Consider the following 138,819-nt stretch of genomic DNA (forward strand, 5'->3'; position numbering starts at 1 on the left):
TTTTCCTATATCTCTTCTGAAGTAAATATGGATCTCTCTATAAGTATTTATTAATAATTATAATGTTGTATATGTGGTACATATGGTTATACAGAAATCTCATTTTCCTTAGTTCTCTATATGTTAATATGAATTCTCTTACAATTAATATGTATAAAGAGATCCTAATCACATTCAATGAAATAGAAAATACATTCAAATTAGAAAACTAAAATTCCAAGTTAACCTAATAAAATGTAGATCTCTTTTTAGTCTTACCACTTAGATTTCTTTACGCAGATACCTTTCTCATTAATTTTTAATGGTTATAACATTGTAAAATCAGGAGAAAAAAAGAAAAAGAGAAAATAAAATTATTATTATTATTATTATTATTAAATAATGAAGAAATCACATAATAGCAAGAAGTAGATCATGCTTTTTTCCAACCTAGCTCTTTCTAAATCACTTCAGAACAATAAAGATTCTATTAGAAAAAAGATTTGACCGTTATTGTCTCAGCATCTAGCCGATAGTATTTATTTTCAAAATCAAACTCTTTCCTGAGAGATTGGGACGAAGAGAGATGCAATGTGATCATTTTCACGCAGCAGCATTTCAGATTGAAATGCTCTTCAATCATTTATATTTCTCCTACACATAATGGAGTCAAACTAACACATAGGGTCATCGATCTCTGTTAAAATTATTTTATTTGTGATCAGTTAATAAGAATTGTTAATCATGATCTTTAACCACTAATTACTAGTTTATTAAAGAAAGATAAGGTATTTCCCATCACGAATTCAAAACTCATATGCAATGATTATTCAATAATCAAACTTAGTATTTTATTTAAATATATTTGGCATTTATATTCATACTTTGTAGTAAGATTGTAGCATATATCTGGCCCAATAATTCTATCTCCTATTCTTGATGTGTCCCTCATATAAGGGACTGAAGGGGATTAATTAATAATGATAAAATTATTATTAATAACTAAAAAGTAATGAAGCATTCATAATTTTGTTGTACTTTAATTAAAACATGTTGGTCATCTATTATTATTTCCTGTTCTCAGTGATATATACGTAAAAACATTATTATTTTATTTCATGTTGATATGATATGTATATTTTGTATTAGCTATTAATGAGGAGCTAATATTACCAATTATGATTATTCATTTATTAGCTATCAATGGTATTAGCCATTGTGGATCTCACCCCAAGTGCAAGAGACAAGTAAGTTATGAACAGACACAAGGATCTTACACTCTTGGGACCCTACATACATCCCCAGTTTGACACCAGTTTAACTGGTAACTGTTTCAGCTAGTTCAAAGGGAGGGAATTCCACCCTTGCCCGGAGAGGGATTTTGGCATTAAGCTGTGTCTCAAATGCCTTCTGGGGTTGAAGAGCGAGAAGACAATCCCTGGTTTGATGCTGAAACACACCGAGGGGTTACAAACAGTGAGAAGAATTTCTTCACGTCTTCACTCTATCTGGTACCAATGTGCAGGGCTGATTAAAATCCCCACTACAGCACCATCCCTATGGGCCACCACACAACGGTGCTAGCTGCTCTTTAGTATAATAACAAAAGCATTAATTGGGCTGGATGCCCAGCCGGCGTGAATTGGCCGCAGCTGCGTTGGAGTCAGTGAACTGGATCCCCAGCTAGTGTCAATCAGCGGCTGAGTGACACCGCTTGAGGAGTTGACCCTATATTTTATACAGCACTTCTCGCCCAATGAACGCCAATGTGTTCCCGACAGGGACACGGAGACACCAAAGAAGTTATGTGATCTGATCAAAGCTGCATCAGAATAGAGCCCAGAGGACCTGTCTCTCAAAATCCCCTTCTCTAATGCATAGCCCCCCGCTCCTTTCCTGGTGGTGAGCATGGAACCCAGGCGTCCTGACTCCCAGCCTCCCTGCTCCACCCAGGAGCTAATTTCCCAGCTCATTGTCTGGTATCATGAAGCCCGTTCTCTGCTCTCCAGCTCCCGGGGCAGTACCTTCAGGATCTCCTAAGTCCCAAGTCCTCAGGCTGATAACCCAGGTGACTATGGCTCCTCAACTGGAGGGTTATAATCTAAGCTCAAATACACCCAACGGCAGCAGCAGGTCATTTGTGGACATGACAGACAGAGACCGTCCAGCTCAGCCTGGAGGAACCCATAGGCAAATCTCCCACCCATGCCCCAATGCCCATTGGTTCGGCTGCTGCACCGGAGTTGCGGCTGAGCCAATGAGGAGCTTCCTCGTTTCCCATCGGCAGCTGGATTTGAATACGCAGCCTCATAAGATAAGGCTTCTCTCTGGACCGTCTCAGCTCTGCCCTGGGGACAGCGTGAAGGTCGGCCATGCATCCGCTCCAGGGACTCATCCTGCTGCTCTCACTGGCCTGTGAGTAACCCCCATGGACACTCCTGCTCCTTCCCCTGCCTGGAGGAGGCTCTGGATCATATGGTCCAGAACACCCAAGGAAATCTATCTAACTACCTAATTATTTTATCTATCTATCCCCATGCATATCTCTCCCCCATCCATCCATCCATCCTGATGCATATCTATCTATCTATCTATCTATCTATCTATCTATCTATCTATGTGCAGTATTTATTTTCCATCTCTCCATCTCCAGAATCTCTAGCTATCCGTTCCACCTCTCTTTGGTGATATCTCTCCATTTCCATCTATCCTTCCACCCATCTACAGTCTCTCTGTCAGTCTACCAACCTACTGCTCTGTGCATGAGCAAAAAGGAGTCTAGATGATGTTCTGGTTTCTCTCGTGCAGGTGGACGGTGCCAATATGCCTCCTTCAGCCAAAGCCCTTCCGAGATCTCGGTGTCTCCCGGACAGACGGTGGCTCTGGAATACGCTGTGGCAAACGTCACAGCGGACAAGGTCAATATGAACTGGATCCGGCAGAGCCCTGGACAGAAACCTGAAGGGGTGCTGTTCTTCAAAAAGGATCTGTCCATTTACCGAGCTCCGGGGATCCCGGAGCGATACGACCCCTCCAGAGACGCCTCCAACAAGAAGTTCCTGCTCACTATCCGTGATGTCCAGGAAGGAGACGACTCCATCTATTTCTGCTTCGCCTATTATACAGAGGGAGTCCAGACGTGGGGAGAGGGGACCCGTGTGCGTGTGCTGAGTGAGTATGAATCTGGTTGCTGTCGTTAGAATAGAAGGATGATCCAGGGGTCAGGATTTGGCTTTGGGAGATCTGAATTTGATGCTGCTTCTGCTACAGCCTCCATGTCTAACCTTGGGCCAGCGTCTCTGCACCTCAGTTCCCCCTCTCAGCAATAGGGAACCAGCCCTTCCCTACCTCCCAGAGGTCGCGTGGCTCAGTGAATTGGAGCATCTCCGATATTAGGGTGATGTTGGTCAGACAGGGACCTGTCCCTTATATGAGCATATTGAGGTTGGCAGAGGAGGTCCAGGGGGGTAACAGAGGCGTTCTCCATAGCGCCCACAGAAACCAGACCAGGAGTTTCTGTTATGGACAGTGTTTCTCTTGCTCCCCCCTCCCCCGAGAAGATGGACGAGGGGGTCGGACTGGGTCGCAGTGGGGGAGGGGGGTGGCGAGCCATTGGTTCTTCCTACATGTATTTTATCTTCAGCCTATGTCACATGCTCTTCAGAGAACTGCTGGGTTTGTTTATTCCATAGAGATATTTTCAAAAGACGCCAGTGGGTCGGGCTGGGGAGAGCTCACTACTGTAATGTAGCCAAATCTAAATAAACTACACAAGTTAATTAATCGGAGCAACAATAACGAACCCATAATTAAGGGAGGGGATATTGGTCTTGTCATGAAGACAAAGCAGTGAGAGGCAAGACATTTGAGTCTGGGAGGAAGGAGGCGTCTAGTGCATTAGAACAGAAAAGGGCGGGGAGCCAGGACTCCTGTGTTCTTTCCCCGGCTTTGGGAGGAGAGTGGGGTCTAGTGGTTAGAGCGGGCAGGCTGGGAGCAAGGACTCTATCCTGGCTCTGGGAGGGCAGTGAGGTTGAGGGGTGTGAGCCAGGGATGCTAGCTGCTGTCTCCAATGTCCTCTCTGTGTATTTGCAGGGAGCAATCTGCCCCAGCCCCGAATCCAGCTGTTCCCTCCAGCCCAGGAGGAAATCGCCACCGGCTTCGCCACCCTGACCTGCCTGGTGAGCGGCTTCTTCCCCGGCTACATCGATGTGCTGTGGAGGTGAGACTGCCAGACCCAGGCCCAGGGGGTGAGAACGGGGCTGGTGGCACTGGGAGAGGACAAGACCTACTCTGTGAGCAGCTACCTAACGGTGCCGGCCAACGAGTGGGGCTCGGGTGCCAGCTACAGCTGTGTGGTCAAGCACGAATCGCTGGCGTCTGCACTGGAGAAGAGCATCAGTGCCAAGGACTGCAAAAGACAGTAGCCCAGCAGGGAGCCTCTTCTCCCAGATCCCAGGGGCCCTGTCAGGTTCAACCTCCCCCATGCCCATCTACCAGGCTGAGAAACCCCCCTCGGCTTGGAGGAATACGGTCCCTCATCCAGAGCAACCTCCCCCCATGACCTGATACTCCCTGAGATCCCACCCAGCAGCACTCCTTCAACAGCAGTGGCTCCACTTCTGTCTTGCTTTTGGGGCGGGGGGGAGGATCCAGCCTGGGTTGGGGGCAGAGCTGAAACCAAGATGCAAAGCTTCAGTCCTGGTTCTCCAGACCATACCTGGTTCCTTCTGCAACTCTGTCTATCCTACTGTCCCTTCTCCTACCCTGCCGTCTGTCTGTCTGGCCCCTCTGTTTCTTTTCAAACACACTCATCCCTCCATACACAGCCCTCCTCTCTCTCCCTCCATCCATGTACACCCCTCTCCCCATGGTTTTAAGGATCTACATATCAGTGCTGCTTGTTTCCTCTCTACCTATTCATCTCGCCCCATTATCGACCCAATGTACACATCTATTTACCTACCAATCCGTCCATCCATCTAATCTCAATGCATGCTCCCTTCTCAGCAGCAGCATAGTAATCCAGCATTTATAAAGTGGTAGAAAAAGCAAAGACAATAAAAGAAAACTTGATACCAAATTAATTGCTTTGTACTTTTTTTAAAGCAAGACAAACATATCGCCAAATGGATTATAATAAAATATTAATTTAAAGCATATCTGTGGGTTAGCCATGCTGTATAATGGGCACTAGGAGCAGCAGAGGGTGGGGGTGGGGAAGGGGCGGCTATACTGTATAATGGGCACTAGGGGCAGCAGAGGGTGGGGGTGGGGAAGGGGCAGCTATACTGTATAATGGCCACTAGGGGGCAGCAGAGGGTGGGGGTGGGGAAGGAGGGCTATACTGTATAATGGCCACTAGGGGCAGCAGAGGGTGAGGGTGGGGAAGGAGCGGCTATACTATATAATGGCCACTAGGGGCAGCAGAGGGTGAGGGTGAGGAAGGGGCAGCTGTACTGTATAACAGGGGTCTCAAACACACGGCCCGCGGGGTGATTTTCTGCGGCCTGTGAGCCTCTCGCAGCCCCCCCGCCCTTCCCCAGTGTTTACCAGAGCGGCTCTGGCCGGACGTGCACCGGAAGCAGGGCAGGCTCCCTGCCTGCCTGCCCGCCCCTGCTTCTTTTCAGACTTCCCGCGAACCTCTGATTCGCGGGAAGCAGGGGAGGGGGAGGAGCAGGGGGCGGAGCGTTCAGGGGAGGGGAGGAGGGGGAAGTGAGCTGAGGGCGGGGTGGAGAGCTGCGGCGCGGGGCCCTCTTAGCGCGGGGCCCAATTCAGCCGAATCGGCTGAATCGGCCTAAAGCCGGCCCTGGGGGCAGGAGCGGGGCCTCATGGAAGGGGTGGAGTGGGGACGGGGCCAAGGGCGGCGGGGGGGGGAGGTGTCAGTAATGCGGCCCTCGGGCCAATGTACTAGTCCTCGTGTGGCCCTCGTGGTCATTTGAGTTTGAGACCCCTGCTGTATAATGTCACTAGGGCCAGCAGAGGGTGGGGGTAGGGAAGGGGAGGCTATACTGTATAATGGGCACTAGGGGCAGCAGAGGGTGGGGGCGGGGAAGGGGCGGCTATACTGTATAATGGGCACTAGGGGGCAGCAGAGGGTGGGGGTGGGGAAGGGGCGGCTATACTGTATAATGGGCACTAGGGGCAGCAGAGGGTGGGGGTGGGAAGGGGCGGCTGTACTGTATAATGGGCACTGGGGGCAGCAGAGGGTGGGGGTGGGGAAGGGGCGGCTGTACTGTATAATGGGCACTGGGGGCAGCAGAGGGTGGGGGCAGGGAAGGGGCGGCTGTACTGTATAATGTCACTAGGGCCAGCAGAGGGTGGGGGTGGGGAAGGGGCGGCTATACTGTATAATGGGCACTAGGGGGCAGCAGAGGGTGGGGGTGGGGAAGGGGCGGCTATACTGTATAATGGGCACTAGAGGGCAGCAGTGCACAGGACAATATTCAACTAAATAGCTGCCACCCCTTGTCCAGACCCTTTAAAGGAGGAGTTCTCAAACTTTTGTACTGGTGACCCCTTTCACACAGCAAGCCTCTGAGTGTGACGCTCCCTTATAAATTAAAAACACTTGTTTATATATTTAACACCATTATAAATCCTGGAGGCGAAGCGGGGTTTGGGGTGGAAGCTGACAGCTCGCGGCCCCCCATGTAATAACCTCATGACCCCCTGAGGGGTCCTGACCCCCAATTTGAGAACCCCTGCTTTAAAATAACCCTGTATGCTCCCATCCACCCTCAAACCTCCCTTGCCTAGGTCAGGATGGGCCCTTCCCCCAGGCAGTGCCATGACACACACACACACACCCCTGCCCTGCGTAGCCCCATCCCCTAGGGCAGGACCAGCCCCAACGGGCAAGTCCATCCTTCCCTAGGGAGATGCCCTCAGACCCCTTGGCCCTGTTGGGGCCAGTCCCTGCTCTCCTTCTGCCAGCCCTATTCTCGTTCCCATCCCACCACAAACTGCCCACGGGAGTTCCCACCTCTCTGACTCCCATGCTACCCTCCCCCTGCCCATCACTTTGCCACCCCACCTGTTAATTACCTGCCAGAATTAGCTCCCTGGCTTGGGCCCCATCGGGGCGTGGTACTGGCTGGGGGCCCTGGCTGGCGCCTCCGGGGCTGGGGGCTGGCACCGGCGAGAGGCCGGTCTGACAGCATAGCAGGGAGGGCCTGCCCAGCTCCCTGGGAACAGGTCGGGCCAGATCCCTCTGCACAGCGCAACAACTGCCACTAATGCAACCGCCCTTCATTCTCCTGGCTGGGCCTGCCCGACCCCTCAGTCCATACAGCGTTCATCTGTCCAGCTAACCGCTGCATCCGACCTCTATCTATCGATCTGTCCCTCATTCCAGCGCCATATCTCCCAGCTCTGTCTGGCTAGACGCTGCGTATCCATCTGTCTGAGCTCCATCCACCTGTCCATCCGAGCTGTGCCTAGCTCAGCGCCGTCCGTCCATCCATCCTACCCCATATCCCATTCTCCAGCCCGTGTCCCCGCCTGGGGCTGGATTGGAGCTGGCTCTCCTGTAGCCTATTCCCTGCCCCCTGGAGCCAGCCAGTCCCTCTATCCTGGGGCTGGATTTGAACCAGGACGCCTGGGCTCTATCCACAGGACTGGGAGGGCAGCTGGGTCTGGTGGGTTACAGAAGGGGCTGCTGGGGTCAGAACTCCTGGGTTCTGTTCCCAGCTCTGGGACAGGTGTGGGGTCTAGTGGTTAGAGCAGCGGGGACGGGACTGGGATCCAGGACTCCGGGGTTCTATCCCAGCTCTGGGAGGGGAGTGGGGTCTAGTGGTTAGAGCAGGGGTGCTGGGAAGCAGGACTCCTGGATTCTATCCCAACTCTGGAAGGGCAATGGGGCCTGGTGGGTTAGAGCAGGGGTGCTGGGAAGCAGGACTCCTGGATTCTATCCCAACTCTGGGAGGGCAATGGGGTCTGAAGGGTTAGAGCGGGGGGTGGGGAGCCAGGTTCCAGATCCTACAGAGGATACTGAATGACTCCAGCCTGGGCCCTGTGCAGTGTGCACGTTCCCAGGACTTTCCAAGATCTGGTTTTCACCCCAGGCTGGTGACGGCTGCGTAATAATTCCCCCTCCCCGCCCGCTGTGTAAACCTCCCCTAGCCTCAGTGCCACGCACCTGTTCCCAGCACAGCTTCCAGCTAAATATAATCAGGCCAAGATAAAGACAGAGCAGAGTGTGCCTGGCCCCAGAATCCAGCCCAGCCAGGAACCAAGGACATCCCAGCACGGGGCCTCTGCTCAGATACCACCTGCCTCTTGCCCTGCACATGGGGGTTGGGGGGGTGAAGAGCACAGCTAGGGACACCAGCAGACACCCAGCTGGGGTCAATCAGATGGTGGGTGCTTGTTGGAATTGTAACCATCCAAACCTGCTTCCTGGAGGGGGTGGGGTCTAGTGGTTAGTGCAGGGTGGGCTGGGAGCCAGGACTCCTGGGTTCTACTCTTAATTCTGACCCTGACTCACCGGGTCACCCTGGTCCAGCCCGCTCTGTGCCTCAGTTTCCCCACATGTAATAAGGGAGAAAATCTACCCACTCACAGAGGGGTGCTCTCTCTTTAGGGCTGGCTGGAAGGTTGGGGCTGCATGGAGAGACCCACGGGGGAGGGAGGGTTGGAGGGGTGTTTATTCTGAGCAGAGCAGATCAACCAGATAAACCAGTTTGGGATCAAGACAGAGTTTGTGACATCACAGGCCCCTGGGGCAACAGATGCTCTCCAAGCACCACTGGCTGCCACTGGGGAAGCTGGGGGGGAAGCACTGTGATCTGATCACTAGACCACACTCCACTCCCAGGGCCCAAGGGAGAACCTCGGAGTCCTGACCCTCAGTCCCCTTCACTAAACCCCACTCAGGACTCCTGGGTCCCATCCCTAGCTCTGGAAAGAAAGTGGGGGGCTAGTGGTTAGAGCAGGGGTGGGGGTGGGGGAGGTCTCCTGAGTTCTATCCCCAGCTCTGGGAGGGGCATCCGCAGAGCTGTGGAAGGTGGTGGCAGGGCTGGGATAGCAGGGGGCTGCAGGTCGGGAGTGAGGGGCACCCGCAGGGATTGGGGGGGCTGGAGGCAGGAGAAGGAGAGAGGCAGGGAGGAGAAGAGTGAGTGCGGGAGGAGGGGAGGGATAAAAATATACTCTCCGGGTCTCGCCCCTTGCTCCAGATGGACAGACAGACTGGGGACTGGATGGACAGACACAGGGACGAACAGACAGATGGGCGGGGTGGATGGACGGACAAACAGGCAGACAGATGGTGGGTCTGGAGGAACAGATGCAGGGAAAGACACAGGGATGGACGGACAGACAGGCAGACAGGGGGCTGGATGGACAGACTGGAGGCTGGATGGACAGACACAGGGACTCACATAGGAACGGATGGACAGACAGGGGGCTGGAGGGACACACAGGGATGGATGGACATATGCGGGGGGGGGCTGGAGAGGCAGAGGCAGGGATGGATGGACGGTCACGGACAGACAGGCAGATAGGGGGCTGGATGGACACACACAGGGACACACACAGGGCTGGATGGACGGACAGGCAGACAGGGGGATGGAGGGACAGACAGGGGGATGGATGGAAAGACGGGGGCGCTGGAGGGGCAGAGGCAGGGATGGATGGACGGACAGACAGGCAGACACACACAGGGATGGATGGACAGACACAGGAACACACACAGGGATGGATGGACAGACAGGCAGACGGGGGGCTGGTGGGACAGCCTGGGGGCTGGAGGGACGGACAGGCAGACAGGGGGGCTGGAGGAACAGACGGGGGTCTGGAGGGACAGACAGGGGGATGGATGGACGGAAAGGCTGCCAGGGGACTGGATGGACAGACTGGAGGCTGGAGGGACAGACAGGGGGTTGGAGGGACAGACAGGGGGGCTGGAGGGGCAGAGGCAGGGATGGATGGACGGACAGACAGGCAGACACACACGGGGATGGATGGACAGACAGGCAGACAGGGGGGCTGGAGGGACAGACTGGGGGCTGGAGGGACGGACAGGCAGACAGGGGGCTGGAGGAACAGACGGGGGTCTGGAGGGACAGACAGGGGGGCTGGAGGGGCAGAGGCACGGATGGACGGACGGACAGGCAGACACACACAGGGATGGATGGACAGACAGACAGGGGGCTGGATGGAGCGGTGTAGGAGTGAGATGCTGCCCAACCCAGCCCGTAGCCCAGCCCCTTGTGCCGGGGACACCACGCCCTGGTCCCGCCTCCCCTTGTCCGTCTGTCCGTCCCCCCCATCACTTAGGCCCTGGCTCCGGCGGCAGTCACAGCTCCCAGCCCGGAGGGGGCGGGGGGGGGCGGCGATGGAGGGGGGCAGCCGGGGCCGGGACGGGGGGGGCGCCCCCAACCCCTTCGTCCACGAGCTGCGGCTGACGGGGGCGCAGAGAGCCAAGGTGAGGGGGAGGGAGGTGGGGCTGGGGTGTTTGGGGGGTGTCTGTGTTGGGGGTGGGGTTTGGGGATGGGGGTGTATTGGGGGGCTCCCAGACTCCGTGGGGGGATGGGAGGCGATGGAGGTGTATTGGGGGCATCCCAGTGTCGGGGGGGGGATGGGAGGCGATGGAGGTGTATTGGGGGCATCCCAGTGTCTGGGGGGGATGGGAGGCGATGGAGGTGTATTGGGGGCATCCCAGTGTCGGGGGGGGATGGGAGGCGATGGAGGTGTATTGGGGGCATCCCAGTGTCGGGGGGGGATGGGAGGCGATGGAGGTGTATTGGGGGCATCCCAGTGTCGGGGGGGGGGTTGTGGTGTCTGGTGGGCACCGGGTGCTGGGAGCCCCCTCCCCTGCAATGCGCTGGGGTCTCCCCTCCCCACCCCACTGCGGCTCGGGGGTGCGGATGCGGCAGCCTCCCTGGCTGGTTTTTTGCCCCAGCCGGGCCCAGCGCAGCGCGGGAGGAGCCGGGCATCTGCTTCCATTTCCCTTTCTGTTTCGTTTTCCCCTTATTTACTTACATCCTGTTTCTCTAGAGACTCTACCCAGGGCAAACTCCCCCCTAGCCCTGCCCGTGCCCCTCACTCCTGACCCACAGCTCCCTGGGATCCCAGCCCTGGGTTCCCCCCGCACACAGCCCCAGCGCTGGGAGTATGTTCCCACAGGCTGTACAATGGTCCCTTATATGGCATTAGTATCTGTATGTATCAGTTCTGCTGGAGGGTTTGGCATCTTTGGCTTAGGGGCCTAGTGTCTCCAGCCAGTGCGCTGAGGGCCAGATCCCCGCGGTGTGTGTGTGTGTCTCTGTGTGTGTGTCTGTGTGTGTGTGTGTCAATGGGCCCTCCCTGCACCTGGGTCCAGGGACCAGTCTGGACCAGCTGAGCAGCTGTCTGGTTTGCTTCATTATTTTACTGTCACTAGTATTGTATTATTTCATATTAATCCAGCCATCCCCCTCTGTCTGCCCCCATATCTATCTGTCTATCTATCTATCCCCATTCACCCCATCTATCTATCTATCTATCTATCTATCTATCTATCTATCTATCTATCTATCCCCATTCACCCCATCTATCTATCTATCTATCTATCTATCTATCACTACACACACCCTGTATTTATCAATCTAGCTCCATGCTCAGACTCTCCATTTCGGCCTCCTAACTCCCCATATCCTCCCTCTGTCCCCCCTCACAACCCTCCTTGTAGTACCCCCCCCTTCCCCTGCTGGAGAGGGCTTGCTCTGCCCTAACAGGTCCTCTGCTCCAGGGTTACTACAGGTCAGAACTTGAGGGGGGTCCTTCAGGGGGGATGTGGAGAAGCACATGCCAGGGATGCTGCATTCCTAATTAGTAGCCTTAATATATAGGTCTGGGAGTGTTGCTATGGGGCCTAAGCGGTTTAGGTGCTATGGGAGCCTGGATTATAACTGCTGGGAGTAGCCGGCTCCCATTCCAGAGAATCCCTATTAGCAATAACCATAGATTATTATGAGCAACATATTAATATTATTCCAGAAAAAATATTTTAGAAATAAATAAAAACATCAAATGTACTCATTTTGACAGCTTTGAAGCAAACCGCTTCAATCTTTCCAGGATTCCCAGGGTGCTATCTGCGACTGACAGCCAAAAATCTCTATTAATCGTAGAGATTAATACAGTCATTAATTGTATCATTCCTTTAATTTGCAGCCATTGGGAGCAAGTCAAATCCTAGAGTTTCCATATTAAGAAATTATAGAGTTTCCCTATTCTTAGCCCTAATAAACAGATTATTTCCATTTGCCATTAGCTGGGAAATTCCCATTATTAATAAATAGGGTTAGTATTCATACTATTAGTTCATTTTTTGCAGACATGGGTAGCAAAACTCTGCTCACATAATATTGAGGGCTAATCCTTGATTTAGTACCCACAGGGGCTAAGTCAAATCCTAGAGATCCCCTATTAATGATGAATTAGCCTTAATACACCAATTATTTCCATTTGGGGTCATCTAGGATCCCACTGTGTAAAATCCCTGTTAATAGTCATTATTTCTCTTATTCATATTGCTGTTTCATTTTACATCATCTGACATTGATGCTAAAGATTCTGCCCTGGTAATATTGATACTTATTCATTTGGTTTGCGTCTCTTGGGGTGACATGAATTATTATTATTTATTAGGTGTATTATGGTAGCACTATCAGACTCAGTCATGGCCCAGGACTCTATTGTGTCCAACTCTGTACATTGTTTATTAGGTGTATTACGGTAGCGCCTAGGAACCCCAGTCATGGATCAAGACCTCATTACACTAGGTGCTGTACATTTTTTATTAGGTGTATTATGGTAGCGACTATGCACCCCATTCATGGCCCAGTACCTCATTGTGTTAGACGCTGTATGTTATTTATTAGGTGTTTTACGGTAGTAGCTAGGCACTCCAGTCGTGGCCCAGGACACCAGGCACGGTACGTTATTTATTAGGTGTATCATGGTAGCATCTAGAAACCCCAGTTGTGGCCCAGGACACCAGGCACGGTACGTTATTTATTAGGTGCATTACGGTAGCACCTAATAGCCCTGGTCGTGGACGATCTCTGTCCCAATGAGCTCAGAGTCAATGGTTCTTATCTAATGACTCGGGTTTCTGCACTAATCATTATTAACCTTAATATTCTTATTATTGCCATTGGGCTTCAGCTGGTCTGGCATGTCTCACCGGGCTGCTATTAATGACAGAGAGGGAGGGTTGGGGCATTACTGAGTCTTATTCATTTGTGTGGCATCTTTGGGAGTTGACCGGGTGAAATCGCCCCAGAGTTATTAACCTCTCCCTAACCCATCTCCCAACCCCGTGCTAGGATGACTCGTCCTGTTGATGGGCATGGGCTGCCCACTTTCTGGAATACAATGATTTATCGTTACTATTACCAGTGTTCATTTCCACTGCCAAGCTGCAAACGCTTGGCCACAGGCTCACCTTTATGGCTGCTAGTAACGTTCAGCTCGTGCGTTGGTGCGGGCAGAATTAAGCATTTACTTTTGCGTCCACTGAGTTGGAATACGGCAAATCCTGGAGTGTCTCTAGTCATAATTATTGGCCTTGATATTAATATAATTTCCATTTGCCATTAGCTGGCATAGACTGTCTCCTATTCTGAGAATCCTCTAGTATTAATAACTGTTTAACTTTGCATATTATTATTATTATTAGGTATTAGCGTATTAATTTGTTAGTTTTGCAGACAGACAAACTGAACAGCCCACACCTTGGAGTGTTACTAATCAATAGCTTGATTATGAATCTTATTTCATTTTGTTTTGGTTTAGATCAAGGGCGGAGAATCAACCTTAAAGTTAATCATACTAATTATTCTTGGTGCTAATTAGTCATGCATCTTCAGGAATCAAATGGGTCATATCCTGGAGTTTGTGTATTAAGGACAATTATCCTTAAAAACAAATATTTCCTTTTGGAGTCAAAGTACATTAACTATTTCCTATTCTGATGAAATTGAACTCATAATATTTATCTTTATTACGAACATTATGTTGTAATAGACTGTGTCAGATGGGACTGGCCACAATGATGTTGTGTTTATTAATTAGGATTAGAGTTGGGTTTTCAGCTGACTCTTTGTTCCAGTGAAAAATAACACTGAAATATTTAGTGGATTCATGTCAATTTGACTGAATTGTTTGTTACAGCAACAAACAAACCAAACAAATAAAAATCAAGTTGGTTCATGCTGACGTTTTTGAAACACAATGTTTTGATTTTCTAGGTCTCGCTTCAAAAAGTCCTTTCATTTTAGTTTCTTGATTTTATTTTTATTTTAGAAAAGAGCCAAAAGTGTTTAACCATGGTCAAAATATAAACAAAATGGGTCGTTCAACCCTCAAAAAAAAAATTGTCATTTTTGGTCCAACCAAAACATATTACAGATTGGAGGGGATAGCTTAGTGGTTTGAGCATTGGCCTGCTAAACCAAGCATTGTGAGTTCAATCCTTGAGGGGGCCCACTTAGGGATCTGGGGCAAAATCGGTACTTAGTCCTGCTAGTGAAGGCAGGGGGCTGGACTTAATGACCTTTCAGGGTCCCTTCCAGTTCTAGGAGATAGGTATATCTCCATATATTACTTTTCCCAAACAGACGCCCAAATCCCTAATTCTTCCAGTTGTAATTATTATTATTAATCATTTAATTCAACAACCGCTAGGGTTGTCTAGATCAAATTATGAAGTTTCTCTATAGAAATGGACTATTATTATTAATTATGAAAGCTCAGTGCTGCAAAGATGTAGTCAAAGTATATAAAGTTAGGAACAAGGATGAGATTTCGGAGCCCTTAAAAATGTATCCTTTGGTGCCTCAGTTTCCCTCTGTGCCATCATTTAAGGTAGTTTAAGGCAGTTCTGACTATAAAAAATGAAAAGTTATAACAACATAAAATACACAGCAAGTACCCCAGAGTAGGTTGTATTGACAACATCTATTGTTTTATGATTATTAATGCTAATAAAGTTTTGTGTGAATTGGAGGTTGATCTAATGATAGCCGAGAATTTCTATATTTATAATATTTATGATGATGATTAGTACAGGCCCTGAATTAGCAAAGTACTGATGTAAGCTTCTTGAATTATTAATCAAGTATCAGAGGGGTAGCTGTATTAGTCTGGATCTGTAAAAGCAGCAAAGAGTCCTGTGGCACCTTATAGACTAACAGACGTATTGGAGCATAAGCTTTCGTGGGTGAATACCCACTTCGTCGGATGCATGTAGTAGAAATTTCCAGAGGCAGGTATAAATATGCAAGCAAGAGTGAGTCCGGCTAAAGATAACAAGGTTAGTTCAATCAGGGAGGATGAGGCCCTCTTCTAGCACTTGAGGTGTGAACACCAAGGGAGGAGAAACTGCTTTTGTAGTTGGCTAGCCATTCACAGTCTTCGTTTAATCCTGAGCTGATGGTGTCAAAATTGCAGATGAACTGAAGCTCGGCAGTTTCTCTTTGAAGTTTTTTTGCTGCAGGATGGCTAGAGTTACTATGGTGCGGTGTGTAGTTATTGTGAGAATATGCTTCAGGTTGGCGGGTTGTCTGTGGGTGAGGACTGGCCTGCCACCCAAGGTCTGTGAAAGTGAGGGATCATTGTCCAGGATGGGTTGTAGATCACTGATGATGCGTTGGAGAGGTTTTAGCTGAGGACTGTATGTGATGGCCAGTGGAGTTCTGTTGGTTTTTTTCTTGGGCTTGTCTTGCAGTAGGAGGCTTCTGGGTACATGTCTGGCTCTGTTGATCTGTTTCCTTATTTCCTCATGCGGGTATCGTAGTTTTGAGAATGCTTGGTGAAGCATTCATCTACAAAATCTTCAACAAGCATTCTGAAAACTCTAACTCAGGAACCAATCCATGCAACAAACCTCGATGCCAACTCTGCCCACATATCTACGCCAGCAACACCATCACAGGACCTAACCAGATCAGCCACACCATCACCGGTTCATTCACCTGCATGTCCACCAATGTAATATACACCATCATATGCCAGCAATGCCCCTCTGCTATGTACATTGGCCAAACTGGACAGTCCCTATGTAAAAGGATAAATGGACACAAATCAGATATTAGGAATGGCAGTATACAAAAACCTGTAGGAGAACACTTCAACCTTCCTGGACACACTATAGCAGATTTAAAGGTAGCCATCCTGCAGAAAAAAAACTTCAGGACAAGACTTTAAAGAGAAACTGCTGAGCTTTAGTTCATCTGCAAATTTGACATCATCAGCTCAGGATTAAACAAAGACTGTGAATGGCTATCCAACTACAGAAGCAGTTTCTCCTCCCTTGGTGTTCACACCTCCCTGATTGAACTAACATTGTTATCTCTAGCCTGACTCACTCTTGCTTGCATATTTATATGCAGCCATCCTGGGCCTGTAACACCTCCCTGGGGCTCCCCTTCTCTGCCCTGTGGGCGTCAGCCCCAGGACAGTACCCACTAAGGAGACGATGCTCTGTGTGTTGTGTTATGGGGAGTCCTTGGGCTGTGATCCTTTCAATGAGGCCAGGCCCAGGAAAACCTGCCAGGCTGGGTGAACTCTGTGTGTATGTGTGTGAGTGTGGGACCCTGCTGCCCCCTGCTGGTGGAGATAAGTCCTACAATGCTGACCTGAGGGGATCCTGTGACCCGCGCTGCCCGGAGGGGCCCGGGCAGTCAGCGTTGGGGGGTTGACGTCTCTCCCGTTGCTTCACAGTTCTACCTACTGGGGATGGTGTTGGCCCCGCTCCGTGTTGCCTTGGCCTTCATTGTCCTCTTCCTCATCTGGCCCTTCGCGCTGCTCCAGGTGCTGCACCGGTCTGAGGAAGAGCTGAAAGAGCCGCTCACGGACTGGAGGAGGTAAGAGACCTCCCCACCCCCTATAGCTCGCTGGTGCCCCTCTATCCTGACCCGCAGCCCCCTGCTAGCCCAGCCTTGGGCTCTCCCTCCCCAGCTTTGCCAATGGCCCTCAGTCCCGACCCACAGCCCCCTGCTGTCCCAGCCCTGGGCTCCTCCCACGTCCACCGTCTCCATCTATCCCGTTTCAGCTCCGTCTCCCACAGCTCCGTTTACCTCCTGAGCCGCCTGATGTTCTTCCTCCTCGGCTTCATGCGGATCCGGGTGCGGGGGCAGCGGGCATCGCGCTTGGAGGCCCCGATCCTGGTGGCCGCCCCCCACTCCACCTTCTTCGACCCCATCATCTTGCTGCCATGTGACATTCCCATGGTGGTCTCCCGCACGGAGAACCTCCACGTGCCTGTCATTGGAGGTAAGGGGCTGGGAAGATGGGCCATTCCATTGCATGGTCTGCCCATTGGATGATGCCAGTGGGGGATGTTAGGGTCATCGGATGGAAGGGCCCATTGGATGATGCCTGTTGTGGACATTGGATGTAAGAGACCTCTGGGGTTGGGCAGGGAGGGGAGATGGGCCCTTCCATTGCATGGTCCCCATGGAGAAGGGAAGGGAGGCGGGCCCTTCCATTGCATGGTCTGCCAGTTGGATGATGCCATTGAGGGACCTTGGGGTCATCAGCTGGAAGGGCCCATGCTAGAGTGGGGTGGGATATGGGCCCTTCCATTGTATTGTCTCCCCACTGGATGGTTCCCCCCCGGGACCCTTCCAGAAGGGGCATCCCAGTCATGGGGGGGAATGGGGAGCAGGGTCCATGGGGCTCCAGCTACAGGGGATGGGGCAGGAAGTGGGTGTTACCAGCTTTGCCCATTACTTTGGGGTACGCTCATTTATTAGGGTTACTCTTCTGCGGGGGGGGGTTCTGTACTTCTATCAATGTACTGCTTGTGTCACTTGTGTTCCCATGCGGAGCTCTACTTCTCCCTGCTGCAAGTTCCCTCCCAATGGAGTTGTCCTGCAGGACCTAGGTTCCCCAGGGCTGGGTTCTTCCAGCCCCAGAATCAGACGAACACACACACACACACACACATATTAACAGAGCATTTCTGAAAGTACTGGTTTAATCAGCACTCCCAAGCTGACCCCTTATATGCCCCTGGACTTAGCAGACTGGGTCGAGCAGCACCTCCAAGCTGTCACCCTCATATGTCACAGGCACCGCACCGGAATAGAGCACACCTGAGCAGGCTGGGTCGAGCAGCACTTTCAATCTGACACCCTCATATGTCCCAGGTTCAGCATGTCCCTATCCCCACTTTCACGTTACAGTTGTTCTGGTAGTAACCCACTTGATGAGCAAACCCCACAGGCTTTTTGGGCCCTGCAGGGATCTTTTAGCTTAGGTACGAGGAGCACAGCTGCAGAGCAAATGAGGAAACCAAAAAAACACCCCGGGGGCGGTGCGGGGAGAGAGAAGCAACCAGCTTAACCATGAAAGTTATTTACTGCCAGGTAATAACCATAGGGGAGCCAAACAAACAAAACAGTTATAATATTAAATCTAACTTAATTTTGATGATAAAAGTCAGGTTTAGAAAACGATAACTGATCACACAAGTCAGGGTCAGAAGGCTATACCGAGAGAGAGAGAGAGCTGGGTTCTCACCACTCCATGACGCTTGAATCGGTGGCAGCTGAAGGTCCAGAGTGCTGGAGACAGGCAGAGCCCCCAGCACGATCACTCAGGAGAAGATGAAGTCCGAATGGAACTCATGCAGATTTTGGATCCAGGCATCAGAACACTTACTTGAGCGTGGGTAGGGGGTTTTTGTAGAGAAACAACAATGGTTCAAGGGAGAACACTAGATTTGTTTATGTGTAAACTGATGGCTCAAGGGAGAATACCACAGTTGTTTTGTTCAGGCTAGACCAGGGGTCGGCAACCTTTCAGAAGTGGTGTGCCGAGTCTTCATTTATTCACTCTAATTTAAGGTTTTGCATGCCAGTAATACATTTTAATATTTTAGTTCTCTTTCTATAAGTCTATACTATATAACTAAACTATTGTTGTATGTAAAGTAAATAAGGTTTTTAAAATGTTTAAGAAGCTTCATTTAAAATTAAATTAAAATGCAGAACCCCCCGGAGCGGTGGCCAGGACCCAGGCAGTGTGAGTGCCACTGAAAATCAGCTCGCGTGCCGCCTTTGGCACGCGTGCCAGAGGTTGCCTACCCCTGGGTTAGACAATGGGAGCTGATCATTCCTGGCTTTGGGCGGTGTTCCTTGGAGGGAGCTCACAATGCAATTAGGGAGCTTCACCATTTTGGCTACCAATAAAGGATTCATTACTAGAGTTGGTCTGATAATTACTGAGCTGGGTGTGTGCAGGCGTGGGTTCATTAAGATCTGGAGCAGAGATCCCCCATCATGCCGTGCTTCCCTGCTTTGCTGGTCCCAGAGTTCCATGCAGTTCTTGCCTTGGAATCTCTGTTCTCCATTCTGTAGCTAATGGAGATGCCTCCTTGTCCCATCTCCGAGGCAGGGGCCAGGGGAGTTTCCTTAGTCCTGTCACCCTTATCCCAGGGGTTTAGCTGTGTCTCCCACGGCCTTTTCATTGCTTTTTGTAAGTCTTTCTTCTGATCGGTTTTGATTCAAGCAGAGGCTGGGGGATGGGGGGGAGGTCAGACAGGCTGGGTACTGCACCCTGGTTCCCCAAGAACACAGAGCTGATAGGTAACAGTGGGGTATAGAGCCGGGTCCGGCAATGTCCCATCCTCCCCATTTTGGTGGGTCTCTCCACTGATGGAGACAGCGCCATGGGTTTGGGGCAGGAGGAGGAAGGGCTGTGAAAGGAGGAGATGGGGGGTGGGGAAAAGAGGGGCTTGTGGATAGCAGCGGGGCAGAGGAGAGGAGGCGGGAGAGGGGATGGGGAGTGAGGGGAGGTGGAGGAGGCGGCCCCAGGGTGAGGACCTGTGGTGGCTCCATTGGGGTTGAGTGGCAGCAGGTGGTGGTGGGTCTGTTCCCTGCCTCATGGACTGCCCCCCTCACCCATTTCTCTGCCCCCTCCACTCCCCAGCCTTACTCCGGTTCAACCAAGCCATCTTGGTGTCCCGCCACGACCCAGCCTCCCGCAAGAAGGTGGTAGAGGAGGTGAAGAGACGGGCCACATCCCAGGGAAAATGGCCACAGGTGAGACTGGTTCCCCCCTCCCCCAATTCTCACCCCTCCCCTGGATCACCCCCCCGCCTTCCCCTCCCAGTGTATCTGACACTCTCCTCTTTGCTCTCCCCGAGGTGCTCTTCTTCCCCGAGGGGACCTGCTCTAACAAGAAAGCCTTACTGAAGTTTAAGCCAGGTATGAGGCCCGGAAGCACAGCCTGGCTCACACAGGGGTGGGGGGAGTAGGGCGACCCCCACCCTGGGACCCCTTTCCCGCTGGTCAAGCAGGGCCTGGGTGTAATGACTCTCGAGCCCAGAGACTCCTCCCTGCAGGGTTGGGACTGGGGGGGGTGAGATGCTCAGGCGGAGCTGCAGGAAACTCCAGTGTGAGCAGCGCAGGTGCGCTGGGTGTGAAGCAGGAGGAAACGTTGTTGTGGAACATGATGTAATCCCCTGTATATGGTAAGGGTAAACCTGGAGTAATCTGCAGCGTGGATTGAGAGTTGCGACACAATTTGAAGCACAGAATAAACCTGGAGTAACACATTGTGTGTATTGAGAGCAGCTGCTCTGTGTGAAGCACAGAGTAAACCTGGAGTGAACGTTGAGTAACATGCTGTGTGGATCAAGAGTAGCAGCTCTGTTTGAAGCACAGAGTAAACCCAGAGCAATCATCAGTGTAAATGTGGCCAGTCTCAGGGCAATCCTAGAGAACCAATCTATGTAAACTGAAATGTGAACCTCAATGTAAATGTACCCTTAGTGTAAATGCTGGCTAACCCCCAATATGTGAACCTAGAAGAAGCAGAGAGTAACCTCATTGTCAATCTAGAGTAACCCTCCAAGTAAACACTGCAAAAATCCACTGTAAAGCTAGAGTCAGTGTAACTCTGGAGTAACCATCCGAGTAAACACTGTGTAAACTTAGACTTACCAAAATGTAAACCCAGAGCAAACGACAGTAACCCACAGGGTGATCCTCAGCGGAAAGGCTGTTAACCTCTCTGAGTGCCTGGCATAACTCCTTGCGTGTATGCAGGTGACACTGTTACAGCCTACACCCCTCTCTGCACCCCCGTGTAAATCCAGAGTGAAAGCCTTGGTGTAAACCGGTTGTGTCTCTCTCTCCCAGGTGCCTTCATTGCCGGGGTTCCTATCCAGCCCATCCTCGTCCGGTACCCCAACAGCCTGGTGAGTGTCTGGCAGGGATAACGGGCCGGGTGGATGGCGTGGTCGGGCCGCACAACCAATGCCTCTGTTCTTCTCTTGGCAGGACTCGACAACCTGGGCGTGGCAAGGCCCCGGAGTGTGAGTTATGCATGGGGGGAGGGATCTATCGGTCTGTCTGCTGCCCCTTGCTGGAGGGAATGAGCCCTGCTGTGTATCTGTCTGTCTGTCTGCTGCCCCCTGCTGGAGAGGATGAGTGCTGGTGTCTGTCTGCTGCCCCCTGCTGGAGGGGACAAGCTTTGTTGTGTGTCTGTCTGTCTCCCTGCTTTATTCTTGAATGACTAACTTGGGGTGTCATGTCTCTCTCGCCCCACGCAGGCTCAAAGTCATCTGGTTGACGGCATCGCAACTCTGCACCACTGTGGAAGTGGAGGTGAGATTGCACAGCGCCCCCTAGTGCCGTGTCAGGGCAATAGGCCAACACCTCCCGGCTGAGCTCCCCTCACACTCCCTGCTGCCCCCTAACCCCCTTATCTCTTCCAGTTCCTCCCCGTCTATCAGCCCAGCGCTGAGGAGAGTGTCAACCCCACCCTTTACGCCAGCAACGTGCAGAGAGCCATGGCCCGGTGAGTGGCCCTGGTGGGGGGCCGACTGGGCTCCCCTTCGGAGTCGCTACAGGGGGGTAGGATGGGGGGCACCCATGGGGGTTTTGCAAGGGATATTGGGGTAAGGTGGTGGTGGGGAGGTTGGCGTGAGGCGCCGGGGGGTGGGCCTGGGGTGTCTGGGGCACGGGAGGAGCACATGGTACCAGGGAGTTGGTGTGGGGGGGCCCTGGGCAGTGGTTGTCACAGGATCCCTGGAGGCAGGTGAAGGGAGCACAGAGGGGGCTGGCGTGGGAGGGCATGGGGGGGTTGGTATTTGGGGCCTCAGGGGATTGGTATGGCCACAGTGTGGGGGACGGTGGGTTATCAGGGTACTCAGATGGGGTTGAAGCAGGGGATATGGGGGTTGGGGCCATGTACAGGTACTCAGATGAGGTGGTGTGGGGGTCCTGGGGGGGGTTGGCAGGGGAATAATGGGGTCAGCATGGCCCCATGGAGGGTTTTTGGGAAGGTTATGGGGAGTCAGTGCTCTGAGGGTATGTGGGGGGTACGTATGGAGGGTTGGAGGGAAGTACATGGGTTGTTGAGGGTATGGGGGAGTCGGGGCACTGTAGCAGGTACAGTGAGATCAGGGGCACTTGGAGGGGTCACAATGGGGGGCTCGGCATGGGGGGGACCCCTCAGTCTGACCACTCCCTGCCCTTGTCTCCCCGCAGGGCGCTGGGCGTCCCGGCCACCGAGTGCGAGTTGGTGGGAACCCTGCCGGTGCGGGCAGTTGGGCGCCTGCGGGTGGCGCTGGAGCCCCGGCTCTGGGAGCTGGAAAGGGCGCTGCGGAGGGCCAGGTGAGGGGCTGGGAGACAGGGAGGGAGGAGGAGGTAGGGGGAGGGGAGGGATGGCAATAGGGGCAGGGGAGGATGGATGGGCAGTACGGGAGGGACAGACCGGACAGTGCTGTGTTGGGGGCTGTACTGCCCGTATCTCTGACCTCTCCTCCCCAATGGGGATCCCCCTGCAGGTGGGTTGTGGGGGGCCCCCTGCCTGATGGTGGAGCAGGGACTCTGGGGTGCCAGGAACTTGCCCGCTGGCTGGGGCTGCCCCACCCTGAGGCACCTGAGGAGCTCTGTGCCTACTTCCAGCAGGTACCGGGGGGCAGGAAGGGAGTGGGAGAGGGCTGGGGAGGAGAACGCCCCAGGAGCGGGGAGTGGAAAGGGATTGCCCCGGGGCTAGGGGGGAATTGCCCCTGGGTGGAGAGGGGAGGGGAATTGGCCAGGGAGTGGGGAATTGCTCCAGGGGTGGGGGAGCGGGACTGACCGGGGGGGATTGGGGGTGGGGAATTTCCCCAGGGTTGGAGGAGGGGAGGTGAATTGCCCCAGGGATCAGAGAGGGGAATTGCCCCTGGGGGTAGGGAATTGCCCCACAGCTGGGGGAGGGGGATTGCCCCAGGGTGCATAGGAGTGCACCCCTGGGCAGGGGAGGGGTTTGTGGGGGGCTCTGTGTTGAGAGGTAACCCCCATCCGTGTGTCTGTCCACCAGGACATGGGGGGCGCCGTGGACACCCGGGCGGTGCGGCTGGCCCTGCAGGCGCTGGAGGGGGGACGCAGCCCTGAGGAGCTCACACGCCTGGCTTTCGAGGTGGGGGGTGGGGGCAGGGAGTGTGAGGGGGAGGAGCTCTGGCAGGAATAGGGCAGGGATGGGGATATGCGGGGCTGGGTTGGGAGTATGTGGGGAGAGGGGTCTGGGTCTAGGAGGGTATGTTTGGGGATATAGAGAGTGCGGGGAGGAGACTGGGTTGGAGGATGTGGAATGGGGGAGTATGTGGGAGGAATATGGAGGGTATCTGGGAGTCAGGGAGTTCTAGGGGCTGCAGGGAGATATGGGAGCTGTGGGTGAGGGTATTTAGGAGATGTGGGAAGATAATGGGGCTGTGGGGAGATATAGGGGTTTTGGGTGGGGTACATCTGGGGGCCACGGGCGGGGGGATATGGGAGGTGTGGGGGGAGTATAAGGGGACTGGGGTGTATGGGGGACTGGTGGCATGGGGATTGTGTGGGGTCTCTCTCCCACTCACACCGTCTCTCCCCTTCCCCACAGCTGTTCTGTGAAGCGGGGGCCAGGCGGGGGACCCCACGCCTGCCCCAGGAGGGTTTCTGTGCCATCCTGCGCCTGCTGCTGGGGACGCCCTGGGCCGACGGAGCCGAGCTCTATGCTGCACTGGGCGGGGCTGAGCCCCACCACGGGCTGAGCATCGGTGAGCACCCTCAGACAGATGGGGGGACCCGACAGATAGACACATACAGACAGACCGGGGAGGGAGGGGGAACCCGGCAGATAGACAGACAGGAGGAGTTCTGGCAGACAGACAGATGGGGGGGACCCAGAAGACAGACAGACAGATGGGTAGACAGAGAAACTGACACATGGGGAAGAAGAGAGAGAAAGAGAGGGAGGCTACACATACAAGGCAGACAGACAGATGAGAGGATAGGGCAGATAGATGGAGGGAGAGACAGATGAGAGGGCAGGCGGATGGACGGTCAGACAGATGGATGCAAGAGAGGGCAGACAGACAGAAGGGCGAATGGGCAGACAGACGGACGGACCGACGGGTGGCTGAGCCAACCCAGTGACTATTTCACACTCTCCTTCGTTCTCTCCCTGCCAGGTCAGTTCCAGGATTTCGCCCTGCGCCACCCCGACTATGCTCCGCTCTTCAGCACCTACTTGTGCCTCCCGGTGCCCACCCACCGGGCCCCCACCCCCTATGCCAATGGCCTCCCCCACACCAAGAGCAAGGCAGACTGAACCACCATACAGTGACACCCCTTCCCCAGCACACTCGCTACCCGGGACACACCCAGCAACTCAGGGCTACAGGAAATGGGGAGGAAACAGCCAATTTTGGGGGAGGAGGATTTATTTTATTTTAATTATTTTGGAATTTATTTTATTTTTTGGAGTGAGGCGGGTGGGTTGCGTTTCTTCTTCTGTTTTGTAAAATGTAAACAAATGCTATTTTATATATCAAATATCTATATCTCTATGAAAATATTATATATATATATATACACACTAAATTTTAAAGCAAAGGTGGTTTTGAGCGGTGTTCATTGGAAAAGAGTGTGTTGGAGGGCCCTGCAGCTGGACCTTCACATTTAATACAGTGGTTTCAAGGTCACCTTCATGCCACATCGTGAAACTTCAGTGGCGGTTTCAAGGGGGCCCCTTGGAACAATACTGAGGAATTTCCAAATCTAAGGTAATTACCCCGATCCAGCCCCAGCGCAGGGGGCTGGCTGGCTCAGGGAGGCGGGAAAGGGACACAGCCCTGGGGAGCCCCCTCAGCAAGACCCCACTCTCAGCTCTGCCCTAGATGGAGCCGGATCCATGCCATCATGATTGGGGCCAAAACATTGATCCAAATCCCTTTAATTGACTCAGTAAATGACAAGGTTGCTCTGCCCCTGCCACCATGTTTCCTAATGGTGCCACCCATTCAACAGGAAGCCAATCAGTGTCCTCCGCTTCACCTTCTATGTTCCAGGAGGCGGGACTTTGAGAGTAGGTAGGAGTCGGCCAATGAGGGCCCTCACTTCCATCCTCAGCATGCCTGGGGACGAGGCAGTCTTCCAGCCAATGAGGACTCTCCATTTCATCCTCAACGTTCCAAGGGGCAGGGGCTCTGCCAGAGTGCTCTTTGTTTCATCTCAAAGGGGTGGGGCTTTGGGGGAGAGAGGGCCCAGCAATTGGCTGAAGCCTTTCAGCCACTTGCAGTCAACCCTCATCATGGCTGCCCTCTCTCATTGGCTGCGCAGGCGCTTGCTCCTTCTGGCGGCCATATTGTTGCTCCTCCTCTTATGGCTGAGCCGAACGCCAGTGTCCATGGCATGTGACCCATCTGGGCACAGCCGTGTGGAGCGTCTCCTCATGGGATCCCATCTCACTGTCTCCCAAGTTGGGGAGAGGGCTCTGCTGTGGGGCCCCACTTGGTCCCTCAGGGCAGGGACAGAGCCAACAGGTCCCTCAGGACTGGAGAGATGGAGTTTCGATGCCAGCAGAGAGGAAAAAATGGACAGTTCTTCATCATCTTCCTCATCATCATCATGTTTCCCAGCATCCTCCATGCCCTCTGGGGGAAATTCTGAGCTGGCAATTGTGACCATCTTGGAAGGGCCATCACCCATGGCTGAACTGGCCTCTCCCGCCTCCTTTCCATCATCCCTTGAACTGGTCCCATTGCCACAGCCCCTGGTAGCTCCTGCCTCACATTGTTCTGGATCTCCAGGTCCGGCCATGGTTCTGACTCCATTGCCTTCACTGTTGCCACCATCTAGGAGGTGAGGCTGTCTTGACCCCATCTCTATTGCAAATCTCCATTCTGGCTCTGCTCGGCAACTGGAGTCAGCCTCTAAAGCTGCCCGGGCCTGAGTAGGTCCCTTCAGGCCACTCAGGCCAAGGGGAGGTGGGTCAGGACGTTGGCCTTGAACGTTGGACACTGGTGGCAATTCACCCTCCCCTCGCCCGTCAGCACCCAGAGGGCGAGCAAAGAGGCTTAAGGGCTGCCCATTGGCCCTGCTGAGTAGTAACACTGTAGGGTGGTCACCACCCACCCTAGACTCCAGTTTGGTTGGTTGACCTGCTTGACTGCCATCTCGTTCTCCAGGCCTAGTGGGAGTTGACGCTGGGCTTCCTTCTCTTTTCAGGTTGTTCCCACTCAACTTCATGCTCCCAGGCTGGAGATCACGCTCTCTCAGGGTGGCTTCACTCCAATCAGCCTCCTCCTTGTTTTGACCTCTGACCTTCCCTTCTAGGCCACCGTCTTGTTTTCCATGTCCATTGAAAGTTGACTCTAGAGCTCTTTGTTCCATCAGGTTGTCCCTGTGTGACCTCACGATATTGGCTTGGCCTGTGGCACTTGGGATGTCTCCCAGTGGTTCCCATCCAGCCTGGGGTTGGCCTTTGACCGTCTCTCCTTGGCAGCCATCTTGTTGTCCATGTCCATTGAGACCTGACTCTAGAGCTCCAGCTTCCACCAGGTTGTCTCCTTGGCAACAACACTTTGTTCCCATTGGGGCATCTCTTAGTCCTTCCCCATCAGCATTGGCTTCAGATTGACTTTTGACCTTCCCTTCTTGGCCACCATCTTGTTTTTTGTACCCGCTGGGAGTTGACGCATGGTTTGCCGGTCCTACCAAATTGTCCCCTTGTGATCTGACACTCCAGGCCTGGCTGCCAGGTTGTATTGTGCCCAGGGTAACTGCTGATCCTTCCCTTCGGCCTCTATCCTGGCCCTGCCCCTGAGGCTGCTGGGACACCCTCTCAACTCGACTCCTCAGTGAGGCTAATAGTCTCCCTTCACCGCCACATTTGCGAGGGGACAGACATCTTAGAGCTGCTGCATCTCCTGGCTGCCATTGGCGTGGCTGCGATGGCCGCACAGGTGTGGGGGTTGGCACCTCTGGTCGCTCTGCCCCCAGAGCCCTGCCCTTGGCCCCGCTGCCCCTGGGGGGTGAGGCTCCACTCATGGCCTGCCGACGGCTGGCCGGTCCCTTTTGGCTGCTGCCTTCATCCTCCTCTTCGGACTGGGAGGGGGTGGAGTCCGAATGGGGGGCTGGGCACGCCAGGGGGCTGAGCTCGTCCTCCGAGAGGGCTAGGAGACGTTTCTCAACCAGCTGTGGGGAGAGAGGAAAGGCGGTCACTGTGGGGGGTGGTTTCTGTGTAAAGGGGGCAGAGAGACAACTACTCTCCTTGGGTCTAGCTCCCCCTCAGTGGCCGTGTGGGGTGGTACCTGGCTTGGGGTGAGTCCCAGCTCTTGCTCCAGCTCCTCGCTGAGATCCAGGGGGTCGCATCTCTTCTCTGGAGAGAGCAGCTGGGCCAGGAACTGGGGGTGGATCACGGCTTCCACCTGCCGGGCCAAGGGGCGGGGGAAGCGGGGTGAGAGCGAGGCCCTGGTGCGGTGCTGCCAACCTGGATGCCTGGGTCCCATCTCCTGTCCTGGTCTCCCCCTCCCCCGCGGGTATGGAGCTATGGGTCCCCCTTGGGATGAGCACCTTACACTGCCAACCTGGACACCTGGGTTCCATCTCCTCTCCTGGTCTTTCCCCATGTGGGCTGGGGAATATGGGGCACCTTGAGGGTGAGCACCTGGCACTACCATCCTGGACACCTCTACCCACAGGGGCTGGGAGCTATGCGGCCCTGCCCTGCCATCCTGGACACTTGGGTCCCATCCCCGTCCCAGTCTTTGCCCCCTGGATGCTGGGAGCTGAGGGCCCCATGGGTGGGATGTGGCGCCCCCCCGCGGGAGACACTCACCTTGCAGACGAAGCTCTCGTCCTCACAGAGCTGCTCAACGTACTGCAGTAGTGCGGGGTCTGGGAGTGTCCCCTGTGCCTGGCTCTGGGGCTCGCCGCGCCCGCCAGCCTCCTCCTCCCAGCTGGGCCGCAGCCCCTCCATGATCTCAGTGTACTGCCGCACGGCCTCAGGCGGGATCTCCCGTGGCTCCCCTGGGGCCACCGGGCCAGGCAGGTGACGCTGACGGCGCCTGGGCTGGCGCCCCTTAGATGCCGCCTTTTTGGGGATATACACTGCCAGGGAAAGGGAGAGCGCCATGCAGGGACTGTGGGGATGTCCACTCAGGAACCCCACCCAGTGACCGAGCACCCTGTATCCCCAGGGATGCCCCCACCCAGCACCCAGAGTCCTTGGGATCCTCCACTCAGCACCCAATGCCCCCTGGTGGAGGGATGTAACGTTGCCAGTGACCTCCACCCAGCCAAAAAGAACACTCAGTGGCACCAGGTTATAGGGAAAAAATGTACAAAGTTCTGGGTCTGTGCAAAAATATCCTGTGCGAAAGTGCTGGATATATGCAAATGTTCTAAGTATGTGCAAAAACTGTGCAAAAGTGCTGGGTATGAACAAAAAAAAAAACATGCAAAGGTGCTAGGTCCATGCAAAAAAAAAAAAACCCATGCAAAAGTGCTGGGTATGTGCAAGAACTGTGTAAAGTTCTAGGTACATGCAAAAATGTAGAAAGGTTCTAAGTATGTGTAAAAAATGGGCAAACACGCTAGGTATGTGCAAAAACTGCAAAGCTTCTAGGTCAGAGGTGGGGAAACTACGGCCCGCGGGCCCATCCTGCCCGGCCCTTGAGCTCCCAGACAGGGAGACTAGTCCCTGGCCCCTCCCCTGCTGTCCCTCCACCCCTGCAGCCTCAGCTCCCCGTGCCGCCAGCGCTCTGGGTAGCGGGGCTGCGAGCTCCTGTCAGGCAGCGCGGCGGCGTGGCTGGCTGCAGCTGGGCAGCGCGGCTGCCAGTCCTGGTGCTCTGAGCGGCATGGTAAGGGGGTGGGGAGCGGGGTGGTTGGATAAGGAGCAGGAGGTCCCGGGGGGCAGTCAGGGGACAGGTAGCAAGGGGTGGTTGGATGGGGCGGAGATTCGAGGGGCGGTCAGGGGACAGGGAGCAGGGGACAGATGGATAGGCGTGGGAGTCCTGGGGGGCCTGTCAGGGGGCGAGGGTATGGCTAGGGGTCGGGGGAGTAAGGAGACAGGAAGCAGGTGGGGTTGGATAGGAAGTGGGATCCCGGGGGGAGGGTGGTTAGGGGCGGGGGTTCCCGGGAGGGGGCAGTCAGGGGACAAGGAGCGAGGGGACTGGATCGGTCAGGGGTTCTGAGGGGGGCAATCAGGGAGTAGGAAGTGGGAGGGGGCAGATAGGGGGCAGGGGCCAGGCTGTTTGGGGAGGCACAGCCTTCCCTACCCAGCCCTCCGTACAGTTTCAGAACCCCAATGTGGCCCTCAGGCCAAAAAGTTTGCCCACCCCTATTCTAGGTAGATGTGAAAAGTGCAAAGGTTCTAGGTACTGTAAAAGGTGCAAAGGTTCTAGGTATGTGCAAAAACTGGGCAAAAGGGTATGTGCAAAACATGCAAAGATTTTAGATGCATAAGTGCTGTGTATGTGCAAAGGTTCTAGGTATTGGAAAAGTACAAAATTGCTGGGAGTGTGCAAAAGTCTAGTTACATACAAAAACTGCAAAAATGCTGGGTATGTGCAAAAAAGAGAGGAAGTTCTAGGCACGTGCAAAAATCATGCAAAAGTGCTGGGTATGCACAAAATAACCCAGGCCAAGTTGCTAGGTACTTGCAAAAAACTGTGCACAGGTGCTCTGCACGTGCAAACATTCTAGGTATGTGCAAAAGCCAAAGGTGCTGGGTGTGTGCAAAAACCATGCCAAAGTGAAAGGCTTGTGCAAAAAATAATAATAATCAGGGTATGTGGGGGGAACCCTGCAGTCAGTCAGTGACTATCTCCTGTCACCTGTGAAGGAGGGGTTTCCCTCCACCCCAGGGTATTGTGGGGGTTTAGGAGGAAGGTACCTTGCTGCTGGCCAACATCGAGGGCTGGCGGGCCGGAAAGCTTGGGAGGGTCGGTGGTTGGGGGTTGGAATTGGGAGCTACTCAGGAGCTTCATTTTCTGGATCTGCAGCTCCTCTTCGGCCTCGAACTCCATGAACCTGAGGAAGAGGAGGAGGGTTGGGCTTAGAGCGGGGGCGACATCCCCAGGATCTCCAGCGCAGTACTTGGGCGGCAGGATGCCCAGGGCCAGCCCCACGGGGCAACACTCACTTCTCAGCCATCTCGTAGAAGATCATGCGCTCGAAGTTGCTGCTGCGCTCCCATTCCTGCACGGCACGTGGCACCCCCTCCTCCAGAGCCAGCTCGGGGCGCAGGCGGGTCAGCGACCGCAAGACAGGGCTGTGGGGGAGCCTGGGTCAGCGCCGGAGGGAGCTCCACACTCCCAACCCTCAGCCCCCTGCTAGCCCCGCCCTGGGCTTCCCCTGCAGCTCTTCCGATGCCCCTCACTCCCGACCTGCAGTCCCCTACTAGCCCAGCCCTGGGATTCCCCCCCACTCCAGCTGTGCCAGTGCCCCTCACTCCCAACTGCAGCCCCCTGCTGTCCCCGCCGGAGTCTCTCCAGGCTCTCACATGAAGAAGCAGGCCAGCGCCTCGGCGTCGGGCGTGCCCGGGAAGTGCTGCCTAGCCAGGGCTTTGTAGCACTGCCAGCGCCGATAGTTTTCGTAGACACCCTTGGAGGTGCAGGAGGCGGAGGGGTCGCTGGTGGGGGGTGCCCGGGCTGGAGGGGTTTCCCTGGGCCCTGGTTCCTCACTGGCTTTGCTCAGCAGGATGGTCCTTATCCCGGCGGCCAGCTGGAGCCGGACAGGGGCCCCGTCCCGCCGCGGGGGGGGCCAGCCCGCCGGCGCCCCCGTTAGGATGATGGTCTGTGCCCGGGGCGGCTCCTGGGCCCCCTCCGGCTTCAGCTTGACAATGAGCTTGCCCCCGGGGACGTCGGGTGAGGTCAGGAGCAGGGCAGCACCAGGGAAGCTAGGCAGCAGGAGAGGAGGCAGCAGGGGGCCCTGGCGGGGCTGGGAGGTCATGGCAAGGAGGGGTGAGAGGGTTGGAGAGCATGAGGGGGGAGGGAAAGGGGAGGCCGTTCTCTGCAGAGGGTATCGGCAGCACCCGCCGAAGAGCAAGGGCTGCTGGGAAACTCACGCCCCAATCTGGCCCTGGCACCACCCCCCACCCTCGCCCCCCAGCTGCCAGGTTGAATCAAAACAAATCTGGAACCTGGAGATGTCGGGAGTTCTGATGGGGGGGGGGCATTCAGAGCCTGATCCTAAGGTTCTCTTTCCCCAGCTCTGCCACTGCCCCTCAATCCTGACCCGCAGCCCCCTCCTACCAGACCTGGGTTCCCCATCCCCCAGCTGTTCTGGTGCCCCTCAATCCCGACTCATCGTCGCCTGGTTTGCTCCTGTGGCTTTGGGGTAAACATTAGAGAAACCAGGACACCCCGCAAAAAACTGTACCCAGCTGCCAGGCTTTCAGTGTGACCCCTGATACTAAGGAAAGGAGCCGCATGGACATGACTTTTGCTCATACCCAGGCCATAAGGAACCATTGTGATAATCTGTATTAGGGTAACTCAGAAAAGGTCCAGTCGGACCTATTTAAGGACACGCTGGGGCCCAACAGATTTCACAGACCAAGGTGCTGACACTTTGATGCATCTCTTTGCTAAAAGGCAGTTTTTTGCCTGTGCAGAACATTCAGGGAGTCAGTCACCAAAGATCTAAAAATGGAGAAGACTGAAAGTTTAGTAGGGAGCTAGTACCTGCATAAGAACGGCTTGAATGCACAGGACATCCATGAGAATGGGGTGGGGGTGGGGGGGATGCTGGGAGATGGTGCTACTGTAAACAATGGGGCTGCTGAATTTAAGCAAGGGCGGATCAGCACAGAGGATGAGCCAAGGTCAGGCCCTCCCAGAGATGCCACTACACCAGAAGGAAAGAAGATCAACAGTCAGGTGCATAGTTAACTGAAGACTCGGGCACAAGAAAAGGGTCAACAAGGCAGGTGCCCCGAACGTGAGAGCACGATGTGGCGTTTCCAGGAATACTCTGGAGTTTTTTGCTTCTCCAAGACAATATGTCACCTTACACGTCCCAGTGGCCACAGCTAGCTAATGTGGCTTTCAACTGCTTCCCGTCCAGCCTCTCCAGCAGATCTGGCTCCCTTAGATGTCCACCTGTTCCCCAGATTGAAGGAGGACCTTTGCGGGTTGAGTTTCAAATGCAATAAAGAGATGGTTGCAGCAGTGGAGGCATTTCTGGCCATGCATTGCAAGTACTTCTCCAAGATGGGCCCGTGCATTGGTGTCAAGGGGAATTATAATAAAAATAAATAAACAACAGAATGCAAATTGGGTTGTTTTTGATTTGTAAGGCCAGAAACTTTCTGAACACCCCTTGTATAGCACGGGCCAGAGAACGTCCCCCAAATAATTCCTAGAGCGGATCTTTTAGAAAAACATCCCAACTTGAGTTAAAAGTCGCCAGCGATGGAGATTCCACCATGACCCGTGGTAGTCATTCCGGTGGTTAATTATTCTCACTGTTAATTTACGCCTTCTTTCCAGTCTGAATTTGTCTAGCTCCAACTTCCAGCCATTGGATCCTGTTAGACCTTTGAGCTCACCATTAAATATTTGTTCCCCTTATAGGTACAATGTAATCGAGTCCCCCCTTTACCTTCTCTTTGTTGAGCTAAATAGCTTGAGCTCACTGAGTCTTTCATTCTAAGGCATGTTTCTAATCCTTCAATCATTCACATACCTGCTCAGTGACTATTCCCTATTTACAGTATAAGGCTAATTAAAACAGGATTAGGGGGTGACAACTCTCACAGGGCATTGGGAAGGGGGAGATACTACAATTCCCAGAATGCACTGGATGTTAGCGACTACAAACAACCCCCATTGAGCAGTGGGAGCTACTAGACTACACGTCCCAGGGTGCACTGGGGAGCCATTTGTTTGGGGCGCTAAAAGGGGGTAAATGCATAGGCACCAAGTTTCCCCAGCGCCGGTGGGAGCTAGCGCCCCCACACTCCGACTCCACCCTTTCCCTGCCCCGCCCCCATTCCAACCCCTTCCCCAAAGCCCCCACCCTAACTCCGCCCCCTCCCTGCCCCTATTGGACCCCTTCCCCAAATCCCCACCCCAGCCTCCTCCCCTGAGCACACCGCATTCCCCCTACTCCCCCCTCCCTCCCAGCGCTTGCCATGCAAAACAGTTGTTTTGCGGCGCAAGCGCTGGGCACTGGGGGGGAAAGCGGGCACAACGCATGCTCAGGGGAGGAGGCGGAGGTGAGCTGGGGCGGGGAGGCAGGGCAGGGAGCTGTCAGTGAGTGCAGATCACCCACCAATTTTCCCCTGTGGGTGCTCCAGCCCCGGAGTCGGCGCCTATGAGCGAATGGTTTAGGTCAGAGGTGGGCAAACTATGGCCCACGAGCCATTTTAAGCCGGTCCAGTGACCCTCACCATGCAGCTCGGCCCTACTCCTGCCGGGACGCTGGATTGGGGGCCGCGCCATGAGGCTCGGCCCTCCTTGGTGCTCCAACTGGGGCACAGGGTTGAGGGCTGCACCATGTGGCTCCCAGATAGGGTGACCAGACATCCCGATTTTATCGGGACTGTCCCGATATCTGCTTGTTTGTCCCGCGTCCCGACTGATGTTCGGCCGGGACACTGGACAAACAAACAATTTTGCCCTCTGCTCCGGCGCTTGCGCCCCCCCTCCGCCCCCTTCTTCCCCCATTGGATCCCTCCCCAAATCCCTGCCTTGAGCCCGCCTCTTCCCCAAGCACTATCTGGGCACGCTGCAGCCAGCCCGGTCTGCTCCCCTGGCCGCAGCTGGCTCAGCGTGTGGGGCGGGTGACTGAGGAGGGACTGGAAGCCGGAGCTTGGCCGCTGGCGCGCAGAGCCTCTTCCTCAGCGGGTGGGGGAGCCGGTCCCCTGCCTGTCCCGCCGCAGGGATGAGGCACACTGGGTTGGGTAGTGAGCGGCGGCGTTTGCAGCCGCCCCGCTGGGGTTCCCGAGGCGAGGCAGGAGCTCAGCCCCTCTGCGGCCGCACATCTTCCCAGACCTCGCCTGCCTCTCAAGCCGCCCCGGGGCCCCTCCGCCAGCAGCCGAGCCCAGCCCAGGCCCGCAAGCGCTGCGTCGTAGCGCCGCTCTCCGCGCCCAGCACTGCCTGACCCCCTCCAGCCTGGCCCTGCACGCCAGCAGTCGGAGCAGCCCCCAGCCCAGGAAGGGGTTTCTCAAACCTGCCCCCACGGGCCGCCCAGCCCGAGACACCTTCCACGCTGGGCTGCGCCGCCCTCCGGCTCTGCAGGCCTAGCCACCGCTGGAAGTTGGCCCGGGGCACTGCTTCCTGGGTGTGTTGGACTGAAATCTGGCCTGGGGTCAAGTCCCGGACAGTCCAGTGGCCCCGGGGAGCCGGAAAGGAGGACTGGCTTTCCTCACAGGGTGCACAGGGGTCGGGGGTTGGGGAGCTTTGGTCTGGGGACACCAGAGCTGCTAGCTGAGAAAGGGGCTGGTCTAGTGACTAGTGGAGCTGTGCAGGGCTCTGTGTGTGTGCGTGGGGAGGGGTGACCGGTGTCTGTGCAGGGGTGTGTGTGTGTATGTGTTTGGGGGGGGCCAGCTGGGCGGGCACGGGCCCACGGCGGCCAAGACGGAGCAGAGGCAAGCTGGGGGGCGGGGCATGGAGCTCTGGTGGATTTTTTTTTTTGCGCGCCCCCCCCTCCCCCCATCCCGATATTTCACCTGGGTGATCTGGTCACTCTACTCCCAGAAGCCATGGCATGGTCCCGTTCTGGCTCCTACATGCTCCAATGGAAGCTGCAGGGGCGGCGCCTGCAGAGGGGGCAGCATGCATAGTTGCCTGACCATGTCTCCATGTAGGAGCTGGGGAAGGGACATGCCACTGCTTCTGGAAGCCGCTTGAGGTAAGTGCCCCTCTGAGCCTGCACCCTTGAGCCTTTCCCCATGCTTCAACCCCCTGTCCCAGCCCTGATCCCCCTCCCACTCTCCAAACCCCTTGATCCCAGCCCGGAGCACCTCAAACCACTGATCCCCAGCCCCACCCCAGAGCCCACACCCCCATCCGGAACCTGCACCTCTTCCCCAGCTCTGATCCCCCTCCCACCCTCCAAACCCCTCAGTCCCAGCCCAGAGCACCCTCCTACACCCCAAATTCCTCAGCCCCAGCCTCACCCCGGTGCCTGCATCCCAACCCCAATTTTGAGAGCATTCATGGCCCACAAATCTATTTCTATTCCCCGATGTGGCCCTCGGCCAAAAAGTTTGCCCACCCTGGTTTAGATCATGGGGGTGGGACACGAGCTGTACTGGGAGCAGGGAGGTTAGAAGCTCAGAAAGGACATATCCCAAAATGCACTGGGGTGCAGAGACTTGGAGTACTAGAGGGCTAAGAAACTACAACTCCCATAATGCACCTGGCTAGCCAAACAACTACAACTCTCTGAAGGGTTTGAGGGCAGAAAGAGAATGGCTCCCAGAGTTCATTGGGGCTGGAACACACTACAGCTCTAATAGAGACCCTGCCGCTCTCCTAGGGCATTGGGGGCAGAGTGCACTATAACTCCCAGAGTGCATTGGAGTATACACCCTCCATCCCTCCTAGGTCACTGGGGCTTGAGGTCCCTCTCCTATAGTGCATTAAGGCACAATTCCCAGAGTGCCCTGGGGTAGAGACCCTGCAACTCTCCTAGGGCATTGGGGCTAGACTGAACTACAGCTCCCAGAGTGCACTGCGGGCAATGGGCGGTCCCTCTCCTAGCGTACATTGGGGTTAGAGCGCACTACAGTTCCCAGCGTGCGCTGGGGCTGGCCTCTTTCTGGTGCAGCGTTCCGGGATCAGTAGCACGTGCGTTGCAAGGCGGTCCGGCTGTGCAGCATGTTCCTGCAGTATTATCTCAACGCGCAGGGTGACAGGGTCTACACCCTCAAGGTGAGCGCTTCCCCCGGGGTGCAATGCGGATGCAGAGTTGGCGACTTCTGTCCCAATCCGGATCCTTCCGAACCTTTCCTACTGTCCCTACTCCCGGCCCTGCCCCATCCTACCCGCTGCCTGGCTCCAGGGCTCGGCATGCGCTAGCTGGGGAAGCCCAGGGCTGGGCTAGGAGGCGCTGCGGGTCAGGAGTGAGGGGCAACGGCAGTGCTGGGAAAGGGGCGCGGGGTCCGGGCTGAGTTAGCAGGGGTTGTGAGTTGGGAGGGAGGGGCACCCGCAGGGCTGGGCTAGCAGGAGGTTGCAGGTCAGGAGGGGTGGGCACCGGCAGACGTGGGTCAGGGGAGCACAGGGCTGGGATAGCGGGGGGCTATCGGTCAGGCCCAGGGTGCTCTAACATGTCTTCCTGTGTCTTGTACTTGGCAGAAAGTGGATCCCTCTGGCCAGCTGACCTGCTCCGCACACCCTGCCCGCTTCTCCCCGGATGACAAGTACTCCCGCCACCGCATCACCATCAAGAAACGCTTCGGCGTCCTGATGACCCAGCAGCCGCAGGCCATCCTGTGAGCCGAGCGCCCAGCCTACTGGATCTGCGGCTGAACTGAGATGGGGTCTAGCTGCTCCCTGAATCCAGCCCCTGGCTCCCACAGACCCCGTGCTCTGCGAAAACCCGGGTTAGATTGCTCATATCGAGCTCCAACTGGATATGCTGTTCCTCTGGGGTGCAAATAAATTGTCTTGATCCCACATCATCTGTCAGGTTTTGATCATAGACCCTAGATTTCAAGGCCAGAAGAGATTGTTTATTCTGGCCTTCCGGGTAACACAGGCTGGGGAACGCTCCCAAAATAATTCCTAAAAAACCTGCCTAGTGGTGATGCTGGGCTGGTCAGTTTCATGCTAGGGGATTTCTGCTGTGTTTAGCCATGGGTGGGCCTGTAGGGGAAGGTGTGGGGCAGAGGGGGCTGACTTTCCGACTCTGGCGAACTTTATAGGGAGAGAGGGTTGTTTTTCACAGCAGATATGCTCTAGGTCAAGGAGGAATTAATTCTGCCTGTGTCACCAGTTGGACTAGACCAGTGGTTCTCAACCTTTCCAGACTACTTTGGAAAGTAGTCTGATTTGTCTTGCGTACCCCCCAAGTTACACCTCACTTGAAAACTACTTACTTATAAAATCATACATAAAAATACAAGAGTGTCCTAGCACACTATTACTGACTAATTGCTTACTTCCTCACTTTTACCATATCATTATAATGTAGATCATTTGGAATATAAATATTGTACTTACGTTTCAGTGTATAGTACATAGAGCAGTATGAACAAGTCATTATCTGTAGGAAATTTTAGTTTGTACTGACTTCGCTAGTGCTTTTTATGTAGCCTGTTGTACAATGAGGCAAATATCTAGATGAGTTGATGTACTCCCTGGAAGACCTCTGTACCCCTGGTTGAGAACCACTGTACTAGACAATCACCCTCTGTAGGAATCGCTGATCTTGGCCTTAAGGATTGTCAAGGCTCCTTCCCCACTCTGAGCTTTAAGGTACAGATGTGGGGCCCTGCATGAAAACTTCTAAGCTTAACGACCAGCTTAGATCTGGTCTGCTGCCACCACTCCCAATGTGCTCATTCCCTTCCCTGGGTAGCCTTGAGAGACCTTCACCAATTCCCTGGTGAATACAGATCCAAACCCCTTGGATCTTAAAACAAGGAGAAATTAACCATCTCCCCTCCCACCAACTCCTGGTGGATCAAGATCCAACCTCCTTGGATCTAAAAAACAGGGAAGATCAATCAGGTTCTTAAAAAGAAGGCTTTTAATTAAAGAAAAAGGTAAAAATCATCTCTGTGAAATCAGGATGGAAAATAACTTTACAGGGTAATCAAACTTAAAGAGCCCAGAGGACCCCCCCCCTCCCCCCTCTAGCCGTAGGTTCAAAGTTACAGCAAACAGAGGTAAACACCCTAGCAAAAGATACATTTTTCAAGTTGAGAAAACAAAGATAAAACTAGCACGCCTTGCCTGGCTGTACTTACAAGTTTGAAATATGAGAGACTTGTTCAGAAAGATTTGGAGAGCATGGATTGATGTCTGGTCCCTCTTAGTTCCAAGAGCGAACAACCCCCAAAACAAAGAGCACAAACAAAAGCCTTCCCCCCACCAAGATTTGAAAGTATCTTGTCCCCTTATTGGCCCTCTGGGTCAGGTGTGAGCCAGGTTACCTGAGCTTCTTAACCCTTTACAGGAAAAAGGATTTTGGAGTCTCTGGCCAGGAGGGATTTTATAGTATTGTACATAGGAGGGCTGTAGCCCTTCCCTTTATAGTTATGACAAGGATTATAGAGACTGGCAGCATGTGCAAGCAAACTTGAAACCGGAGAGGGACTGGCAGGGTGAGGGGCTGGTTTGGGGTGAGGTGGCTGGACTGTGGGACCACTACCGGGGGGATCTATGGGGAACGCTACAGGCTTGCTGGGAGGGGAGGCTGAGGGGCGATTTGGATAGGCTTTCTGGCTCGGCTTATTTAAATTGTGGAGAGAGAAGTAAATTCATCTCCATGTCCAACATCTTTTGGGGAATGATGGCCCCGGCATCCTGCAGGGGACAGCATCTGCCTGGCATAAATGGAGATGGGCATTTCGGACGGAGCACCAATCCGGCAGTAGGAGGGTTTAAAAACAAGTCCTGGGTTGCTGGTGACGCGGCAGATTAATGTATGGCAGGGCATAGGATGGAGTAGGAGCGAGCATGGAAAGCGCTGCTTGATCTGCTGCCAGAATGGAGAGAGAACCTAGGAGCCTGATTCCCAGCCCCCTGAGCTGGCCAGGAGACCCCGCTCCTCTTCCCAGTGCAGGGAACGCAACTGGACATGTCCCACATGCTTCGTCTGCTCCCTCTGGCCCTGGGCCAGCTCTGCCCATTTCACAGGCAGCGTCGAGGGGACCAGGGCTTGGCAGAGAATAAAAGGGCAGCACCTTGGTCCCAGCGCCATATCTGGCACCACAAGGCTGCGGAGCTGTGGGGGAAAGCCCAGGGCTGGGATAGTAAGGGGCTGCAGGTTGGGAGTGAGTAGCACCAGCAGAGCTGAGGTGGGGAAATCCCAGGGATCTGTGGGTCAGGAGTGGGGCACGGCAGAGCTGTGTGGTGTGCGGGGGATCGGGGCTGGCAGGAGCTGTGCTCCTTGCAGTGCCTTGCACAGGGCCCCAGGACAGCCTTTGATGGCCAGCTGGAGCTGTTGGCGGCGGGTTCGCGGCGGCGGGCCCCTCGGCAAGCGCCAGCAGTGGAGATGGCGTGGCAGGGGCCCTGTGAGCTGTGCCAGTCCGGCTCCTGCCGGAAGAGGAGTGAGGGTGGCATCCATCCCTGGCATGAGCAGGAAGGGACTCAGCCTGGGGCCCCTCATGGGATAGCTCACATCAACGGCAGCCTGATCTCTGGAGAGATCACGGGGGTGGGGGCACCACTCCCACCCTCCTCTGGGGGTTGGGGGGCATCAAAACCCTGTCAGGCTGGAGGCAGGAAGTTGGGGTGACCCCCAACCACCCCTCCCCCCACACCCTTCTCCCTCATCTCTCCCCAGAGACTGCCAGCTCCCTAAAGCTCCCCACTTTTGCCCTTCCCCTCCTCTGTCCCCCAAATCGCTCCTTCTGCACAGTTACCCCGACTCTCCCACTGCCCCTCAATCCCCTCCTGTATTTGCCTTTCCTTATCCCGCAAATGCCCCCTCCTCTAATTTGTCTCAGCCCCTAATGCCTCAAATACCCCTTCCCCCCACATTTGCCCTTGTAATGCCCACCCCCTGAATTTGCCCCTCCCCATATTTGCCCCTCTGCTGTGCCTCTAAATGCCCCCCACATTTGCCCCCCATTAATCCTGACCCTTAATGCCCCTTCCACATTTGTCATTGCCCCAGCCCGCCCCCTCCCTTTAGAAAACTACGACTCCCAGCAGTCCCCGGGCTACGGTATTCCCCCTCCACTCATGACCTCTGACCCCGCTCCTCCCCCGCCCCTAAAGAACTACACTGAAGCCCGGCAATAGCCTTAACTCTCCGGGTCTGCGCATGTGCCGAAAAAGGGGTGGGGGAAGCGCGCTTCCTCCGAACCATCCCCTCCTCTACTGAAGCCGGCAGCTGACAGCGCGAGCGGCAGCAGGAGCTGCAGCCCCGGCGCGCGGGGAGCCTGTGGAACGCTGTGGAGCTGAGGCCGGCGCGCACTAGAGGTAAACAAGGGCTGCCCGGGGCTTTTCCCGCGCTTTCGGGCGAGGGGGCGCCGCGGGGCGGGGGGCTGCTGCGCACGCGCAGTGTGAGCCCCCCCATAAATAAGTGGGCAGTGTGGGACTCCTCACACCATCGCCCCGCCCTCGGGGGAGGTCTTGTACAACCCCTTGCACCACTGACTCTTGCACGCCCCTCCCCTTATTGCACCATCATGGGGCTCTCACACATCCCTTGCACCATCAGGTCCCCCATATGTGATTTGCACACCCACTACACCATTGCTCCCTCACAAGGCTCTTGCACGCTCCTTGTACCAATGACCTGTGTGGGAAGCTCTTGCACACCCCCTGCACAATCACTTCCCCATATGTGGCTTGTATGTCACTTGCACCATCTCCCCCCTCACAGGGCTCTTGTGCAGCCTTCGCATCAATGATCTGCACAGGGGGCTCTTGCATACCCCTTGCACCACTGGTTCCCCCACATGTGGCTTGTGTGTCCCTTGCACCATTGCTCCCTCACAGGGCTTTTGCACACCCCCACACTATGGACCTGTTCATAGGGGTCTCATGCCTTTGCACCACTGGTTCCTCTTTCCCCCCCCCCCGTGAGACTTTTGCACGCCCTGGCACCAATTCACAGGGGGCTTGCCTGACTTCTGCACCTATTGATTCCACTTATGGGGTTCACACAACCCTTCCAATAGTGACTTGAGAGACCCACATCCCTTGCACCATTGTTTTCTTCACAGAGCTCAAGAATGACCTTTCACCAGTGATTTATTCATAAGGGTTTTAAACATTCCTTGCACCATCATTCCTCCTTTTTGGGGATTGAGCACATTAATCCTACTCACTAGGATTTTGTATATCCCTCACTCTATTGCTGCCCCAACATACTGGAGGTCTTGCACCATCATCCCTGTCCTGCAGTGGGTTTGCATGCCCTTGCCTCATTGACACATTGGTGATATATATGCCCTTGCATAATTATATCCCCTGTATGTGGACTACATGGGGGCTTCACATGTTCACGTGTGGGATCTTCTCACCCTTGCATGACTGCATGCCTTCATGTGAGTTTCATCAGGATCCACTAGGGAGTTTGTGGGCCCTTGCCCTAGGATCCTCTGGAATAGCCATATTGCCTTGTGCTATTGTGTGTCCTTGCACTAGGCTGACATTTAATAGTTGTCTTCTCACCCCAGGACCCTGTTGAAAAGTTGTACGTTTTTGCACCATAACCCTACCAGGACCTCAAGGAATAGTTTCATATGTCCTTGCACCAGGACTCTGTGCAATAATCATCTCTTTGGACTAGGATACTCCACCTTCTTGTACCAGAACCATGTAGAATAGCTGCCATCCTGCACCAGGACCCTTGAGCTATTTCACCTTCTTGTTGCACCAGGATCACGTGGGATATTTGCAGCAGAACTCTTTAGGATACTTGCTTTCCTTGCACATTACACCAGAAACCGGTGGGTAATTCTCCTCCTCGCACCTGGATCTCGTGTTCTCTTCTGCCCCCATCGTTGCACTAGGACCTTGTAAAATTCTTTTGCCTCCTTGCACTGTCTCATTTCCATAACCAACAGACCCCTTCCTCGAACCACCTTCCCTGCAGGATATTTGCAAACAAGTGCTTTCCCCAGGACTTGTGAGACATTCTCCTTGCACATACTGGCCCTGCAGTGCACTTCTCCAAGGATTGTCTGCATGCCAAAGCCTCGGGCTAGGGCCTCTGACAAACAAATTGTTGACTAAATCAGGCAGCTGTGAAATATTTGCACGTTAAACCATGGGTCACCTCCCGTGCTCCACCTTTAGCCACACCTGTGGAAAACTCACTTGATAACCACTGGATGTCTGGGCACCACATCGCACCAGACCGCTGAGACTCCACCCTAGACATGAATCCACTTGGTGGTGGAGCCTGCTGTTACCCCACTCATTTCGTTACCCTCCTAAATTATCGTTTCCCTTCTATTTGTTATTGTTTCTGGATTATTAGAATTTAAAGCTTCCAGGAAGTTTACATTTCTCCACTCACGCATGCACCAACGCCAACGGTCTCCTGCCAAAATGGCTTCCGTCCGGTTCATGGTGACCCCTACGAAAATTGATGACATCCCAGGCCTCTCTGACACCAGTCCGGACCTCAGCTCCCGCTCCAGCTCCCGGGTCCGCTTCAGCTCCCGGGAGAGTGTCCCTGAGACAAGCCGCAGCGAGGGCATGAGTGATTTCTCAGGGGCCACCACCTCTGGGGCCACTGTGGCGGGTGAACCGGCTAGCGACAGGACGTCCAACCCCCATGACATGGCAGAAGGTAGGAGGTACTTCGCCGGTTATGTGCATGAGCACGAGAAGCTGGGAAGTCACCAGTGTTGATGTGGCTACCACTGTGGTGGTTTGGGCTGGTGTGGGAGGGTGGATGGAGACCTGGGTGCATTGGAGGTGGACATCTTGTGGGAGAGTGATGAGAGACATGGATGCAATGAGGTGGACAGTTTTTGTGCATTGGCGCTAGAGCAGGATATCTCTAGGGGATGTTGGATGCGTCCACTGCAACTTAGGGGTGCATTGGAAGTGGAGGAAGAAACTTTATGGGTGCATTGGAAATGGCACACTCAACTTGCAATGCATCTATCTGTTGGCCAACTTGCAGTTGCTCAACTGCTGGGTGTGCTGGAGATGGAAGGAGACCTCTTTCAGCTGCATTAGAGAGGGATGACTCATGGGTGCATTGGAGATGGAGGGGGATCATTTATGGGCGACTCCACAATAATTCATGGCTGCAGTGGGGTGGGCCAGTTTATGGTGGCTAGTACATCACCAGGTGCAGTTGTCTTGCCAGTTCTCTGTCACTGCCCATCAGGTGCCTCCTAAATGCTTTGGTCTTCCCGTTTGTTGTGAGCAAATGGGAACACACTTCCAGCTTTCATTTTGGGGGTGAGGTGTCTTGGTTGCCAGCTTTAAGATAGGTGTGGCTGGATGGGGTTGTGTTTTCACAGAGGGTTATAGTGCATTGACTCTATTGCTATCACTGACTCAGCCAGTATCCTTATTTCTTCAGCCTTTTTCTTGCATGGGAAATGCTGAGCAAGACTCAGCGGAAATGACTCGGGAGAATTGAACTTCCCTTTAATCCTGTTGATTCCCTTTTTCATGCAGACTCAGATGAGAGATGAGTCCTAGAACTTGGTGGTGGGGCTTTGGTCACCACTGATTCAGAGTCACGGCTCCTCTCGGGGCCTCCCAGCGTGGGTTATGTTACAGGCCTGATAATGCTGTGATCTGCAGTACGTGCGCATAAATGCCGTGTTTGTCTCATAGGATCTGTGCGCAGGGATTGCTCACCCAGTACTGAAATGCGTCGACTTCTGGAGTGAAGCAGCTGTGTAACAGTGCCTAATAATGATGCACAGTGCTGAGATGCAGCTGCTTCTGGTGTGGAGCATGGCTGCTGCTTTAACAGCACCAAGAGTTTAGGACAGGAAGTGAAGGAGGACTTTGGATTGGATTGAAATTGCAAGGAGAGATTTAAAGGGGGCGGAGGTGACTCTTTAGAGCTGGGATTTGCTGGGACGCTGGGTTCATTCCCAGCTCTTGCAGTGAACATGAGTGTGCAATTGTGAGTCCGCCCTGGCACCAGGTCTGTTCATCTCCCCCTTGTCATAAGAGGCTCATGGATGGCCATGCTCCGGGGCAAAGCTGATCAGCCTGGGGTCAGGAAGGGAGAGCTGGTTTATGGATATTGTCCAGCTCATACTCACATGCCTATGAGCCTTCTCCACTGGCGCACCCTGGACAGTCCTGTGCTCCCCGTTCCCTCTGTGGGATCACTTGTGGGACAGTACCCTGGTAACGTCATAGACGTTTCACAAGACATCAAGGCGGCTGTGTTCCTCGAAGGGGGCCCTTTTGTTGCCATCAGAGGCCTGAAGCCCAGTGAAGCAGCAAAACAGGCGCTGCAGGAAGTGGAGAGCATGAATGCGTGTGTGTGTGGCAGGCCTGCAGCAGGAGGACAGATGAGCAGACAGCTAGCGCCTCGGGGACTTAATGTCCCCAGCACCTCCGCTGTTTATCTCCCGGGAGAGGCTGGCTGTGCTTTTCCGGACGTCCTTTGTCCTTGGGCAGAGAGAGAGCGGATGGGAACTGGGGAGGAGGTTGCTGCGTGGTCTGATGTGGCCCCAAGGCTGCGATGAACGAGAACACGGACAGACAGACACACACAACTTCCTGGATTTTTTCAGTACATGCACAAAGACACAGATGTACAAGCTCACACGTGTGCATGGGGTTGACTTGTTTTCAACAGTGGCTCATGCATGCACAGAGACAGGTGCATAGAGCTTACGTGATCTTATGCACCCACGCGTGCGTGTAGTGCTCTGCTGCTGTTCATCATACACTCGTGCATGGCAGCTGCTTGACCCACCGACATGAGTGCCTGCTGCCCTCCATGCTGAGCTGTCTCCCCACTTGTTTATTTCACCCACAGTCCCTGTCTCGTACAGCCCCCTCCTTCCCATCATCCCATGACAAATGGCCCTTCGCGGCTCCTGCCGACGCCTGTTCTCTGTTTCTCAAACAGTCATAGGGCTGGGAGAGCTCGCAGCCTGTGAGGGTGGGGATGGAGTGCTGTCCTGGGCTCCCTCTGTGCTAGGGGCTAGGTCCTGATACCCCCCCCCCCCCAATCCCATATTCTCACAGCTGGCTCTCTGGCCCTCCCTGTCCATTGATTCCTCTGTCCAAGCTAGATGGATGTGTCTCCTTTCTGTGCTGTGAACAAAATGGAGTCGGGTCTCCACTGCAGTCAGAGGTGACTCTGGATTGACTGGAGGGGGAGCGGAGGCCTGGAACCAGTCCTGATTCTGTGGCAGCCGAAGAGAAACCCCGGGGGGTGACACCAGTTCTGACCCATAATGTGTGATCTGACCTCAGCCCCTCTCTGTTCTAGGACATCACACAGCTGTGTGGGCATGCGCGGCTGGGGCAGAGATCAGCGGAGGAGGAACTGAAAGGGCATAACTGGAACAGGAGGTGGGGCTCTGGGTCAGGACTAGAGGTTGTTAGCAAAATTACACCCAGCCCCCAACTATCCCAGCCCTGGCCGCTGGCCTCTCCCTCCCGCACAGCTATGCTGGTGCCCCTCAATCCTGACCTACAGCTATCCTAGTCCTGGCCTCTCCCTGTTGCTCAGCTCTGCTGGTGCCCCTCAGTCCTGACCCATAGCCCCTTGTTATCCCATTCCTGGGCTCCCCCACCTCTGCTGGTGCCCCTCAATACCGATCTACAGCACCTGCTGCCCCAGCACTTGTCTTCCCCCAACCCAATAGTTTTGCTGGTGCCCCTCAATCCCAACCTGCAGCCCCTCTGACTATTCCACTTGAACATATACAGTGGTGTAATGTGTGGTTTGGCCTGTTGATGGCAGCAGAAATAAAGTTAAAAGATGCCTGACGGGGGAACGCGAATTGTCCCTAATAAGGGAACTGAGGCCAGGTCTACACTACATACTTAGATGGACGTAAAGCAGCTTACGTCGACCTAATTATGTCTGTGTCTACACTACAGTGGTGCTTCTGCCGAAATAAGTAGGCCCACTACACCCCCACGAGAGGCGTAGGGCTTATGTCGATGTAGTAAGGGTGATGCAGTGTCTGTGTAGACACTGCGTTATTTACGTCGGCTGTTGGCTGTCAGCCCCAAGGTGGGCTGACAGCTGTTAGCACCCTCCAGCCCTCCCCGTGAGGGATTGGAGGGGTGGGGAAGGAGAGCATGATCCTGGGCCCTCCCCCAGTCTCTCACTGGGTGGCAGCAGGGGGGCTCCAGGTATCAGCCCCAGCAGTGGGGAGGTCACAGTGGGAGGCTCCCCCCACTGCCCCCAGGCTGACAGCCAGAACTGTGAGCCTGCACCTGTCTTTGTTTCACAGCAGGGAGCCTACCAGCGGTGAAATTGACATCCTTGTTAGTTTCACGGCTGCTTTTATTTCACATTTCCTTTCCATCTCCCTCTGTCAGCTCAGGGGGGAGGGGACTCCAGCTGTGAGCTCCCCACAGGCTGACATCCCAGCCCAAGCCAAAATTTGAAATAATAGCAGCCATGAAACTGACAATAACGTCAATTTCACTGCTGGTAGGCTCCCTGCTGTGTATTTGAGTCCCCTGTGGGCTCACCCTTGGGGCTGTCAATGCCGGGGTGGGGGGGAGACCCAGCTGTGAGCCCGGCATCCGCCTAACAGCTGTGGGAGGGGCAACTGTGAGCCCCGTGCCTACAGTTGAGGCTGTCAGCCCCAGGGTTGCCGGGCTCCAGCTGTCGGTATCTAGCAAGGTCCCTTTTCAATCAGTGGAAGCGCCCCTGGTGAGGATGTGAACCACCACTTTAAATACTGCAGTGGCTGTATGTCCACTTAATTTTGTAGTGTAGACAAGCCCTACATTGCTCTGTCCCTAATCCCTTTTCCCTGATCAACTCAAAGCAGTTTGCTAAGTTAACTAATTCACCTGAGCCAATGCAGGGGGTGGGAAGCCTCAACAGAGAACTGAAGGGGCCACTATGCCAGGGCTCTCCTCTGCTTTCTCAAGGGCTCATTTCAGGGCAGGGGTGTGTGGCTAACCCCATTCTGGAGTGGGAAGTGGTGTGGGTCCAACCCAGTGTTTGTGTCATTCACCCTCGCCTGGAGTTCCCCGTTTAGGCATTTCCTGAACTGATTAAGACCTTTTCCCTAATCTCTGCTCCTTCATGGTATAAATGAAGAGGGCGGGGTATGTAGGGAAAAGGCCACCATGCGCTGGAGTTTGCCCAGCTCCACCTCTCCTGCTGTAATCCACTAGCCCCACTCCTCTCCCAGAGCAAGGATAGAACCCAGGAGTCCTGCCTCCCAGCCCCCCTGCTCTAACACACTAGACTCCACTCCTCTCTCAGAGCTGGGGATAGAACCCAGGAGTCCTGATCTGATTCCATCCTGCCTCTCTGAAAGCCATGCTACAGCTCAGGTGGCTACAGACTTCTCCATCCAGACAGTAGCTGTGGGGCTGTTACCTAGAGCTGGCTGCATTGCAGTGCTGGGCCCGTTCGGGTCCCTGCCTCTCCCATGTTGCCTGCTATAGTTCAGCGGGAGAGTGGAAGTGGTTGTAGGTGGAGCAGTTAATCCTCTTAGTGCCAGTAATACACACACACACACACAGCAGGGGAACACGCCCTCCCCCGCCCCCCCATCCCGCCTCTTCCCGTGGAGCCTGCCGGTCACCTGATCCCGGTGCTTCCAGTCCCTTTCTTTGCTGGTGCTGGGGGGAAAAGTTAGTCCAGAAAATGCCTCACTTCACTGTTACCAAGGTGGATGATGATGAAGAGGGTGGGGTGGAAGAAGGGTCCCAGGAAGGAGCCAACAGGGCTGGCATCTGGATGCCCAGAGAGATCACGGTGTCAGGTGAGCCGTCATGTAAACACGCCACATTAATCTGCTTTACCTGCATCTGTCTCTTGGCTGCTCCTCCCCTACCTGGGCTGCCCACTCTGTCTCGGGGGGGAGGGGGTACATGGGGGGGGCAGTATCTCTTTATTGTCTCCTGCCTCCTGATAGCTCCCCAGATCCAAGCCCCCTCCCCTGCCCGCCTTCGTCAACCATCATAGCAGCCTCCCCTGGGCTCTTCCCAACCCGTTGCATGATCTTCAGTTAAACACCAACCACAGCTCCGCTACTGATTAGTGAAGGAAGTGCGCTCCAGTGGTTAGAGCAGGGGCACTGGGAGCCAGGACTCCTGGGTTCTGTTCCCACCACTGGAAGGGGAGTGGGATCTAGTGGATTAGAGAGCAGGGGAGCCAGGACTCCTGGGTTCTTCCTCTTTGTAGCTGTGTGCTTTCTGTGCTGGTTCTTCCCCTGCTCTGGGCCTCACTTTCTCTGCTGTGTGAGGATGTGGGGGAACTGGAATGTGCTGTGGGGTCTGATCCTGAGCCCTCCAATCTCAGTGGAACCTTTCCATGGATTTGGATCAGGCCTGGAGACCCTGACAGAGAACGGGCCGTGGGCCTGCCCTGTGCTGTTACCTGTACACGGCTGGTGTGCATTTGGGTCCAGTGTGGATCTGGACAGGCAGTTTTTGGGAAGGGATCTGCGGGGTGACTGTCCCCTTGGGGATTGATGCAGCTGATGATGGGCACTAGGTGCTTCTGTCATAGCAGGGGTGATGGGGGTAGTTAAAGGGGGGGGGGGTGCTGTTTTTGCTCAGACTCTAGACAGCCCCTGCCACCAAGAGAGAAGGAGCGAACCCCATTGTCCTGGCAAATTCAAGCTCTGGTGATTCTGTTCTGGTCCAAGCCACATGGCACCCTCCTTCACTGTTTGTCCCAAACCTACATGGCAGCGCTGTGTGGCTGTTACCCAACCGCTCCCACCCCAGAGGTGGCCACATCTCAGTCCCAGGCGAGCCATTTGTGTGCAGTCTCGCTGTGTAATTGTTATGTAGCTGTCAATCTGCACCCCAGAGGTGACTGTAGAATCTTAGCACTGGGTGAACAATCCCAGTGCAGCGTTGCTGTGTAGCTGTTACCCAGCTGCCCTGCCCCAGAGGTGGCTGCATCTCAGTGATCCCAGTGCAGTGTTTTTATATCCCTCCATGCGCGTGAATCTGGATTCATTGAGAACCTCATTAGATGACAAACCTCCCCTCCCCACCACCACCCATGTGCTTAACCCTTTCCTTTCTGCCTTGCTCCCTGTGGTTCCTAATCAATAATCAGTTACGCTCAGTGGCTGGAGCACTGGGTTTGCACTCACCTTTGGCACAGAGACTGGCCTCCCCTGTCGACCTAAAGGGGGCGCTTCTAGGAAAGGGTGCACACTGGGGGAAGCTCTTGCTGCATCTGCCCCTGCTCTGGGCTTGCACAGAGGAGTCGGTGCTGGCTTGGCTCCTTCCCCTGGCAGGGAATTGCCTTCCATTTCTCTGACATTTTCATTCTTTCCTCCTGTCTGACTTTTTCATTCTTTCTTTCTTTTTCCCTGCCCCCTCCTGGCTAAAGCAGGCTCTGTGCAGCCTGGGAAATACTCCATGCAGTATCTTCCACCCACTGTGCCCGGATCTCAATTGGGCATTGCACGTGGCTGAGGTGACTTTTCTGAGCTGCAGCTGGAAGACTTTATACAAAGCCTGCGCGTTAATCCAGCTCCCTAGTCAGGACTCCTGAGCTCTCACTGTGGCTCTGGGAGAGGAGTGGTGTCTAGTGGTTGGAGCAGGGGCTGGGTGCCAGGACTCCTGGGTTCTATCCCAACCTCTGGGATTAGGGAGATGGGGAATGTCCAGCCATTCCCCCACCCTGGGGCTGGATCGGGGCAAGTGCCCCCTGAAGGGGAAAGGCCCCATGTTCCTAAATACGTAACCACCACCCCCACCCCCTAGCCCAGTGGCTGAGCCGGAGCAGGCCTCATGTCACACAGCAGCCCAGCTAATTCGATTTAGCTCCAGCAGGGAGGGCAGGCTGTAGCCTGGGCAGCGTCAGGGATTATATCCCAAGCCTAGCCCCTGGCTTCCTGCCAGTTCGCCCTCTGCTTGTCAGGGCTCATGCTGCCTGTCTGCTAGATGGAGAGGAGATGGCCTATGAAGGTACTCCCAGCTCTGGGCAGCACAGTTACAGCCACTCAGATGGCATGCAGAGAGCCAGGACTCCTGGGTTCTGTTCCTGCTCCCAGAGGGTCTAGTGGTTAGAGCAGGAGGGGCTGGGAGTCAAGACTCCTGGGTTCTTTTCTCAGCAGAAAATATAAATGTGGGATAGGGGGTCAGTGACAGAAAATCTACCTAACTCTGTGGAGTGGGAATGTAATGCAGCTCAAGCACTGGCCACAGGATCAAGTGTCTGTAAGTAGGGATAGAACCCAGGAGTCCTGTATGGTGTCCTAAGGCACTGACCCCTGGTATTGTGGGACCCTTTTTCACATCCACAGGTGGTCCAACGCTTTGCTTTTCTCTCTCCCTGCTCCCGAAACAGGACCACCTCTGGGGCAGGGTGTGAATTGGAGCGGGGCCAGCGTTGGGACAGATCTGTTTTCCGGGTGGCTGGAAAGGGCAGGATCCCAGCTGCTTCCATGTAAACTCCAATTATCCTGGGCCGTTCCCCGACCCAGCGAGCAGGGACAAAATCCCCAATCTGGCGCCAGACGCTGCCTCATCGGCTGGGCAGCTGAGCAGCAGGGCCAGGGGACAGACACAGCCGGGGGAGCTGTGGGGTTGGACTCTTTTTCTCTCTCTCTCTCTCCCTTCTTTGTCTCTTTCTTTTCCTCCCGGCAGCACGTGGGCTGTGGTGAATCCTTCTTCCAGAGCCCTCGGCTGTGGGGGATTGGGGGGGGTGGGGTGGGGGGGCTCAACAAAGGATTGATTCATAGCCTGACCCAGGGCAACCGTCGCCCAGCCACCCGCCTCCCTCAGTCTTGTTGCTCTCTGCTGCCTGAGGGTTTAGGTGACAGGGAAAGATCTGAGGAGTCCGATCTTGGGATACTGGCGCTCTGTGCCCCTCTGGGGTCCAGCCTATCGTGTGTATGTCTGGGCGGCAGACTGACAAGTTTCCTACCCTGCTGCGTAGAGCACCCTGGAATCAATGCCCACTAGAGGAGAAAGGCCCCATCCCCCACTCCCTGAACTCTGCTATATGATTGCGCTGGTTTCTTTTTATGTTATTGCAGCTACTTTTTGGTTTTGAAATCATGCTCTAAAACCCCCAGATTCTTTGCTCATTTCCCTTTCTTTGCTAACATGTATCAGTGGGAGGAAATATATTTTATCAGTCTTTTTTTGTTTGTTTTTCATTCCTTTTTTTTTTCTTTTGTGATTCATTTTTCCCCATCTTCTGTTTGATTTTCAGACGTGAGTCAAACCTCCATCACAGGGGAACAGTGTCAGCTCTTAGGTATGGTATTGCTAAGGAGTCCTGTGTGTCTCTCTCTCCTGGCCAGAACGAGCCTGTGTGTGTGTCCATTTGTGCCTATCACCTCTTGCTGGAGGGAATGAGCCCTGCTTTGTGTGTGTCTGTCCCTGCAGCCCCCCTGCCGAAGCCCTGCTCTGTGTGTGCATGTGTGTTTCACCCCCTCGATTAGACTACCCTAGGGAGAGGGAAATTTACATACCCCTCGCTACTAATTCCCCTCTTTCCTGGTACCCATCTGGTCTTCCTTGGATCATTGCAGGCACCCGCTGCCTGAGCACCAGGCCCAGAACTGAGGTGTGACTTTGTCCATGGTCCTTCTCAGCCCGATTTCACAGTCAGAGAGGCGTTCTGGTCTGTTGGAACTGGGCGACAGGACTCCTGGGTTTTATTTAAGCCACTGGGGTGTTGGGGAGAATGCCCCTACGAAGCCCCCACCCTGCTCCCTGCAGCACAGCACCCCCAGGGGCCAGCACTGACGGGGAGGGGAGAGCGCCCCCTACTGAGCCTCTGATCTCTGCAGTACAATGCCACCTAATGCCATGCTGAAGTAGTCTACTTTGGCTTTTCCTGCCGGGGAGCCCCCAGCCTGGGGATTGGGTGCCGTGGGGCTCACTTGTTAGTATCTTGTTCTCCGCTGACCTTGTCCCGCATCAGCGGTTGGCTGGTAGCATGGCTTTCCCTGTGCTGTGTACAAAGCAAACACCGAGGCCAGCTGAGCTGCTCAGGCCCTGCCACCGGCAGCTGCACAAACAGCAGTGCCCATGGGGGGTGACCTTACGCTGCCCCAAAGCGGTGCTAAGGGCGCTGTGCTCTAGGGAGTGGGGTGGGGGCACTCTCCCCTGGCAGTCAGTGCTGGCCCCAGTTCCCCAGCGCAGCACTGGGGGGGCTCTGTGCTCTAGGGAGTGGGGTGGGGGCTCTCCCCTGGCAGTCAGTGCTGGCCCCAGTTCCCCAGTGTGGCACTGGGGGGGCTCTGTGCTCTAGGGAGTGGGGTGGGGGCACTCTCCCCTGGCAGTCAGTGCTGGCCCCAGTTCCCCAGTGTGGCACTGGGGGGTGCTGTACTCTAGGGAGTGGGGTGGGGGCTCTCCCCTGGCAGTCAGTGCTGGCCCCAGTTCCCCAGTGTGGCACTGGGGGATGCTGTGCTCTAGGGAGTGGGGTGGGAGCACTCTCCCCTGGCAGTCAGTGCTGGCCCCAGTTCCCCAGTGTGGCACTGGGGGGCTCTGTGCTCTAGGGAGTGGGGTGGGGGCACTCTCCCCTGGCAGTCAGTGCTGGCCCCAGTTCCCCAGTGCAGCACTGGGGGGTGCTGTGCTCTAGGGAGTGGGGTGGGGGCACTCTCCCCTGGCAGTCAGTGCTGGCCCCAGTCCCCCAGCGCGGCACTGGGGGGGCGCTGTGCTCTAGGGAGTGGGGTGGGGGCACTCTCACAGTGAGAGCTGTGCCAGGCGAGCTAAACCTGTGCAGTGTTCTGCCAACAGCCCCAGAGGCCCATCCCGAGCCATGGGCAGCAGAAGGGACCTGGGGAGCTCTCTGGCACCCTGCCCCTCAGGTAGTAGAGAGTTGTTATTCCTGTGCTGCTGCCTCCCTGCTGAACTGCGGAGGCGGCTGCAGGTTCATACTGTGCAGGCATCTGCCTGGGATTCCATGGCCGGGGGGCCTGGGCTGGGCAATAAAGGAACAGGTTGTTGTTCTGCCCAGCCCAGCTAGGAATCTTCCTCTGAGCAGGCAGCAGCCTGACTGTTGACTCACCTCTCGCCAAGGGGCAGAGAGAGAGTGAGACCACAGGTTAGAGCCCGGGGGGGCTGAGTGCCAGGACTCCTGGGTTCTATCCCCAGCCCTGGGAGGGGAGTAGGGTCTAGTGGGTTAGAGCAGGGTGGGATTAGGAGCTAGGACTCCTGGGTTCTACTCTTAATGCTGTGCCTCAGTCTCCTTCCATTCCAGAGGAGTTGTAGAGGTGTGAGTGTCTGTAAATTGGTGCTGCGGCCCCCCTGCCAGGAGGGAGCGGTGAATGGCTGGGCTCTTGGAGAACCCTGGTAAGCTGGTACAGGGCTGAGACCCCCCAGCTCACTGCACCTCACACTGGGTTCTCCTTGTCCCCCTTGTCTTTCCTTAGACCCCGGGCGCAAGAAAGACATCTATCTCAACAACACCAGCTACGAGGATGGGGATGAGTACTTCGACAAGAACCTGGCGCTCTTCGAGGTACCCCCGGTGGAATCTGCTCCCCACAGGCAGGGAGGAGAGGGCAGGCTCACTCCAGGGCAGAGCAGGGAGGGGGTCATTTGCTGCCCCCTGGTGGCCAGTGCTAAGAGGCTGAAGCCTGGTTCATGTCCATCCAGGAGCTGTGATGCAGCCCTGACCCTGATGGGGTAACAGGGCCTGGGGGTTTGACCCTTCCCCCAGAACTAATCCAGCAGCCAGGCTCTGCTGTGCTCATCCTCTGACTGGTTCTCTAATGCTGGGATAGGGGTGGCGGGGCTTCAAGTTCACACTCCTTTGAGACGCACGTAGGCAGTTGACACCTCTTGGAGCAATGGGCTCCGGCTCAGGCTGCATCCCAGCGACGGGCTCAGGCTCTCTGCAGACTCAGGCAGCGTCGGTTGCACGGGGACAGCTCCCCATTTCACCCCCTCTCGTCCTGCAGGAGGAAATGGATACCCGGCCGAAGGTGTCCTCCCTGCTTAACCGCATGGCCAACTACACCAACCTGACGCAGGGGGCACGGGAGCACGAGGAGGCTGAGAACATTGCAGAGGGCAAGAAGAAGCCCACGAAGGTGAGGGGCTGCGGGTGGGATTGAGGGGCATTGGCCGAGCTGGGACCAGGTTGGATCCCAGGGTTGGGATGGCATGGGGCTGAAGGGTGGGATGGAGGAGCACTGGCAGGGTTGGGGGCAGTGTGGGGAGCCCAGGGATGGGATAGCAGGGGGCTGCGGGGTGAGATTGAAGGGCACTGGCAGGACTCCAGCCCTCTTAGTCTATCCCCTCCCAGAGCAGAGTCCTGCCTCCCAGCACTCCTTGCCCTAACCACAGTCTCTCTCTTTGCAGACGCCCCAGATGGGCACCTTCATGGGTGTCTATCTGCCCTGCCTGCAGAATATCTTCGGGGTCATCCTCTTCCTGCGCCTCACCTGGGTGGTGGGCACGGCCGGTGTGCTGCAGGCCTTTGCCATTGTCTTCATCTGCTGCTGCTGCGTGAGTGTCTGCCCTCAGTGGGGCACTAAGGGGCGCTGGCACTCTGCCCTTGCAGGCAGTGCTGGTTCTAGCATGGCACTGTTGGGCGCTGTGCTACAGGGAGTGTCCAAGCCAGAAGAGTGTAGTGAGCTCTCTAAGGATCGCGAACCCTGGTGTCCTACCCAAATCCGGCCTCAGTCGATACAGTTCTGCCTCCCCAGGCCCGCCCTGCATCCACCATTGGCGATGTCATTCTCCACCATTTCTGGTTCCAAGCCCTTGTTCACTGGGCCTCTCTAGCTGCCTCATCCCACCCCAGAGGCAGCTGCATTCGGTGCAGGCCATGCAAACCATTATGTCTACTACCAATTCAGTGCTGTTCCTCTAACAACACCGCCTGCTGTTCACTTTTACCTTCTCCGCAGACGCTGCTAACTGCCATCTCTATGAGTGCCATCGCCACCAATGGAGTCGTGCCGGGTGAGTGGGTCAGACCATTCTTCTCTCCTGGATTGGCCGGCGTCCCCATCCCATCAGCCAGGCCTCAATTCTTCCCTGCGGTGGTTGGTTCCTTCCTGACCCCCATCTCAGGGCATCTCCTGCCCTGGCACCTATGGATGGGGAGCCCTCGGGACACACCCCAATCTCCTTAGCTGCTCCCTGACTCTCTGTCCTCTCTCTCTAGCTGGGGGCTCCTACTTCATGATCTCCCGGGCGCTGGGCCCTGAGTTCGGGGGTGCTGTGGGGCTCTGCTTCTATCTGGGCACCACCTTTGCCGCCGCCATGTACATTCTGGGAGCCATCGAGATCTTCCTGGTGAGAATGCTGCCCCCTGGGGGACTGGGGTCTGTGTGGCGTGTGTGACATGTCCCATTCCCCACTCCCCTGAGCCAGCCGGCCCCCTGCCCTGGGGTGGCTTGGAGCCGGCGCCTCCTGGAAGTAACGTCTCTCTCTGCGCCCTGCACAGATGTACATCGCCCCCGAGGCAGCCATTTTCCGCAGTGCTGACGTACTGAAGGAGTCGGCAGCCATGCTGAACAACATGCGGGTCTACGGCTCGGCCTTCCTCGTCCTCATGGTGCTGGTGGTCTTCGTCGGCGTGCGCTACGTTAACAAGTTTGCCTCGCTCTTCCTCGCCTGCGTCATCGTCTCCATCCTGGCCATCTATGCCGGGGCCATCAAATCCTCCTTCGCCCCGCCCCGCTTCCCGTAGGTGCCGGTGGGCTCTGCGGGGGGGCTGGCAGGCGGTGCGGGGGGGATTGGCACTCCTTGGGGGTGGGACTCACTAAGGGCTGATCTCAGCTAGGGGTGTGTGGGGGGCTCTGTACTCCTAGGGGGGTTGCTCAGGACTGATCTCAGCAGGGGGCTCTATGCTCTGGGGCTCTGTGTCTATCTGCCTTCCCGCCCGGCACAGGGTCTGTATGCTGGGGAACCGCACCCTCTCTGGCCGGCACATCAACGTCTGCGCTAAGACCCAGGAACTGGGCAACTTCACGGTGCCCACCCAGCTCTGGGGCCTCTTCTGCAACTCCAGCAAGCAGCTAAACGCCACCTGTGATGAATACTTCACTCACAACAACGTCACCTCCATCCAGGGCATCCCGGGCCTGGCCAGCGGCATCATCACCGGTGAGGGCCTAGCATGGCTGGGTGGATCCTCCCACCAGCCGGTGGTGAGGGGAGCCTGCCACAGCTGCAGGATAGTGCAATCTGGGCACGAGCTCTGCCAGCTACGGAGCCCCTCAACCCTCTTTCTGAGGCCCCCGCACCAGCACTGACCCCCAAAATACTCCAGTGGCTTAAACGCAGGCACTGCAGCTCGGGAGATTGGGAGGGAGAATGGGACCCAGGTGTCAGGGATGGCAGCGCGGGGCGCTAGGGAGATTAGGAGGGAGAATGGGACCCAGGCATCAGGGATGGCGGCATGGGGCGCTCCCAGAACCCCAGCCAAAGGATGGGCCGGCAGTTTTCATGGTACCGGCTAGAATTCCTGGGTTGAACAGACAGACGCCCGGGTGCCGACTCAAGAGACACTGGTGGCTGTGGGACGGGATAGTCCAACCCCATGTGGCTTCACCCCACGGCCCTGCTGACTAGCCGCTTCTCCCTCCCTGCAGAGAACCTGTGGAGCAGCTACCTGCAGAAGGGGGAGATCATCGAGAAGCCCTCGGCCCACTCTGTCGACGTGCTGGGGGCCATGAGCCAGGAGTACGTGTTAGCCGACATCACCACCTCCTTTACCCTGCTCGTGGGCATCTTCTTCCCCTCCGTCACCGGTGAGCACAGCTGCCGTGGGGGATGGGAGCTGGGGGACCCTGGCTTCCAAGACGGCAGCACAGGGCGATCACCCCTAGGGGCCCCTGCAGGGTCCCACCGCTAGGGAATAGGACCCTGGTGTCCAGGATGGCAGCGTGGGGTGATCACCCCACTGGTAGGGAATAGAACCCCAGCGTCTGGGACAGCAGTGCAGGGTGCTCACCTAGCAGCCGTTTCTCCTGTGCCGATATCTGCAGGGATCATGGCTGGCTCGAACCGCTCTGGAGACCTGAAGGATGCTCAGAAATCCATCCCCATCGGCACCATCCTGGCCATCCTCACCACCTCCTTCGTCTGTATCCTGCCAAGGCTGGTGTGGTGGTGGGGGGGAGAGGGGGCTGGCACGGACGGGGCAAGGGCAGGGGAGGGACATGCCTCGCTCAGGGTCGGAGCATGCCAGAGCCCACACGAGGCTGGGTGGAGAAGGGCCCCCCCATGGGGTGAGGCTATGTCGGGGGAATCCTGACACACCGCTATGACCCTGGGGCCATGGCCGCCTTGACTCCACACTGCCATAGATCTCAGCAACGTGGTTCTGTTCGGGGCCTGCATTGAAGGGGTGGTGCTGCGGGACAAGTGAGTATTGGGGGGCCTGCCCTGTGGTGTCCCCGCTGGCACCTGTCACTGGGGCTGCCCGTCCTCCCCATATTGCCGCCTCCTCAGGGGGTGTGGGTCCCCCTACCCTTAGTCCTCTTTCCTTGGGGTCCCTCCAAGCCCATAACACCCCTCTACTGGATCCCCCATCCACTGGGTCCCCATAGCGCCTCTCCATTGGTTCCCCCCCAGCCTGTAGCACCCTTCTGCTGGGCCCCCCCATCCACTGGGCCCCCCCCAGCCCATAATACCCCTCCATAGAGTCCCCATCGCCCCTCTTCTCATTGGGCCCCCCTCTGTGCGGTCCTGTCTGTAGCCCCTGTCTGGGGCTCCTCCCCGCCCAGTCCCCCCGGCTGACGGTCCCTCTCCGGCTGGCAGGTTTGGCGACGCTGTGCACGGGAACCTGGTGGTTGGGACGCTCTCCTGGCCCTCACCCTGGGTCATCGTCATCGGCTCCTTCTTCTCCACGTGCGGGGCTGGGCTGCAGAGCCTGACCGGCGCCCCCCGGCTGCTGCAGGCCATTGCCAAGGACAACATCATCCCTTTTCTGCGGGTAATAGCGCGCTCCGCTTTGCTCTCCCTCCCACAGTACCCAGCTGCCCTGCCCCAGAACTGGCTGCATCTCCGCACTGGGCAAGCTATCCCTATTGTGGGGTTGCTGTATGGCTATTACCCAGCTGCTCCCACCCCAGAGCTGGCTGCATCTTAGTGCTGGGCAAGCCATCCCTGTGTGGTTTTGTGTAGCTGTCCCCCAGCTGCCCCACCCTAGAGCTGGCTGCATTCCTGCTTTCCTGAAGTGGGTTTCCTGTGTGCTGTCGCCCTAGGTTTTCGGCCATAGCAAAGCCAACGGGGAGCCGACGTGGGCTTTGCTCCTGACAGCGGGTATCGCCGAGCTGGGCATCCTCATTGCCTCGCTGGACCTCGTGGCCCCCATCCTGTCTATGTAAGGTCCTCGCCGAGCCACGTGGGGGGAGGGGGTGGGCAGGACTCTGTGGAGGGGGGGAAGATTCCCGCCCCCAGCTGGGATTTGGCGTCCCCATCCCAGAGTGGGGAATCTCGTGGTGGCATGTCAGCCTGTGCCCTAGGGGGAGCTCCCGAGGCACCACCCCCTGACTGTCTCTTGTCTGTCTGGGTCCGTAGGTTCTTCTTGATGTGTTACCTCTTTGTCAATCTGGCCTGCGCCTTGCAGACCCTGCTGCGCACCCCCAACTGGAGACCCCGCTTTCGCTACTACCACTGGTAAGGGAGCCTAGGGGCCTGGGTTCTGCCCCAGCACCAGGAGGAGAGTGGGGTCTAGTGGTTAGAGTAGGAGGGCCTGGGTTCTATCCCAGCCCTGGGAGAGGTGTGGGGTCTAGTGGGTTGCGGGGGGGGGGGGAGGAGGCTGGGCAACAGGACTCCTGGGTTCCTTCCCCAGCTCTGGGAGGGGCCTGTTGGGTGTGAATGGGGGTCCAAACTCCTGGGTGTTCTCTCTCTCTCTCTCTCCCTCCCTCCCCCTGCAGGGCGCTCTCATTTGTGGGCATGAGCATTTGCCTGGCGCTCATGTTTGTGTCCTCCTGGTATTACGCCATCGTCGCCATGGTGATCGCCGGCATGATCTACAAGTACATCGAGTACCAGGGGTGCGTCGTCTCCTGCAGGGCCTGGCACTCCTTGGGCTGGACGGGCCGCCCCTGGAACTCCTGGGTTCACCCATTTCCTCCCTGACCTCGGGGAGTTCCCCACCCCCTCTGCCTCGGCTTCCCCATCTCCTGCCCGCTAGGGAGCCGAGTGGGGCTTGGGCTCCATGGGGCAGGCAGCCCTCACCTTCTTGGTGGCCGCCAGCCAGGGGCCTGTGGGCAGCTGTGGTAATGGGAGACATCCCCTATCCTCAGTGGTCACCCTGCCGGGATGTAGTGCTCTGGCTCTGTACAGGAAGACCTGTCTCATGGGTTAGAGCTGAGGGAGCTGGAATCCAGGACACCTGGGTTCTGTCCCAGCTCTGGGAGGGGAGTGGGGTCTAGTAGTTGGACAAGAGTGGGTTGGGAGCCAGGACGCCTGGGTTCTGTCCAGTCTGAACTTGGCCAGGTCCCTTCCCCTGCCTCAGTTTCCCCAGCTTTCTCACGTGAACCCGTCTCCTCGGTGTGGGGTGGATGGCTTTTGGCTGAGCACCGTCTCTCTCCCCCCACCGCAGAGCCGAGAAGGAGTGGGGCGACGGCATCCGGGGCCTGTCGCTGAGCGCTGCCCGCTTTGCCCTGCTGCGCCTGGAGGTGGGCCCCCCCCACACCAAGAACTGGAGGTAGGAGAGCCCCCCCACACCCGCTGCACCATGGGGTGAGCACCCTCTGGCCCCCATGTGACCCCTCTCCCCCCGCAGGCCCCAGCTGCTGGTGCTGCTGAAGCTGGACGAGGACCTGCATGTGAAGCACCCACGCCTGCTGACCTTCGCCTCGCAGCTCAAGGCGGGCAAGGGCCTGACGATCGTGGGCACCGTCATGGTGGGCAACTTCCTGGAGAACTACGCCGAGGCGCTGGCGGCTGAGCAGGTCAGGGAAGGGGGAGAGAGCACCCCCTGCCGAGCTCCACCCTGCTGTACGGTGCCCCCTGCTGGACGCTCTCCCCTCCCCGCAGCAGCATGGTGCCCCCTGCCAAGCCACTTGGCCCTGCTCCATGCCACAGTTCCTCCATTCCCCAACAGCTGCCTGGTACCCCCTCCTGAGCCCCTGCCCCCAGACCCTTGCTCCGTGTGCCACAGTGCCCCCTGCTGTGTCACACCCCACTGCATGATACCCCTTGGCAAGCGCCCCACCATCCTGCTCCGTGTGGCACAGTGCCCCCTGCCTAGTGCCTCCCCCATGCCAGCAGTACGGTGTCCCTTGCTGAGCCCCAGGACAGTGCCCCCCGTAGAACCTCCCCTGGCCCCTGCTCTGTGTGGCACAGCATCCCCTGCCTCCTGCACACACCCACCCCCTGCTGAGCGCCCCGGACCCTGCTCTCTGCGGCATGGTGCCCCCCAAGTGCTGTGGCTTCCCTTGCAGAGGCCCCCAGCAGCACAGCGCCCCCTAGCTGCTCCCCTGTATATGTGTCTTGCAGACCATCAAGCACCTGATGGAGGCAGAGCGCGTGAAGGGCTTCTGCCAGCTGGTGGTGGCAGCCAAGGTGCGGGAGGGCATCTCCCACCTCATCCAGTCCTGTGGCCTGGGCGGCATGAAGCACAACACAGTGGTGATGGGCTGGCCCAATGCCTGGCGCCAGAGCGAGGACGCCCGCGCCTGGAAGACCTTCATCAGTACGTGGGGGTGTGGGCTTGGGGGATCTCCCCTCTCCCCCACTGGTGCCCTCTGACCTCTGCCCACTTTTGTCACCATAGGCACTGTCCGAGTCACCACAGCCGCTCACCTGGCCCTACTGGTGGCCAAGAATGTGGCCTTCTACCCAGGCAACACGGAGCCCTTCGCTGAGGGCAACATCGACGTGTGGTGGATCGTCCACGATGGAGGCATGCTCATGCTGCTGCCCTTCCTGCTCAAGCAGCACAAGGTGCCAGTTGGGGCTCGGTGTGGGGAGTGGGGACTGGGGCAGCAGGATGGAGAGCTGACCTGCGGGTGCTGACCCATCCAGTGCTTGGCTTCTCTCTCTTCTCCCGTGTCCCCAGGTGTGGCGTAAATGCAACATCCGCATCTTCACGGTGGCCCAGCTGGAGGATAACAGCATCCAGATGAAAAAGGACCTGGCCACCTTCCTGTACCACCTGCGCATCGAGGCAGAGGTGGAGGTGGTGGAGATGGTGAGAGACTTGAGGGGGCAGCTGGGGGGAGAGCACCATGCTCTGTGGCCCCCCTAGGAGTGGGGGAGACTGCATATGGGCAGAACGGCCCCTAGGGGGCAGCACTGCCACAGCTGAAGAGTGGAATCTCTCTTGGGAGCCCCAGGTATAGGCCCCATTTCTTCACATGGGACAGCTTTGTACACGATTTGGAGTGGGAGGGAGCTGGGACTCCTGGGTTCTAGGCCAGCTCTGGGAGGGGGGTGGGGCAGGTTGCACCTCTGGCCTCAGCTCATCCCACACGTGCCCCATACAGCATGACAGCGACATCTCAGCCTACACCTACGAACGGACCCTGATGATGGAGCAGCGCTCCCAGATGCTGCGGCACATGCGGCTCTCCAAGACTGAGCGGGACCGGGAGGTAAGTGGGGACTGAGGGGTGGGGGTGGGCTGCTCCCCTCCCCCATGGGGCACCCCTCCACTCACCCCCAGGCTTCCCGCAGGCCCAGCTGGTGAAGGACCGCAACTCCATGCTGCGCCTGACCAGCATCGGGTCTGATGAGGACGAGGAAACGGAGACCTACCAAGAGAAGGTGCAGATGACCTGGACTAAGGATAAGTACATGGCGGCCCGCGGGCAGAAGGCCCGGACTCTCGAGGGCATGCAGGATCTGCTCAACATGAAGCCGTAAGCCCCTCTTGGTTCCCATCAGCCCCTAGGGACCAGCCCCCCCCCCATCCCTGGAGGTGGTGATAGAGCTGCCCTAACATGAGGCTAGAAATGCTTTCCTCATCGCGGGGGTGGCATCAGGACACCCCCCCCCCCCACCCATGGAGCCACCCCTGCACTGTCTGGCTCTCCCCTACCCGGTGGCCGCTGCTAACCCTCCTGCCCCCTGCAGGGACCAGTCCAATGTGCGGCGCATGCACACGGCCGTCAAACTCAACGAGGTGATCGTCAACAAGTCCCACGATGCAAAGCTGGTCCTGCTCAACATGCCGGGGCCGCCCCGCAACCCTGCAGGCGATGAGAACTGTATCCTTGGCGTGGGGAGCCAGGGGGGTAGGTGGGGGGAGCGCTGTCGATCTGTCTTGCCAGTGTTGGCTCCTTAATCCGTCCCCCAGACATGGAGTTCTTGGAGGTGCTGACTGAAGGGCTGGAGCGGGTGCTGCTGGTGCGGGGGGGTGGCAGCGAGGTCATCACTATCTACTCCTAGAGTGCCCCTCCACTGGCCTCTGCCACTTCATTCCACTGCTGCCCTCTAGACAGGCTGGGGGGAAGAGGCATGCCAAAATTCACCAAGGGCACACCTCCATGCAGCAGTTACCCCACCTCTCTACTCCTACAGGGCAAGAAAGGGGGCGGCACAAAAGGGACTGTGGTATTAGACCCAACAGGGCTGGGTCACCATGGGGCAACCCTCACAAAGCAGGGATGGGAGAGATTTCCCATGATGCCCGTCACCACGCAGTGGCAAAGCTGCTTTGCTTCCTTTCCCTTTTCAGCTGCTGTGGAAGGGTGCAGGGGGGTTGTGGGCCTCCTCCCTTCTCCCCCCTTTTTGGGTGCAAGCAGCATGGTTGCTGTAATGGGGCCTGTTCGGGGCAGGCCAGTGCCAGTCACTGATCCAACTTCCTAGGCCTAATGGCTGGGATGCCCCTTGCAGGGGCCAGAGTGGGGTTGAGAACCAGAAGAAACCACCAACTCATCACACTTGTGGCTTAACTTTTTATTTCACATTCACTCCTGCCCCATAGCCCATAGGGTGGGGTTGCTGGATCATGAGAGGGTAGGGACATAAGTTTCCCCCTTCCCTCCCCCTGGCTGCTGTTGTCTCAGCACTAATCATGGCAGGCGGTTTCTGGAGCTGCTGACCCCCAGGGCAGTCTTGAAACAGGCAAATCCAATCTCCTCTCCCCCTATAGCTTCAATTGGAAGGCAGGGCCTGGCACCCACTACTTGATCTTTGGGGAGGGGGGGCTTTTAATTTATTGGGGGTCAAGCCCCCGTTTACAGTATTGGGGGGAAGAAGGGATTTTTTTTGGCTCTGTACCAGAAATGTGTAAAGAATAAAATTTTATACATTAAGTGTAGCTGTGGGGGCTGGAACTTGCACATGGGAGGGAAGATCCAGATTGTGCTTTTTGCGTGTACTCTGCCTCCCACTCCCCCGCAGCAGGCAGTGGAGGCACCTCTGCACAGCAGCTTTATTTATCCACCCTGCCCGAGGAGGGGGAAGGCTAGAAGAGGGTGGTGGGGCTCAAAGCCCAACAGGAGCTGTAGAGACTCCAGGTCCTCCTGGAAAACCTGCAATCTCTCCAGGGGCAAGGGGTATTGGTCACAGCAGCAGCCCCCCGCCGGTGTACTCCATCCGCTGCAATGAGAGGGGAGAGGGGGTCAGCACAGCCCTGCTAGCCCCTACCCCATCTTCCTCCATGCCCCCCCTGCTGCCCAAAAACCTCTATACTGTACCCAGGAGCTAAGCCCCCTCACCTCAGGGGGTTCGATGAAGGCCAGCCAGTCGGAGGCATGGGTGGGCAGCAGCCCCATGGACTGGCACTTGTAGACAGCCAGCGCCAGCCCCAGCAGGTTCCCGATCAGATACACGAGCCCCTGCAGGAACTTCTGGCTGGAGCTCTCCAGCAGCTTGAAGGCTGGGGGTGGGAGAGGACAGTCAGACTTGGGGGCAAGAGCCAGGGTTGTAGGGGGGCTCCAGCCACCAGCCCAGCCAGGAATCTGGAGCAGGGTGGGGTTGGGGGAGAAAAGCTGAGACTGCATAGAGTCACTAACCGGCCCGGATTGGGGGAATGGTGAGGGGTTGATACTCACTGGTTGAAATAGCCATAGGGGGGGCCAGAGGTAGGCAGGCGGTGGGAGCAATGTGAGGGATACTCACTAGCAGAGAGGGCCAGAAGGGGGTGCTGGGAGGGAATGGTGAGAGGAGACAGGGGATACTCACTAGCAGAGATGGCCATGAGGGCCTGCAGGGGGCGCCAAGCCATCATGCACACCATCATTGTGGGGAAGATGGAGATGGTGTTCCCAGCCATGTACATGATGAAGAGGTTCATGGGGATCTGCTTCAGTGGCCCCAGCGCCACATCCCAGCACCGCTGGGGGGGGGAAGAACATGTGTCAGAGGGGCCTTGCGTGTGTGCCCCCTTCCCCCCCAGCACTCTGCTCTGAGCCCTCCACTCCATCCCCTTGGAGAGAACCCAGGTGTCCCACACCTGCAGACAGAACCCAGGTGTTCTGGGGGTTCCCATCCCCTTGCTCTTGGCCCCCACAGTACCTTCTCCACCAGGATACGGTCAGTCTCCTGGACGCTGGTGTCAGGGACCTGCTTGTCTGAGTAGCCCACGGGATAGAGGGATTCGCCTTGGCCACTGCCCCGGTCGCTGCGGCCCCTGGGGGGAGAGAGGAGGAGGAGGAGGCAGGAGCTTTGTGTACCTAGGGGAATACAGCCAGCTCTGGGGTGGGGCAACTGGGGAACAGCCACACAACGCTGGAGGGGGACAACTCGCTTGGCTTGGAGATGTAGCCATTAATAAACTGGTGTTTTTTTTGGGGGGGGGGGCTATATGGTCCTATTTTCTCGCGAGCCCCCCGTGCCTGGCCAGCCCCTTGCAGGCTGTGAGGGGATCCCAGCCTCTGGATCCCCCAGGATTTTCAAGCTCCTGGAGCCTGATCTGGGGGTCCCCGGGCAGACCCTCGACCGGCCACCCCCTCTCCGAGGGCAGGACCCCGCTGCCAGCCGCCTGGCCCCACACCCCGTCCCGCCCCCCGTAACAAGCCCCCGGCACCTCACCTGCCCCCGCTGCCCGGGCCGCCCAGCTCGATGGCCCACTTGAAGCGCCGGCCCCGACTGGCCACCAAGGGGGTCCCCATCTCCGCCTGCAGCCAGGGGAGAGACAGAGACCGAGTCGCAGGGAGCCCAGGCGCCCTGCCCGCCCCCTCCCTCCCCCCCTCCCCCGGAGCCCAGACATCCTCCCCCCGGGAACCCAGGCGTCCTGCCCGCCCCCTCCCCCCCTCCCCGGAGCCCAGACATCCTCCCCCCGGGAACCCAGGCGTCCTGACCCCTCCCCCCTCCCCCGGAGCCCAGACATCCTCCCCCCGGGAACCCAGGCGTCCTGACCCCTCCCCCCTCCCCCGGAGCCCAGACATCCTCCCCCCGGGAACCCAGGCGTCCTGCCCGCCCCCTCCCTCCCCCCCTCCCCCGGAGCCCAGACATCCTCCCCCCGGGAACCCAGGCGTCCTGACCCCTCCCCCCTCCCCCGGAGCCCAGACATCCTCCCCCCGGGAACCCAGGCGTCCTGGCCCCTCCCCCCGAGCAGGGAACCCAGGCGTCCTGACCCCCGGACACTCTCACCCAACCCGACGCCCCCCTTGGAAACAGCTAATTTCCGATCACAGAAAGCGACTTCCGCCTCTGTACTGTACGTCACTTCCTGTCGCCGGGGCAGAGGCCGCTCCTCCTCCCCCGGGGTGGGGCTGCCTGGCCAGAGTGAGGCTGGGGAACTTAGAACCGCTCCGGCCCCAGCCCGCGGGCCTTAAAGGGGAGGTTGGGGAAATAAAGGGGAGGTTGGGGGAGCTAAAGAGGAATTCGGGGGGGGGAATTAAAGGGGAGGTTGGTGTTAAAGGGGAGTAGTGTGGGAATTAAAGGGGAATGCTCAGAGAATTAAAGGGGAGGTTGGGGGATTAAAGGGGCGTATGGAGGATTTTCAGGGCATTGGGTGGGAATGTGAGGGGGTTGACGGGGAGGCTGGCAGGAGTTAATGGGGCGTGCGGGGAGAGTCACAGAGGAGGGCGGGATGGTGAGGGCATTAAGGGGGTGTGAGGGCCACTGAAGACATCTGGGGGCCTGGGCAGGTTCTCGGGCTGTGTGTATGGGGGACGGGGGCATGAGGCTGTCCATGTAGTGTCTATAATTCTCCCACCCACCCCCACCCCCACCCATGACAATATGGACCTTTCAGAGCAGAGACACCACCATGATCCCCTGCACAAGGGGAGGCAAAGGGAAGGGATCGGGGGATGGGTGCATCTGTGCCCCCTGGTCCAGCTCCACATAACACCAGGCATCCCCTCCCGACAGCAGGGAGCACTGGGAGGGGGGTGGGGTCTAGTGGTTGGAGCAGGGACGCCTGGGAGTCAGGACTCCTGGGTTCTCTCCTGGCTCTGGGATGGGAGTAGCGACTAGTGGTTACAGAGGGGGGGGGGAGGAGGGGGAGATCTGGGAGCCAGGACTCCTGGGTTCTATGCCTGGCTCTGCTGTGTCATTTCTCCTCTGTTGCTGCACAGTCATAGCTCCCAGCTATAGGGTGTCACAGAGGCTGCCACATCCCCTTCGTGTGGTCACAGATTCACCGGCGGGCTTCTCAGAAACCCTCCTGCCGCAGTTGCTGTGATCGGGGCCCATGGTTTGTCTTCCCACCCTGCTCACAGCTGGGCCACCCTGAGAAAGATCAAAAGACCATGTTCCCACCCACCACCCAGAGCAGTTGCTGTCACACACGGCCCCCAGCACAGAGACACGGGCAGGGAGCTGAGCGATGATGGGCCCAGATGAGTAAGAGCCCCAGATGTGCCCAGCTGTGAGCCAGCACCCGGAGCAACCCTGGATCCTGCAGGACGCATCCCCACACCGGGGTCTTCTCTGTCCATCATCCATCCAGCTGTGCAGGCACCCAGTTGCTGGGCTGACGCACGGCCTGTCTTTCCCCGCAGCCTGTGAGGTCAGCTGTGGTTGAACAGAGTCTGAACCTGCTACTCAGATGAGTGCGTATACGTGACCTGCAGGTTTCCTGCTGGGTCTATAAATCACCTAGGACTGAGGCAGATGCACCATCCCCTTCCCCAGATGGCTCTGATAATGCAGTTTCTTCTCCTGCTCCCCATGGCTTTTTTCCTGCCTCCTGGGGCTCTGGCTGGTGAGTACGGGGGGAATCGGGACCCGTTCAGTGCTGTTGTGGCTGTTAGCACATCCTGGCTCCTCCCCAGAGTCAGACACTTCCGCCTTGGGCGTTGTGCTCACCCTAGGACCCAGGTGGGATGCCATGGATTGGAGAAGGCTGGGCCCAAGTTGGTGCCATTGCTAAAGTTGCTTAGCCACAGGGGGAGATGCAGGGCCTGTGTCCACATGGACACAGAGGTGTGCGTTGTTCGTGAGTCAAGCTAACCTGCCCAGAGGCTGACATTAAACCTATCCTGATGTAAGGATATCTCCGCCAGGGTGGATCACTGGGGGAAAGGAAGCCCGGTCTCACTCCAAACCCTACATGGCTTTCCTCAACATCAGCATGAAGCATAGGCACAAAAGGTGTGGAGGATTCCTGATCCAAAAGGACTTTGTGCTGACGGCTGCGCACTGTGACCTAGGGTAAAGTGCCTGCTTCTTGACCCTCAATTTCAAAGTTGTTGCCTCCTGGGGAATTCCCAAAGAGGGGTAAGCTGTGGCTTACTGCCCGTGGGGGTAGGTGAGAATGTTTACACTGCCTTGGTGGCCACTAAAGTGGAATTAAGTGCTGATATTTAATTTGTCACCAGTAGGGTTCAGAGTTAACGGCCTGGCTGAGATGAATGGAGGCAAGGCTATCATTCCAGGCTGTCTCTGTGGGCGTAAGTCAAGCTCATGGGCAGGCGTTTTTAAGCCACCTAGGGGAGCTGGACAACTCATTCCCATTACACCAAACCAGAAGGGTCCAAATCTCAGCCACAGAGTTCTTTGTCCTCCCAGTCCTAGGGAGGACCAGGAAGTGTTAATAAAGTGGGGGACTTAAGGATATCTTTGCAGCTGCTGGGGCTAGATGATTAAGTTTTTTTTATAAATGGCACAGTTTGCTTGATCCTGTTGTTTCCTGATTTGCAGGAATTGCATGAATTTTGCTTTTCGAAGAGATAAGATGAGATTTTCAAAGGTGCCTAAGAGGTGTGCACGGCCAATCCCCATTAAAATTAAATGGGGGACCTAAAATCCCTTGACAGCTTTGCAAATCTCAGCCCATGTGAGGTTAATTATAATATCTAGCTCTTCTCATCTGGAGATCTCAAAACACTTGACAAAAGGGGTTGGGATCATTATCCTGGGGATGTATAAAAAGGGGAATTTCGAGTAGGAGTAGAGGGGTTATTTTATCCCTGGATTTGGCCCTGGTGCAACCACTGCTGGGATCCTGTGTCCAGTTCTGGCACCCCACAATTCAGGAAAGATGTTGACGCATGGGAAAAGGGTCAGAGAAGACCCACAAGAATGATTAAAGGATTGGAAAATCTGCCTTAGAGTGAGTGACTCAAGGAGCTCAATTTGTTTAGCTTAACCAAGAGAAGGAGGTTGGACTAGATGACCACAGTGATGCCCTGTGGCCTTGGAATGTACAAATCTCCATTCAACAGATGGGGAAACTGAGGCACAAAGTGGGGCAATGACGTGTCCAAGGTCATCCAGCAAGCCTGTGAATAGAACCCAGGTCTCCTGAGTCCCCCTCCGGCACTCTACCCACTAGACCACACTGCCATAGGGTAACTCCTCATGCATGACTTGACAATAATAGCTCCACCCTCATTCAGCTCCATGGAGATGTTAATTCTGAGCCCTACTGACACTAATTCCTCTCTCTGTACGTAACTGTTTCACTGCAGCTGCTTTTAGTGGCTTTGAAAATCTCAGGCTCTGGTTCCTATTTTAACACCCCAGAAGGTTGGGGCAGCATGGATGGGTTTTGGGTAGGGGAGGCCAGTGGGATCTAGGAGCGCCCAACCCTAGCCCATTCCCAGCCACGACTCTCTGCCTTCCTAGAAAAATCGTGGTGTATCTGGGAGCTCACAATGTGACCAAGCGGGAGCGGAGCCAGCAACGCCTGGCCCTCCGAAGGAAAATCCCCCACCCGAAATACAACAACAAGACATGGGAGAATGATCTCATGTTACTCAAGATACCAATGACTGATTTTCTCCTATTACATCCCTGTTTGTCTCTCTGTCTCTCCTTCTTGTGGCTCTTGTCTTAGAGCGTCAGCTCTTTAAGGCATGTACTGTCGCTTCAATCTGTGTTTGTGCAGTGCTTGGCACAATGTGCTCATGGGTCGTGACTGGGGCCCCAGGTGCTACCGTAATACATCTAATAAATAATGTACAGCACCTGGCACAATGGGGTCATGGGTCATAAGTGGGGGTCTAGGTGCCACCGTAATACACTCAATAAAGCATAATAATAATGACCCCACATTCAGGGTATTCACATTTTTACTCAAGACATTTTTTGTTTGTTTGTTTTTTAGTCAAAAATGGGGGCTTTGCCTAACTGCTCCTGTAAAAAAATAAAAAAAAAATCAGAATGATAAAATTACGAAAGAAATTTGTTTTCTGTTTTTTTTTAATTTTATGTTTTGAAACACTGTAGAAATTTTCCACCTTTCACCGGTTTTTACTCCTCTGCCTCCAACATTCAGTTAGAGATAAAAGATAAAAAAGTGAGAGGGAGTGACAGAGAAAAAAAAAAATCTCTACCTTATTTATTTTTCCCCACTGGCAAAAAATTGGGACGAAGTAAAAAACAATAGGCATGTTTTCTTTTCCCTCTGTCCCCCCCCACATTCCCACACTCGAGTCCTTTTTTGTTTCTTGGTTTGCTTTTCACTGCAAGAAAAAAGTTCAAAGCGACAGAAAGAATCTCTGAAATTTCAAAATAGATTTTTTTTAAATGAAATTTTTCATTTTGCATCTGATTTTTTAAAAAACATGAAAAATTCTGAATGGGATGAAATATTGGTTTCCCTCCTATAAATTGATCAGTTATTCCCCTCTCCAGACATATACCGGGCAGGGATCTCATCCCCTCCTGCAGAAGGGAGCGGTGTCTTTCTCACATACACACAGTCTTGACCCCCCCAAAATAAAATCCTTCAAAAAATGTGGTTTCAGAAGTTATTTGTATTATGGTGGCACTTAGATCAAAATCAGAGCCCCATTGTGCCGGGTGCTGCCCAGACCCCAAACGAGATCAGAACCTCACTGTGCCAGGCGCTGCACAGACCCTGACCAAGATCAGGGCCCCATTGTGCCAGACACTGCACAAACCCCGACTGAGATTAGGGCCCCATTGTGCCTGACACTCCACTGACACAGTGAGGCACAGCTCTGCCCCAAAGAGCTCACACTATAAATAGACAAACAGTTGGCAGGGAAACTGAGGCACAGAGCGGGGCCATGATTCGCCCAGGAGCAGACCCCAGGTCTCCTGACTCCCATCCCAGTGCTTTTTCCACTAGACCTTGCTGCCACCTTTTCCCTTGCCCTCTCTCCTTGCAGCTGAAGGGCAAAGCGAAGCTGACAAAGGCTGTGCAGCTCATCCCCCTGCCCGAGGACAGTGAAGAGGTGATGCCAAGAGATATCTGCAACGTAGCGGGCTGGGGGAATACCCGGGCCAGGGGGTTTTCCCTGCCAAGCACGCTGCAGGAGGTCAACTTGAAGGTGCTAGAGGCGGACAGGTGCACGCGCTACTCCTGTTTCGTCCCCAACTCCATGATCTGCGTGGGCAACCCCAGGGAAGTCGAGAAATCATCCTTTCAAGTAAATATCCCTCTTGCCCTACACGCGTCCTCCCAGCTCGGCCGAGCAGGGGGCGATGCTGAGGCTCTGAGCTGTACCAAGGGACACGAACCCATGGGAAGGACAGCTGAAACCAGCTTCAACACCTGGCGTTTATTTCACAGGGCGATTCCGGGGGCCCTCTGGTCTGTGACGGGACGGCCCAGGGCATCGTCTCTTTTGGCAAAGATGACGGGTCCCCCCCCAGGGTGTTCACCAGGGTCTCAGCGTACGTCCCCTGGATCAAGAAAACAATGAGAAAGCTGTAGGATTAACCTTAGACAAGCACCTTCTTTGCTCTCTGCCTCAGTTTCCCAGCTGTAAAAGGAGTGTTACAATCCTCACTTAGCTCCCAAGTGATAAATCCATACAGCTATGTATGGAGCCCAGTTACTATGGTGATGGGCTCATGGTAAAGCCAATCAATAAATAGTGTCTTCTTGGTGTTTCCTGTTGCACATTATTTTAAAACCTTAAACAGGCCCCATCAGTCATTGGAGGTTTTAGCTTTAGAGACAAATTGCCGGGTCCTAGGATATTAGAAAGACAAGGTGGATAACACAGGCTGATTCAATTAAAGATACCACCTCAACCGTCTTGTCTCTCTGTGATTCTGTAAAGCATCTTCTAGAAAGTCTGACAGTCTGAGTTTGAAGGTATCCAGACCTGGAGGTTTGTTCTGGTGGTTAAAGATTTTTTCATTTCATTTTTTTGGTGATTGCCTCAAACGTTTTCAACCCCCCACCCCCTTGAAAATGTATGTTTTGGTCAAAAAGGTGGATGGGAAATTTCTGATCCATTCTACAAACTGCTCGACTTGACCGAAAATTAAGGGGGAAAATGTCATGGAAGTTTTGTTCCTTTTTTGGGGCATGGGGGGAGTAAAATTTAAACTCCAACAAAGAATTTCATCCAGATCAGAAAAACTCCCACTGAATCTTCTTCAATGACATTTCCCCAATACTCCCCCCTACACACTGCCAATTTTCAACCAAATTAGAGTTGGTTGAAAGATGGGGAGACAATATCATGAAAGCGTTATCCCCAAACCCCTCCTCTTTGTGTTTTTAAAGCAACATATGTCCAAATATTTGCATCAGAATTCCGAAATTTGAAAAACAATCATCCAGTTTTGTAGTTGATCACAACATGTATGACACTGAATTTTCCAGAGAACAATCCCAACTCTTGTCAAAATAACAAAAAAATTAGAAAAACCTGGACATTTTCTAAAGCTCGTAGCATTTTTTGCTGGAAAAATTACTCAAAATATTTTAGTGTCTGTGTGTGTGAATGGGCTGGCTCACACACGCACTGGGTGGGGAGAATCAGGCTGGATTTTTAAAACAGTCCGATCGGCTTCAGGGCTGGTAGAAAAGCAAGGAGGAAATGTGGTTGCAATTTTGTGCCCATGTGGTCAGTGAAATTCCTGCCAAAAACAGTTGTGAGATGGATAAAAAAAATAAGGAAAAATATTAAAATTTAATCAAAGATTTGTCCAAAAATAATTAGAGACAAGGTGGGTGAGGGAATAGCTTTTATTGGACCAACTTCTGCTGTTGAGAGAGTCAAGCTTTCAACATAGATCTCTTCTTCCGATCTGGGAAAAGTTCTCCAGCATGTCCAAGCTAAACACAAGTCAAAGCCGGTCCCTTTCCTGAACAGATGTAAATAAAAGCTATCCCCTCCCCCACCTTGTCTCTAATATCCTGGGACCGACACGGCTACAACAACAGGCAAACTACCAAACAATTGTCCGGTTCCTAATGACGCCTCCTGCCTCTTGGTTTGGGGGAGTTTGAACCTGGTGTTAAAGCAATGAGTCTGGAAAAGGTTTTGAAAACCTGCCCTAGGAGGAGAGATGAAAAAAACTGAGCATGTTGGGTCTTGAGAAAAGAAGACTGAGGAGGGACCTGAGAACAGTCGTCCAGTATGTGAAGGGCTGTTCTAAAGGGGATGCGGATCAATGGTTCTCCATGTCCAGTGAAGGCAGAACAAGAAGTGATAGGTTAATCGGCAGCAAGGGAGATTGAAGTTAGACGTTAGGATAATCTTCCTAGCTCGAAGGGAAGTCTAAAGGAAGAGCTCCACTAGCTATAGTAGACTCTTATCCTGTTACGTGGACCGGCCAGTAGAGGGAGACAAACCCCGCATGTTCTGCTAGTGGCCTGCAGCTCAGGAAAGGCTTTCTCATCCCGCCTGCTCCTCTAGGGTTAGTTTCTCTCCTTCTTTGGGGAAGTGGGGAGGGGGTCCATTGGTCCCAGGAGAGGGGAGTCCATTAATTTCAGTAGAGATTGTATGAGGCGCTGGTGTAGGATTTCCTCATGGGTCTGCTATGAAAACTCTTCTCCTCTCTTCCCACCGAACCGCCCTGTCCAGCCCTGGCAGAGCAGACGACTATTCCACGGACCCTGATTGTAGTGCAGAAAGGCCCTAGGGAGGGGGACTGGCTGGATCACGGGGTGGGAAATTGGATGTGGGGCCTTTCCCCTTTTGGGGGTGCTGACTCTGATCTAGCCCCACAGCGGGGGACTGGCTGGTTCAGTGGGGGCTGGGGAATTGGACATGGGGCCTTTTAAACCCTGTGACATGGTTTCTAATCTGCAGTGATTACTGCCTCTGTCTTAGGGCTCTGGGAGGTGAGTGGTGTCTTCTGTGTCTAGTGGTTTAGAGCAAGGGGAGCTGGGAGGCTGGACTCCTGGGTTCTATCCCTGGCTCTGGGAGGGGAGTTGTGTGGGATGATTCTTGGGGTAACCAGGACTGTGAGTGACCTTGTTACCCCTGGCCTCCAGGTTAACAGCAGCTGCCCCCGAGTCCCCTGGAACCGCTCCCCTGTGACACCCAACCCCTGACGCTGGCTACTCACAGAAATCCCAGCTCCTCAGCCCTCAAGGGAGCAGCATATCCCTGTTTTCCCTTTACCCACTCTGACGGTGTCACACCCAGCCCTCGTGCGCACGGTGAACAAAACCAAGAGAGTGTGTATTGCGCTTCCCGTGGAAACAAGAGAGAGCGCCAGATACTGATGGGTACAGGAGCAACCAAACTCAGACGCTGCCAGCTAGGGCCGACGCTCGCTAATAGTTCCAGTGTCTGGCTAACCAACAGGTTTCCCCTCCCAGAATTCAGCCCGTTGCAGAGCTGGCTGACACCCCAGGATCCGGGCCTTCCTGAAATTCCTCCGCGCCCCAAGACGTCTCCTCTGGGAGAGGCTGCAGAGGGTCGTCTTCTGCCCTGCATTATGCTGATTTTGCCGGCTGTCTCTCATGGCAGTTGGGGTGAGCACTGGCCGGTTACTATGGCCATCTCTGCCTCCATGTGGGTTTGGTTGTTCGTGTCTGGCTTTGACGGGTTCTCGTGGACTGTTCTGGGATGAGGCGAGGGAACACAAGGGGGCCTTGTGGCTCGCTGCCAGGAGTGGCACATGACCAGGGTTGCCAACCTCAGGGCAGACTGGCTGAAAGAGGCACATGCCCAGACTGGTGATGTGTTCAGTGATTAGATTTCACCACGCCCATACCACGGAGCCAGGGACAGTCCCCTACACTCTGGTCTATCCACCCAGACAAACCGGACTTAGTGATAAGCTGTCATGGCACCAAAACTCACCCCACATTCAGGATGCTCCCTGTCCCTAGAGACCAGTCACTTAGGCCGTGTCTACACTAACGAGCTCATAGCGACGCAGCTGTACCGACGCAGCTGCACCTCTGTAAGATCGCTCGTGTAGCCGCTCCATGCTGACGGGAGACAGCTCTCCCATTGACATAATTAAACCACCCCCAACGAGCAGTGGTATCTATGTTGGCAGAAGAAGCTCTCCTGTCGACATAGCACTGTGCACACCAGCGCTTCTGTCGGTGTAACTTGTGTCACGTCGGGATGTGTTTTTTCACACCCCTGAGCGACATAAGTTATACTGACAAAAGTGGTAGTGGAGACATAGCCTTACTCCGGATCAGTTGGTACCTAGATCTTACACCAAAGACAACGCCTGTAGCCAATCCTGTAATCCATGGTACACCCACATCTTGAATACTGTGTGCAGATGTGGTTGCCCCATCTCAAAAAAAGATATATTGGAATTGGAAAAGGTTCAGAAAAGGGCAACAAAAATGATGAGGGGTATGGAACAGCTTCCATATGAGGAGAGATTAATAAAACTGGGACTTTTCAGCTTGGAAAAGAGACAATTAAGGGGGATAGGATAGAGGTCTATAAAATCATGACTGGTGTGGAGAAAATAAATAAGGAAATGTTCTTTACTCCTTCTCATAACACAAGAACTAGGAGTCACCAAATGAAATTAGTAGACAGCAGGTTTAAAACAAGCAAAAGGAAGTATCTCTTCACACAACATACAGTGTGGAACTCTTTGCCAGAGGATGTTGTGAAGGCCAAGACTATAACAGGGTTCAAAAAAGAACTAGATAAATTCATGGAGGATAGGTCCATCAATGACTATTAGCTAGGATGGGCAGGGATGGTGTCCCCTAGCCTCTGTTTGCCAGAAGCTGGGAATGGGCGACAGGGGGTGGATCACTTGATGATTACCTGTTCGGTTCATTCCCTCTGGGGCACCTGGCATTGGCCACTGTCGGAAGACAGGATACTGGGCTAGATGGACCTTTGGTCTGACCCAGTCTGGCCATTCTTATGTTCTTAATGAATTATCTAAAGGTTTATGAATTAAGAAAAAGGAATAACCGTTATTTCCAGGTTAAAGCAGGCCAACATATACACCCCGATGAGTTACCATCTAAATCCGAAGAGTGCCCGAGCTGTAGTGGTTTGTCAGTTCAAAGTGTCTCTCAGGGCAGCCCCTAGGGAGCTCTGGTGCCAGTATGGTGGCTCTTGCCCACTCAGACGTCAAACAGCCCAAAAGACAGAAAATCATCTTGTGGCTTCCTTTTATTTACATCATTCAGCTTCCAAGCCCACAGCACTTCCTTGCACATCACATTTCCCAGCAGCCAGAGGGCTATTAACTATTTTTTGTATTGTAATGGTCTGGGATGGCCCATCTGATTTTGATAGTTCGTCTGGATGGATGCCGGAAGGGGGGACGGACGATTCCCATGCCTGGGTTCCCAAGTTCAGAGCAAACACTTTCAGTGTTATAAAGCAAAATGTTCCTGTTTCCCTATAGCCTGGAACACAGACATGGCACGTGAGATTGATGCAGGCAGCAATGTACAAGCATTTCATAGACTGTAAACTCTAAATATGTTCTTGTAAGACTCATCCCTCTTTTGAGCGAAACTAACACACAGGTGAACAGTCTGTTCTCCAGCGACCAGTTTGTTAATTCATAGCTAATGCCAGCTGCCTGGCTCTGCCAGCATCACACTGTGTAGTCCATCACCAGCTAGCCAGGGAGCGCTGACAGCTCCCTCCGGTGTGAACAGGCCATCCCCAGGCCACGAGATCCCACGGACGGTCACTCCAAGCCCATTAGCCGTAGGTGCCAGGATAGAGACATTATCCCTGAACTAGTACCTGTACGCACGGCTCGCAGCGAAGATGAAGCTTGACAAGTTACCAGCTTTCAGTAGAGTCCTCACACACTGCCCTTCAGGGCTAAATACCAGGAAGCAGTATCTGAAGTGTAGTGAGTTTGTCAGGTCTGAGACAGGACTGGCTTGTGAAGGACAGTAAACACTTTGCTGATTGGCATCATGGGCCTCTGGGTCACAGGGCACTGGGAGCCAGGACTCCTGGGTTCTATCCCTGGTTCTGGGAGGGGAGTGGGGTCTAGTGGTTAAAGGAGGGGGTGGGGATAGGATTCTATCCTAGCTCTCAGAGTGGAGTGGGGTCTAGTGGGTTAGAGCTGGGGGGAGGGGGATGGGAGGCAGGACTCCTGGGTTCTATCCCTATCTATGCTGTGTCATTTCCCCTCTGGTGCTGCAGAGTTGTAGCTCCCAGCTGTGCGGCATCATACAGGCTACCACATCCCGTTCACGTGGTCACAGGCTCACTGGGGGGCTTCTCAGAAACCCTCCCGCCACAGTCGCTATGATCAGAGCTCACGGCTGCTCTGCCCACCCCCACCCTGTTCACGGCTGGGCCACCCTGAGAAAGATCAAAGGGCCGCGTTCCCACCGCCACCGAGCTCTGTCACTGTCACCCACGGCCCCCTTCAGAGACACGGGCAGGGAGCTGGGTGATGATGGGCCCAGATGTGCACAGCTGTGAGCCAGCACCCAGAGCAGCCCTGGATCCTGCTGGACATGTGTCCACTGGGATCTTTTCCATCCAGCTGTGCATCATCCATCCAGCTGTGCAGGGACCCACTGGGCAGCATCCAGCCAACTGTGTAGGGTCCCAGCCATGCAGTATCCAGCCTGCTGTGCAGGATCCCCTGGCAGCGGTGTGGGGAGTTGGGGCGAGGGAGGAGTCAGCCCCTGTCCTGACAGCAGCATGCGGAGCTCGGGGAGGTGGGGGTCAGCCCCTGGCTGCGGCGTGGGGAGCTGTGGGGGAGGGGTCAACCCCAGTTGCAGATTTAGAGTTAGCGGGGCCCGGTGCGCAGCTTCATTTTTGGGGCCCCTCCTTGGGACCCAGCCAAGAAAAAGAACATTCTCTCATATCCCCCCTGCCCCCATTTCTCATTCTTTTTTTCTTCATCCTCCTCCTATAAGTAATAACAAGTCAATGAAAAGAAAGTGAGGCACCTTGATTGTTTTTGTAGTCTAACTTATTTTTCCACAGACCACTTGAAAATCGCTGGGGGTCTCAGCAGACCACTTAATGATCTTTCCAAATATTGTTTGTACTGTTAACTAACTGTTGTAAAGCGCTGTGGATAAGAGCACTTTATAAAAAAAATGTAAAAAAACGTTGGGGTGCAGGGTCTGGCCAGGACTTAGGGTGTGGGAGGGGGCTCAGGGCTGGGGCAGGAGGTTGGGGTGTGGAGCACTTACCTGGGGCAGCTCCCATTTGTTGCGAGGGGTGCAGGTGGGAATGTGGGGGGGGGTGGTGCACGAATCAGGGAGGGCAGGGGGCTGGGAGTGTGTGACGGGGTGCACGAGACAGGGCTGGGGGTGCAGGGTCTGGGAGGCAGATAGGGTGCAGGAGGGGGCTCAGGGATGGGGCAGGAGGCTGGGGTGTGGAGCGCTTACCTGGAGCAGCTCCTTTTTGGTGCAAGGGGTGCAGGTGGGAACGTGTGTGGGGGGAGGGTGCAAGAGCTCCTGTTTGGTGCTCAGGGTTGGGTGGGGTGGTGGAGGAGTCAGGGCATCGGGTATAGGAGGGCTGGGGATGTGGGGGGGATGCAGGAGTGAGGGCAGGGGGCTGGAGGTGTGGGCTGAGGTTGTGGAGTGCTCCCAGCCCTCCAGCCTGGCCCCTGCCCTGAGTGGCTCACGGCGGGGTGGGGGTATGTGTAGGGGGAGTGCGGGGGCCCCACCTTTGCTCCGCTTTGCCCCATTTCCACCCCCTGCCCCAAGGCCCCCCACCTCTTCTCTGCTTCCTCTCCCGAGTGCGCTGCGATGCTGCTCCTCCCCCTCCCTCCCGGAGCGCCAGCAAACAGCTGTTAAGTGGTGGGGGAACTGCTGGGAGGGTGGGGGAGGAGCAGGAATGCAGCACGCTGCGGGAGGAAGCGGAGAAGAGGCAGGGGAGGGGGGAGCTTGGCTGCCGTTGGGGGCGGGACAGAGGCGGGGGGCGAAGAAGAGCTGCCGGGGCCTTGGGCTGGAGCCCAAGCAGAACGGGCCGGGCCAGGGCCCCCTTGGAGCCTGGGCCCAGTGCCAAGGCACCAGTGGTGCCATGGTAAACTCAGTACTGCCAATCCCCATCCATCTATCTATCCCCATCACCATGCATCCATCCCTACCTAATCTAATCTATCTATCTATACCTATCCGTCCCCATCCATCTATCCTTACCCATTTATCTATCCATCCCCATCTATCTACCTGTCCCCTCCATCTGTCTATCCCCTTCCCCATCCATCTATCTATCGCCATCCCCATCCACCTATGCGTCAACATCCATATCTGTCTCTCTCCACACCCCAGTCCACCTATCCCCATTGTGACAGGTTGATCGTCCCCACCTCTGGGATGACACCTGATAAATTGGGGTCCCACTGAGCCCACCCTTTCCACCAACCTGGGCTTCCTCACCCTATCCTTGCTCTGCCAGGCCCTCAAACCTTCTCTAACACACACACAGGTAGGGCCACACCTAGCTGCAGACACAGAGACTGAAATCAGCTCTGAGTGGGAGGATTCAGCTCAGGGATTTGCCCAGCACTAACGTTCACACCTCCTTTGGGGTGTAAACCCAAAATTATATTGTCTTGCAATGTATAGAGATCTGTACAATGCAAGCTCATAAAAATCGCCCCCTCCATCAATGGAGAGGGAGATATGCACAGCTTCCCCCCCCCCCCCCCCCCCGATATTAATTGCACAAACTGGTTTATAGAAAATAAAAACAAGTTTATTAACTACAAAGGACAGATTTTAAGTGATTATAGGGATAGCAAACAGATCAAAGTAGATTACTGAGCAAAATAAACAAACATGCAAACTACGCTGAAGACACTAATGAAGCTGGTTACAAATAGTAATTTCTCACCCTAAATGTTGGTTTAGGCAGGTTGCAGAGTTCCTTGAAGACAAACTGCTTTTGCTTACATCTTAAAGTCCCAGGTATTTCTGTTCAGAGGCCAGACCCCTGTCTCAGCCTGGGTCCCAGCCCTTCTTCCCCAGATCAGTCCTAGGTATTTCCAGCAGTCATCCTGGGCAGGGATTCAGTGAAGAACTGGCCACCTTGATTAACTCACTCTCCAGCCTTAAATAGGATTTACATATGGCTGGAATCTTTTGTTTCCCTGTTTGATTCCCCCCTCCTTCAGTGGAAAAGTACCAGCAAGTCAAGATGGTGTCCAGTACCAGGTGACCTAATCACCTGTCCCTGCAGTGTCAAAGCAGCATCCCAGGAAACTTCTCAAGAAGGAGTGAGATTAACATTTTCAAAGTTCTATTGTTTTCCTTAGTGGCCCATCCAGGCTGTTTGCCTAGTGTCTGGTGGGCATTCCCAAGTGAAAACACTGTTGTAATTGTTACATAGTCAATATTCCTATCTCCAGATACACAATGATATATGCATACAAATTGGATAATCACATTCAGTAAATCATAATCTTTCCAATGATATCTCAAAAGACTCATCTTGCATAAAATATATCTTAGTTATGTCATATTCATATCATAAGCATATTTCTAAAAGAATATGGGGTGTAACGTCACACACGCACACACATGCCTCTATCAATATCTCTATAATTCCCCTCCACCATGCGATGTCAGAACCAGGTTTAATCTCTTTCATCTCTACATGGTGTGGGGACTGACTGGCTCAGGGCGAGTTGAGAATCAGACACTTTATTTTCCCACCTTCATCAAGGGGTCTGTGGGAAATGATGCTAGCATAGATGGGGGATGTCACCCCTGGGGTGTGATCTGGGAATAGCTGTGCTCCCTAACCTCCCATCTGGACAGGCCTCTCTCACACTACTCTGCTGGTGATTCATCCAGCCTCTCCAGGTCCTGTAGTTGGAGTTGGTCCTGCTTTGAACAGGGGGTTGGACTAGATGACCTCCTGAGATCTCTTCCATGGTTCTATGATTCTATGATCACCCCACATGACAGCAGGTGGCGCCACATACCCAGAGCTACCAGAGTGCTCTACACAAGTCACTCAAAGACAGACAGAAGACACCAGCCAACTTCTTAGCTCCCCAGCCTTGCACCCTTGCTGGAGTATAAACCCAATATTATACCATCTTGCACTGCACAGTGATATGTATAATGCAAGCTCACTAATATAGTTTGCTTTCCCCTTCACGTGGGGAAGATATGCACAACAAGCCTATGTTAACCAAGTAGAGATTTTTCCAGACACTTCACTCAAAACACACTGGTTAAGATAAAATATAAAAAAGTGTATTAACTATAGAAAGATAGATTTTAAGTGATTATAAGGGATAGCAAACAGATCAAAGCAGATTACCTAGTAAATAAACAAAAAATGCAAACCGAGAGTAAGATACTAGATAGATAGGATTTGAATTAGCAATTTCTCATCCTGACTGATGATACAAGCAGACTTGCAGATTCTTAAGGCACAGACTGCAATTGCTGTGCAGCTTGGGTTCCCCTCCCCTGTTCCAGGTCCTTTGTCTTTCAGAGCTTCTTTCAGGTGTTAAGTTGTGCAGGAGTGAAGAGAAATCATGATGTCACTTCCCACCTTATATAGTCTCCTGAATTCCCAGCCCAGTTTGTGGAAAAACACAGGTACCAAAATGGAGTTCAGTATCAGGTGGTCTGGTCACATGCCCTTGCTGAGTGATAGTAGACATTACTTAGGCTGGCTGAAACATTCACAGGAAGGCTAAGCTCTTCCATGGTTCACTGTCTTTGTGGATGAGCCATCAGCACTGTCTGGCTTCTTCATTGTTGTACCTGAAAGGCTCGTCGTGGGTGTGACACTGCACCTCATATTCTTCATAGTGATATTATTATGATATGATTATGACATAGTTATGAAGTATTTTATGCAATACAAGACATGAGGTGTCATTGGAAACGTTATGATTTGCTGAATATGATTATCCTATTTGTATGCATGCACATGCATTTTTGTATATGAAGTTATGAATATTGACTATGTATTTGTATTTCAAATGTAGTTACACCTAGGTAACGCCAACTAGACAAGATGCTTCCAGTCTAGATATTGGGTGGGGAAGGGCCTATTTGGGGCAATGGGCCATTAGGAAAAAAAAAACAATGGGCCTTAGGAGAAGCTTATCTCCCACCTAGGGAGCCTTCCTGAGAATGCTACAGACAGCCTCCAAGTAATGGCTGCCATGACTCTGCAAGGACATGTGATGAGACCACATGTCTCTAGACTCCATCTTGGGATGTCAGTATTTTTCCACAGACCAAAAGGTTCCCGCCATATGCAAAAGCTATATAAAGCAGGGAGTGACATCATTGGGTGTTCTTCGCTCCCCACACTAGAGGACTCCGGGAAACACCTGAGGGACAAAGACTGAACTGGGGGAAAGGGATTTTTAGCCTGTGAATGAAACACCTGGGGATTCCAAGCTATAAAGCAAGTGTAGCTTGCCCCTTAAGAATCTGCAGCCTGCTTGTATTATCTCTTAGGGTGAGAATCTGCTATTCATATCCTATCTATTTAGTATATTATGTTTAGTTTGCGGTTTTTGCTTATTTCCTAGGTAATCTGCTTTGATCTGTTTGCTATCACTTATAATCACGGAAAATCTATCTTTTGAAGTTAATAAACATTTTCTTTATCTAAACCAATGAGTTGGAGTGAAGTGTGTGGGAATCATAACTCAGGGGCAAAAGGCTGTTTCATATTCCTCTCCACATTGAGGGAGGGGGCGAATTTTATGAGCTTGCTTTGTACAGAGGGATTGCTTGCCTGTGGAGCTCGGAGTAGCCTTCCCATGCAGGGGCTGGTCAGAGAGCCTGCCTGCATGTAACTGCAGCTGGGTGTGCCCCTTCCTGTATGAATGCTGGTGAAAGTGCTGGCTGGAGGACTTTGCAGCTTGTCACAGCAGTACAGAGTGAGAGGGAGCCCAGGCTGGTGGGTGAGTGGGCTCAGCGGTACCCCAGTTCTAGGTGGCACCCTGGGGGAAACCCTTCACATTGGGTGCTACCCAGAGTAAGCACATTTGAAATACAGATCCCTAGTCAATATTCATAACTCCAGATAAAAAAATGATGCATGCATACTAATAGGATAGTCATAGTCAGCAAATCATAACTTCTCCAAAGACATCTCATAAGACATTTCTTGTATAAGATCCATCATAATGATGTCATAATCATATCATAATCATACCACTGTGATGAATATGGGGTGCAGTGTCACAGTGGGGTCTGGTGTCTCTGATCCACGTCCTTCCCCTCGGCTCACACCCACACTCAGGGCAGGGGAGAGTTGAGAAGCATTCATGGCTTCACAGATTCCCAGGCCAGAAGGGACCATTCTGAACATCTCATGTGAGCTCTGGTATCACACAGGGCAGAGACCTGCCCCACAGTAATCCTAGAGCAGATCTGTTTGACAAACATCCAACCTTGATTTAAAAATTGCCGGTGATGGAGAATCCACCATGACTCTTGGTAAATTGTTCCAGTGGTTAATTACTCTCACTGTTAAAAATATTACACCTTATTTCCAGTCTGAATTTGTCTGGCTTCAACTTCCAGCCATTGGATCATGTTAGATCTTCCTCTGCTAGACTGGAGAGCCGTGATTAAATATTTGTTGCCCAGGTAGATACTTATAGCTAAGGCTGTGAGTTTGTCACGGAGGTCACACAAGTCATGGATTCTGTGACTTTCTGGGACCTATGTGACTTCTGCAGTGGCCGGTGCAGCTGGCCCGGGGCCTGCCTAAACAGCTCAGGCAGCCCCTGGGCCAGCTTCACAGGGCACTGCTGGGACAGTCTCGGGCCACCTCGCCCCCCTCCCCCAACAGCAGCAGGAGTTTGGGTGTGGGAGGGAGCTAAAGACTAGGGGTTAGGGTGCAGGAGGGGGTGAGGGCTCTGGGCGGCGCTTACCTTGGGGGGCTCCCTGCAAGCGGTGACATTCCTCGGCTCCAATGCAGAGGCATGGCCAGGCGGTTCTGCATGCTGCCTCCACCTGCAGGCACTGCCCTTGCAGCTTCCATTGACCGTGGTTCCCGGCCAAAGGGAGCTGCAGAGCAGGTTCTTGGGGCGGAGTCAGTGCATGGAGCTGTCTGACAACGCATCCGCCTAGGGGCTGCAGGGGCATGTTGCCACTTCCAGGAGCCACGTGGAGCCGCTGGGTAGGGAGCCTGCCAGCCCTGCCAAACCCTCATCCCAGCACCAGTGGGGATCCCAGGCTGCTCCCCCCAGAGCACCTGCAGCACCCCCAGGCTGCCCCCCGCCCAAGATTTAGTCAGGGGTATATAGTACAAGTCATGGACAGGTCACAGGCCGTGAATTTTTGTTTACTGGCCATGACCTGTCCATGACTTTTACTAAAAATACCACTGACTAAAACATAAGCTTACCTATAGCCTGTCATCAAGGAACCTGGCAACCTTCTCTTTCTTAAACTTTAGACTGATCTCCTTGAGTCTATCACTGTAAGGCAGGTTTTCTAATTTAATCATTCTCATGACTCTTTTCTGAACCCGCTCCAATTTATCAACATCCTACTTGATCTGTGGGCACCAGAACTGGACACAGTATCCGAGCCCATCAGTTGCACCAGTGCCACATAGAGAGGAAAAATAACCTTGCTGCTCCTACTTTAGATTCCCCTGTTTATGCATCCCAAGATCGCATTAGCGCTTTCAGCCACAGCGCCTCACTGGGAGCTCATGTTCAGCTGAATATTCACCAAGACCCCAAAATCTTTTTCCAAGTCACTGATTCCCAGGATAGAATCCCCCATCCTGTAAGAAGGACCTGAAATCTTTATTCCTACATGTACACATTAACATTTAGCTGTATTTAAACACATTATTTGCTTGTATCCAGTTTACCAAAGGATCAAGATGTCTCTGGGTCAGTGACCTGTCCTCTTCATTATTTACAACTTCCCCAATTTTTGTATCTTCTGCAAACTTTATCAGAGAGGATTTTATGTGTGATTAACAAGGGCGTAGGGTTGACCTAGGGGAGAAGGCCTTAAAAGCCAGAGGCTAAGCGACCAAGGGGAGCTAGCAAACAGGGGACCGCAAACAGGGGGCCTGGGAGAGGGGGAGACTGCCACCTGTGAGTTGGGTGGCAGGAGGGACGCAGGGCCTCCCACTCCACTGCGCCCCAGCATGCAGAATTTTTAATTTTTTAGCACATAATTTATTTTTTTTTGGCACAGAATTCCCCTAGGAGTAGGAATTGTTGCAGCCGACTTTACTAGATGCCTAAAAAGCCACAATCAAGGACAGAGCCTGTGTTGGTTAAAAAATCGACCTGTGGCTTCCTTTTATTTTCTTCATTCAGCTTGCAAGCCCACAGTACTTCCTTGCAGATAGCATTTCCCAGGAGGGAGAAGGCCATTCTCCAATCCTTTGTAAAGTGACAGTTTGTGATGGCCCATCTAATTTGGATAATCCTTCAGGATGGGTGGGGAAGGGGGTGGAGAAGAAATTCAGGTGCCTGGGTTCCCATGTTTAGAGCAAATATTTTCAGTGTTATAAAGCAAAACTTACATGTTTCCTTATAGCCTGGAATACAGACATTGCAGGTGAGATTGCTGCAGGCAGGAACTTTGCAGCATTTCACAGTCTGAACACTCAATACAGTCTTGCAAGACTCATCCCTCTTTTGAGCAAAATGAACACACAGATGAACAGTCTGGTCTCCAGCTGTTAGTTAGCGGTGTGGGCCAAGGGATGTGCTGGCCGCCGCTTCCCGCAGCCCCCATTGGCCTGGAATGGCGAACCGCGGCCAGTGGGAGCTGTGATCTGCTGAACCTGGACACAGCAGGTAAACAAACTGTCCCGGCCCACCAGCGGCTTTCCCTGACGGGCCGCGTGCCAAAGGTTGACGATCCCTGGTGTACTCCAGGGAGGACTGACAGCTCATTCCCATATGAACGGGCCATCCCCAAGCCATGAGATTTCCTGGTTGGTCACTCCAAGCCCTTATCTGTAGGTGTTAAGATAAGGACGCTAGCCCTGAACCAGTACTCGTACGCATGGCTCACAATGCGCATGAGGCTTGACAAGTTACGAGCTTTCAGTAGAGCCCTCACACGCCACTCTTCAGGGCTAAATGCCAGGGAAGCGGTGTCTGAGGTGTAGTGAGTTTGTTAGGTCTGAGATTGGAGTGGCTTGTGAAGGACAGTGAGCACTTTGCTGGGTGGCACCAATGGGGTCACAGGAGGATGGGAGCCAGGACTCCTGGGTTCTATCCTTGGCTCTGCTGTATCATTTCCCCTCTGGTATTGCACAGTCATAGCTCCCAGTGGTACAGCATCACAGAGGCTGCCACATCCCTTTTGCATGGTCACAGACTCATCGGGAGGCTTCTCAGAAACCTTCCCGCTGCGGTCGCCGTGATTGGGGCCCATAGCTGCTGTGCCCAGCCCCACCCTGCTCATGCTGGGCCACACGAGAAAGATCAAAAGGCCATGATCCCACCCACCACCGAGATCAGTCGCTGTCACCCACGGCCCCCACCACAGAGATGGGCAGGAGCCAAGCGTGGATGGGGCCTGGTGATTAAGAGCCCCAGATGTGCCCAGCTGTGAGCCAGCACCCAGAGTAGTCCTGGATCCTGCTAGACATGTCCCCACCAGGGTCTTCTCCATCCAGTGGTACATCATCCATCCAGATGTGCAGGGACCCAGCTGGGCAGCATCCAGGCAGCTGTGAAGGATCTCTGGCTGACGCACGGCTTGTCCTTCCCCCGCAGCCTGTGTGGTTGGTTGTGGTTGGAAACTGAGATGCCTGAGCCCTGCATTTAGATTAGTGTGTGGGCAACCCTGAGGTTTCCTGCCTCCTTGATCTCCCCCAAGCTGAGTCTATAAAGGCCCCAGGGCTGAGGCAAATGCACCGTCCCTGTACTGACTGCAAATATGCAGGTACAGATCTTGCTCCTGCTCCTCATGGCCTTTCTTCTGCCCTCAGGGACTTGGGCTGGTGAGTATGGTTGAGTTTGGGAGCCCTGGGACTTTAAGTTCAATGGCAGGGTCTCAAGGATGGGGTTCAGAGAGTGGTATCTAGGGGCCTGTGACAGTCTGTACCCCTATGTTCACCCCTTTTACAGGACTATGCTACATTTTATACAGTACATGTCTTGTGAGGTATCATCTAAAAACTCATAATTTGCTAATCATTATTGTCCTGGTAAAATATGTGTGGCATGTAAAGTTATAAGATTCTACTGTATGTTGTTACCACAACATGTTCCAAGTCTGGGGAGCAGCCACAAACCAGTTCCCCAGAGACAAAACGCCAACTGCCATCTCAGCCAGGTGTCAGTGTATTTAAATGGACCATCACCTGGTTAAGTGACCATTCTTGGGTAGGAAAGAGGACATGAGTGAAAAATTTACATCTTGTCAAAGACACATCTTGGGTTCCTGGCCGCACGGACTGTCTGTCTCCTAAACCTCAGCTGGAGATGATTTTCGAAGAAGAGAAAGAACTAGAAGAAGGGGGAGCAGACGCCCCAAATGATGTCTTCCTTTCTCTCTACCCACGGAATTCACAACACCGGAAGTACAAAGGAAGCAGCATTGGACTGGGAAAGGGATCCTGGTTACAGGCAATTCAGCCAGCAAGACTGCAGAAACATGTGCTGAGAGAGATTTCACGAGGCACAGTTTGTATGAAATTTATCACCGTCCTGTAAAGGGGTGAAAACAGGGGTAGAGACTGTCACAGGGGATTGGGTCATATTGTCTCATGTAGCACTGATACTGATCAGTGTCACCCACAGCCCATGTAAGGAAGACCCGGGGAAGGGTAAAAATAATCCTTTGGAACAGTGACAACAGCAGTGAGCTGCCCTCAAGGGTAAAGACCCCATGTCCCATTCTCCACTTCCTGAGCCAGCCAGTCCCCCGCCCTAAGGCCATATCAGAGCCTGCGCCCCCTAGAGGTGAATGACTTCCAGCAACTCAGGTATCAAAAGCTGGAAGCAGGAAGCCCAGTTGTGCTGGGTTCCAGATGTTGCACAGCTGTTACCATGTGGCTTTCCAAAGCATGAACTTTCCACATCACTCACAGAGGCAGGGGCCTGTCAACTAAACCCCAGGGGATTTTATCTCCTTTTATCTCCCAAGGCTGTCCTCTGGGGTGCATTCTGGCTAACTCTGGATTGGGGAGTGATTGTCTTAAGGCCGAGACTGTCAGAGGCGCCTGGGAGATGAAACCATTCATCTGAAACCAGAGGGTCCAGAGGGAGACGATAGGCCAATGCTAGTGTTGGGGGTTGGGTTAAACCTTGAAAACCAACCAATATGAGCTCCTGGTGCAATGCTCTAGATAAGTGGATGAACGCCATCCTTGGGTGTGTAAGCCAGGGGAGGTGGGGTCACTTCTGGATACGGCCTTGGTGAGACCACAACTGGAAACTGTGTCCAGTTCTGGTGTCCACACTTCCAGCAGGATGTTGGCAAATTGGAAAGAGTTACCAGAACAAGCCAAGATCTGGAGTTCTGCCTGGCGGGGAGTGCTTCAAGGAGAGCGATTTCCTGAGGGTATTGGAGGTGAAGAGGGGACTCAGCTCCTGTATATAGGAACCTCCATGGGGAGGGGGTTTCTGAGAGCAGGGGGCTCTTCAACCTCACTGGCTAACGCAGGAAAAGACCCGACAGCCGGGAGCTGGAGTCAGCAAAGGTCTGGCTGAGACTAATATGCAAACATTAAACATGGAGCCAGGGGAACAACTGACTTGGGGCCGTGGTGGAGTCCCTGGGTGGGTTCTGGCTCTGGAGTATCCAGGGGGCCAGGTTGGATGGTCACAATTATCCCTCCTTGCCTTGAAATCTATGGACCTGGGTATTTAGGTGCAGAGAAGGCTCAGGGCATTTCTTACACCAGTGGTAGGGCTGAGCAGTGTTAGCCACTTCCCCAGCCAGGCTGGGTGGGCACCAGAGCCAAGGAGACCGCCCCCCCCTCGACGTGGGTGCGTCTGTGACCTGAGTTTTCCTCAGTGGGCATCTCTGCCCCTAGCCCATCCAGGGTGGGGGTTTCTGGGCAACAGGGTACGTGTCCCTGTGGTTGCCAGGCCCTGCCCTCCCTTCCCTCTGCCTGGTCCATATAACCCCCCCGGCTGAGGCAGAGGCTCCGTGCTCATGCCTGGATGGCTCTGATGATGCAGCTCTTGATCCTGGGCCTGTTCCCTGCGGCCTTTCTCCTGCCCCCCCGGGGCCTGGGCTGATGATTGTTGGGGGAAGGGGGATTGGGGCCTGTGAGGAGCAGGACCCTGACCCAGCAGGGGGATCTGTGAGCAGCTGTGAGGGTCTCCCCCAATACTGCTGGGGCCAAGGGGCTGTAACAAACCCTGCAGCCTCTCCTGAGTGTGGCTGGGGCTCTCAGAGCAGCCCAAGAGGTTAGGTGGCCCATTCCCCACCCCCCGGCTCCTTTGGGACCCCACTGCCAATCCATGTCCCAGACAGGGAGCCCAGCCATGGGGCTAAGGCACAGGCCTGGGACCCAAGAAATTTGGGACCTGTTCCCAGCTCAGCCCAGGCTCCCTGTGGGGACCTTGGGCCAGTATCTGGGACTGGGATTTTCATGCAGTGCTGATAGGAACTGGGCACCCAAATCCCTTGGTAGGTTTAGAAACAATCTCCCTGAGCCTCAGTTTCCTCATCTGTACAATGAGAAGATTATGCCTGTGTCTGTCTGAACTGGACACTGTTTGGGGCAGGGATTGTGGGTCTGTGCAGCACCTGATATAATGGGGGCCTGGATCTCAGTCTAATGTAACTAAAGCCATGTGTTAAAGGTGGGATTTTCCAAAAAAACCACCCACCTGGGTGGAGACTTCTTCAGAGCTGATCACAAAACTTTTTTTTATTTTTCCATGGGAAAAACCATCAAAAGTGTTTCTTTTACAATGACCAAAACCTGAAACTTCTCACGTAAATATTACCCACAACTGGAGAGAAAGAATCAGTTGCACCATAATAATTCAGACAGGTTCGAGACGAGGCTTTCTGAGAACAAATATTATTAGTAAAACCTACAATTTTCCATTGGACCAAATGTTTGGCAGGTCAGTCTTGGACCAGCCCTGGTTGGTCAGTGTGAGTTCATGGAGAAGGAGAAGCATCCACAGGAGACCTTTCAGTGTCCTTCTGGGGGCTGTCTGACCTAATCTGGTGTGACCTTGACCCCCAAAGCTGTTACCTCAAGGCAGTGTGATTACTGACTGTCAGGGTTTCCTCCCGACTTTGAACTTTAGGGTACAGATGTGGGGACCCGCATGAAAGACCCTCTAAACTTATATTTACCAGCTTAGGTTAAAACTGCCCCAAGACACAAATTTTTCCTTGTCCTTGGATGGTATGCTGCCACCACCAAGTGAGTTAGACAAAGATTCAGGAAAAGGACCACTTGGAGTTCTTGTTTCCCCAATATATCCGCCCAAGCCCCTTCAACCCCTTTTCTGGGGAGGCTGGAGAATAATATACCAACCAAATAGGTGAACAAGGTGAGCGCAGACCAGACCCTTGGGTTTTAGAACACTAAAAACCAATCAGGTTCTTAAAAACAGAACTTTATTATAAAGAAAAAAGTAAAAGAAGCACCTCTGTAAAATCAGGATGGAAGATAATTTTACAGGGTAGTATGAATTAAAACACAGAGGATTCCCCTCTAGGCAAAACTTTAAAGTTACAAAAAACAGGAATAAACCTTCCTCTTGGCATAGGGAACGTTTACAAGCCAAACAAAAGATAGCCTAATGCATTTTCTTGCTATTACTCACAATTTGTACTTTTAGATACTTCTTTCAGATATGGCTTTAGGAGATGTATTTTTCCTGACCCTGGTCCCTCCCTGTCCTGGAGAAAACAACAACAAGAGACAAAACAAAAATCTTCCCCAACAGATTTGAAAGTATCTTCTCCCCTTATTGGTCCTTTTAGTCAGGTGCCAACCAGATTATTTGAGCTTCTTAACCCCTTACAGGTAAAGGAGGGATTTTATATAGCTGTATATTCATGACACTGACCAACTCCCAGTGTGTTTGGTACGATTCCCCACCCAGTGAGGGATAAGCTTCAGATTTACCCTCCGGCCCCATGGGGTGTCTGTGAGGGAGAATGGAGCAGGGGGCAGGGTTCCAGGCACAGGGATCCCCCAAGGAGAGTGTCACACCCCAATGGTCCCCCCTCCCTCAGGGAGTCTCCAGGGAAGGCAGATCAGCATTGTATGTAGCTAACACTGTTGCGAGCAACGCAAAGCATTTTGGGGAGGGTCAAAGGTGTGCGATTGGGGAGTGGAAGTTTCCTTTGCAGATCACGAGAGGCCGAGGAAGAGAAAGAAGAAGAGCAGAGAACGGGTTAACTCCACGCTCCTGCTAGGCTCGAAGATAAAACACTAACTCCAGCCAGCTCAAGGCCACAGCACACATCTGACTCTCGGCTGCTGGCCAAGAACGAGGGGGGCCCAGAATGGAACAGACACAGACCTGCAGAGCCAGCCCATAACAAGTGAGGCAAGTGAAGGTCAGCACAGAGGAAAACAAAGAGAACAACAGAGTCTAGCCGGTGTGTTTTGGGAAAAGTCTAGGAGACCACAGAAAGCCGGTTTTGACTGGCACAAAAAGCACCAGGAACAGAGGTTGTGGAATGGAACACCCCCAAAGGAGCCCAGGACTTAAAAACCCTCCTGAGAGCTGGAGCAATTCGGAGAACACAGCGGATTGTTGGACGACCTGGGCCCAGGATAGCACTCCCGTCCACCTTCCCCCCACTCTCTTCTTCTTCTGACATTACACCCAGACCTGGCCAGTCTGGGTAGCGCGGGTGTGAGTATGAAAGTGGGTTAGGGCCTTGGGGCATTAACGCTTTCTTCCCCTGAGTGATGTGGGAGCATTCCCAGCACTCTCTGCTGTGATTTTATTATTTTATCAATAAAGCTTTAAAATCTAGGCACTTGATGCGTTTTGTCATCTCCTCCCCAAATAATCCTGTGGCGTCAGCTTGATCAATTGACGCTCCAGGCAGATTGAAATGGTAAAATCTGTCACAAGAGCATCACCGGTGGGGGAGGGGGGAGTGAGGGGGGTGAGGGGAGGAGATTGAGGTTGTGGGCACTTCCCTTCGGGATGGGGAGCTCGATCCCAGCCCAGCCCAGGGAGATGATGGGTTTTTTATATGAACCTGGTCTCCCCACAGGTGAGATTATCGGGGGCCGGGAAGCCAAGGCCCACTCCAGACGCTACATGGCCTATCTGGAAATACAAGACGGGCAGGTTAAAAGAAAATGTGGAGGGTTCCTGGTGAAGACAAACTTCGTGCTGACGGCTGCTCACTGCAAGGGAAGGTAAGCGCCTCTGTGCTGAGGATGTCGGGGCAGGTCGGGGTTAGCAGGTAATGGAGGAGCTGGGAGCTCTGGCGCTGTCATGGGTTGCAGGGAAGGAGCAGTTAGTACGACGGGCTGGGAGAGCAGAGCCCAGATCCAACACTGAATCAAGCTGGGGTCTGGCCCCATTGCCCAGATCGGGGCAGGGAGGGGCTTACAGCCCCAGGAGAGCTCTGCAGGGCTCTGGGATGGGGGGGACCTGGGCATAGAAACCTGTCTGGATCTAGCCTGGGTGGGGTCACTGGGCTGGATGGGAGCTGGGAGCAAGGTGCTGGGAGAACAAGGAGTGAAGGAGCTCAGGGGAACAGCACAAGGGGCTGGGGGACACAGGCTGGGACCCCAACACCACTGGGCATGGACTTTGTGCCACAAACGGCGCCCTCTAGTGGGGAGAGGCCCCTTGTGCCATTCCCTCTTGTCCCCTAAGTCAGCCAGTCCCCAGCTGTGGGGCCAGATCGCAGCTGGCAATGTGTACAGTGATATATACATTTTTCCAGGCCAGCAGCTGAGTCTGGGATCATGGCCTGAGAGACCCCAGGCTGCCCTGTCTCCTCCATGTCACTGTTCATGAGTCAGACCCACATGTGCCCATCCCCCACCTCATGTACACTCCTGCCCCTAATGCCTCATGTATTGCCCTTGGCTTTTACAGCAAGATCACTGTCAAGCTGGGAGCCCATAACATTAGTGAACAGGAACGGACTCAACAGAAAATCCCCGTGCGCCACCAGATCCCCCACCAGCAATATGACAAGAAGACCCTTAACAATGACATCATGCTGCTGCAGGTATCATCCACTTCCCATCAACCCACCCCCAGTGACCTCACAATGCTGCAGGTACCTCCCACATCCCATCACCCCACCGCCAGTGACCTCACAGGGCTGCAGCTGCCTCCCCCATCCCATCACCCTGCCCCCAGTGATCTCACACTACTGGAGGTACCACCGCTATCCCAACACCCTGCCGTCAGTGACATCACACTGCTGCAGGTACTGCCCCCCACCCCATCACCCCACCCCCAGTGACCTCACACTACTGGAGGTACTACCACTATCCCAACACCCTGCTGCTAGTGACATCACACTGCTGCAGGTACTGCCCTCCCACTCTATCACCCTGCCCCCAGTGACTTCACATGAAAGCACTGGACACATTTCCATTTCCCTCTGTTGGAACATGTTGGTTCCTTTCAGCTCTGCTCTCTGTGCTGATCTGGTTCTCTGTTTTCCCTCATGTCCATGGCAGCTGTCACGCAACGCAGTGCTGAATAACTGGGTGCGACTCATCCCCCTGCCAAATGCCAAGTCCAGGGTGAGACCAGGATCCATGTGCAGTGTGGCTGGATGGGGTCGGACTGGCTGGAACTCAAGAACTGATACCCTCCGTGAGGTGGACCTCGAGGTCATGAAGGACGACATGTGTCATCTGTACCCTGGATACAACCGCTCAACAATGCTGTGTGTGGGGAAGCCTGGCCTGGGGAAATTACCTTATCGGGTAAGTATCCTGCTGACCTGGAGGCTCCTTGTTTCCAGGAGGTCACTGCTGGGAGGGAATAGGGAGGTGGTTTTTAGGGCTAAATATCTAATTGCACAGTGATACCCTACCAAGCTAGCCCTGCTCGGGAGACTGGGTGTTGATGCAGACATCAGATCGGCCCAGAGGGTGAAGTGATAGTGAGACCAGCTCAGCACAGCTCCTACTAGCTTGGCCAAGATCCTTTATTACACATGGCTATTGATGTTCTTTAATCTCAAACCTTGGCCAACACAACCCGATTCAACTCTACCCCAAACTCAACCCCCCCTCCCCAACACTACCCTACCAATCCTACCCGAAACTCAACCCCCCTCCCCAACAAAATCCTTCCCAACTGTACTACAAACTGAGCCCCCAACACAACACTACCCCAAACTTAATCCCTTTCCCCAACACAACCCTATTAACCCTACCCTAAACTCAACTCTCCCAACACAACCCTTCCAATCCTACCCGAAACTCAAACCCCACTCTACACAACCGTATCTCAAACTTAACCCCCCCAACACGTACCTACCAAATCTACCCAAAGCCAAACCCCACCCAACACTACCCTACCGCAACACAGCCCAACCCAACACTATCCAAAGCTCAAACAACACCCAGAAAAACTGTACCCAACCCTTCCTCAAACTTAAACCCCACCCAACACAATCCTACCCAATTCTATCAAACTTAACCGCTGTCCTGGACAACTGTCCCCAACTCCAACTCTACCCAACACTACCCAATCTCTACTGAAAAGTCGTGCTAGATATGTGCAATATGTAACTGTGATTATTTTTAATCCCAGGGTGATTCTGGTGGCCCCTTGGTATATGATGGAGTGGCCCAGGGCATCGCTTCATATGTTGATGTGGATTTGTGGGAGCCAAGTGTGTTTACAAGACTCTCCACCTTCATCCCCTGGATCCAGAACATTCTGCAGAAACAGCATTAAAGGAGACACATGTTTTCCTGGCTCTTTGCCTGGCTAGACCAGCCATGGGCTAACTAGGCTTTGCGTGTGACATGCAGATTATCTTCATTAGTCTTAGAAAAATGCTATGAATTAATTGGTATCAGAATGGATTGGGGGTGGGGGAAGGAGTTTGTAGATGTTAGGATAAAACCCCTGTGTGTCTCTACGAATTTTTGAACTATCCTATACGATTCTAGATCAGGGATCAGATTCTCTCTATTAAACCCTATAGGATGGTGCTATAGAAAAACATATAGAAAGGCAGGTATGGAGCGAGCACCCCATAGAGGGAAAAGGTGATATCCTCTTGCATCAATTTCTATTAGTGAGAGAGACAAGCTTTGAGATTACACAGAGCTTTTCTTCAGGTCCGGGAAAGGTTCTCTATGTGTCCCAGCTCAATGCAAGGTGGAAACAGATTGTTTAACATAAGAAGTTAACACATATTTCAAGGGACCATTCAAGCTGAAGTGGCCTATTAACACCTCTCTAGTCATTGGGGGAGAAAGAGGGTGGAAAAGGTCTGGGGGAAGAGGGTTTGGTGAATTACAGATTTTTGTAATAAGCCATAAATCCAGGGTATATATTCACGTCATGATTTTTTAGTGTCTAGCAAAGTTATGAATTTAAGCTCCCAGGCTCATTTTTTGCAAATGTTGTGCAGGTTTCCTTTGAGGATGAGGACCGAAAGGTCCTGGAGTGATCATTTTGTGAAAAGTGTTTGCCCATGGCTGGGTGATAAGGTGTTTTTGTCTTTCATCATTTTTCTGTGTGAGTTCATTTGAGGGTGGTTGTCTCATTTCACCCATCTACTTGTTATTGGGGCATTTAGTGCACTGGATAAGGTACACCACATGTTGTGATGGATATGTGTAGGACCCATGGATTTAGAAAGATGTGTTGTGGGGGGTGGGTGTTGGTCATTGTAACAGTGGAGATATGTCTGCTAGTTTTGAATCTTTTGTTCTGTCCGGGTCTGATGCTATTTTGAGTTGGTGGGTGCTGGTCTGTGCGGAGCTTGCTTGTGATGAAGAGCGTGGAAAGAAATATGTGCTAACTACTTATGCTAAACAATCTGTTCAACCTTGTACTTAGCTGTGACACCCTGAGAACCTTTCCCTGACCTGAAGAAGAGCTCGATGTACGCTCAAATCTTGTCTCTCTCACCAATAACAGTTGGTCCAATAAAAGATATCACCTCACAGACCTTGTCTCCTTTTGATCAGATTACAACTTTGGCTGATAAAGGTAACAGTGTTGATGATATATGCTTATAATTCTGGAAGTCATTTGACTTGGTACCGCACACGTTGATTAAAAAACTAGAACTATGTAAAATTACCATGGTCCACATAATATAGGTTAAAAACTGGCTAAATGATAGATCTCAAAATGTAATTGTAAATGTGGAATCATCACCAAATGGACATTTCTTGTGGGCTCAGGGTTCTGTTCTTGTTCTATGCAATTTATCATTTTTATCAATGCCCTGGAAGAAAACTTAAAATCAGCACTGATAATGTTTGCAGATGACTCAAAAATTGGGGGAGTGATAAATAATGAAGAGGCAGGTCACCTATTGAGAGTGATCTGGATTGTTTGGTAAACTGGGAGCAAGCAAACAATATGCATTTTAATATAGCTCAATGTATACCTCTAGGAACAAAGAACATTGGCCATATTTACAGACTGTCTCCTGGGAAGTAGGGATTCTGCGAAAGATGTGGGGGTCAAGGTGAACATGAGCTCCCAGTGAGACGCTGTGGCCAAAAGATCCAGTGTGATCCTGGGATGCATAAACAGGGGAATCTTGAGTAGGAGCACAGAGGTTATTTTATCTCTGGATTTGGTCCTGGTGTGACTGTCGCTGGAACCCTGTGCTCAGATCAGGGGCCCAGAATTCAAGAAGGATGGTGATAAGTTGGAGAGGGCTCAGAGAAGAGCCATGAGAATGATTAAAGGATTGGAAACCTGCCTTCGAGTGATAGACTCAAGAAGCTCCATCTATTTAGCTTAACAAAGAGAAGGTTAAGGGGTGACATGATTACAGTCTATAAGTACCTACATGGAGAACAAATATTTAATAATAGCTTCTTCAGTCTAGCAGAGAAAGGTCTAACACTTACAGGAAATGTTGTATCTTGCCCATCACTTTTCCATCATATGTCTGGATAGTTAAGTCCCCTCCCCTCCCTCCACCTGCCTTCTTTACTTGTTAATTTCACATGGTAGTTTGTGGCCTCTGGAATCAGGGCTGGCTCCAGGCACCAGCGCAGGAAGCAGGTGCTTGGGGTGACCAATGGAAAGAGGTGGCACGTCCAGGTCTTCTGTGGCAATTCGGCGGCGGGTCCCTCAGTCCCTCTCGGAGGGAAGGACCCGCCGCCGAAGAATGAAGCGGCGCAGTAGAGTAGCCACTGAAGTGCGGCCGATCGTGGCTTTTTTTTTCTTTTTTTTCTTTCTCTTCGCCGCTTGGGGCGGCAAAAAAGCTGGAGCCGGCCCTGCCTGGAATCAACACAGAGTTTTCTGAAATCCCATCCCTGTGAGTGTTTCCTTCCCTCCTGGATCTCTGTCATCCAGGTGAGGGGAGCCCCAGCCACTCAGCTGTTAAACCTGGCAATCTGAGCTGTCTGTCAGACCAGGGCAGTAGGAATAACAAATGACTAGGATCCAGCCACTCTATTTGCATCTGCCTGTGCTGTCCGTGATAATGGGGAATGTGAGATGGGGCTTTCCCCATCTGGGTATGGGCTCCAGGGGACTGGCTGCTCAGGGGTCAGGGAATGGGATACAAAAGCTCAGTTAATGCTGCAGCATCTGAGCTGAGGCCTGGAATCTGGCCTGGTCCCCAAGTTCAGAGCAAACACTTTCAATGTTATAAAGCAAAACGTACATGTTTCCCATAGCCTCGAACATAGGCACCGACTTCCCCTCTAGCCGGGGGATGCTTGACCCCCCCCGCCCCAGCTCCCGCCCCCACTCCACCCCTTCCCCTAAGTCCCCGCCCCTGCCCCACTTCTTCCCACCCCTGCCTCTTTCTGCCCCATCCCTCCCAGAGCCTCCTGCATGCTGCGAAACAGATGTTTGCGGTGGACGGGAGGCGCTGGGATGGAGGGGGAGGAGTTGATCAGCAGGGCTGGCGGTGAGCGAGAGGCGCTGGAGGGAGGGAGGAGATGGGGGAGCTTGGCTGCCGGTGGGTACTAGGGTGACCAGATGTCCCGATTTTATAGGGACAGTCTCCCAATATTTGGGGCTTTGTCTTATATAGGTGTCTATTACCTCCCACCCCCGTCCCGATTTTTCACATTTGCTGTCTGGTCACCCTAGTGGGTGCTGAGCACCCACTAATTTTTCTCTGTGGGTGCTCCAGCCCTGGAGCACCCACAGGGTCGGCGCCTATAGCCTGGAATAGAGACATTGCACATGAGGTTAATGCAGGCAGCAACTTCCAAGCATTGCAGAGTCTGAGCACTAAATGGGCTCTTGTAAGACTCATCCCTATTTTGAGTTAAACGAACACACACGTGAATAGGTTTCGTCTCCAGCTATGAGTCTGTTAGTTCTTAGCTAATGCCATCTGCCTGGGTCTGCCAGAGTCACATCGCGTAGTCCATCACTGGCTAGCCAGGGAGGGCTCACAGCTCTCTCCCATGTGAATGGGCTGTCACCGAGCCACGTGATTCCCTGGATATCTCTACAAGCCCAGTGGCATTAGCCATAGGTGTCAGGATAGAGACATTATCCCTGAACTAGTACCTGTAGGCACATCTCACAGTGAGCACGAGGCTTATCGAGTTATCAGCTTTCAGTAGAGCCCTCAAACCCCACCCTTCAGGGGTAAATACCGGGGAAGCAGTGCCTCAGGTGTAGTGAGTTTGTCAGGTCTGAGACCAGAGTGGCTTGTAAGGGACAGTGAACACGTCACTGTTTGGCACTAACTATCCCTGACTTTGGGAGGGCAGTGGGGTCTAGTGGTTAGAGTGGGGGGGATCTGAGAGTCAGGACTCCTGGGTTCTATCCCTGCCTCTGCTGTGTTATTTCCCCTCTGGTGCTGCACAGGCATAGCTCCCAGTTATACGGCATCCCACAGGCTGCAACATCCCCTTCACGTGGTCACACACTCAGGTGGGGGCTTCTCAGAAACCCTCCCGCCACAGTTGCTGTGATCGGGGCCGATGGCTGCTCTGCTCAGCCCCACCCTGCTAACGACTGGGCCACCCTGAGAAAGATCAAAGGGCCACGTTCCCACCCTCCCCACCGACATCAGTCGCTGTCATCCACAGCCGCCACCACAGAGACACGGGCAGGGAGCTGAGCAAGGATGAGGCCAAGTGAGTAAGAGCCCCAGATGTGCACAGCTGTGAGCTGGCACCCAGACCAGCACTGGATCCTGCGAAACATGTCTCCTCCAAGGTCGTTTCCATCCAGTGGTGAATCATCCATCCAGCTGTGCAGGGACCCAGCCATGCAGTATCCAGCCAGCTGTGCAGGATGCACGGCTGTCGTACAGCCTGTCCTTCCCCCAGCCCATATGGTTGGCTGTGGTTGAAAACTGAGACACCTGAGTCCTGCATTTAGATGAGTGTGTGGGTGACCCTGAGGTTTCCTGCCCCCCTGATCTCCTCAAAATGAGTTTATAAAGTCCCCAGGCCTGAGGCAGATGCACCATCCCAGTTCTGACTGCAAACATGCACTTACAGATCTTGCTCCTGCTCCCCATGGCCTTTCTCCTGCCCCCCCAGGACTTGGGCTGGTAAGTACGGCTGGGCTCGGGGGCCCCTGGGATTTTGCGTTAAATGGGGGGTCTCAGGGATTGGCTTCAGTGGGTGGTATCTAGGGGCCTGTGATAGTCTGTACCCCTATGATCCCCCCTTTTACAGGACTATGATTGCTTTTATACAGAGCACATCTTGTGAGGGATCATCTAACAACTCATAATTTGCTGATCATTATTGTCCTGGTAAAATATGTGTGGCATTGAAAGTTATAAGATTCTACTGTAGGGTGTTACTAAAACATGTTCCAAGTCTGGAGAGTCGTCACAAACCAGTTCACCAGAGACAAAAGGCTAGCCGATGCCTCAGCTATGTGTCAACAAAATCAAATGGGCCGTCACCTGGTTAAGTGGCCATTCTTTGTCAGGAAAGAGGATAGGGGTGAAAAATGTTACATCTTGATGAACAAAGAGCTTGGGGGTTCCTGTCTACAGAGTTTCTGTTTCCTCAAACCCAGCTAGAGATGTTTCTCGAGGAAGAGAAGGAACTAGAAGGGGGAGAAGCGGCCCCAAATGATCTCTCCCTTTCTCTCTACCCATTACATTCACAAAACTGGACGAACAAAGGAAGCACCATTGGATTGGGGGAAGGATCCTGCCTGAAGGAAATTCAGCCAATAAGATTGTCAGTGCCCATCTGGGGGATACCTGATCCAATCTGGGATGACATGGATCCCCAATGTCATTATCTTACAGCTGTGCAATTACTGACCCACTCCCGGTGCGTTTGGTACTGATTCTCCACCCAGCGAGGTCAGAGCTTTAGATTTACTCTTTGGCCCCATGGGGTGTCCAATCTGAGCAGAGCTGATGAGGGGGGCAGAGTACCAGGCACAGGCATCCCACAAGAAGAGCATTGCAGTGGGTGGGTTGAGGTTGTGGGGACTCCCCTTCGGGATGGGGAGCTCGGTCCCTGCCCAGCTCAGGGAGACGATGGGGCTCTTTATATGAACCTGGTCTCCCACCCAGGTGAGATCATTGGGGGGAAAGAAAGCGAAGCCCCAGTCCAGACCCTACATCGCCTATCTGTCTATAAGACATGGAAACAGGAAGTACATCTGTGGAGCGTTCCTGGTGGCGGAGAACTTTGTGCTGACGGCTGCTCACTGCAATGGAGAGTAAACGCCTCTGTGCTGGGAATGTCGGGGCAGGTCGGGTGTTAGCAGGTGATGGGGGAGTCAGGAATCCTGGCACAGTTGTAAGTTGCAGGGAAGGAGCAGTTAGTAGGACAGGCTGGGAGAGCAGAGCCCAGAGGTCTGATCTGCTCATGGGGCATTGGTGTGTCTGTAGGGGCCTCTGCAAACCATGGTCCAGCTCCAGCGCTGGGTAAATCAATGGAACTACGGCCCAGCTGGGGTGTGGCCCATTGCCCAGATTGGGGCAGGGAGGGGCTCACAGCCTCAGGACGACTCTGTGGGGCTCTGGGCTGGGGGGAGCTCGGTATAGACCCCTGTGTGGATCTAGCTGGGGTGCAGGGGAGCTGAGATCCAGGGGCTGGGAGGACAATGGGGAGTGAAGGAGCTCAGGGGAACAGCACAAGGGGCTGGGGGAGACATAGGCTGGGACCCCAACACCACTGGGCAGGGACTTTGTGCAACAACCGGTGCCCTCTAGTGGGGAGAGGCCCCTCGTGCCATTCCCCCTTGCCCCTTAAGTCAGCAAGTCCCGAGCCCTGGGGCCGGATCACAGCTGGCAATGTGTACAGTGGTATATACATTTTCCAGGGCAACAGATGAGTCTGGGATCATGGCCTGAGATCCCCAGGCTGCCCTGTCCCCTCCCTATCACTGTTCATGTGACAGACTCACATGTGCCCATCGCCCACCCCACATAAACTCCTGCCCCTGACACCCCATGGATTGTTCTGGGCTTTTACAGTGAGATTATCGTCAAGCTGGGAGCCCATAACATAAGACTATGGGAATGGAAACGACAAAAGATCCCCGTGTGCCACTGGATACCTCACCCGCAATATGACAAAAAGCCCCATAACAATGACATCATGCTGCTGCAGGTACTGCCTCTGTTGTGTATTTGGTTGTCATGATAATAGAATCTTGTGTTGCTATGGCAACTGGGTTAGATTATTAGGGGATAGCCCAGCTCGTTTTGGCTGGTTTCGTCCCATTGCCCCACCCCCACAGAGACCATGGTTATGGGTTTTGCTGGGTACTGGGGTGTGTCTCTGTGTTCTTGAGTGCGACCCTCACATTGATCTTCATCGTTCTTGTGTCTCAGCTGGTGAAGAGAGTGAAGCTGAATAGATGGGTGAAAACCATTGACCTGCCCTGTGCCAATGAGACAGTAGAGGCAGGAGCCATGTGCGGTGTCGCCGGTTGGGGCAGGACTATAACACAGAATAATTTAACCCAGGCCACCACACTCCAGGAAGTGGATGTGGAGGTGCTGGAAGATGACGAGTGCATGTATCATCACCATAACACCTTCACAATGATGTGTGTGTGTGTGGGGGGGGGGGGGGGGAGGATCCAGAGAAAGGCAAAGACTCTGCAAATCTGTTCCTGGCTTCAAGCTCCCTTGATGTGTTGCAGTCGAGCCTACATGTGGCTATCGGGGATCAGGCCCCACTGCGCTAGGTGCTGTACAAATGAATGGGAAAATAACTTGTCTTTTCTCAGGGGGAGGCAGAGAGCAGCTGGACAGGGGAGTGGGTGGGGCATTAAAACCAGCTGGGCTGTGGGGGGACCAATCAGAGACTGGGGGGACACTGAAGCCAGCTGCACGGGGGGCATCACTGAGCTCCTCATCAGCTGGAAACGACTCACTGAGCTGTTCTCCATCTGTGGCTTGTTTCATTTCGCAGAGTGACTCTGGGGGCCCCCTGATGTGTGGTCAAACAGCCCAGGACATCATCTCTTGGGGATCTGAGGATGGGATTCCTCCCGGGGTGTATACAAGTGTCTCCACCTTCATCCCCTGGATACAGGAGACGATGATGAGGATGCAGCCCTGAGGCGCTCCAGAAATCACTGCACGGGCCGGAGCTGCGCCGCTTCTGTCCTTTGGAGAGGCCCAGACATAGGGCCTGCTTTGCAGAAGGGCTGCGACCCCGCAGGCCGAGCCTCGCCCAGCCATCGCTCTGCTCAGGCAGCGCCCATCCCATGAGCATCAATGCAGGGAGCCTAGAGGATTTAGGAGCTGGGTTCAAGGCCAGCTCCTCTCGGCTCCCTTGGGAATCCCAACCCTTAGGCTGCCTCTTTGCTAGGGAAACAGCTGGTTTATTTCCCCCGGGGTAACGGACACGAGCCAAATCCTGGGGAAGACCCAGTGGTTTGTAGCTCTTCGCTGTTACAGCCGGTCGAGTGACCATTTATGGGCGATCCTCATCATTACCTGACCTGCTAAGTCATGTTAAAACTGCAGTCTGCCCTGTCCTCACTGGGCCTTTCCCACATGTTGGTTCCCGCTGTGGGGCCACTTTTCCCGTACCAAACACCTGTTCCCAGTGTTGGCAAGGCCAGCAGGAAGGGAACTCAACGAAGGCCATGCTGAACTGATTGCAGATCAATCCTCCACGCTGATCACTTCCTTCCCACTTCCCCTGCCCTGCCCTGCTGCGTGGCCTGCTGCATTCCACTCGCTGCTTTGTAGCCAGCAATGAATAAAAATGAAGTTACCAAAAAAAGTTATTCCAGGAATGAGCGATCAACATGAGCCTCAAAATCCAGAGCAGCTGCTGCATCTGCCAGGGCCATAGGGGAAGGCTGGGCTTGTGGTCAATGCGCTAGGCTGGGACGTAGGACACCTGGGTTCAGTGATTTCATGCAGAATGTCACACTCCTGGGGGAATTCTGCTCACAATATTTCAAAATTCTGCATATTTTCTTTGTCAAAATAACAAAATAGAATCACACCAGTTTCAATTATTTTGGTAATTTATTTCAAAGTATGTGGCAGTATGTATATCTGTAACAATACGGAGACACAAAAATCGTCCCCCAGCAGTAGAGAGTTAAAGAAATCCCTATGACAACCCAGTTCCTGTTTCTCTGCCCCCTCCCCCTCCCCCTCCCCCTCCTGCCAAAACCCAGACTTCTGCACCCCCAACCCCCAAACCCCAGCTGTGGGTCCCTCCCCAGCGCAGACACCCCCACCCTCTCCACCCCAGAGCCCAGGGATCCAGAGGGAGAGACAGCCTGATGCTGGGTACTGGGCTTGTATGGAGCTTCCTGCCTGCAGCTGCCTTCCTTCGGGGCGTGCTGAGAACTGAAGCTGCGGGAACCCTACAGCTCCCTCCCCCCGGCAGCGTCCTCTATCTGCAAGCTGCGCTCTGCCGGGTCCAGCGGCCCCTTGTGGAGGCCAGCCGCTTTGCAGCCCATTTCGGAGGCCGGGGGGAGGGAAAATTCTGTGCAAACATTAATTTCTGTGCAAATTGTGCACTGCACAGTGATGCGGAATTCCCACCGGAGTAAGACTGAGGCTCTGGCGGGTGCCAGCGGGGAATTAACCCCCTCAGGGCTGGAAGAGTCCCTGCCTGCTGGGACAGAGATGCAAAGGGAATTCCAAGGATAAAAGCAGCCTAAGCTATCAGCTGTCCTGACTCCACAGGGGCAACGTCCGGGACAAAGGTGGGACAGGTTTGAAACTATTCTAGTGACAAAAAATCGATCTGCCTCTTGCCCTCCTCATCCATCTATCTATCCCCATCCACTGATCGATCCTGTCCTGATCTATCTCTCTAGCCAATCCTCATCCATCCATCTATCCCCATCCACTGATCGATCCTGTCCTGATCTATCTCTCTAGCCAATCCTCATCCATCCATCTATCCCAGCCATCTATCCGTCTATCTAGCCCCATGTCCAGTCATCCATCCCCGTCCACCTTTCCATCTATCTATTCCCATCTCTATCTATCTCTCTATCTAATCCCCATTCATCTACATCCCCATCTATCCATCCCCATCCACCTGTTTCCATCCATATAGCTGTCTATCAATCCCCACCCCCATCCATCTATCTCCATATATCTATCCATCCCCATTCATCTATCTTTCTATCCCCAGCCCCATCTATCTATGAATCCACACCCATATCTGTTTGTCTGGGTCTCGCCATGCTGCCATCCACCTATCCCCATACACACATGCCTCTCTCACGCAAGAGATGAGCTTTTGACACAGATCTTCTACTTCTGATCTGGGAAAAGTTCTCCAGCATGTCCAAGCTAAACACAAGTCAAAGCCGGTCCCTTTCCTGAACACACGTGAATAAAAGCTATCCCCTCCCCCACCTTGTCTCTCTAATATCCTGGGACCGACATGGCTACAACAACATGGCAAACTACCAAAATAATTGTCCAGTTTCCAATGACACCTCCCACCTCTTGGTTTGGGGGAGTTTGAACCTGGTGTTAAAACAATGAGTCTGGAAAAGGTTTTGAAAACCCGCCCTAGGAGGAGAGGTGAAAAAAACTGAGCGCGTTGAGTCTTGAGGAAATAAGACAGAGGGGGGGATCTGAGAACAGTCGTCCAATATGTGAAGCGCTGTTCTAAAGGGGATGCGGATCAATGGTTCTCCATGTCCAGTGAAGGCAGGACAAGAAGAGATGGGTTAATCGTCAGCAAGGGAGATTGAGGTTAGACATTAGGACAATCTTTGTAGCTTGAAGGGGAGTCTAAAGGAAGAGCTCCATTAGCTATAGTAGACTCTTATCCGGTTACATGGACAGGTCAGTAGAGGGAGACAAACCCCTCATGTTCTGCTAGTGGCCTGCAGCTCAGGAAAGGCTTTCTCATCCTGCCTGCTCCTAGGGTTAGTTTCTCTCCTTTGGGGAAGCGGGGAGGGGTCCATTGGCCCCAGTCCCCAGGAGGGAGGGGAGGGAAGTCCATTAATTTCAGTAGAGGTTGTATGAGGCGCTGGTGTGGGATTTCCTCATGGGTCTGCTATGGAAACTCTTCTCCTCTGTTCCCACCGAACCGCCCTGTCCAGCCCTGGCAGAGCAGACAATGACTCCACGGACCCTGAGTGTAGTGCAGAAAGGCCCTAGGGAGGGGGACTGGCTGTCTAAGTGGGAGGTGGGGAATTAGACATGGGGCCTTTTAAACCCTGTGAGATGGTGTCAACCGGGGTCCTCTCCATTCAGTGGTGCATCATCAATCCAGCTGTGCAGAGACCCAGATAGGCAGCAGCCATACAGCTGTGTAGCCATGCAGTATCTAGCCAGCTGTCTAGGATCCCCGGCTGATGCACGGCTTGTCCTTCCCCTCACCTCATGAGGTTGGCTGTGGTTGGAAACTGAAACGTCTGAGCCCTGCATTTAGATGAGTGTGTGGGCGACCCTGAGGTTTCCTGCCCCCCAGTCTATAAAACCCCCAGGCCTGAGGCAGATGCACCATCCCTGCACTGACTCCAAATATGAAGGTATAGATCTTGCTCCTGCTCCCCATGGCCTTTCTCCTGCCCCCCAGGGCTTGGGCTGGTGAGTATGACTGGGATCAGGGCCCCCTGGGATTTTGGGGTGAATGGGGGGTCTCAGGGATGGGGACTCAGTGGATGGTATCTAGGAGCCTGTGACAGTCTGTACCCCTATGATCACCCCCTTTACAGGACTATGATTGCATTTATGCAAAGCATGTCTTGTGAAATATCATCTAAAACCTCATAATTCGCTGATCATTACTGTCCTGGTAAAATATGTGTGGCAGCTAAAGTTATAATATTCTACTGTATGGTGTTACTAAGACATGTTCCAAATCTGGGAAGCAGCCACAAACCAGTTCCCCAGAGACAAATGACTAGCCGATGCCTCAGCCAATGTAATCAACTGGACTATCACATGATTATATGGCCATTCTTGAGCAGGATGGAGGAGGTGGGTGAAAAATTTACATCTTGACAAAGAAACAGTTTGGGGTTCCTGTTCACCCACTTTCTGTCTCCTGCTCAGTGGGTGATGATTCTTGTAGAGGAGAAACAGCTATAAGAAGGGTGAGCAGATGCCCCAAAGGATCTCTCCCTGTCTCTTTACCCACGGCATTGACAACACCGGAAGTACACAGGGAGCAGCATTGCACAGGGGGCTGGAACCTGACAGAAGGAAATTCAGCCAGTAAGATTGTCAGTGCCCTTTTGGGGTTTGCCTGGCCTAATCTGGGAGGATCTTGGCCCTGAATGCCATTAACTCAAGGCAGTGAGATTATTGACCCATTCCCTGTGTGTTTGGCACCTATTCTCCACCCAGCAAGGGCAAAGCTTTAGATTCACCTCCTGGCCCCATGGGGTGTCCAGTCTGGAGCAGAGCTGATGAGGGGGCAGGGTTCCAGGAACAGGGATCCTCCAGGGAGACCATCACAGGGGATGGGTTGAGGCTGTGGGGACTCCCCTTCGGGATGGGGAACTCGGTCCCTGGCAGGCCCAGGGAGATGATGGGGCTCTTTGTATCAACCTGATCTCCCCGCCCCCACCCTCAGGTGAGATCATCGGAGGAAAGAAAGCAAAGCCCCACTCCAGGCCCTACATGGCCTATCTGGAAATACGACATGGAGACAAGAGGTTTCTCTGTGGAGGGTTCCTGGTGGCGGAGAACTTCGTGCTGACAGCCGCTCACTGCAATGGAGAGTAAGCACATCTGTGCTGGGGATGTCGGGGCACGTCGGGCGTTAGGGCTTTGGTGCCATGGTAGGTTGCAGGGAAGGAGCAGTGAGTGCGACAGGCTGAGAGAGCAGAGCCCAGGGGTCTGATCTGCTCAGGGGGCGTTGGTGTGTCTCTAAGAGCCTCTGCAAAGCATGGAAAAGACGCCAGCTGGGGTCAGGTCGATTGTCAGAGCAGGGGAGGGAAAGACTCACACCCGTAGGACGGTTCTGGATCATGCTGGGGAGGGGTCACTGGGCTGAATGGGAGCTGAGACCCAGAAGCCGGGAGGACAATGAAGAGTGAAGCAGCATAAGGGGCTGGTAGAGACAGAGCCTGGGACCCCATCGCCATAGGGCAGGTGTTTTGTGCTGAGGCCGGTGCCCCGTAGAGGGGAAAGGCTTCTTGTTCCATTCTGTGCCCCCCAACCCCCGAGCCAGCCAATCTCCTGTTCTGGAAACCTGAATCTGATATCTTGGTCTGAGAGCCCCAGGCTGCCCTGTCCCCTCCATGTCACTGTTCATGAGTCAGACCCTCGTGTGCCCATCCCCCACCTCGCCTACGCTCCTGCCCCTAACACCCCATGTATTGCTTTCTCAGCTAGATCACTGTCACGTTGGGAGCCCATAACATTAGAAAACGGGAATGGAGCCAACAGAAAATACCTGTGAGGTGCCACATCCTGCACCCATGATACAACAGAGACACCTGTAACAATGACATCATGCTGCTGCAGGTACAGACTCCATCCCATCACCCACCCCACTGACCTCTTACTGCTGTAGGTACCGTCCCTGTCCCATCACCCCACCCCCATGACCTCACACTGCTGAAGTTACCACCCCCCATGACAGGTTGGATCACAGAAACCCCCTTGGGGACTGTCACCTGATGTGCCAAGCTCCCAGCCTGTTTACAGGTATAAGCTGAAAAGTAACAGGCTTGTGGGACTGTCTTGTCACCATCCCTAGCATGTACAACAGTTTCTTCCACAAATCAGGTATGTTCCACATCTTTAAAGGGTTTACCACTAGTATTAACTCCTTCGTCTTGACCCATAGATGAAGTAGCAAAAGACACAAGATTAACAGCACACCTGCTGCAGATCAGCTTTGTTCACACAATTTAACTTGTTTAGAGTCTATCACATTTTTCAATTCCTTTGTGTACCATGATAGGTGCCCTGATGCAGATTCTTCTGTCTGTTTGGAGAAGGCTTTTAATTCAGGCATGTGTTTGAGGCTTTGGCAAGGAAAGGGTGCACTGCAACCATGCCTGCCCTCGCCCCTTCCTCTGGAATTTCTCTGGGCTGGACCCCACTCCCTTGTGAAGCTTCACCCATGCAGAGATTTTTTCCCTCCTGCCTTGAAGAGACAGTTTTATCTCTTAGAAGCACAGCAAGAACAACATCTTTCAATGGGGTGCTTCGGATGGGTAATATCCCCTTGGATACCCCACTCTCTGCTCCCAAAATGTTAGCTGGGGGGCTGCTCCCCTCCAGGAGATCTGACCCCCAGTTTTCCCTTAAACCCTGATCCACAGGAGAGGAGTCTGGCATTTTAAATGCAGATTTTTCACCCTCCTCCTGGGAAAGAACCTCCCTACAAAAGATGGGCAGGCTCTTCGTCCCCTCTCACCTTCCATCTAGACTTCCCTCTCTGAGCTTCCCTCTGGGTCAGACACTCCTGTGTCCCCCAAAAGGGAAGGTGACTCTGGTCCGGCTGTGGGCTCACAGCTACCAGCTATGACAGACCCTTCACTGACCAGCAAAATCCCCCCCCCTTTTTCACTCAGGTTGGGTTTGCTTCCAGCCACAGAGTCCTTGGAGTCTGTTCCCACTGCGGCGGTCACCAGGACCCCAATTTCCACCTTTGGGATACATGTCTCTGTGCACCCCAGGGCAGGCCCTGTCCCTTGGTGACCTCCTGCAACTTCCTGGCAGTCAACAGCTGGGATGCCCTCCCTGCTACAAGGTGGTACATCCCCCTCCCCCGGGCAGATGATCACTGGACAGGAGCTGGCTTCGTCCAGCCCCTCCCTGGGGCTACAGGAACTGGTTACAACCATCCCTGCCTCCCAAGCCGCATTCTTTACTGCTATGAGGAATCTAAAAGACACCCTCCTATTCCCCCAGCAGTCCATGTGACTTCATCCCCCCCCACCCGCCAGGGCTTTTAGCACAAGATTCCTTCTCACTGCTAACCAGCCCTGGGACAGATTCTGCCACATTAAAGAAATCATTCCCCAGCAGAAACGGTGCAAAATTGTGTGCCACTGTTGCAACAGTCAGTTCAGCCTGCAAATCACTAGTTTGCATGTGTACTTTAGCTAAAGATGCAAGGACTTTGTAACCTCCCACCAGTCCTAATTCTACTATTTTCCCTGGTAACAAATCCTTCTCCTGGATCAGGTCGCTCCTGACCACAGAAATCTCAGCACCCGTAACTCTCAATCTAACAAGTACTTTCCCATTAAGTTTAACAGCATGCATATGCTCACTGCTTGGTTGTGTGGAAGCAATTTTACAAATCCTGTGTGGAAAGAGGCAGCAGCCTGGCTCTGAGAAGCAACAGCTTCATGTGTTGCCTACTGCCTGTTTCCTCTTAGCCAAGGGCAATTATTCCTCAGGTGCTCAGTGGACTTACAATGATAGCACCTCTTGGGCTCCTCTGCTTGTACCGGAGATTTGGGAGAAGTAACAGGGGAATGGGGAGGTGAATATCCAGCCTCCTTTTACTTAGGGGTAAAACGGTGATTCTGCTTTCCCCCAACCCTGTACCCCTCTGCCAGTGGTTTATGTTTCATTGCAACTTGTGCTTGCTCATAAGAGTCTGCAAACCTAGCTAATTCTCCCACTGCCGCCACCTTTTTGTCCCACAAATACTGTTTTACATCATCACTGCACATATTCAGGAATTGTTCCTGAGTAACCAAATCACACATTCCTTCAAAGCTTGCAATGCCTTTTCCCCTCACCCACTTATCTACAAAATCTCTCATTTCATTTACATAAACCACATTACTCAATCCAGATCCCCTCTTAAGACTCCTGAATTTAACCCTGTAGGTTTCAGGTGTAATCTGAAACGGTTTCAAAACCAGTTCCTTAAATTTACCATCATTTGAAGCATCATCAATAGGCATCTTATTGAATATGTCCAGAGCTCTGCCAGTCAATTTTGATATCAATATGGTCATCTTTTGATCTTCAGGGAGGGTGCACAATCTCTCAAAGGTAATGAAATATTTGGCAATATCACTTGATTCATCATACTGTGGACATAGTCGATCCCATTTGTGGATTTTTGGGGAAGTGGAGCCAGCAGCTGGAGGGTTTTGTCTCTTCAATGCCCTAACAGCCAGTTCATGCTTCTGGGCCTGCATTTCTCTGTCTTTTAACTCCAGAGCTCTTTTGTCCCTGGGTTCTTCTGCCTTCATAGCTCTCTTGTGGGCAGCCTCCTCCCTGGCTGTTTCTGCCTCCGGAGCCCTTCTGTGTGCAGTTGCCTCTGCTTTGAGTTTCAATTCAAACTCCCAGGCCTTTGCCTTCTCTTCTGCTTCCAGTCTAGACAGCTCTAGTTTAGTAGCTGCTTCACTGGTAGTCATTTTCCTGCTTTCTTGTGCTGGGCTACACCCCCTCTTCAGTTTACTAAAACAACAACGAGTCGGGTGGCATCTTAAAGACTAACAGATTAATTTGGGCATAAGCTTTCATGGGTAAAAAACCCACTTCTTCAGATGCATGGAGTGAAAGTTACCTTCAGTTCACTGAAACTGGGATGCACTCACTTCAGGGGCTTCTTAGTTAATAGAGACTTTCCCAGTGCCCATTGTTCAGCCTTTCTGGGCAATCTGCAACCTGTGCAGTTCCATCTTCTTCTGATCTTCACTCTTATTTATTTTGCTTCCTTTTCTGTCTCTATTTCCCTTACCCAAAATAAGCAAACAGAAAACAACAAACCAGTAACCACTTTGTTCTCAAGCCACCACACCCAAGACTCACTTAAAATAACTACCAGTATTTCATAGCAATCAGCTGTGCACAGATCCTGCTTGACTATGCCACTGTGATGGGGTGGATCACAGAAACCCCCTTGGGAGCTGCCACCTGATGTGCTGAGACTACCCCTGAGCCTGTTTCCCCTGGCAGCTTGGGACTTCAGTGCCCTGCCTGGTTTGAGCCAGACCTGCTACCCTGCTGCAAACCCAGACCAAGGTCTGAACCACATCCCCTAACAGCTGTAGGCTTAGCTGAAAACAGCTTAAGAAGTGCTCCTATCTCTAACATTCAGATACCCAACTCCCAATGGGGTCCAAACCCCAAATAAATCTGTTTTACCCTATAGAAAGCTTATACAGGGTAAACTCATAAATTGTTCGTCCTCTATAACACTGATCGAGAGATATGCACAGCTGTTTGCACCCAGCTGTTTGCACTCTGGGTTAATTAATAAGTAAAAAGTTATTTTATTAAATACAAAAAGTAGGATTTAAGTGGTTCCAAGTAATAACAGACAGAACAAAGTGGATTACCAAGCAAAATAAAGTAAAACACACAAGTCTATGCCTAATACAGTAAGAAAGTGATTACAGATGAAATCTCACCCTCAGAGATGTTCCAGTAAGCTTCTTTTACAGACTAGCCTTCTTCTAGTCTGGGTCCAGCAATCACTCACACCTCCAGTGGTTACTGTCCTTTGTTCCAGTTTCTTTCAGGTATCCTTTGGAAGTGGAGAGGCTATCTCTTGAGCTAGCTGAAGACCAAATGGAAGGGTCTCCCAGGGGTTTAAATAGACTTTTTCTTGTGGGTGGACACCCTCCCTTCCCTCCCGTGTAGAATCCCAGCTACAAGATCGAGTTTTGGAGTCACCCGGGCAAGTCACATGTCCATGCATGACTCAGAACTTACAGGTAGTAGTCATTGTTCACATGCTACCTTGAACGTCCTCAAGTAGACTTCTTATGTGGATTGGAGCCTTCCAAGATCCATTGTCCATTAAGTGTTTCTTGATTGGGCACTTAACTTGCAAATTCCTTTCTAAAGAAGCTGCCCAAATGCCTTACTAAGGCTACTTAAAATCAAGCAAGTACACAGCCAATGATACATGCATACAAATAGGATGAATATATTCAGTAGATCATAATCTTTGCAGAGATATGTTACGTGACGTATGTAGCATAACATTTATTCCAGTTATGTCATATTTACATTCATAAGCATATTTCCCTAAAACATTATGGGGTACAATGTCACACCCCCATCCAATGTTCTCTCTAATTATTAACATCCATGTGCAGAATGAATATTGTTATGTGCACCAGTATGGAGATGATGTGTGGCGGGGGTGAGGCCGAGGGGTTCGACGTGTGGAAGGGGGCTCAGGGCTGGGGTGGAGGGTTGAGGCGTGGGGGTGAGGGCTCCAGCTGGGGGTGCGAGCTCTGGGGTGGGGCCAGGGATGAGGGGTTTGGGATGCAGGCTGCCCCAGCGCTGCAGCAGAGAGAGAGGATTCCCCCCAGTCCTCTCTCCCTGCAGAAGCACCTGGACTGGGGGAGTCCTCTCCCCCTGCTGCAGCCCCAGTGTTGGGCAGTGGGGAGAGGCATCTCTCCCTGCTGTGTCACAGCCCTGGTGCTGGGGGAGTCACCACAGCCCTGCATGCCCCAAGCTCCCCCATCACCAACACCCCACACCTGTGAGTGCAGTGTGAACACCTGTGCAACCGTTGGTGGCCTCCTGTGTGGCCGCTCAGGCATGCACCTTAGAGGGAACCTATCCCCCATCCCGTCACCTCACCCCCAGTGACCTCACACTGCTACAGGTACCGCTCCCATCCCATCCACCCATTCCCAGTAACCTCACACTGCTGCAGGTACCACCCACATCCCATAATCCTGCCCCTGCGACCTCACACTGCTGCTGGTACCTCCCCCATACCATCACCCCAGCCCCAGTGACTTCACACTGCTGCAGTTACTGCCCTCATTCCATGCCCCTCCCCCAGTGACATCACACTGCTGCAGGCACTGTCCCCATCCCATCACTACATTCCCAGTGACCTCACACTTTTGCCAGCCCCGCCCCTACCCCATCACTTGAATGATGACCTCAAACTGTCTGTTCTGCTCTGGTTCAAATGTGTCTCTCCCACTTCTGACTCAGACCCTGGTGCTAAGCTTGGTGCTTTTCTCCTCTCTCCCCATGGCAGCTGGCCCACCAGGCCAGACTGAGTGACCAGGTTCAGCTCATCCCCCTGCCCTGCTATGGGAACAAAGTTATACCAGGCTCCGTGTGCAGCGTGGCAGGCTGGGGCCACATGAGTGTGTCCCCTGGGAACACCTCAGATGTGCTGATGGAGGTGGTTCTGGAGGTGATGGAGGACAAGGTCTGCAGTAGGCACTTTAACAATCAGTATAAACCTGGGATCATGCTGTGCGCAGGGGATCAGCGTGGCAGGAAATCATCTTTCCAGGTAAGTGTCATGCTCTCCCTAGGAGAGGTAATGCCAAGACTGGCCCAGCCTAGGGGGAGGAGACAGTGTGAGGAGACAGCTAGGCCTGGGGTGGGGTGGGAGGGAAGTCCCAGGCCTATGTCAACAGAAGGAAGCAACTTGATCAGATGTGATCCATCTAACTTGTGGTTTCATTTCACAGGGCGATTCTGGGGGGCCCCTGGTGTGTGGGAGGGTGGCCCAGGGCATCGTCTCCTTTGGTCCCAATGACGCTTCCCCTCCTGAAGTGTACACATGGGTCTCCCAGTTCATCCCCTGGATAAAGACAACGATAGGAAAGCTACAAGCCTGGGACCTGCTGTAATTCTCCTTGCATGCCTGAATCACCCTGTGCTTGACACATGGAGCCCCACTCTTTGCCATCCTATACCTCTACATTAGAAACAAAAGTGAAGTTACATTAGAAACACTAGGAAATTCCAATGAGAAACTGAACAAAAATTCCAATGAGAATTCAAAGGGAAATTCATTTAGAAAGGAAATGACTTTTAAGTTAGAAGCCATATGAAATTTCAGTACGAAACTAAAGAAAAATTTCATACAACATAAGATCATACAACATCATCCATTCAAGGCCCTACAATCATGTCATATAATCCCCTTCATGAATTTATCAAGCTGTGTGCTCAAACCAGCTAGGTTTCTTATCCTCTCTCCTACTATTTCAATTACAGTCCAAATGGGAATTTCATTTAGAAAGGAATCAACATTGCAATAAGAAATTAAACAAAAATTTGAACTAAATTACATTTTCAAATCCAAGTGTACCAAAATTTCAGTCAGATAGAAAATGAACAATTACATTGGCTACAAATTGAAAATTTCAGTTTGAAATGAAACAAAATCCATTTGAATTTTGAAGGAAAATTGGAATTCCAAAATCCAGGGCCGCCCAGAAGATTCAGGGGGCCTGGGGCAAAGCAATTTCGGGGGCCCCTTCCATAATTTTTTTTTCCAATACTATACAATACTATATTCTGGTGGGGGCCCCTGTGGGGCCCAGGGCAAATTGCCCCACTTGCTCCCCCCGCCCATGGGCAGCCCTGAGAAAAATAAACCTTCTGCATCTTGGCACAAACCCAGTTTTGAGAAAACTTCTTTACAAGGTATCACTCACTGGTTCTCAGCATCAGCTAATGCTAAAAGGCACTGAAGCTCATTAAAAGGTTGGACAAATATTTTCCGTCAAAACTTTTTTTGGATTAAAAACTAAGGGTTTTTAAAAAGCAGAAAAAATCACGGACAATGTTTGCTTCCCTTCAAAATTTGTTGTGCTTTTTTTAATTGAAAAGCTGAAATTAGTCTGCCAAAACCTGAACATGGTTTGGGGTTTCAAAAGTATGTGGCCAAATATTTGCTGCTTGCTGTGTTTGATTGTTTAAAGAAACAATAAAAAAATTCTGCTTAAAAAAAATCCAAAATTTTTGAACCACCCCAGCTTGTGACCAAACGCCTGAGCCCATCCAGTCAGAGATTTTTCCAGGTTTCTGATACTCCACTGGCTTCCTTGACTCATATCTGTCTCCAGAACTTTGGGTTCATTTAGGTTAGAACATAAGAACATCAGACTGTCCATACTGGGTCAGACCAAAGGTCCATCCAGCCCAGTACCCTGTCTACTGACAGTGGCCAATGCCAAGTGCCCCAGAGGGAGTGAACCTAATAGGTAATGATCAAGTGATCTCGCTCCTGCCATCCATCTCCACCCTCTGACAAACAGAGGCTAGAGACACCATTCCTTACCCATCCTGGCTAATGGCCATTAATGGACTTAACCTCCATGCATTTATCTGTTTCCTAGAGACTGGCTCCATAGGGTCCATCACAAACGAGATGGTTCCTGTGGGTTTGTCTTTAGTATAGCTTATGTACATACTCCACGAACTGAGCATTTGAGCTTGTTCCAGAATCTGGGATCAGCCTATGTTGTGAAAACTGAAATGCTCAAAATAGCACATGCATGTGAATGGACACAGGGTGCTAAAATTAAATTAACCCAGGGGTTCTCAAACTGGGGGTCAGGACCCCTCAGGGGGTCATGAGGTTATACTGGGGGTCGTGAGCTGGCAGCCTCCACCTCAAATCCCGCTTTGCCTCCAGCATTTATAATAGTGTTAAATATATAAAAAACGTGTTTTTAATTTATAAGGGGGGGGTGCACTCAGAGGTTTGCTCTGTGAAAGGGCTCACCAGTACAAAAGTTTGAGAACCACTGAATTAACCCCTCTGAAGCCTCAGGGAATGCGAGGGAGTGGGGGTCTCCCTTAGTAGGGTTGGGAAAGAGGTAGGTGGTGTAGGATATTGCTCTTCTCATGTGATCCCTCCCCCAGTGGCTAATTTGAAATGAAGCTCCCCTCCCCTGACACGACTCTCCCTATGGCACTGAAATTAAATGTAGACTATCATTTGGCATTTGAGAAGTGAAAGGGACGGCAGCCCTAAGGCAAAAGCTAACAGCTTGACTCTTCTGCAAGCCTCTAATTGCTGAATGAGCTTTAGGGCAGGGAAGGCTGTGCCTCCCAAACAGCCTGGCCCTGCCCCCCATCCGACCCCCACCCACTTCCTGCCCCCCGACTGCCCCCCTCAGAATCCCCGACCCATCCTGCTCCTTGTCCCCTCACCGTCCCCCAGAGACCCCCCCAACCACCACCCAGGACCCCACCCTCACCAACCCCCCCGCTCCCTGTCCCCTGACTGTCCCTACCCCTATGCACCCCCCCACTAAGTCCTGACAGACCCCCGGAACGCCCACGATCCAACCCCCCCCATTCCCTGTCCCCTGACCGCCCCCCCAACCTCTGCTCCCCTGTCCCCTGACTATCCCCGGGACTCCCTGTCCCTTATCCAACCCCCCCAGCCCTGGCCCCTTACCCCTGGCTCCCCCCTCACCCGGAGCCTCAGCGCGCCGTGTCCAGGAGCATCCCTGGACAGCGCTGCAACGTGGCTCTGGTGGGGCCTGAGCTCCTCCCCGCTCAGAGCCGCGTGGTAAGGGGGCAGGGCTGCGAGCTCCGGGCCGAGCGGAGGGAGCTCAGGCCCTGCTGGAGCTCACAGCCCCGCCCCCTTACCATGCAGCTCTGAGTGGGGAGGAGCTCAGGCCCCACCGGAGCCAGCCGCTTTAGCTCTGTCCGGGGCCGCTCCTGGATGCGGCGTGCTGAGGCTCCGGGAGAGGGGCGGAGGTGGGGACGGACCGGGGCCAGGGAGGGAGCCTCAGCCATTCTCGTGGGGGCTCCTGCGGAGCCCGGGGCCTGGGGCAAATTACCCCACTTGCTCCCCGCCGGGTGGCCCTGCCAAAAGCAAAAAAAACCAAAATTTTGAGTGCGAGACAAAAGTGGAATTTTAATTAGAAGCAAAGTGAAAATCTCAAGTTCGTACAAAATGAAAATTTCAGGTTGAACCTAAACAGAAGTGTCACCTCAATATGAAATGACCAATTCAATTAGAAAGGCAACAAAATTAAATTTTCCATTAGAAATTAAATGAAAATTTCATGCTGAAATCAAACACAAATTTTCACTTCCTTTCATTTTGGCTTGATGTTTTCCAGCCCCATTTTTTATTCAGCCCCATTTTCCAAATGATAAATTGTCGAAAAAGGACAAGCAGGCCGGCTCTTTACATAATCCACCCCTAGATAGGGATAGAGAGGTTCCACAGCACAAAGGAGAATTGGATCCAGTTGGTGTCCTGCCGAGCTGCCAGCTTGCTTGTGTACTGAGCTATTAACCAGCGAGGCACTGAAACCAAATGCTGGGCATTCAGATCCTCAATCATTGCTCCTCCACCCCAATCCTCCTGCTCCAGCTCATTAATTTCGCTTTCTGCTTTGTAGCCTTGCAATGAATAAAAATGAAGTTACAAAAACAAAAAACAAAAGAGAATGCGTCGCTTTTGGGGAAAGTAATGAACTCCCTGAGCCTCAAAATGTGGAGCAGTTGCTGCATCTAGTAGGTGAGCAAGGCTCATGTTAGAGCATGGGAACGGGAGCGGGTGATTAACCTTTTCAAGGTGTAACTAATCTGACCTGGATGAGGCGTAATTGCATGGTGACTAGCAATGGAAATAAACAACTCTACGGCCTACGAGCTCACCGTGATCCCAGCTGGTATTGGTCGTGTACGGAGATGGAGGTGGGGAGAGAAGAAGGGTATGTGTTTGTGGATGTAAGGATGGGTATGTGGATGGAGGGATGGATGGATAAAGGGCTGTGGGGATAGAAGGGGTGTGTATGGGGATGGAAAGAGGGGTATGTATGGTGATGTATTGGATGGAGGAGTTTGAATGAGGATGGATGGATGTACCGATAGGTAGGATGGATGGATGGCTGGATACATGGATGGATGCATGGATATATGGGTAGAAGGGTGTCTATGGAGGTAGAAGGATGTACAGTTGGCTGGGATGGATGGATGCATACTTGGATAGATGCATGGATATATGGTGTCACTCTGTCTGGAGAGGCTCCCGACCATGAGTGTCTACCTCTATAATTAGATTTCCCCAACCCAGTAACAAATGCGAACTCCTAAAATACTGCAGTCCTCTTGTAATGGAGTCACAGGCATTTCCCTTAGATGCTCCAGTTTATCTTGCCATCCAAGACAATACTAACATACAAGTGAGCTGGTCTGGCTTCCAGCTGTGAGTTTGTCAGTTCTCAGCTGACACCTAGGCCTTGGCCAGAGCTGACACTTGGCTTACCACCGTCCCTCTCCCAACGCAAAACTGGTGCAGGAAGGGCTGTCATCAGTGCTCCTGAACATGCTTCAGGGTTACCCTGTTCTTGATGAGGCCCCAGTCACTATATTTTCCTTCCCTTGACAGGAATAATTTCCATGTGAAATTCTTGTGGAGCAAGACTCCAAGGCAATAAGCTAGAGTTCGTCCCCTTAGCTTGGTGCAGCTGTATAAGGGGAGAATGATCTGTGAAAACCTGAAACTTTTTATTACACAAATAAGGTTTAAGTTGCTTTACAGCCCCGATAATGGCACAGAATTCCCACTTGGTGACAGCTTGGTTCTGTTCAATAGGGGTTAGTTTTACTCGAGAAGGCAAAGCACTGCACCTAACCCAGTGTTAGAAGTCCCATCACCTTCTTTTATATTCTGCAAGCCTTTTTCACAGACCTCTGTCGCTGCCACCTGGTCTGGCTTCCCTTTTTTGTAAGGTCTGTTCTGGGGGCCACAATGTTGCTAAACCCCTTCACAAACCTCCAGTGGTAGTTGTCCAGACCAATAAAGGATTGGACCTGCTTCTTGATTCATGGAGCAGGACAACTCCTAATAGCTTCTACTTTAAAGAGTTGGGGCGAAAAAACCCAGTGAGCTCCCTGTGTCCTACATAAGATACCTCTGCAGCTCCCATTCTGCAGTTGGAGACTTGACAGTGAGGTCGGCTTCTTTAAGTCTTTGTAACACAATTCTCACATGATTCAAGTGGCCTTGCCAGGAGCTACTGAAAATAGCCAAATCATCTAGCTAGGCCCTGGCAAAGGTTTGTAACCCCTGCAGCACCTCATTGACAAGCCTCTGAAAGGTAACTCCTGCATTGATCAATCCAGAAGGCATCACCTTAAATTTATATAAGCCAGAGTCCACTATGAAAGAGGATTTTTCTTCGGCATCAGCTTCGAAGGGAATTTCCAGTACCCACGAGTCAAATCCATGGGGTTTATGAATTTTGCACACACCCCCAATAGGTCCTCTATTCAGGGTGTGGGGTATGGGTGGGGTTGGGTGATAGCATTTAGTTCTCTAAATTCCCCACAAAACTCATGGTTTTATCCTTTTTAGGTACCATCACAATAGGAGATGCTATGGGGCTTTTTGATTTAATAATGACCCCCATCTCCAGCATGCTATCTACCGCCCCCTGGAATCTGCTTCTGGATTTCCACTTTAGCCCAATGTGTCTTCCTAGGAGCAGGGCAGGGCCCTGTAGTTTTAATGGAATGTCGGTTAAATTGGCTCGGTTGGAAAATATCTGTTTGTGGTGCTTGAAAAGGGCCAGCATTTCCTGCTTTGGGGTTGGATCCAAACCCTCCCCAAACTCAATGCTCTCCAGAGGAGTTCTGTCCTTGCTCTCCCTGACCAAATCAAACAAAGGAGCATTAAACATTCATTCCTCAGCACAACAAATCATATTCGCTGCCATTTCCCTTTCATGGTAAGCTTTTAATCTATTGACATGCACTGTCTGCACAGCTCCCCTGCCCTGGGGTTTTCCTTACATCATATGTGGCTTCATTCACTCTTTCTATCCCTTCAAAAGGACCTTCCCAATAATCCTGAATTCTGTCTTTCCTCACTGGGATCAGCAGTAACACCAAATCGCCAATATCAAATGCTCTATGCCAACTACACCAACCCTTCTGGGTTTCCTGACTTCTTTTAAGGTTCTTTTGCACTAAATCCATCATACACTGTAAATTCTCCTTAAAATGAGTAACATACTCCTCTACTGGCTGGCCTGTCTCCTCGGTACTGCCCTCCCAAGAGCCTCGAATAAAATCTGGGGTTGCCCTCACCTGCCTCCCATACAGGAAATCAAAGGAGGAAAGCCAATAGTTTCCTGGGGAATACTTCTGTAGGCATATAGAAGATAAGGGAGACACATGTCCCAGTCATTCTCACACCTGGAGATAACATTCTTTGCATAGATTTTAAAGTTTTATTAAATCTTTCCACAAGCCCATTAGCTTCTGTATGATAGGAGAAAATCTGTAAGGCCTGTTAGCACAACACAATCTCTCTCTTTTATGAACTAGCTCCACCTAGGATTGGACATTTGTTCATAAAACCACAATTACAAAAGCCAAAATCTTATTTCAGTTTAAGTGTTTAGACGAAATGGGGGAAAAAGTACTTTGTTCTATTTTAAGGGTGGCAAATTCCTTGTCCTAAAATTGGGATTTACACATCTTAACTTGATCCAACATTTTAAAAAAATGACAGTTGAACCATTCAGATGTTAACAAAGCTTACAAACTGACAACTCACTTCCTTTATAGCTAAAACGAAACTGAAAACCACTGCTGTTATATGGTTTAAAATATTTAAGGACAAGCCAGCTCTTATCACTGCCTTGGCTGTATGCCCAGAAAGGGCAAAGATGGAAAAACTCCCCCCTCCCCTTTTACTGTTTACTCAGATAAAGCTGGGCGGTTACACAAAGCATGAAAATTGTACGCACTTATGGATAAGCTTGGTCACTTGGAAAAAAACTTTAGCCCTGATGGCATTCTTAGTTAGGTGTACTGCTTCCTTTAAAAAGAAGCAAAAAAAAAAAAAAAGAGAGAGAGAGAGAGAGAAAATTTGTTCTTTTGGAACCACTTCTGTTTTCATGAGCCATTTACAACACTGTAAAAAATCATTGGTGTTTTTAGTCTGACAGCCCCTGCCAATGTGTTTTACCACCAACGTTTATGAAGACACCATGGCCACTGTGACAACTTGGCCCATCATGGGATCCAACCTGTGACCCTAGAACTGTGCTGTCCTCCATGCAGAGAACAACTACAATAATTATTGGACACGATCACAAAAAGCTGTCTGTTGCATCAGCCCTTGGTTCTGTTCATTTGAAACTAAATTCACCGTTTTTTCCTACAGTGGTCAGGGTGCCCGCGCTGTCAGTGCCAAACCTCCACGCTGCGTGTCCTTGGAAGCACCACATTATGCCTTGAGATCAGGACATAACTTCTCCCTTCCGGCTAGTAAAATACAGTTTTTAAAAACAACCAATGCCAACCACCTGTCCACCCCCATTCCCAGACACAACCCCTCTCCCCATATCTGTGCCCCCCCAGTCCCAACCGCAAAAGCCACCCACAAAGTCCTGTGTCTCTGCATATTCCCTACCAAATGTCACAGCTATGGATTGAAGTAGCTGAGGACTCTTCTGCTGTGCTCACAGAAATCTTCCTCATAAAGTAAACACACGTTATAACAGAGACAACTGGGAACAAGCAACAGGAGTTATTCAGTCTCTATTGTGCTGATGGGGAGCTAGGCTTCCTGTGACTCAGTGAGGAAGGCTGGAAAGGGCCCGTGGATTTGTCTTTACTGAACTTTGCTGATCTTGTGGATCTGCGTTTCGCCTCTGGTGTTTCCTGTCAGAGCAGCAGAGAGCTCAGCACAGGGAGGGGCGGCCCTGCCATCTCCAGGTCTCTGGGTCCTTGTCCCGGACCCCACCCCATAGAACTGCTGTACTGTCCCCTCCAGGGCGATGGCTCCTTGGGCCAAACATGTCTTGGTGTCTTCTGGCTCTTGTCTCTCTGCTCCTTTGCCTTGGCTGGTAAAGTGACCCCTTTTTTCAGAGTAACAGCCGTGTTAGTCTGTATCCGCAAAAAGAAGAACAGGAGTACTTGTGGCACCTTAGAGACTAACAAAAGCTTATGCTCTAATAAATTTGTTAGTCTCTAAAGTGACCCCTGTTCTCCTGGAAGCCTGGGTCCCATTTTCCATCCCATTCTCTCTCCCCCAGGGCTGGGTGTTGCAGGGCCCACTCGGGTCGCTGTCTCACATATCTGGGTCCCATTCCCATTGCAGTCTCTCTCCTTCCTGCAGGGGTTCACCACCTCTCCTGCTCCCAGCTCATCTCCTCCTGGGTGGTTCCTGGTCTGCCCAAGTGGCTGAATGTGATGAAGGTGAACGACCTGGTGCTCTCGGCCTATGACAGCAACACCGGCAGGTTGGCTCCCCGCAATGGGTATGGCCGGGTGACCTGGAGAGCCAGCAGTTCTGGAGTGAGATCAGAGCTTGGCACCTGGCCTGGGACCCCTGGGTGGAGCCCGAGTACCAGGCCCTGATGTGGGAGGTGAATTCCAGCTCCCCACAGGCAGGTGAGTCCCTGGCTCCCAGCACTTAGCTTGGCTCAGAAGGGGATGGTCAGGCAGCTCAAAGGAGGTAGAAGGCAGCTGGGGGAGGGGAGTGACTTCTCTGAAGTGATTACAGTGGGGGAGGGTGGCTGGAAGGCAGGACTCCTGGGTTCTATCTCAGCTCAGGGAGTGGGGTCTAGTAGTTAGAGCAGAGGGGCAGGGAGGCAGGTCTCCTAAGTTCTAGCCCCAGCTCTGGGAGAGGAATGGGGTCCGTGGGGCTGCAGGAGGAGGGGGGGACTGGGAGTCAGGACTCCTGGGTTCTATATATGGGATAACTTCGCTCCACCTCTGCCTCCTCCTGGCAGCTCTGTGCTCAGCTACTCAATTGTTCATGCAGCCTCTCTGCCCCCAGAGCCCTACTATGTGCAGGTCCTGAAGACCTGTGAGCTGGACAATGCCACTGGTGCCGTCCAAGCCATCACCAGATATTCCCTCAATGGGGAGGACGTGCTGCGGTACGAGGCCGACCAGAACTGCTGGTTCTCAGTGCACCCAGCAGCCTCGCGAGTGGCGGAAAGCTGGAACCGCAAAGGGGACACGTCCACTGTGATGAACGTCCGCACACTGCAGCAATGCAGAATCTTCAATGGGATCACCGCACCGTTCACTGCTCAGAAGACAGGTGACAGCTCTGCTGGTGCCTCTCAATCCCGACCCGATGCAACTCCCTGCTATCCCATTCCCTGTGATTAATAACCCTTTCTCACCCTCCCCCAGCCCAGCCCACAGTGCGTGGCCCTTATCCCAGGGATCCAGGACCGCCGCACAGCCTCATCTGCCATGTGATGGGGTTCTATCCCCGTGACATCGAGGTGACCTGGGAGTGGGGGTGCCAGGAGGCCCAGGGGGAGCAGTTGACTGGCAGGATCCAGCCAAATAGGGACCCCACCTTCCATATCCAGGTGTCCATCGAGCTGGGGCAGGAGGGGGTCAGCCCCACAGAGTACATGTGTGTGGTGAAATACAGCAGCCTGGGGCATACCTCCCTGAGGATGACCTGGGGTGAGTACTGGGGAAGTAGGGCAGGAGGTGGGCAGGGCAGGGGGTGGGGAGGCTGGGGGAAGTGCTGCGGGGGGCAGGTGCCTCCTACCATGGGAAGAATATGGCAGAGATGGACACAATGAGTGGGGGGAAGAGGGAGTTGGGAAATGCAGAGAGCTCCAGAACTACTGCTTAGCCAGTTGGTCCCCAGCCTGTAGCGGTGCATGGGATTCTTCCATCCTAAGTGCAGGACTCAGCACTTGTCCCTGTTGAACCTCATCAGATTTCTTTTGGCCCAATCCTCCAATTTGTCTAGGTCACTCTGGACCATATTCCTACCCTCCAGCGTATCTACCTCTCCCCCAGTTTAGTGTCATCTGGGAGGTCATTGTTCCACTCTACTTGGCACTGGTAATACTGTGTCTTGTTCTGGGCACCACACTTTAGGAGAGATATAAAGAAATGGGAGAGAGTCCAGAGGTGAGCAACAAAAATGATCAAAGGTTAAAAAACCTGACGTAGGAGGGAAGGTGGAAAAAAAACTGGGTATGTTTAGATTAGAAAAGAGGATGTTGAGGGGGGACCTGAGAACAGTCTTCCAATATGTAAAAGGCTGTTCTAAAGAGGATGGGGATCAATGGTTCTCCATGTCTGCCGAGGGTAGCACAAGAATTTAATCTGCAGCAAGGGTGATTGACGTTAGTTATTAGGAAAAACTTTCTAACCGTAAATAGAGTTAATCTCTGGAATAGGATCCCAAGGGAGGTTGTCCATCACTGGAGGTTTTTAAGACCAGGTTGGAGAAACACCTGTCAGGGATGGTCTAGGCTGACGTGGTCCTGCCTCAGAACAAGGGGCTGGACCAGGTGACCTCTCGAGGTCCCTTCCAGGATGATATTTCTATGATTCTAGTCTATGAAATGTCTTCTGAGATGAAATCCCCTGAGGTTCCTTCCCCTCCATTGCCCGTTATCTGGAGCCCAGCTGGGCAGGGGACCATGCAGATATGAAACATTACATGGAGAAAACAAAGCTGGCCTTGAAAAGTTCCTGAGAAGCAGGAGTAAAAAGAAATGACTCATCCGTGAAGACTGGAGAACTGACAAATTTACAGACAAAGATGTAGACTTTTAATAGTCTTGCCAGTGTGGGCCACAGGTGATGCGGCGATGCATGGCGGGAATGGGGGGAGGGGGAGACCTGTGGGGTCACATGACCTCCTGCAGATTTGCTGCTTGGCTTGGACTGAGCATGCTCAGTAACACTGCTGAAGCCGGCTGCCCTCACTCTGCGCCCCCACTATGGGTGGGCATAGATTGTCTCTGCCGGTGACCCTGAATCCCAACTTCCAGACGGTGATGATGGTGATCCTGCTGCCCGCGGCCTTTCTCCTGCTCCCCGGAGCTGGGGTTTGTGAGTAGTGAGGGATCAGGGCAGGGAGCTCTCTGGGCTCTTTGCAAATCCTTGCTCCTCTCAAGAGTCAGATGCTTCTGCCAGGGCAACCGCTACCTCCCAGGACCCAGCTAGGGAAGGGTTTGGGGGTGGGGGTGAGGGAGGGGCAGCAGACCTGGTACTGAGATAAAGCCCCTGAGAGATAAAGAGAGAGACTAAGATCAGAAGAGCGACATAGGGGGATCTGAAGTTGGGGCTGGGAGCCAGGACTTCTGAGTTCTAGCGCCTTCTTCCTTTGTCTATGCTGCCATTTTAAACGGAATCTCTTTAGGGAAGGTTCTGTGCAGCACCTGGCACAACGGGCCCTGATCTGAGTTGAAGGCACCATGTACAAATAACAGCAACAGATGGTCAGAACAGCCTCACTGATATGGATGCCAAACTAACATCCATGAGTCATCTTTGAAAAAGTCCATGTGTGAGCTACAGATAAACTTGTATTGGTTTAACTAACCTAATTTTAAACCACATCTGTAGTTCAACTGGTTCAGCTCTGCCTGAGGATGTCCTGATATTGGTTTCAACCTGGCCACTAGTGTCAGAAACTTCCCAGGGGCCAGCTAACCCCACAGAACCAGCGGTGGGTCAACCCTGACGAGGTCTCCAGACGGAGGGTTGCACAGGGTCAAAGGAAACGGTCTAGTCTGGCAATTCCTAGCTCCTATGTCCCTCTGATGGTTAGAGACTTTCTCATTTCCACCTCCATCTATCCTTGCCCAGTTCATCCCCATTTGTTCTTGTGCCTACATTGTCCTTCAACTTCACTAGCTCTTCCCTGCTCCTGTCCCCTCCACTCTGATGTCTTTACACCGATTGTCTAGATTTGGTTTCACAGCCAGTGACCCACCTGGATTGAGACTTCTTCAGAGCTGGTCTGAAAAGGGTTTTATTTTTCCACTGGAAATTTCTACTTTTCTTTGAAAACCCCAAAGGCAATTTGTTTTTCTATTAATTTTTTATTATTGTTTTAAAAAGATATATATAGAGAGTAAGAAAACAAACAAAATATACATAAGCTTCTGATAATATATAAACTTCTCATAAGATATTAAGTATTTGCTACCTTACCTTAGCTATGTTTGAAACATTTAGTTATCTATAAGATGAATGGTGATAATATGAATCCCTTATTGTATTGCACAATTTACAAACAAATTTGCTTATAAAATCCAACTAAAGAAAAATTATTAAAGTAAGACAAAGACTAGAAGCAAAATTCATAGGATGGGGGCTAAAGACGGGGAAGGGAAGGAAGTGGGCAGAAAAGAGGAGGTGAGGTGGGCCCATGCATTTGATAGGATCATTCAGATACTTCCAGGAAAGCATCTCATATCTCTAACAACTTTTCTTGGGTATCGCTGTAACTGTGTAGTGGGTTAGCGATTGTCCCTCCCCTTCTGGCTCAGTGGGAGGCTCACTCCACATCACTACATCACTGGGCACCGTCCAGTATCGGAGAATTAGCAAATCAAGTGTCCAGACCTGAGGCCCCTTTAGCAGGGTAGTGCGAAGTTGCCAAGTAGTCTGGGTAGCTCTGTTTCTCAGGCAGGACAGAGTGACAAAGCTGTCTAGGTAGGTCTGACTCTCAGGCAGGGGGGAGCAACAAACAGGCTGTTCAGCCTAAGGTGGGGAGGCTGCCACCCCAGGGGTGGGGTTGGCAGCAGGGAGACCTGGGTCCATCCTTCTCCACTGGGTCCCAGCCTAGGGCCCTAACAGTGGCGGATGGCTCTGCCTCGGCGTGATTCAGAATCCCACCACAACAAACCCCCACCCAGAACAGACTTGGGTTCTGATTCATATTCTCATATTAATCTTAAATGTAGCTCCAAGGAGCAGTTCGGAGCACTGGCTAAAATTTGTTTCCATTTGGTTAGCAGAAAATAATTGGCCTAATCCCTCCTCCCATTACTTCTTTAGGGGATCAGTGTTTAGTTCAAATTTGCTGGCCAGGTGTGTATATAATGTTGCCATAGATGTTGGCAACATGGGTAACATTTGGAGAAATGAAAGCAGTAATAGGTCAGAGATAGCCAAGGCAACGGGGCTAAATAGATGGGGGATGGCATGTTTCTGTTGCATACCTGGCACTCCTTCTAGTTTCTAGTGTGACCTAAAGTTAAAAAAAAAAATCGTGACCAAAAGCTTTCAAATTTTCAGCAGAAAAGTTCTGAAAACTGGAGGAAATAATCAGTTTTCCAAGAAAAAGGCCAAAATGTTTGAGGCGAAGAGACGCTTTCTAGGAAAAATTTCTTTATCTAGAAAACCCGATTTTCACTGTGGGTTGAGGGAGAAGATGAAACATCAGCAGGGGATGTGTCAGTGGCGTTCTGCCCCAAAGCCGTTAACTCAAGGCAGCGCGATTGCTGACCCACATTTGGCACCAATTCTCCACCCAGTGAGGTCAGAGCTTTAGATTTACCCTCTGGCCCCACGGGGTGTCCGGTGTGGGGGAGAGTTGAGAAGGGTGCAGAGTTCCAGGTAAGGGACAACCCCCCCTCCAGGAGAGCAGTGGGTTGAGGCTGTGGTGACTCCCCTTCGGGATGGGGAGCTCAATCCCAGCCCCGCCCAGGGAGATGATGGGGCTCTTTGTATGAACCTGGTCTCCTGCCAGATGAGATCATCGGGGGACAGGAAGCCCAGCCCCACTCCAGACCCTACATGGCCTATCTGGATATACAACTGTGACGTTCCCCTTTGGTTTTATCTGGACCAGTGATCTGTTAGGTCACTCCAATCCTTAACTCTGGGAGCCAGCCTTACCCTGCTCTGCTGTGAGAACCCCCACTCCTGGGCTGTTCACACACAGCCTCTGGCATATAAGCTGCTCCTTGGATTGTGCAACTGAATGACACTAGCCAATATCTCCGGTCCCAGACACAACCCTAGGAACGTCCGTCTTGCAGTGTCCAGTTATGCCCGGTGGACGCTGCAAGCTTATAGGAGTTCATCAGTTTAACAAAGAAATTGATCCCAAGGGGAGTCTCTGACACGCTTCAAACCAAACGCACTGCTTCAGGTAGAATAAACAAACAGATCTTTATTAACTATAAAGGTAGATTTAAGTGATTATAAATCAAAGCATCACAAGTCAGATTTGGTCAAGTGAAATAAAAGCAAAATGCATTCTAAGCTGATCTTAATACTTTCAATGTCCTTACAAACCTAGATGCTTCTCACCACAGGCTGAACTTACAGCCAGGATCTACCCTTTGATCAGCGCTTCAGTTGCTTGGTGTGGTGTCTGTAAATGTAGGTGGAAGAGGTGAGAGAGCCTGGCAAATGTCATAGAACCATAAGACTGGAAGGGACCTTGAAAGGTTACTGAGTCCAGGCCCCTGCCTTCACAGAAGGACCAAGAACCATCCCTGACAGATTTCTGCTCTAGATTCCTAAATGGCCCCCTCAAGGATTGAGCTCACAACTCTGGGTTTAGCAGGCTAATGCTCAAACCACCAAGCTATCCCTTCCCTCCCAAATAGCGCTCCCTTTTAGCATGTCCTTTCTTTCCTCTTGGATTTGCTCTCCCCCTTCAGAGTCAGGTGAGCATTACCTCATCGTAGTCCCAAACTGACCAAAGGAAGGGGGGTGACTCCCTTGAGGGTCTAACAGATTCTTTTGTTGCTACCTAGGCCAGTGTTCTTTGTTCCTGTGAGGTTGGGCTGGGTTTGTCCCATACTTGCCCTGATGAGGTGTGAACTGTCTCTCTGTTCTTAGAGAGTTTTTGCCTGGGCTTGCCTTAAGCCATGAGGATACATTTTCAGCCTCATAACTATATACATGAAATTATAACCTATAACCTTACTATAACATCTCTGTAACAATTACTATAACATCACTATAACAACCATGCCAGTACATCATGAGCCTTCCGAAGACACCCAACATGACAAACTTTGCATTGGATCCCACACAATCATTTTACAAGGATGAACCTGGGGGTGCTGGAGGTTCCCCCCAGGTACAGAGCGTCACACCTCCCCTCTTAATTTACTGCAAGAGGGTTAGTCACTGACTAGCTTGAAGGCAGTTTATGTTATATTTCTCTTGCCATCCAGCCATTAAGGCCATGAGGCAGCATGCCTCAGTTTCCCCATTCACACTCAGCAAACTAGGTTTTTTATGGTCTCTCTGCTGTGATAAGCTTTAAACCTCTTTACAGTTATTAATTGAAAAGTAGTATTATCATAAGGTTTAACCTCCATGTCAAAATTCTTATCTCCAAAATGCAACATTAATACCAAATTTTTATCACAGCTGGGTGTTTACAAGTATCTGTATGATACCGCGCCCTCTGTTCTGATATTTTAGTTTGAGGTTAGTTTGTTCATTACCCAGGGTGCCCTTTGACTCTCGCCCATGTAATCAGTCACTGGCTTTTCTTTCCCTCCAGTGTTCCCCTTTGTGTGGGCTCTTAATTTAATCTTGTTTCTGGCACTTTGGTGCCTCAGGGTCTGGCAAGATAGGTGTTCAGGGGGATCCTGCACATTGGCTGGCCCTTTGGGGAGCGGTCTCCCAAGCCCAGGACTGTACATATGTAGGAAATCCAGCTCCCCTATTGGGGTTACCCTGTGTTTCCCCCTCCCAGCACTGAGTCCTTCCCTGCCCCCTAGAGGGCTGTGATCTGTGCTCTCTGAGCTAGGCGTGTTTCCCTTTGATCAGCTGCACCTCTTCCCATCAGCTTTCCCAGAACTGCTCCCTGTCTCTCACCAGCCTGGGGGAAAACACCCCCTTCTCTGTCAGTTGGGTCATTTGTCTTCTCACAAACTACCACCTGGCAATTTCTGGTCTCAACTCTTCTGTTATCACAGGATTGGAGGTGCATCTTGATGTAAAGAGACACGAACAGTTACCTTCCAAAAACTTATCAGGAATAGCATCCTGAAAAACCAGGACCTGGATTGGGGTACCCTCTGCCACCCCTTTCTCTGTCCCTGAGAAGTCAGCTGTGTGGCTGCTCCCCTCCAGGAGGTCAGTTACACAGTTCCTTCTCAAAACCTGGGTCACAGGCTGTGTGCCTGGGTGCACAGATGCTGACCCAGCCATCCTCCTAGTGTCCTGGGCATCCTGCCCCAAGTGACTGGTGAGGAGACATTCCTGTACCCCCACTATTCCTTCCCCAGTTTCCTCCTCCAGGCCCCTTCCTAAGACACATTTATCTGTGCTCCCTAGGAAGGATTCTGTCTTTTGTGCATCTGCTGAACTCTGCCAGCTAACAACTGGGACAGTTTCCTTAATCCCTGACAACACCTCTCCTGCCCCTGCGCCTGAGGGCATGTTGCCTTCTTCTGTTAAAGAGCTAGTCTCAGCCCCTCCCACACTTGGAAGCACCCTGCTTCCCTGTGTTACAGAGTCACAGGAATCCTCACCCAGTGATTTCTGAGATCCCCTGCCCCTTCTCTGGGCTCTCTTCTGGGACCCATTGCTCTCTGCTCCCTAGAGCTGGATTTGTCTCTGGTTCAGCTGCGACCTGCTGGCAGCTAACAACCTGGACAAGTCTCTCCCTGGCAAGCATTACACCCCCATCCCTTCCTGATGTGGTGTTGCCTCCAGCTGCAGTGCAGGAGTTGGTCTCAACCACCCTCCCCCTGGAAGCATGTGGCTTCCCCCCTGCTGCAGAAGAATCAAGGAGACTCTCCCATTCTCTCAGCAGTTCCTGAGACCTTACCCTTTCCCTCGGGGGTCCCAGCATAACACTCCCTCCTGCTGCAGGCAAATACTTTAACCTGAGCTACACGGAAAAAAATCATTACCAAGGAGCAGGTCGACTAGGAGGTGTTCCATTACCCCCACAGTCAAAACACTTTCCAAACCTTCCCAATCCACATGGATTTTAGCTAGTGATATGAGGAATCTGCTTTCACCCACCCCCACAATCTCTGCCATTTAACCAAGCAACATACTGGCCTTTGGGACCACACTCTGCTTAACCTGAGAGATCTGGGCCCCTGTATCCTTCTGCCCCAAGTATTCACTGCCATCAATTTGGACAGCCTGAACATGCTCCATATCTGGTTCTGCAGAGGCTAACCTCACAGAACCAATATGATAGGTTTCAATTGCCTGGGAGGTTTCTGTGTTGAGGACAGCAGAACTAACATGAGCTATTGTTTGCCTGCTTCCTCCTAGCACAGGGCATTTATTCCTCAGGTGGTCAGTGGAATTACACTGATAGCACCTTTTGGGCTCTTCTACTTTTACCGGAGATTTGGGATGAGGGTTATAGGAATGTTTTTGGGTAAGAGAGTGTTTAGATTCCCAGCCCCCTTCTCTCTTCCCCGGGGCAAAATGGGATCCTCCCTTCAACCAGTTTTAAACCCCTCTTCCTCTGGCCCGCCCTCAATAGATGCCTGATTCTGTTTGAAGGCATTAGCTAAAAAAGCGATTTCATCCACAGACTCTACATCTTTGTCCCATAGACACTGCTTCACATCAGCCTTACACATGCTCAGGAAATGCTCTAGAGCAACAAGACCCAACATTCCCTCAAAACTTGCCACCTCTTTACCCCTCACCCATTTTCCCAACAAATCTTTCACTGTGTTTACTCATACCAATATCCCTCTTGAGATTCCTAAATTTAACTCTGTATGTTTCAGGGATAATCTGAAAACTTTGCAAAACGGTATCTTTAAATTAACAATAGTCTAAACTCTAAAGCGTCGTCAACAGGCATTCCACTGAATACATTTCGAGCTTTACCAGTTAGTTTCACAATCAGGGTAGGAACTCTCTTATCATCAGGGATTTCATGTATTACACACAGGCGTTCAAAGGCAGTCAGATATTCAGCAATATTATCGGTCACTGGGGGTTAAACATGAAATTATAACCTATAACATCACTGTAACAATTACTGTAACATCACTATAACAACCATGCTCAGTGCATCATGAGCCGTCCGAAGCCATCCAACATGACAAACTTTGCATTGGATACCACACAGTCATTTTATAAAGATGAAAATGGGGGTGTAGAGTTTTCTCTCAAGGTACAAAGCATCACAACGATGAGGAGACAAGAGGTCTCACTGTGGAGAGTTCCTGGTGTCAGATAACTTCGTGCTGATGGCCGTTCACTGAAATAGAGAGTAAGCGCCTCTGTGCTGGGGATGTCGGGGCAGGTCAGGCTTTAGCAGGTGATGGGGGAGCCGGGAGCTCTGGTGCTGTTGTAGGTTGCAGGGAAGAAGCAGTGAGTGCGACAGGCTGGGAGAGCAGAGCCCAGGGGTGTGATCTGCTTAGGGGGTGTTGGCGTGTCTGTAGGGGCCTGTGCAAACCATGGTCCAGAGCCAACTAGGGTAAATCAATGGAGCTATGGCCACTGGCACCAGCTGGGGTCTGGCCCCATTGCCACATAGCGGGGAAAGGTCCCGTGCCCCATTCCCCACTCCCCGAGTCAGCTAGTCCCAAGTCCTGGTGCTGGATCGGAGCTGCAATGGGTCAAATCATCTATAATTATTTTAGGCCAGGAGCTGAGTCCAAGATCTCAGCCTGAGAGCCCCAGGCTGCCTTGTCCCCTCCATATCACTGTTCATAGGTCAGACCCACATGTGCCCATCCCCCACCTGCCCCTAATGCTCCATGTATTGCTCTTGGCTTTTACTGTTACACTGGAAGCCCATGACATTGGTATATGGGAAAGGAGCCAACAGAAAATCCCAGTGCACTGCCAGATCCCCCACTCACAATATGACAATTTGACCAATAATAACAATGACATCCTGTTGCTGCAGCTACGGCCCCAATCCCATCACCCCCCCCCCAGTGACCTCACACTGCTGCAGGTACCGCCCCCATTCCATCACCCCGCCCCCAGTAACCTCACACAGCAGCAGGTACCGCCCCCAACCCAGCACCCCGCCTCTTGAGTTTCTGAGTTGTCTCCATCTGGGACACACACACTCACACACATGCTCTGACTGTGTAACCCACACACCTCCTGGGTGTAGTGTTCTGTCCCATCTAGTGGCACCGAGACCACTTAGAGAGCAATTAACGAGTCTTCTCTACAGCCTTAGCTAACAGGCAGTTGGCTTTTAGCTCATGTGGTAGATGCTCATGCACTAAGCTCCAGACATCCTAGGCTTGATCCTGCCCGCTGACGATCAGAGTCTGTCGGCGTTACAACTGCACTTCCTGGGCTGTTTCATTCCCCTCTCCTGTTTGCCCCAACAGCTGCATCACAAGGCGCATCTGACCAAGGAGGTGGGACTGATTGATTTGATTTCTGCTCATTGCAGAGTGAACCGACCATGTGCAGTGTGGCTGGCTGGGGGAGGACCAGCTTGACTGACACAACCAACACCCTTCAGGAAGTGAACCTGTCGGTGGTAAACGATGAGACCTGTTACAACTGGTATCCGTACTATTACCCCTCCAGCATGCTGTGTGCAGGGGACCCTGACGACCAGAAGTCAATTTATCAGGTAAGTGGCTGATTGGCTTGGGCTCCTGCTGCGGGTTGTCCTTCCTCAGACACATTGTGGGGTCAGCTGGGGCTCACAAGGGCAGTGGGACCTGAGCTCTGTTGATTGTCTAGTCCTAAATGACTAGACCATGGTAACATGCCTAGCCTACTGCAGAGTCTTCCACCCAGGTCATACACTGACACCTTCACCTCCTTATTGTCACGAATTGGCTAGGGGTATCATGCAGCCCCTCCCTGCCTGATTCAGATGCCATGGGAGAGTGGAAAGAATGACACAGGTCGGCAGGGTCCAAATAATGACATTCATTAACTATGCACAACCCATGAGGGCTGGCTCCCTGCCCACGGCTGCTCTGCTCGGGTTCCGGTAATGTAGGGGACATAGGACACTGTGAACCCCACTGGAGGGCTCCCACGCTGTTGACAGGGACACCACCCAATTCCTGTGCACTACGGCTGGTGACAGCCCCAAGCTGGCTCTTTCAAACTTTCAAATCCTAGACAAGCCTGTGGAAGCAGAGAAAAGAACTGACAGAAGGGAACTGCAATGCATGATGGTTGTTAGCAAGAGTCAGGCTTCATTAGCAAGAGACAGTCTTTGTTAGCAAGAGTCAAGCTAGCTGTGACCCTGATAACCCTGATAACGCGAGATTTGTAGAAGCGAGGATTGTGTGAGGATTGTGTGAGGATTGTGTGAGACGGGTGAGAAAGAGCTGTGTAAGAAGTCATTGTGACCTCAGTATAGATAAGGTGTAGAAGACCTTGTGTAGATAAGGTATAGAAACTAATTGTATGTAGGCAAGAGTCAAAACAAGTAAGGAAATGAGATATCAAGATGGCCTATGTATAAACAAAATGCAGCTGTCCCTCATTATTTCTGTAATGAAAGGTATAAATGCTTGCTGTAATTAGTTACCAGAGAGAGACCTGCTTGCTCTCTCCTCTGCACATGTGAGAGTTAATAATAAAGCCTCTGACTTGCTGTACCTAAACAAAATAGTGAGAACTCAGTTTTTCTCCGACAATTTGGGGGCTCGTCCGGGATGGCAACGCCCACTGAGGCAACGGCAGCTGCTACGGATCGTTCCCCTTTGAACCCCATGGCGCCACAATAGAGGTAAGAGACCTTTTGAAATCTCTATTGGGGTGTCGGAGGAGGACTGTCCGTGGGGCCGTCTGCCCCTGTTGGGCTCACGCCATCCGAACGTATTGACTGTGCAGCAAGGTCAGATGCTGAGCGGCGTAATAGGGGAATTGTTTGCCGCCCCCTGTAAGCATATGCTAGGTGCATAGGGTTTGCACCTGTATTGAGGAGTTGTTACTGCCTCAAGAGGGGTTTTTACCGCCTCAAGTGATGCATCAAGGTACTTGGGAATAGTACCTGGAGGTACTTAGGAGTAGTACCTGGTATAAGGCCTTGGTATGTGTGCATGTGTGTAGTCTGTGTGTGTGTGTGTGTACACAGTGTGAATTGAGTGTTACCGGAAGACGCCCAGAGTACTCTGCGAAGTCTTTTGGCTCGTGACCAGAACTACTCTAACGCAAGCCCGGTAACTAGAGGATCTTTTAGGAGATCCGACCCATGTAAGTTAACTCGGCCTGGCATCGTCCGGCGAGGAGGCTACCTGGGTCTAGGAGTGTGTGCACCCATCTTCCCTCCCTTTTTCCTCTCCGTGTGAGCCACTGACAGTCTGACCATCTCACTGGATGCAACAGAGTAAGCGGCGCTTTCTCTCTGAGATTAGCCGACGCTCTTTGCTGAAGGGAGGTGTAGGGGGTCATGGCTATCCTCGTTAGTCACTCCTGTGTGAATACCCTGTAGGGAGAGATCCTTAGTTTATGAGCCGCTAGCGCGGACAGGGCATCCTTCCCCCTTTGAGTGTGTGATTGGAAAATGGGTGGGGGACAGTCTAAGTCTTCCCTCTCACCCCCTAAGGGTACCCCAGCTTATTTCATGTACGTACATTATGGCCCGAAAACCTGCAGGTATTTAGATAATTGGAATCTTTACACGCGTGCAAATCCATCTAAACAATGTCCACTAGAAGGTACCTTTGATTTAGACAAACTTAAATACCTTAAAGAAACTCTGGCTTCACCAAAAGCCTCTGATACACAGTGGGAGCAATTTGTCTGTTGGTGGGAGGAAGCAACAAAGAGACTCCACGAGTCTCGAGTGCGGAGTCTAAAAGACTCCCAGGAAAAGTTAAAAGCTCAAGTGCAACATTTACAGCTTAAATGCAAGGCATCCAGCTGTCTACCCCCTAGAGCGATTCCTTCTGCTCCTGTGTATCCTAATCCCGTTCAAGCAATTCCTTCTGCTCCCCTTTATCCCCAATTAGTTAGATCTGACAGTGAGGAGGAAACTGCTGAGGATATTTTAGATTTCTTCAGTAACATTCAGCAGCAGCAGCAGCCCGTGCTGCCTCCTCCCCCTGCACAGCCTGGGTCTGCTAACGAATCTCACCCGGCAGTGCCAGTTTCACCACTGCATGTATCAGCTGCACACATTGTTCTCTCTTCCCCTGGGAGAGAAGCCTCCTCTTCACCACAAAGAGGTGATTCTGAGCCTGCCAGTAGCTCCCCTGATTCTAATCCCTCTGAGGAAAGTACCCGTTATCTTACTAGAAGTGTGGCACATGCACTCCAGGTTCCTTTAAGAGGCCTGGAACTATTTCTCAAATGCGTACTTTTCTTGGCATGACTGGGTACTGTAGACAATGGATTTTAGGCTATGCAACAATGATTAAACCCTTACAGGATCTGACTAAGTCAGGTACCCCTGAGCCTCTTCCTTGGTCTCCAGAGGCTGAACAAGCTTTTGTTGCTATCAAGCAAAGTCTGTCCAGTGCACCAGCCCTGGGACTTCCTGATTATGCTAAACCATTCACTCTTTTCTGTCATGAGCGTAATGGGTTTGCTTTGGCTGTATTAACGCAAAGGCACGGAGACAAACACCGTCCCATTGCTTATTACAGTACTGCCCTAGACGCTGTGGCAGCTGGATTTCCCCCTTGCCTGCGTGCTGTAGCTGCAGCAGCTCTTGCTGTTCAGGTATCTGAATCTATTGTCTTAGGATCTCCTTTGATTGTTGCTGTCCCTCATGCTGTGGCTGCTCTCTTGTTAAAATCTAAGACACAGCATCTATCCACTTCTCGTCTTACAAAATATGAGCTTGTCTTGTTGTCTTCATCCCATATTACTTTGGCTCGTTGCCCTGTTCTAAATCCTGCCTCCTTGTTGCCTGGGCCCGAAGATGGAGACCCACATGACTGTGTGTCTGTGACATCGGTTCTCTCTCGTCCAAGAGATGATTTACTAGATGTGCCTTTGCAAAATCCTGATCTTATTTACTTTGTAGATGGTTTGTGGTTCGTGCTCGCGAGATTCTAAGGGCAAATTGGTTGCTGGTTATGCTGTGTGTTCTGCACATGCTGTTATTGAAAGTGCTTTCCTTCCTTCTGTGTTTTCTGCTCAAGTGGCCGAACTTGTAGCTTTAACTCGAGCCTGCATTCTCGCTCAGGATCAAGCAGTTACAATCTATACAGACTCTCGTTATGCTTTTGGAGTGGTACATGATTATGGGTTGCTCTGGAAGTATAGAGGTTTTCTTACATCCACTGGTTCTCCTATTAAGAACAGTCTGTATGTCTCTGCTCTTTTAGATGCCCTTTTATTGCCCAAAGCTATAGCTGTCGTGAAATGTACAGCTCACCAGACCCCTCATGATGAAGTTACCCGTGGAAATGCTTTGGCAGACTCTGCAGCCAAAGCAGCGGCCCTTTCTGCACCTCAGGCTGAATATACTTGTGCTTTGATTGAACAGCCTCCACTAGCCTCCCTTGAGGATCTGGCCAAGATCCAGGAAGCAGCACCGGCAGCTGAGAAACGTTTATGGAGTGCTAATGGCTGTATTCTACACCCTGATCATCTTTGGCGTGCCCCAGCTGGTCGCCTGGTTGCACCGAAGATGCTAATGCCCTATCTTGCTCGTGTATACCACGGAATGGCTCACGTGAGCAAAGGGGGGATGGTTGCTGCAGTTAACCGAGATTGGTGTGCGTTCGGGTTCCCAGTCATTGCACATCACTACTGTCAACAATGTGTGATTTGTCAGCAGCATAACATTGGTAAAGCTGTTAAAGTTAGGCAGGCAGCTCACCCTCCCCCTTGGGGACCTTTTGTAAATATTCAGATTGATTTTATTCAACTGTCTAAATGTTGTGGCTATGAATATGTATTGGTTTTGGTGGATGTATTTTCAAATTGGGTTGAAGCTTTTCCCTGCAGGAAAGCAGATGCCAGGACTGTTGTGAAACTTCTGCTTAAAGATTTTGTACCACGATTTGGCATCCCTGTGAGTATCAACAGTGACCGTGGAACTCATTTTACTGGACAGATTGTAAAGGAGTTATGTGCAGCTTTGCAGACTCAACACAACCTTCACTGTCCCCACCATCCGCAGTCTGCTGGGACAGTGGAACGCCAGAATGGAATTCTGAAAAATAAACTGGCCAAGATTTGTGCTGAAACAAACTTGAAGTGGCCAGATGCCCTTCCTCTGGCACTAATGAGTATGAGGGCCACTCCCAATCGAAAGACTGGACTCAGCCCTCATGAGATTCTGACAGGGCGCCCGATGAGACTACCAACTGCGCCCCCACTGACCCTAGCTCAGATGGACATTCATTTAATGGATGACACAATGCTTAAGTATTGTCAGGCACTAATGAAATGTGTTAAGTCTTTCTATACACAGGTGAAAGAAGCACTACCCAAGGATCCTGTGCAGCCCTGCCACTCGCTGGAACCAGGAGACTGGGTCTACATAAAGGTCCATCAGCGAAAGACTGCCTTGGCTCCACGCTGGAAAGGCCCTTTCCAAGTCCTGTTAACCACTAACACTGCTGTGAAGTGCCAAGGACTGCCCACCTGGACCCATGCTTCGCACTGCAAAAAGACCCCTCCGCCTGGAGAGGATTCTCCAGCTGCTGATCAGCCTATTTCTCCTGCTAACTCTGCTGTGCCTCCTGGACAGCAGGGAAAGAGGACAAGGTGAAGTGCTAGTAACCTCTCCCTTGTCCACTGACAGATCTACTGTGCCTTTGAATTCTTTTACAGGAATCACACCAGTACAGGGTGAAGTGCTAGTAACCTCTCCCCGGTATTATGGTGAATCACAACTGCTTTTGAAGAAGAAAAGAAGAAACACTCGCTCTGCTGAAACCACCAAAGTCCAGAACTTTCTAACTACAAAAGACATTAAGAACTGGCCCTGGTGGAAGAAACGAAGTATTGTTTATTGGCAAGGAGGGAACTGTGGGGAACGTTCCTGGGAATGTGGGGTCCAGTGGTGGGGTGGATTCTTTCCAGGATCAGGGCTTTGTGCTTATGGACAGGTACCTTCAGGATGCACTGCCCTCCCTAATTGGCTTTCAGATGATAAATATCAAAAACGCCTTGCCACTACAAAGACTACACCCACCACCACTAGTCCCTTGACCCTTGCCACCACCACTGTAACTTATCCAGATACAAACAGTACTACACATTCCAATGATGAGAAATTGGGCCAACTAGAGAAGGCCATAGGCCTTGTTTCTGGAGCACAACTAACCCAGGTACAGGCTGGAGTTGGTGAGTTACATGTTATCTCCGCCCTTAGTTCTATGACCCAGAAGTTACTGACAGAGATGGTATTGAATATCACTGAGGCTGGGAAGGCATTGCAGTGGGATCTAGCATGCTCAGAGATTCAGGATTTCTTGAATGACCAGCTAATGGCCATTCGGAATGATCTAGAGCACCAGGCTTGGCCCACTGCCCTTACAGACACGTCAGGAGTGCCATCTGACCTGTGGCCATGGAGACATACTTGGAAACTTTCTGGGTGGAAGTGTGGACGTTCTCAGTGCTCCTTCCAAGCATATGGACCGGTACAGGGGGTGTGGGCTCCCACATACCGTATCCTGCCAGGTCCATGGGGAGGATGCATATGGGATTGGGTAAT

General features: G+C 52.9%; 7 protein-coding genes, 4 pseudogenes and 1 gene segment (V, D, J or C); 10 read left to right on the forward strand and 2 right to left on the reverse strand.

Annotated features, from left to right (window-relative positions):
- The first annotated feature begins 2,315 nt into the window (after positions 1-2,315).
- Positions 2,316-5,042, forward strand: LOC128846870 (Ig kappa chain V region AH80-5-like). The segment is given in 3 exon segments: positions 2,316-2,394; positions 2,788-3,150; positions 4,072-5,042. Coding segments are annotated over 3 exon segments (537 nt in total).
- A 5,111-nt stretch (positions 5,043-10,153) lies between these two features.
- Positions 10,154-24,552, forward strand: LPCAT4 (lysophosphatidylcholine acyltransferase 4). The gene is made up of 14 exons (XM_054045608.1): positions 10,154-10,402; positions 16,687-16,829; positions 17,018-17,238; positions 19,900-20,012; positions 20,117-20,177; positions 21,114-21,172; positions 21,255-21,289; positions 21,527-21,581; positions 21,692-21,774; positions 22,467-22,592; positions 22,766-22,889; positions 23,284-23,382; positions 23,842-23,998; positions 24,413-24,552. Exons 1-14 carry the CDS (start codon positions 10,154-10,156, stop codon positions 24,550-24,552), a joined length of 1,665 nt encoding a protein of 554 aa, XP_053901583.1.
- A 995-nt stretch (positions 24,553-25,547) lies between these two features.
- NUTM1 (NUT midline carcinoma family member 1) lies at positions 25,548-31,178 on the reverse strand. Its single transcript, XM_054045184.1, has 6 exons — positions 30,730-31,178; positions 30,370-30,498; positions 30,121-30,257; positions 28,063-28,334; positions 27,536-27,652; positions 25,548-27,419 (listed from the first exon to the last, which is right to left on the reverse strand). The coding sequence occupies exons 1-6, from the start codon at positions 31,176-31,178 to the stop codon at positions 25,548-25,550; spliced, it is 2,976 nt and encodes a 991-aa protein (XP_053901159.1).
- A 4,804-nt stretch (positions 31,179-35,982) lies between these two features.
- Positions 35,983-36,853, forward strand: NOP10 (NOP10 ribonucleoprotein). The gene is made up of 2 exons (XM_054045724.1): positions 35,983-36,109; positions 36,533-36,853. Exons 1-2 carry the CDS (start codon positions 36,056-36,058, stop codon positions 36,671-36,673), a joined length of 195 nt encoding a protein of 64 aa, XP_053901699.1. The 5' UTR covers positions 35,983-36,055; the 3' UTR covers positions 36,674-36,853.
- Positions 36,854-40,230: 3,377 nt separating this feature from the next.
- On the forward strand, positions 40,231-63,153 carry SLC12A6 (solute carrier family 12 member 6). Its single transcript, XM_054045445.1, has 26 exons — positions 40,231-40,330; positions 41,536-42,656; positions 51,186-51,230; positions 53,353-53,441; positions 53,884-54,015; positions 54,287-54,433; positions 54,838-54,892; positions 55,098-55,228; positions 55,380-55,621; positions 55,827-56,041; positions 56,530-56,688; positions 56,926-57,024; positions 57,247-57,304; positions 57,701-57,875; positions 58,147-58,265; positions 58,463-58,561; positions 58,822-58,941; positions 59,493-59,597; positions 59,676-59,844; positions 60,392-60,587; positions 60,669-60,838; positions 60,954-61,085; positions 61,381-61,488; positions 61,571-61,755; positions 61,970-62,103; positions 62,193-63,153. Exons 2-26 carry the CDS (start codon positions 42,383-42,385, stop codon positions 62,282-62,284), a joined length of 3,450 nt encoding a protein of 1,149 aa, XP_053901420.1. The 5' UTR covers positions 40,231-40,330; positions 41,536-42,382; the 3' UTR covers positions 62,285-63,153.
- EMC4 (ER membrane protein complex subunit 4) lies at positions 62,779-65,539 on the reverse strand. The gene is made up of 6 exons (XM_054045446.1): positions 65,435-65,539; positions 64,874-64,959; positions 64,358-64,472; positions 64,025-64,178; positions 63,559-63,719; positions 62,779-63,439 (listed from the first exon to the last, which is right to left on the reverse strand). Exons 2-6 carry the CDS (start codon positions 64,951-64,953, stop codon positions 63,404-63,406), a joined length of 546 nt encoding a protein of 181 aa, XP_053901421.1. The 5' UTR covers positions 64,954-64,959; positions 65,435-65,539; the 3' UTR covers positions 62,779-63,403.
- An 805-nt stretch (positions 65,540-66,344) lies between these two features.
- LOC128846679 (cathepsin G-like) lies at positions 66,345-71,151 on the forward strand. 2 transcript variants are annotated; one of them, XM_054045921.1, is made up of 4 exons: positions 66,345-66,995; positions 67,297-67,444; positions 68,861-68,992; positions 70,772-71,151. In XM_054045921.1, the coding sequence occupies exons 1-4, from the start codon at positions 66,905-66,907 to the stop codon at positions 70,917-70,919; spliced, it is 519 nt and encodes a 172-aa protein (XP_053901896.1). In that variant the 5' UTR covers positions 66,345-66,904; the 3' UTR covers positions 70,920-71,151. The 2 variants fall into 2 exon arrangements, 1 of the variants encoding a protein (XP_053901896.1); XR_008446807.1 differs by lacking the exons at positions 67,297-67,444; positions 68,861-68,992; positions 70,772-71,151 and adding an exon at positions 70,372-70,450 and having other exon boundaries at positions 66,907-66,995.
- Positions 71,152-86,239: 15,088 nt separating this feature from the next.
- LOC128846950 (cathepsin G-like) lies at positions 86,240-94,189 on the forward strand. Its single transcript, XM_054046235.1, has 5 exons — positions 86,240-86,304; positions 91,521-91,668; positions 92,360-92,495; positions 92,956-93,207; positions 94,043-94,189. The coding sequence occupies exons 1-5, from the start codon at positions 86,241-86,243 to the stop codon at positions 94,187-94,189; spliced, it is 747 nt and encodes a 248-aa protein (XP_053902210.1). The 5' UTR covers position 86,240.
- A 4,706-nt stretch (positions 94,190-98,895) lies between these two features.
- Positions 98,896-101,955, forward strand: LOC128846114 (mast cell protease 1A-like; annotated as a pseudogene).
- Positions 101,956-105,352: 3,397 nt separating this feature from the next.
- LOC128846115 (mast cell protease 1A-like) lies at positions 105,353-113,380 on the forward strand (annotated as a pseudogene).
- Positions 113,381-121,300: 7,920 nt separating this feature from the next.
- Positions 121,301-123,304, forward strand: LOC128846116 (HLA class II histocompatibility antigen, DR beta 3 chain-like; annotated as a pseudogene).
- Positions 123,305-124,234: 930 nt separating this feature from the next.
- Positions 124,235-138,819, forward strand: part of LOC128846117 (granzyme H-like) — an 18,771-nt pseudogene continuing 4,186 nt past the window's right edge.

Source organism: Malaclemys terrapin, chromosome 12, assembly GCF_027887155.1.
Source record: "Malaclemys terrapin pileata isolate rMalTer1 chromosome 12, rMalTer1.hap1, whole genome shotgun sequence".
Classification (NCBI taxonomy): Eukaryota; Metazoa; Chordata; order Testudines; family Emydidae; genus Malaclemys; species Malaclemys terrapin.

Excerpts from the sequence above, each read along its gene's own strand:
- SLC12A6 (XM_054045445.1), top strand. The coding sequence starts at position 42,383 with ATGCACCAACGCCAACGGTCTCCTGCCAAAATGGCTTCCGTCCGGTTC. Across the intron at positions 54,016-54,286 it reads GCAAGAAGAAGCCCACGAAG|ACGCCCCAGATGGGCACCTT; the intron begins GTGAGGGGCTGC and ends CTCTCTTTGCAG. Across the intron at positions 55,622-55,826 it reads TTCGCCCCGCCCCGCTTCCC|GGTCTGTATGCTGGGGAACC; the intron begins GTAGGTGCCGGT and ends CGCCCGGCACAG.
- LPCAT4 (XM_054045608.1), top strand. The coding sequence starts at position 10,154 with ATGCTGCCCAACCCAGCCCGTAGCCCAGCCCCTTGTGCCGGGGACACC. Across the intron at positions 21,582-21,691 it reads GCACCACTGTGGAAGTGGAG|TTCCTCCCCGTCTATCAGCC; the intron begins GTGAGATTGCAC and ends TATCTCTTCCAG. Across the intron at positions 22,593-22,765 it reads AGGGCGCTGCGGAGGGCCAG|GTGGGTTGTGGGGGGCCCCC; the intron begins GTGAGGGGCTGG and ends ATCCCCCTGCAG.
- LOC128846950 (XM_054046235.1), top strand. The coding sequence starts at position 86,241 with ATGCAGGTACAGATCTTGCTCCTGCTCCTCATGGCCTTTCTTCTGCCC. Across the intron at positions 91,669-92,359 it reads GCTGCTCACTGCAAGGGAAG|CAAGATCACTGTCAAGCTGG; the intron begins GTAAGCGCCTCT and ends TGGCTTTTACAG. Across the intron at positions 93,208-94,042 it reads TGGGGAAATTACCTTATCGG|GGTGATTCTGGTGGCCCCTT; the intron begins GTAAGTATCCTG and ends TTTTAATCCCAG.
- NOP10 (XM_054045724.1), top strand. The coding sequence starts at position 36,056 with ATGTTCCTGCAGTATTATCTCAACGCGCAGGGTGACAGGGTCTACACC. Across the intron at positions 36,110-36,532 it reads ACAGGGTCTACACCCTCAAG|AAAGTGGATCCCTCTGGCCA; the intron begins GTGAGCGCTTCC and ends TGTACTTGGCAG.
- NUTM1 (XM_054045184.1), bottom strand. The coding sequence starts at position 31,178 with ATGACCTCCCAGCCCCGCCAGGGCCCCCTGCTGCCTCCTCTCCTGCTG. Across the intron at positions 30,258-30,369 it reads TTCTACGAGATGGCTGAGAA|GTTCATGGAGTTCGAGGCCG; the intron begins GTGAGTGTTGCC and ends CCTCTTCCTCAG. Across the intron at positions 27,653-28,062 it reads ACGAGAGCTTCGTCTGCAAG|GTGGAAGCCGTGATCCACCC; the intron begins GTGAGTGTCTCC and ends TTGGCCCGGCAG.
- EMC4 (XM_054045446.1), bottom strand. The coding sequence starts at position 64,953 with ATGGGGACCCCCTTGGTGGCCAGTCGGGGCCGGCGCTTCAAGTGGGCC. Across the intron at positions 64,473-64,873 it reads GGCCCGGGCAGCGGGGGCAG|GGGCCGCAGCGACCGGGGCA; the intron begins GTGAGGTGCCGG and ends CTCTCCCCCCAG. Across the intron at positions 64,179-64,357 it reads ACCGTATCCTGGTGGAGAAG|CGGTGCTGGGATGTGGCGCT; the intron begins GTACTGTGGGGG and ends TCCCCCCCCCAG.
- LOC128846679 (XM_054045921.1), top strand. The coding sequence starts at position 66,905 with ATGCACCATCCCCTTCCCCAGATGGCTCTGATAATGCAGTTTCTTCTC. Across the intron at positions 66,996-67,296 it reads GCCTCCTGGGGCTCTGGCTG|GGTGGATCACTGGGGGAAAG; the intron begins GTGAGTACGGGG and ends TATCTCCGCCAG. Across the intron at positions 67,445-68,860 it reads GCTGCGCACTGTGACCTAGG|AAAAATCGTGGTGTATCTGG; the intron begins GTAAAGTGCCTG and ends CTGCCTTCCTAG.